At 33.7% G+C, this 144179-nt stretch overlaps 7 protein-coding genes, 1 long non-coding RNA gene and 1 pseudogene across 10 annotated transcripts; 5 read left to right on the forward strand and 4 right to left on the reverse strand.

Moving 5' to 3' along the window:
- Positions 1-1259: 1259 nt before the first annotated feature.
- Positions 1260-4675, reverse strand: LOC106431275 (ABC transporter G family member 21-like). Its single transcript, XM_048746908.1, has 5 exons — positions 4420-4675; positions 3527-4328; positions 2972-3172; positions 2700-2869; positions 1260-1977 (listed from the first exon to the last, which is right to left on the reverse strand). Exons 1-5 carry the CDS (start codon positions 4612-4614, stop codon positions 1336-1338), a joined length of 2010 nt encoding a protein of 669 aa, XP_048602865.1. The 5' UTR covers positions 4615-4675; the 3' UTR covers positions 1260-1335.
- Positions 4676-58853: 54178 nt separating this feature from the next.
- LOC111202699 (protein MIZU-KUSSEI 1-like) lies at positions 58854-61588 on the forward strand. Its single transcript, XM_048746909.1, has 2 exons — positions 58854-61015; positions 61408-61588. The coding sequence occupies exon 1, from the start codon at positions 59036-59038 to the stop codon at positions 59822-59824; it is 789 nt and encodes a 262-aa protein (XP_048602866.1). The 5' UTR covers positions 58854-59035; the 3' UTR covers positions 59825-61015; positions 61408-61588.
- On the forward strand, positions 60794-65657 carry LOC125582459 (annotated as a pseudogene).
- A 12887-nt stretch (positions 65658-78544) lies between these two features.
- LOC125582460 (vegetative cell wall protein gp1-like) lies at positions 78545-79750 on the reverse strand. The gene has a single exon (XM_048749184.1). The coding sequence runs from the start codon at positions 79748-79750 to the stop codon at positions 78545-78547; it is 1206 nt and encodes a 401-aa protein (XP_048605141.1).
- A 658-nt stretch (positions 79751-80408) lies between these two features.
- On the reverse strand, positions 80409-81063 carry LOC106431283 (protein IDA-LIKE 1-like). Its single transcript, XM_013872094.3, has one exon. It carries the CDS (start codon positions 81002-81004, stop codon positions 80702-80704), a length of 303 nt encoding a protein of 100 aa, XP_013727548.3. The 5' UTR covers positions 81005-81063; the 3' UTR covers positions 80409-80701.
- A 1766-nt stretch (positions 81064-82829) lies between these two features.
- Positions 82830-83702, reverse strand: LOC106385918. The gene has a single exon (XM_022712057.2). It carries the CDS (start codon positions 83700-83702, stop codon positions 82830-82832), a length of 873 nt encoding a protein of 290 aa, XP_022567778.2.
- Positions 83703-90178: 6476 nt separating this feature from the next.
- On the forward strand, positions 90179-92356 carry LOC106431273 (aspartyl protease family protein 2-like). Its single transcript, XM_048749185.1, has 2 exons — positions 90179-90189; positions 91008-92356. The coding sequence occupies exons 1-2, from the start codon at positions 90179-90181 to the stop codon at positions 92146-92148; spliced, it is 1152 nt and encodes a 383-aa protein (XP_048605142.1). The 3' UTR covers positions 92149-92356.
- Positions 92357-96361: 4005 nt separating this feature from the next.
- Positions 96362-98826, forward strand: LOC106431266. 3 transcript variants are annotated; one of them, XR_007319059.1, is made up of 6 exons: positions 96362-96739; positions 97017-97143; positions 97270-97326; positions 97619-98216; positions 98313-98398; positions 98503-98826. It is a non-coding gene; the product is annotated as an uncharacterized LOC106431266 (long non-coding RNA). The 3 variants fall into 3 exon arrangements; XR_002656124.2 differs by having other exon boundaries at positions 96363-96739; positions 98313-98826; XR_001286162.3 differs by having other exon boundaries at positions 96366-96739; positions 97871-98216; positions 98313-98826.
- Positions 98827-115698: 16872 nt separating this feature from the next.
- LOC106401395 (transcription factor AIG1) lies at positions 115699-117557 on the forward strand. The gene is made up of 2 exons (XM_013841907.3): positions 115699-116260; positions 116731-117557. The coding sequence occupies exons 1-2, from the start codon at positions 115706-115708 to the stop codon at positions 117247-117249; spliced, it is 1074 nt and encodes a 357-aa protein (XP_013697361.2). The 5' UTR covers positions 115699-115705; the 3' UTR covers positions 117250-117557.
- The last annotated feature ends 26622 nt before the right edge of the window (positions 117558-144179 follow it).

Raw genomic sequence — 144179 nt, forward strand, 5'->3', positions numbered from 1 at the left:
ACTAAAAATCAGTTACTATTATTTAATAAATTGGCGTACACATATAAATCAAACACTGCTCTTGTTTATTCGTAATCATTTTAGGGTAAATAAATCAAAACAATCAATTTTATCTAATCAATTTTATCTATCGTATATGATATATAATTAAATTTAAATGATATTAACATAGATATATAGTATACTTTTAATATTTATATTTATTAAATGAGGGTTTTGCTCATATAATTTTATGATTATTTGCATATTTGTGTAACAAAATTTTACACCAATGATTTTTTTAATGTGGAACGTTTAGTGCTTTCAATAATTTATAATCGTTTAAAAAAACAATAAAGATTTCAAAATTAAAATATTAACTTTTCAATATATGTTCAACGTCGATGTCAAAATATAAGTATGTATTTTCATATGATGTATAGTTTAATTTAAAAAATATGATATATATATATATTAACATAAACACCTATTAAAATAAAATTATTTATTCATATGATTTTATAATTATTGTATTTTATTATAGAAAAAAATTTAAACCTTGATCACAAAAGTTTATATAAGAATTTTAACAGTTTTAGTAATTTATACTCGTTTTGACAGAAATTCAAAATACAACATATACAAAAAAAAAATCTAAATTTTTATTATATGATTAATGTAATTGTGTAATTTATTTTAATAATAAATAATTAAACAGAAATGATAGAAAGTATACAAATCGTTAGCAAATTTTTATTATTTAAAATCATTAATTGACATATATATCTTAATCACATTAGGTTATTCCGTAGGTTTTATTTAAGAAACAAATATATAATAATTTCAATTTGATAAATGAATGGTCCATAATGGATATACTACATAATATAACATTCTCTAACAATTTAATTTTGGACTAACAAAATTCTCAATTGATTCTCAAGCCGCCACATAACTAAAATTAGCATTTCAATTACGTGACAACTTAGTACGACACTTTTTTAATTAGTACAAACTACATGTTACAACTTTTTAAATGTTTCTCTATTAATATATAAGAGATTTTACTCTTTTCTCATTTTTACTTTTCCTCATATTTTCGCCTTTTTATTTTCTCTCAATTACTCCATATCTTTCAGTCACATGAATCTTAACGTTTTTAGGATGTTATGGGGTTCATTCCAATGGTTACATTTTATATTTCATTCGCTAACTTAGTGGAGATACAGTTGGATCTTTTAACTAATCTTACTCTTGATATTTTTCAAAAGACAAGGGAATCACAATAATAAGGTTATAGATATTTTACACTTACTTACCTTATACATATTACCAAGGAAATCAAATTAGAATGCGTCACAAGTTCCTCAGAGCTACGTAAGCTAGAAACCTATAAAGAAGCAACATAAGGGTAAGAGCCAAAACATCCCACATCATGTTCCCTAAGCTCAAATTCTTAATCCCTTCATAATCCATAACACCACAATGCAACCCTGGTCCACATTCATAAACCTCATCCCATGTGTATTGAACTCCGACAAGAAGCTTATAGCAATAATGGCTAAATGAAATATACTTCAACCACGCGATGAATCCCGGTATATGTTGGATATAGTATCCTCCAGCTAGTAAGAACACAAGCATTAACACAGAAGATAATGTCGCTGCTTTTTTCGCATCCATCAAGATTGCTCCTAAAGCTAACCCTACGCCTTGAGACACTAGAACATTGTAGAGAACGATCATAAGGGTCATGATGAATGTGGTTAAAGATGACTTGAGACCACCCATCCAATACGTGATCGTGACAAAGATCGTTGGAAGAATAAGTTCCATTGGTAAATCGCCGACTGTTCTTGCTGTGTAGTAAGAGGAGAGTCTGTAGATTCCTGAGGACCGCTCTTTAATGAGCATTGGACGTTCTTGAGGAAATGTAAAAATAGCGTTGAAGAGAGGAAGGAATCCCCAGAATATCGAGAAGAAGAATAATAGACCCACCTATTTTAATGAACAAGAATAATACATAAGTTTTGACGACGATGTCCAGTTTTTGTTAAAAGACTATTTGCAACATATCAATATAAATGATGTTTTCTTGAAAGCATTTTGTTCTAAGAAGTTGAAATATTTTTAGGTTATTTTTATTTTATAAGCAATGATAAATTGAAAGTTTGTTGTTGTACTGAATATATTATCCATCATTTTATAGTTAAGCAAAAATAGCTATTCCTCATTTTTTATATGAAAATAGAAAGAATAGCAGCATCATTTTAAAATCATGATGATCACGTAAACTCAAAATATCAAAACATATAATTTTGCATTTCATGTTTGTATTTGTAATTTGAAAAGGAGATTTGTGGGTAAACAAGTTATGTCAACTACTTAAAATATATATATTTATATATACATGAGAAAAGGAGAATCGAAATTTTAATATCACGACCGGGAGCTTATGGTCAAGTGGTAAGGAGAAGGGCTTGAGATGTCACCACATTTTAGGTTCGATCCACCTGCCATGCGAAACTAAGTCATATTTTCCTAGTCACCCTATACGGATATGGGCTACTGCATTTCGGCTCATTTGAATACCCGACAAAAAGTCTATCTGTGGGCTGCACTTCCCACCCGGGGTTAGGTCTTTGTCTTTAATAGATCCGGGTTTAACCCTTTTTTGTTCAAATTTTTTTTTTAATATCACTACTGTCTACTATTTTTACCTGATCTTGTATATGAGCAACGCGAGAATGCCACCATAAGAGGCCAGAAAGTAAAGAAACCGACATGACCATAAATATTCTAAGTCCAGAAAATGATTCATGACTTCTCTCCTTTAATCCTCGCTTTAGTAAAACTGAGAATTGCATCCACCAACTCGTTGGCCATCGATCTATATGTGAACCCAAAGTTGACACATCGTTACTACAACTGTAAGTCTGTAACCAACAAAAAAGTATTGAAGTGCTATGCTATAAAACGTTAATGACCTTACTTGTTAATCTTGTCTTTGATCTTGACCAATTGACCGTTTGATCTTGTGGAAATGTTCTAGAAAATTCTTCTTTCAAAGGTGGATATAAGTTCTTTTTGTAAGCCGATATTAACGACTCTTTCACTGAGTTTTGTTCTTCTAGCCGATCAAGTTTCCCATTTATTTCGCCTTGCTCATATTGATTTGTATCCGAAGTAATTCCTGCAAAATATACCATATATCTATTAAAATATATAGTCAAAAGTAACATAGAACAAGTATTTTTCAAAAAAAAAAAACATATAACAAGTATCTGTCAAAAACATGATATAAACACATGATTTATCCCACTATTACCAAACTTTTATTTCTCTCTTCTCAGAAATTTAAATTAAAAAGGACAGAGCTTGTAATAAATAGCCAAAGAAGGGGATTAAAACTATCTTTTGTTGCATATCTCATGATGCGGGGGCAAAAATTAAAGAGAAAAAAGTTTTTAACTTTACACCCGAATTTAGCTTTTTATTTTTAAAATAAAACTGAAAAATAATATTCAAGTTCGAATATGTTATGTACCGTTAGCAAGATCAAGCACGAAGTCAGCCGGGTTAACGAAGCTGGATCCGGGTTGAAACCCAATTGAACCAAAATACTCCATGACCCGACCCGAATCCCCACTATAAATCGGACTTCCATCCGACAAAACCAACACTTTATCGAACATCCGATAAAGCCTACTCGACGGCTGATGAATGGTCGTTACCACTGTCCTACCCCCACGCGCCAGCGATCTCAACGTGGCGACTATACGCGCCGCCGTGGTCGAATCAAGCCCCGACGTTGGCTCATCAAGAAGTAACAAACTCGGATTCACGAGCATTTCTTGACCGATACTAACCCGTTTTCTTTCCCCACCCGAAATCCCTCGGATCAACCCGCCTCCGATCACGCTGTTACAACACCTGGTCAACCCAAGATCCGAAATAACAGACTCCGCCTGCTGGATTTTCTCTTTCCGGGTCAGTTCCTTAGGTAAACGGAGCAAAGCCGTGTACGTTAGCGTCTCCATCACCGTTAAGTGTGGGTAGAGAACGTCCTCTTGTGTAACGAATCCCGTTCTCCGTTTCATGGAGCTTGTAAACGGAGCTCCGTTATAACTAACGGTTCCAGAAAGCTTCCCTTGTAAACGTCCGGCTAACGCCGTTACTAGCGTTGTTTTGCCGCTCCCTGATGGACCTAGCATTGCTAGTAAATCACCTGGTTTGACTATGCCGCTTACTCCGTTAAGAATTAACCGGTTCTGTTTTGGTTCTTGTGAACCGAACCAATAGCTTCCTTTCCCGCTTTGTATTTTAATTGTGTACGTTAACTCCTCAAACTGAATTTAAGTACACAAATCATATAAAGAATTAATTTTTTTAATACGTAAATGAAAGAAAAATAAATAGATTGTATATAATTTTAACGACCTTGAGAATTATAGGACGCAAAGATTGGCGTAGAACAGAAGATTGGCGTGATTGGTGACTCGGACCGTCGTCGTCAAGGCATGGGATTACATGACTTGGAGAACTAAACCAGGTTTCTTGAACCGGGATGGTTTCGTTTCGGCTTTCCCCCGGTATTATCGGAAAGCTAGATTCTTGCTTATTAGGAGGCATCATCTCGAGGGAGATCACACAGAGAAAATAGAGAGAAATATTTGGTGTGTATAGATGAGAAGTTCACATGTAATGTGATGTGTTTATAAAGGAAAATAAGTGGGGACTATTATGGGAAAATTAACTTGGAGAGAGTAACTATAGCGTAATTAATTACTCTCCACTTATTAAAAAGATATATAATGACAACTTAATGCACACACATAAACTGATAAATATTCTTTCAGTGTGTAGTATGTATGTGATATACAATGCAATATTTGCCGTTAAAGATACATGCCCTATCTAATTTATTAGCTTTCCAAAGAAAAACTATGTTATATGTATAAACCATGTTATATAAACTGAATAAGCTATATAAGCCTGGTTCAAGAAAATCATTTTATGCAGATTATCAATGTTCTTTATCAAATTCAAACCAGATATGCAATTAAAATATATAACATTAGTCGGCATGATATTCAGTAAACGTCCTGCGATTGCAAGTACGAATATAAGTTTGCATGACAACTTGTTAAGACGTAAAACCCGATCGAGGAAGACAATACAGTTAGTGCGGCAACGGAATTGGCAAAATCAGTAAGCAAGAGACAAAAGTCATATTTTCTTTAACACGCAGCATGTTTCGGACGTCATAGCATGGAGGAAAAATAAAGTATTTCTTGAGAGTGACAAAAGCAAAGCATTTTCTTTGTTTCCGGCCGGTCCAGATAATGTAAACCATAGATGATAATAAGTAAATTGAACAAGGACTCAAATGCACCGCTGAATCGAGTTTGATTAGTTTTGAATTTATTGATTAGGGGTGTTATTCAATTAGTGATTTAGAGTCAATTATGAATGTTTTGTAATCTATCAAATTTTAAAATTTTAAAATAGTTTAAGTCGATGGATTTAAAAATTTCTGCAGTATGCATTAGATTTTGAGTTCAATCATTAATTCATGAGACTTCATAAAATATTATTTGAAATCAATCCAAAATACAAAAAAAATTAATTTTTTTAAAAGTTGAATAACACTGGGTTTTAAAACTGAATTTAAATCATTCATTGAATAACACTAGATTTTAAAATAGAATTTATAATCATCATTCAAATAACAGTCGATTGCTTTTAGATTTAAACTTTATTAAAATACATAATTAAATAACACTTTAGAATTTAAGTTGTAGATTTTTTGCTTTAATTTTAGATTTTATTGTTGTAGAATTATCTCAAAGTTTTAAAAGCACTCAACATAGAAATGTAGAAAAAAATTAATTTCAATAACCAATATATATATATATATACATATATTAAATATTTTGGATCGTAACTTTAGATTTTCTGTATAAAATTTGATTGTTTTTTTTTTTTTATTCTTGTACTGTAAGATATTTAAGCTGTGTAGAGCATTCACGTCCATTATGATTCACTGTCGATAATTAGTAGCTCTTTTTTTGCCATTGGCAATAAATATTTATTTGTGTGATTCGATGAATTAAATTACGAAACGTAGCTCCAAAAAAAGAAGAAATGAGCATTATTGTTTTGCAAAAGTGGTTGGATTTGACACCAAAACAGAAAGCTAAGAACATTTCAGAACAAAGTTACGCCTCATTGCGACATATTTATTCTAGAGATTCCAATCAAAGACCAGCCTAACCCATACAGCTGTATGCATATACCAAAAATTGGTATTTCAAGCGGTTGTCTATATGGTTTGGAAAGAAAGAAATGCTCGACTTCATACAAGCTTTAGTAGACCTCCTCAAGCCGTCATTCAGGACATCAAACAAACCGTGAGGTTAAGACTTGATCCTTTATCTCGGAACATGAGAATCACTCATAGCACCTCTCTCACTTTTTTAGGTACTTGGTTTGGTTTTTTTTAAGGGCACTGTTAAGTCCCTGAGGTTTTTTGTTAAAGGTAGGTCTTAATTCCTGTAATTTTCGTTTGAAGTATAATTAAAAGTTAGTTCAAAAAAAAAAAAAAAAAAAAAAAAAAAAAAAGCATATACCAAAAATTTGAAACTTTTGTTTCTTTTCCAACTAAATCTTAATAGAGAATTGAATTTTATTCAATAAAACTGAAGCTAAAATTGAAAAATAAGAAAAAAGAAGAATGGGCATCCAAAACAATTTAAATAACCAAACCAATAGCGTACAGTTTACAGATAAAATAAAAATGAGTTTTTATGTTTATATCTGTTCTTCTATTGTATGCTCATAAAATGTGTGACATGGAGAATGTATTGAAAACCTCTTTACATTGTATAAATTCTTTTATATGATTGAAAAATAAACCACTTCATTGTTATAGCATTTTGCCATTTTCATTAGCAATTTACCATCGTTTTATCATATATTTCATATTTCATTATCCAAATACGTGCTTCCAAGTCAGTGCGTAAAAAAGATTATAACACTAAAAATTAAAATTTTAGAGAATCATTATTATAATAATTCGTTCTTTGCATAAATTACGAAGAAATAATTCATAACATATCATTTGATTCCTTCAAAAAGTTAATTGATATATAATAATTTTTTTATTAATCAGTAATTAACTTTCTATTATTTTACAGAAATATTAATTAATCGACCAACTAGTAATATAAATTTATATATAATTTTAGTCTATAAGCTATCGACTTACGTATTCATGAACAAGAAATAATGATAGAGTTTCTAAAAATTGATCTTCAATTCAACAGTTGGTAGGCGAATTGGCAAAATACACTAAATTAGGATAATACCTGCATTTTGCACATGGTGAGTTTATTTGTAGATATTATCGATAATTTCTTTATATATTTGATCATTTTAGTTATACATATACAATGTTTTTTGTTGTTATTATATAATTTTTTTCCGATGGACCGGGTCAATTTTTATTAAAAATTCTAGCACATTAAAAAAATTATGACACAAAAACTTTATTTTTTGTCTTCGAACATATTCTTGAAAAAAATTAACAGTATTGTTGATTACTGCGTTTAAGCACACATCAATTAACCTAATGTGCCGACAATACCACAATCGAATGGTATGTCATTATAGCATTTTAGGACCGAATCCACAAGAAACTAATGATCTATAACACCAAGAATACACAAGCTTCCTTAATCTAAGCAAACAAGAATATGGATGATTTTGTAACAAGCTAATGTCGTAGGAATATAAACAAGGTGATCTCAAATCCAATCAAGAAATACGTGCAAGAACTTTCAATCAAATGCTAAGGATGAATCCATGGGCAAAGATAATTGATATAAGGTGATCAAGGTTCAATCTAGGATGTTCAAACAAAACAATCAACAAGTTTATAGGTCTAGATCTCATTCAAAATAGATTAATCCACTCCCGTGATAATAATCCCTATGCTAGTCATGCATCAAACATCAACTTCCGTTTGCTAACACATTCAAGCATGCATAAATCACAAGTCTACTAACCACTTAAACATCTCGGACATCAACTGCCGTTGGCCAAATATGTAAAAGACAATGCTAAGTTTATTCAAGCATTTTAACAAACACCTTCCGGGCGTAAAATAGCTTAAGGTCTAGATGATAGTGATCAAGTCTAATCTAGCATTAAAAACACTTAGCAAGTATAGAACAATGTTAATCAAGCAATAAACATCCTAAATATCCACTTAATCACCCTAATCTATCTAACCCATGAATCACAAGGTCACTACTCACTAATCTCCATGAGAAACCTTAAACCCATGTAAGGATCAAGGCTAATCATGTTAATGAGCAAGAGAAACACAAATATAAGATGAAGTACTTCCTTAAATTATCAAAAGATTCAACATTTTACAAGTTTAGACAAAGTCTTGAGAGAAAATGAGATACCATATAAAATTAGGTCTAAAATGTATTTATAATAGCTTAAAACTCGAACTGGGTCGACCCGACAAACCCGGGTTCGACCCGGAAAACCAAATGGAAAAGTGGTCTCGGAATTGGCCGCGGACAGGCTTGACCCGCGGCCGTGGTCCGCGGTTCACCCACTCCATATTCGACAACTTGGGACGCAATCCACGGATGGAGTCGCCCGCAGTCGACGTCCGCGGTCCACCCTCGTCCAATCCCGCGGACAGCCTTCACCCGCGGCCAACGTCCGCGGCCTATCCAGGCAAATCTCAAGCTCTCTGGTCCGAATCCGCGGACTGGTGTTGTCTGCGGTTTCCGTCCGCAGGATGGTCCGTCTCGGTTGATCTCTTGGGAGCAATTCCGCGGCCTGGTCCAGTCCGACCTGGTCGTCCGCGGCCTGGTCCAGTCCGACCTGGTCGTCCGCGGCCTGGTCCATCTTCTTGCCTTTGCCACTTTTCTTCATGCTTGCCCATCAAACTCTCCAAACTTCAACTTGAGCTTTTCTAAACCTCAAATACTACACATGCATATGTTATGTACCTACTTAGACTCTAAATGCATCTTAAATGATCTAAATGAGTAAGAAAATGATGCTTAAAACCATGCAAAATCTCAAGACATCAATTGTTTCCACAGTTGAATTATTTTGACATTTATCGTCTATATGGTTTTGAAAGGTTTCAGATTAACCATCGAATTGATACATTTCATTTTAATGTTTTTAGTCGTATGCTTAAAGAAAACTTATATTTTTGTAATTTTAAAGTCGTTTTACAAAATTCAAAATATAACATATAAGAAAAAATATAACATATAAGAAAAATATAACATATAAGGTTTTCTCATTTTTGTAATATAACATTTTAAAAAATTCAAAATAATACATTTAGGAAAAATCTAATTTTTTTTATTGGATTACAAAAAATTCGGTTCGGATCTTTCGGGTTTGGGTTCGGATAACCTATTTAAATTTTTAAAAAAGTAAAGTTCATATATACTTTAAATTTTTCAAAATCTAAAATAAAAATAATATAATAATATATAAATTTGAATAATGTATGCCAAAATACTTAAACTTAACATAAAAATTAGTTTAGCTTAAATATTTGGATAGGAAATCAATAAATATTTCAAGTATTTTAAGTAATCGTTTAGCTATTTTAAACATGTACTTATACATTATTTGTATATATTTCCAAGTATTTTGGACAATTTTAAAACATCTTATATATTTTGTATATTCTTTTAGATATTAAATTTTATAATAATTAATATATTTAAGTATATAAATCTTGTTCGAATATATTCGGATACCTAAAATATTACGGTTTGGATCGGATTCGGTTCCGGTTCCCTAAACACCAAAATTTAGAACTCATTCGGATATCTAACTAATTTTGGTTAATGTTCAGTACTATTCTTTGGGATAAGCCTTGGTTCTGTTTTTTGGATTCGTATTTTTTGCCCAACCCTATATTTTTATTGCGAAAAAGTTTAAACGAAAATGATGATAGTTCATATTGATTTTGGGTATGCAAATTTTTTTAAACCAAAACACATTTTACTATATATGTGGTCCATTTAGTTAATCATTAAAAACTGTTCTATGCCCATTTAAGAAAAACACTGAGATGAACTTAAGAAAACATTATCATTTCAGATTGTCAATTGACACTTCTAAATATTCTCCGCCGGTGCTGTGACGAATAGAAAGGGGGTTAGGGTTAGGAAAGCAAATTTGTTGTGCAATCCATGTTCTCCCTAGGTGATTTCAATAATTTCTAAATAAATTTTAGTTGTATCAATTTCTTACAAGATTTTCGAACAATATTAATTAATAAAATCTTACACTGCTAGAATAATCAATTGCTTTTCAATTAATATATAGGAGAATATAGTAATCACATAAATCAAAAAAAGTACTTCTTGTTTATTTACAAAATATTTATGGTAAATAAATCAAAATAATCATTTTATTTATTTTAAATGGTATATAATTATATTTCAAAAATATTGACATAAATATACAGTATATTTTAATATAAATATTTATTACTGAGACTTTCCTACTCATATTGTTTTAAAACCATCAATCTCAAAATTTGTATATTTGATGTAATAAAACACTTAAACCATTAATCTCAAAATTTTCGATGTGGTATTTTTTGAAGAAAAATTCAAAATTAAAATATTAAGGTCTTACTACTCTTTCAATGCAAATTTCAAAATTAACATATTTATGTATTTTTAAATGGTGCCTAGTTTAATTTAAACGATATTAAAAATATATATTTTATTTAATATAATTATCTATTAAATAAAAACTCATATTAATATGAATGTATGATCATTTTTATCTTGTTATAAAAAAAAAGTGAAGCCATTGATTACAAAATTTTCAAAGGGATTTTTAAATTTTTTTGTAATTTAAAATCATTTTTAAGATATTCAAAATATAACATATAAGAAAAAATATCTTTTTTATTATATGGTTAAAGTGATTACTTAATTTCTTTTAATAATATAAAATTAAACAAAAATAAGAAATGATGCAAAAATTGTTATCAAATCTTTATTATTCATAATCATTAATTGTCATATATATGTTAATCATATTAGGTAATTCCATAGCTTTTATTTAAGGAAAGAATACACATTTCTTATATTTTGGGTTAATATAATGTTCTATGGTAATTGGATTTGGATCAATATTTTTTTCAATTGATTTTTAATTTGTCATGTACGCTAAATTGACATCCTGATTAAGTGACATCTAAACATGGTCTCTTTTTAATTAGTAAAAACTTAAGGTTACAACTTTTTAAATGATTTTCAATTAATATATAATAGATTTGCAAAGTAATCAGACAATAATATATATATCTATTTATATACCTACGAAAATTAAAGGAATATTGGATATATGTGAAAAGGGACCAAATAATATTCGATGATGACGGGGGCAAAGGTTTCTTATGACACGCACACATGTATAATATGGAGTAAAAGCTATTGGCAATCGTATTCAAGGACCAAGATTCATATGATTTGCGAAAATGTACACTTATACTAACTGTATACATATGCAACCAAAATGAATGAATGTTTATCTTCCTCTTTTTTCGTTAAACGTGAAATATGAGAACAACAAAACTCCATTTTGAGTGTTAGAAATATTAAGGTGGATTGGTTAATGCAAGTTGATTTTCTATTACGATAAATTGACAAGACTATAGCTAATCCAATAGCTGCTTCAGTGGCTGTAATTGCTATAACAAAAATGCAGAAAATATCCCCCTTTAGTTGTGTTGAACTGAAGAGGAGAAAGAGCTTGTACATTAATAGGGCAAGCTCTAGAAGATGTCCAGAAGAGTTCAATTAAGCTTCAGAAATGTCCTGAAGTATCTATCTTGTGAAGTTGAGTCCAGGAAGGACTTAGACTGAGCAGAAGAAGAGTTGGGAGCAGTTAGATGGAAAGTGGCCGGATGTGCAAGGTTAGGGAGCAGCCGTACGGACAGTACGGCCGTATACGATCATGGGCGATCCAAGAAGTGTTCGAGGCCGACCATTAAAGAAGTTAGGGCATTGTGTAACGTGAAGGCAAGTGGTTCGGACAGGAGGTCCGTACCATAGACCGTACAGCCCAAAGGTTCGATCAGTTCACCTGTTCAGCCTAAGTAAAGATGTGCAATGTGTGGGCAGCTTTAGATGATCCAAGACCATTCTTTTATGACCGTTGAAGTAAAGAGGAGGCAAGGAAATATTCCAAAAGGATAAGTGAGCTGTGTATATGAGTTGGAAAGGTAAATGTGCTTTACCTTTACAGCCATGACCAATCCTTACCTTTTATTCAAATGGAGTGATCTAAGCCATCCATTTGAAATCAATCGGCCAGCTAGCACCGGAGTACATTGACTACATCACAACCATCCAATTCAAACCATCTGATCTCCACTCTTCATTTCTTATCCTTAGCTTTAGGGTTTCTAAGAGTTTCCCATGTATTTAAGCTTTGTAATGTCGATTTGGTGATGTATGCTGAGAGAGTCTCTTTTCTTCATAAACTTGTTCTTGAATCTTATTTTCTGGTTACTAAGTCTCTTAATCTTGTTACTAAGCCTCTCAGTCTTGTTACTAAGTCTCTCAGTCTCTCTAATCTCTCATATTCTCTCTCTGATTCTCTTAATCTCATTTCTATTCTTCATACTTCATCATACACAAATCTCTCATTTGTTCTTACATCACTCAAGCACTTGTACTCTGAAATTCACATAAGTTGGGAATAATCAAAAAAATCAGCAAATATAAGTTCAAGGCACATAGCAGCCCTAACCATATTCCGATTCGTGAACAATCTATAAAGACCAATAAAAAATAAATAGGCACTCAAAACAAGTCCATGTTCGAGTATCATTGACTAAAAAAGTGCTTGAAAAAAAGACCGAATTAAAACAAATAAAAATCAAATTAAATATATTAAGCATAACAAAAATTGGTGTTCTTGTGGATAATTTAATTTTGATTGAGTTATTGAAAATAATCCATTTCATCTCCTGAACCACACTGACATATATGTATACAGTATACATGTACATATATAGTTATGCAGATAAAATTTATCGGTGTCATTTATATCTCCCGTTTTCATTCAAAGTATACTGCGTTGTCACATATATAAATTGTACGTATCGTGAATTATCAGATCAAGATACAGTTTAAGTTTTTGGTATACAGTATTTTTCAATATTTTTGTCTAAAGAATCTGAGGTTTGGATGTAGATATTTTTCAATATTTTTGTGTTCCGTCTGAACAATAGTTATAACATTTTTACTATAATTTTGACCTTAATCAGAATATGTTATTAGTTAAGAAAAAAAATATTTACCATATTCTTATTTTGGATGGAGAGAGAGGTGTTTCCCCAAAAGCTAAAAACTCCACTTTGAATCTGATTCAGTGAAGCATTTATTTTTATTTTTATAATGAACAAAACAGTTACTGCATGATGCCTTTTTTCAAAAAAAAAACAGTTACTGCATGAGCTAACTCTATTCATCAAAAATGGAATAGAAGGGATCATATGAAAATTATTAATATACATCATATATAAACACTCTATTCAACAATATATTTTATATAGCGCTAAAATTTTCAGTACTTTAAAACTTAACATTTTATTATTGAAGAAAATCATATCAACTGTAGTTTTAGTTTTCGCAATTTGATTTTGATCATTCTGTTACTCTTTATCTATGTTTAACGGAATCGGAAGTAGGTACGTGGAAGCGTAATTGTATGGAAGCGTATAAGCAATTTTTTCTTTCAAAAACTAGAAACTGGATACGTGTTGGAAGCGCATATATATATATTAAAAATATAAGAATAGTTTTATATAAATAATTATTAAAAATTATATGATTCAAATTAAAATAAAATTCACTTATTCATTTTAAGAATTTTATATCCATTCAACTGATTTCATATTATAATTGTGAAAAAACTAGAAAATAGTTTAGAAAATATTATCTAACTAATCAAATTATTATGTTTAATATCTCACAATATGTTTGAATATATATGCAAGATATCTTATTAAAATATATTGTAAACAAAGATCATTTATATTATTAGTTTAGTATTTGCATATTTTTATCCTCTTTATTTTAATACTATTAGTTTTAAGATTTTATATATATTAACATAATTTATATTTCTTACTTATTGGATTTCAAAACCGAAGCAAGATTTCAAAACATAATAGTAAGCTTTCATTGTGATTTTAAAGAGATTATTTTAGAAACAAGATTTCGAAAATGTCTACAAGCTTTCGATCAGGATTCCGATTCTGAAGCAGGAAGTGACCGTCGGATGAAGTTGTCATGCTATCTAGCTATGTATACTATATATGATTTACCTAGTTAAACTTAAAGTTTTGACAACCCTAAAGTTAGATAGTTTCAGGCCTCAAGCCGGTTTAACAAAATATTAATTCCTTTCTTTCATTAATGTTTACCTAGTTATATATATTTTATTTTTGTTTCAAAGTATTATATATTCAGAAAATAATCCACAAAAGATAAAATAAACGTATGACACCAAAAAAAAAATTAAGTAAAGTATAACACCAAAAAACAATTAAGTAAAGTGTCCTCTATTTTTCTAATATATCTTGGTGATTTTATTGAAGAATTAAGTTCAGATTGATAGTTGGAAAATTATGTACTAATATATAAAAGGTTAGGTCAAATCATTTATCACCAATATTGTTAGTCAAAACTGTGACACTGCGATTTGTAAGATTTATCAAATTAACTAAACAAAACTCCAATATTGTTAGTCAAAACATATTTATCAAATTAACTGAACAAAACTCCAATATTGTCAGTCAAAACTCAAAACTGTGACACTGCGAGTATAAAATTATTCTACGATTGATTCGGAAAATTATTCTGCGACTTTAGTTTAGAAAGTAGAAACTTGCAATTCAATTAACATAGACTGGACACATGTTTTTCATATGGCCAAGTCTTTTTTTTTTCTTTTTTACGGCAAACATTCACAGACTCACGTAGACTCTGTAAACGAAGGTGGCAACTCTGCATCCATATGTATGACGAAAGATGGTTGTTTCCGAACACTGCGTGCCAAGCGATCCGCCTTTATGTTTTCCGTCCTAGGTACATGGACCATATCTGAATTGGTGAAGCTTTTTCTCAAAAGCTTAATGGTTTTCAGGTAGCTTTCAAATGGTGGTCATTCATCTGATTCTGAAACTATCTTCACCAGTTGAGAACAATCCCTTGTAAACATAACCCAATACTGTTTTAAATTCTTCATGTATTCTATTGCCCAAATTAATGCCTCCATCTCCATATGAAAAAGTAAGAGACATGGTCTTACATTCTTTGCTCCTAATAAACCCTCAGACCCAAACCCAGGTAGTGTGCTGAACCAGTCTTGCCTTGAAAATCCATATGGCCAAGTCTTTAATTTGATAAATTCCAAGAAATTTATGATCTTTACGTGTCGGATTTTTGACGTTCAAATTATTGGTTTTCGAACGAGCATGTTTTTCTTATAAAGTTAAAAAAAAACATCTGCTCATTGTCTTATATTTTTCTTTTTGTAAAAGGATTATTTTATATATGTTTATTAATCAAAGGATAATCTGAACGTTTTCGCACTCGACTAATTAGTCGTTGAATATTTTAATCATTTACCAACTTTTATAATCAATCTAAAATGTAATTACTATTTCGATTAGCAAAATGAAAATTGTTAAAATAATTTGTACCCAAATTAAGAAACTTAATCTTGTTCTAAATTGTAGAGTAAATACTCCACAAATGGAGCTAGTAGACCAATACTTAAACCATGTTGATTTCTATTGAAAACTATATTATTGATACTTAGTTAGTATGGATATTTTTGGTCAAAATGAATAATATAGTGGGCCGTAACAGACAATTGATCCACTCTTTAACATTAGTTAAAAAGTATTTTCAATTCAGATCAGATAATATAATATGCTTTTGGGTTAGTTCACTTGGTAAGAATAAGTGTGTTTTTGACAGAGCCGATGGAATCAATCGATTGGGCTTTACCAACAAAAAAAAGAATTGTTGTTTCTCTTTAATACTCTAACAATGGTGTATCTGTGTGGACATAAACAAAATGATTCGTATTCAGCATATAATTGTCTCCGAGGGGAAGTGATCCGCATGATCTGCATATATTAAATCTAATATTAACTGAAAAAAAATATTAACTGAAAATATTTTGAATTTCTGAATTTACACAAAAATAAAAATATGCTGGCCTATTCTTGTCGGAAAGGCTACCATCAAATGTAAAAGAAATAATTGACGTAGATTATTTTCTGCGAATGCTAATATTTATAAGGGCAGGAAATGATAGACATCACTATTTTTTCTCTTCATAATTAAAATTTAATTTTATATAAAGTTTAATGAATATCTAAAACGTGCTAAACGACTTCCAAGTTGATAGATCCGATATTATTATTTTCTTTAACTTGGTATCACATAATGACAACTGTTGAGAGAAAAAATGGAGACAACGTATATCTCGATCAGGGATAGTGAGATCAGTGTGTCTGTTTTTTTCAGTCGACTTGAGTTTACATGAACTAATTAAAATTATGGAAGCGGGGTGGGGGGGGAAGGGGAGTTTTTTTTTTTTTTTTTGGAACACAACTTAATTAAATCATAAGAGTATGTGGTTACACCACTTGATACAAGACCAAAGCCTGTTTAGCCAAACGATCGCAACTGAGTTCCTCCCTGGAGGAATCCAAAAAAAAAAACAGAGTCAAAAGCAATACATTCAATCCTAATGTCCGAGATGATCCCGTAAATCTCTGGAGGTTCCAACTTCGAGCGTGGAGCTTTGATAAGTTGAGTAGAGTCTGATTCCAGTCTAATATGTCGGAGTCCCAGTTTTTTGCACTTTTTAACTGGTGACTGAGTTATAGATGATTAAACTTTAACTAAACGGATAATTCAAAAAATGTTAAGTTTTTGAGTTAGTACTGTTTGGGTTATAATCTATTATACTTGAATTACAATTTTGAGTTATCTCTTTCGTAAAATTGATAAATCAGATAATTCAACATCAACAAAAATACCATGTGTTAAGGTCTATTAAGGTTTGAGTTACTATTTTTTTGGTTTCAACAACTAAAACACGTCCACTTTTAACTGTTTTAAACTTTTAAACATTTTTTTAGTTCTCACATATAGTTGTATACGTTTAACATCTAACTATATACATTTTTTTTTAATTACTAATTCTGTTTGGTGATTATAATGTTATATACATAAAAATATATTTATGTATACGGGAGTCTTATACTATATGTAATTCATAGATTTAAATATCTTTAGATAAATTTAAATTAATATATACTTATTTATCTAATATTTTTATTACTACTGTTACAGAAATTATTATTGTTATTTATATTTTGTCATTTTGAATAAGGGACCCGTTATGGACTATAAGTTTAGCAGACCAAGTTTATTGTTCTTTTTTAGAAATGAAATCTGAAAGCTATAGCTCGGACATGTTTCTAAATTCTACGGTTTACAAACCGATCAAAGAATTTCTGTCTGATAAAATCCCTGTGAAGTACAAACATATAACCATACCTGAATACACTGCATGATACCTTGCGACCAGTTTCAGTGGAAGTCATATTTGGCTAAGTTTTAAGATATGAAATAAAGACTTGTCTGGCTTATGGAAAAGACAATCAGACATTTGTGTCATCGGAAGTGCTTTTGCACCGAACACAATGTAGTAAAAAGAATATGTTTTAGTTAAAACGATTCACACTTGATTTATTTATTTAGTTTCATGTGTTGCATTTGCGTAAAACAAAAATGTAGCTAAAAATAAAGAAAACATAAAGTTTCGTTCTTCAAATTACACACTTCGTTTTTGAGCTTATGTATCAGCTAATCCACTGGAAGAAAGACAACTATGGATTTTATCTAATAACTATACATAAAAAATTACCAGTAAATTATTTTAACAAAAATAATAAATCATATTTTAGTGCAAACGCATTATATATTATATATAGACACTCCATCTTATAATAAATATATGTTTGCATATTTTTCTAGTTTGATTTAATTTAGTATATTATAATTTTTTTTTAAATAATACATACTACAAATTATACTTCAAAAATGTTACCAATCAATTATTTTGAAAACATAGTAACTCATATTTTTACAGCAAACTTACTACATAAATCTACGGTTTTTAACACATATTTTTTATTTCGAATTACATCGGATTGTAACTTTTTTCTAATTTAACGCTAATATTACATGTCACCAATCAGAGCCTACAATTTTTTCCCTTCTTCTTCTTTTTGGTGTGTGTGTTTATTTTGCGATGGGCCAAAAATGAAAAATTAGCACATAAAGCTATAACTTACGACTTATAATGGTTTTAAAACTATATATAATTTCCTTTTTGTATTTTCTACAAAAGAGCATGCATTATTAAGTTTAGAACTGATGTAAAATATATATATTAAGTTTAGAACTTATTTTGTTCTAGAAGTTTTGCATATATGTTCCTAAAAAGTAAGGACTCCAAAGAAACTTATATGAATATTACGTTTGTGTACATATATATAGTATTATATCACAGATCAGTGACACATCTGCAGGCTATTCCTTAATTTGAAGGCATGATAAATAAAAGTTCCACTCTTTTGAGAATATGAATATCACATCATCTCTAACTGCCGTTGCTGAATATTTCTACTCAGGTTATCGATGCCCTATATGTGCCGGCTTTGTGGGTGTGCACAAAGTGCAAATGCACCAGGTCAAAATGTGAACTTCGTTACTATTGTAATGTAAGTTTGATACATTATTACTTGTATCCCAATTTATTCAGACCGAATCACTTGTTTACCGTTAAGCCACTTGGTCTTAGCGGAGGTTTAGCTCTTTTATTTATGGATGAATTTCAAGTTAATGTTTTATTTTCGATTAACAAAATAATTGACATTGAGACAGTCATTGATGGAATAAAAGTCTTTATGACATTTGTTTATAGAGACAATGTTTTAGAACGTAGGGATCATGTTTGGTAACGTCTTACGCGTTTCTCAACAACACGAAATGGAGCTTGGTTCATGACAGGTGATTTTAATGAAATAACTGATCATAGAGAAAAAGAGGGAGGCAGAAGGCGCTCAGATAGCTCCTTCTTGCCTTTCAAGCAAATGTTGAGCGATTGTGGCATGCTGGAATTCCCATTTACTGGGAATATGCTTTCTTGGGTTGAGAAAAGATCAGGAGGAACAACTGTTAGATGTCGATTGGATAGAGCAGTGGGGAATGAGGATTGGCATGAAAATATCCTCATACAGCTGTTAAGTATCTCAGGCTTTGGGGCTCGGATCATCGTCTGGTCCTAGCGGATATTCTCACAAAACCAGTGAAGAAAAAAAAAAATCAAATTTGATAAACGTTGGTTGGATAACGAAGAACTAAAGCAAATCATTCTGAAAGGATGGAAGTCAGAGGATCTACCTCTTGAAGCAAATATAATGGAACATTGTGAAAAACTTTAAGCCAATAGAGGAGACAAAACAATGTGAATTCAGAAAAGTTAGTAGACGAGCTTAAGGAAAAGGTGGAGGGTCTATATTCGAATGATGATGCCACTTCCGAAGAAATAGCAGATACTCTAAAGGAATTATCTACTGCTCTTAAGGCAGAAGAGATGTTTTGGAGACAGAAAAGTAGGATTCTCTGGTTAAGAGAAGGCGATAGGAACTCAAAATATTTTCATGCGCTGGTAAAACAAAGAAGAGCAAGGAATATGATCACACAACTCCTAGATGAAAATGGAAATGTGGTGGAGGATGAGGAAGGACTAGTAGCCATTGCTACTAGCTATTTTTGGCAAATATTTGTGTCTGACACCCCAGAGGATATAGCTGACGCGCTAACAGAGGTCTTGACGACGATTACTAGTGCAATAAATGAGGATCTTACAGCACCAGTAACTGAATGGGAGGTTAAATTAGCGCTTTTTGCGAAGCACCCAGAAAAAGCTCAAGACCTAGAAGAAATGACAGCTCTTTTATACCAGAAGTTTTAGGATATTGTCAAAGAATACCTAACTCGTATAGTTAATCAGTTTCTTTTTGAGGGAACAATGGCGCCTGGGCTAAATGATACCAATATATGCCTAATCCCCAAGACGACTAAGCCAAATGAGATGTCCAAGTTTAGGCCTATTAGTTTATGTAACGTCAGCTATAAAATAATATCTAAGGTCTTATGCCAAGGATTAAAGAAGGTTCTTCCGCAGAAGGTAAGGCAAAAAACAGAGTTCGCCCTAAGTGAAACTTTCCCTGGTTCAGTCCCCAACGTGTCGCCTCCATGGATCTCTGCAACTTCAGCACGGTTGCGCAACCTTCCCTCATATGAAGCAGCTAACCCTTCTTATGGCTCCGTTGGTGATTTCGTCTTCTCTGTCGTGGTTCCGTCCTCCACCTCCTCCGTCGCAGCTCCATCCTCCTCCCGACCCGCCGCCCCATACGTCTCCTTATGTGCCGCCAGAACCGCCTTTTGAAACTCTCTCTCCGTCAGAACCACTGCTTGAAACTCTCTCTCCGTCAGAACCGCCGCTTGAAGCTCTCTCTCCGCCAGAATCGCCGCCTGAAACTCTCTCTCCGCCAGAACCACCAGATCCTCCTGACGCACCTTTCAGTCTCGTGTTTCTTCTGCTCTTTGACACATCTTGCGCCTTTTCTCAACCGGTTTCAAAAGCTCCAGATCTAGAATCTTGTTTGTTGAATATGGCTTTTGTGTTCTGTGATGAGGTTGCTTCTCTTGTGTATGTTGGTGATACAAGCTTTGTCTCTAAATATTGGTATCCTGCAGTTTGTAGTGTGGTTCTTTGCTGGTGTGATTTCATACATTCTACTCTCCCATTGAGTATGATTGTCATCGTGTCTGTTGATTCAACAATGGGTTAGTCGATCCCCATCACCATCTATGTCTCTCTTCCTCGTCCATTTATCTATGTTTTATCAGAAATAATCTCTAAATTAATGTTGGATGATGAGTTGATATCTTTGGTTTGGTATTTTGGACTCTCTCGTGGTCCCTTTACTGCAGTATGCAGTCTCTTTACTGCAGTATGCAGTTCCATCTTTGTGGTATTCAAGTCCTTTCAGTTGTGGCAGCTTAATGGATTGATGCATCACATATCCATTCATTGTATGGTTTCCTCCGTTATGGAGTTTGTTCCTCTCCCAATTTCATCATCTACTTTATGTGGTTTTGTTGCAGGGAGTGTAATGTTGAAGATTAGAGATACTTCTAACACTGAAGTTCTAATCAAAGGCTTTGTAGCCATGTTGAAGATTGTTGATTGTGCAATAGTTGATGCTTCAATCTTGGGAATTATATCACTGATTGTGGTCTCTAATTTCCAAGGCGTCGTCTCACTTTACAGCTCGATGGTCGTTGAGATTAGAGGACTTCTCGACGTCATTAGTTGTTTAAGCGTTTTGTATGCCCCTATCCTTCTATGTTGTATTTACTTCTTTGTATTAGCTGTTTGTTTAGCCTATGTGGCTTTGTTTTCATGTTTCATGAACACTTTCTCCATTCATGGAGAGTAAGAATCAATAAAATTTCAGTTTGACCAAAAAAAAAAAAAAAAAGGTTCTTCCGCAACGGATATCTGAAACCCAGCCAGCCTTTGTTGCTGGAAGACATATCACAGATAATATCATGATAGCTCAAGAGATGTTCCAGGCGCTGAGAACCAAGCCAGGTGGAAGAGTTAAGAGAATGGCCATAAAAATGGATATGAGTACAGCATATGATAGGATGGAATGGTCATTCATTGAGGCTGTCATGCGGAAGATGGGTTTCTCAGAAACTTGGATTGATTGGATTATGAGATGCATCATCTCAGTCAAGTATAAAGTTCTCATGAATGGAGAACCAAGGGGAAATATAGTACCAGGAAGAGGTTTACGTCAAAAAGATCCTCTGTCTCATTTCATTATTATTCTATGCACGGAAGCGCTTGTTAGCTTTCTTAATCATGCAGAGAACCTTGGGAAGATAACGGGGATGCGAGTCGCACGCGCTAGGCCCTCGGTATCACACATTCTCTTTGCTGATGATAGTCTTTTCTTCTGTAATGCGGAGCCCCATGAATGTAAAGAAGTTATGAAAGTAGTCAGGAAATATGAGAAAGCATCATGTCAATGCATTAACTTTGATATATCATCATTACTCTTTGGTAAGAGGATTCCAACAAATGATCGACAACTGATTAAAGATACACTTGGAGGAAAGGAAGTGTTAATTAAGTTCATTTTGCTGGCCCTTTCGACTTATGTCATGTCCAGCTTCTTGCTTCTTTTAGAGATATGTGAGAACCTTGCAAGTGCCATCGCACAATTCTGGTGGAGCTCAAATCCATCAAAAACGAGAAATCCACTGGGCTAAATGGGAAAAAATGTGTGTACCTAGAGAAGAGGGAGAAATTGGTTTTCATATGATCCATGAATTCAATCTTGCCCTTCTAGCGAAGCAGCTTTGGAGTCTTGTACAATTTCCAGATTCATTAGTGCCGAGAGTACTTCGAGAAAAATATTATCGCTAAGTCTAGGGTCCTAGTAGTAAATCCAAAAATGACCGTAAGTAGTCATATTAATTTTGAATTAAAGGAGTGGGATGCTCGATTACTGGAACAGTATGTTGATCAAGAGGATATACCGATGATTCAGAGTTTGGCCATAAGCCATACTCATCGACGTGATACCTTTTGCTGGATCTATACTAAAAATGGTCAGTATACAGTCAAATCTAGATATTGGGTAGCCACAAATATATTGACAGATGATGAGGAAAAGAAATTCTAGAGCCCAGTATAACCAAACTTTAAGCCTTTGCTTGGAGAGTGAATGCACCACAAAAGATTTGCCATCTTATATGGCAATTGATTTCAGGGCAGGTAGCGGTCACAAGGAATCTGGTACGTCGGAATATGCGATGTGATAACTACTTCCCAAGATGTGGAGAGCCAGAAGAAACTGTTACTCATGCGATTTTCGAATGCCCACCGGCCTTACAAGCATGGACATTATCATCAACACTGTCAAGCTCTCAAACTTTCCATATCTCGAGTATCTACGCTAACATGGACTACCTATTTTGGAGGAAGAATAGTATTATGGAACCAGAAGAGAATAAAGACTCTTATCTTTGGATAATTTGGTACATTTGGAAGGCTAAGAATGATAAGTTATTCAGAGGTATAGATATGGATCCATTGGAGCTAGTCAGGTATGCAGAGAGTGAGTGTCAGACCTGGTACAATGCAAAGGATACTATACCTGCTCCTCCACAGGCGCAAATTGTTGAAAAAACACAAGCCTTAAGCTTGGGTAGTATTTGTATGGTGGATGGTTCTTGCACCTCCACTGATCAATTCAGTAGAATTGGATGGGTTTGGAATGATAGCATGGGGAAGATCCAACTTATGGGGGCGTGAGACTTCACTTCACTCAGAACTGGAAGCGCTAAAATGGGCAATGGAGAGCATGCTACAGCATTCGACATGTCATAGATTTGAGACAGATTGCAAGGACATGATTACAATGGTTGCAGATCTACAAGCTTGGCCAAACTTCTCAACTAAGGTGGAAATCATCCAAATTCTCCAAATGTGTTTTCCGGATTTTAAGATCATCTATATCTCAAGGGCACAAAATGGGAGTGTTGATTCGCTAGCTAGGAATGCTCGTTCTTTCCATAGATCTATTTGCTTTATTGGTTTTTCTATTCCGGTTTAGTTACCCAGACCACCTCAATTTTGAATAATAGAATAGCCGTTTGTTGCCAAAAAAAAAACCAAGCAAAAACTTATCAAAAAGATAATTAGGTGCAAAAGGTATTGATTACGAATTCCCTAGGCAAAAGACACTTCCGGCGAGTAGAAAATCAAAGCCATCGGATAGGGAAGATACATTGTTTAATGATCTAAAGCATCAGTATAGATATTAGGTATAACACATATTTTGACCAAAACAAAAAAAAATGTATAACACCTGGATCTCTAAAATAATACTATTTTAATTATTTTTTAATTTTGTAAAAAGACAAACTACTAGTTTAGAACAAATGTGACTTGGATCTCTCATAAAGTTTTGAAAGTCTATAAAAAAGTGCTATTGAATCTCTCTTTCTCTCTTGTTTATATTTATTTGTGAAAAAAATTATATTTATATACACATTTTGACTTTCTAACATTACTTAAAGACACATTCCATTTGCCACGTACTTTTGACACATTCCATTTGCCACGCTCTTTTGAGTTGCTTATTATCCAATATACCTTGGAAACACTACTTTCTCTCATCTTATTTTGTAACTTTCTCCTTGCTTCTTATTCTAACTAATCAGACTTTCGTAATTAATGATTTAAATTTTATAATATAAATTGTGAAAGCATGCTTTCCCAATTGGGCTCCCAAATCACTAACCCTAATCCCACCTAAATCCCATTATCTTTCATTTCTATTCTACGCGATGAAGAACCCGAACCCTTGTCCCTAACCTTAATCCTACGCTAAATATATCTTATGTCTCCTCTCTCAATCGATTTTATGTGTCCACTCCACTCTCTAAAATCTCCACCAACGAGAGCTTCTTTGATATTGGAGATAATGATGAAGTTTAGAGATAGACATAGAGTTTATGAGATAATGATGTATTTAGTTGGAGTAGTTATCCAAACCAAGTCGGTTTATGACTTTGTATAAATACTTACGTATTGTGATTAATGAAAGATAAGCAGTTCTATAAACTTATATGGTATCAGAGCATTGATCATACTAAAAATGCTTTGCTCAGAATTGCCGATTCAATAATCTAGTTTCATGATGAGTGGAGATGAGGAAAAACAAGTTACAGTGAAACAGAGTGGTACTTTGGTTAACTCACCATATGCCATGTTTTCATCAGACAATACAGGTGCCCTAATTACTTCCGTGCAGCTGAAGGGAGATAATTACAACGAGTGGGCAATGGAGATGGGGAATGCACTTAGAGCAAAGAAGAAGATGGGATTCATCGATGGGACTTTGCCTAAACCGAGCGAGGATAGTGCAGAGTTGGAAGCATGGTTAAGTGTGAACTCCATGATAGTAGGATGGATCAGATCTTCCATCGAGCCAAGAGTGAGATCAACCGTGACGTTTATTACCGAACCACGCAAGCTATGGGATAATTTGAAGAAGAGGTTTGAAGTAGGAAACAAGGTTCGTGTTCATCAGTTGATGGAACAGGTGGCGTCATGCAGACAGAATGGACAGCCTGTGATAGATTACTATGGGCGTCTTGCTATAATGTGGGAGGAGTTAGAAACATACAAACCACCTCCGGCGTGCAGTTGTTCAGCGGCAGTGAAGTACGAGAAGGAGAGAGAGGACGAATGTGTGCACCAGTTCATCATGGGACTGGATGACTCTCGATTCAGTAATGTAGTTACTGCTATTATCGAGGCAGACGAGTTGCCTGATTTAGGCAAAGTGTATGCTAAAGTGATCAGAGAGGAGGCAAGGTTGAACACTGCCAAATCTCGAGATGTGGCTCAACAAGAGGCAATTGGTTTTGCTAGTAGAAGAGAAGCACAGGTCGAGGAAGGTCTGAGTGCTGGAGCAAGAAGGGACAGTCGTGATACTAATGCATTGGCAGCACGAAGTGATAGTGCTGGTGGATCGTATGGAAACAGACCAAGAGACAAGGTGTGTACTAACTGTGGAAAGACTGGACATGAGAAGAGTAGATGCTGGCAGTTAATAGGATTCCCGGAGTGGATAATTAAAAGAAGAGGAAGAGACTCAGGTAGAGGAACGCGCGGATCAGACCGAGGAGCTTATGGTCGTGGGGGAGCTAGCGGTAGAGGCTCAGCGAACGTTGCTCATGCGAGTAGTTCGCATGGATCAGGAGCGCCTGATTTTTCACCTGAGCAATGGAAGGCTATAACTCAAATCATAAGTGAGGGGAGATCAAGAGGTCAGTCAAATAAGCTCTATGGTAAGCCTATTGGTGATGTTATCATCGACTCAGGTGCTTCGCACCATATGACAGGAAATATCTCGTTACTTGTAAACGTGAGAAGCACGCAGCCATGTAAGGTTGGCTTTGTTGATGGAGGGATCAGTGTCGACTCTAATGGGTGATATGGTGCTTACTGATCGCATTTCACTCGGAGATGTCCTTCTAGTGCCCAATATGGATTGCACACTTATATCAGTATCTAAGTTATTGAGACATACGAATTGTTTTGCTCTGTTTACAGACACTATTTGTGTTTTGCAGGACTGTTCTTCGAAGACTCTGATTGGAGCCGGTGAAGAATGTGATGGGGTTTATTTCTTCAAGGATGTGAGAGTAGCACGAGCCAACAGAGCTGATGGAGCTGAAGATCAACTCTTGTGGCATCGACGGCTTGGGCATCCTGCATTTTCTGTTTTTTCTACGATTTCTGGTGTTAAGAATAAGGATTGTTCTAGTCATTGCGACGTGTGTTTTAGAGCAAAACAAACAAGAGATGTTTTTCCTGATAGTATGAATAAAACAAGCAAGTGTTTTGAGTTAATTCATGTGGATGTATGGGGGCCTTACAGGGTTCCTTCCTCGTGTGGGGCTGCATATTTTCTTACAATAGTGGATGACTATTGAAGATCGGTTTGGACACACTTGTTGCTTGCTAAATCGGAGGTAAAGAACGTATTACAGAGGTTTTGTGCTTACGCAGAAAAACAGTTTAGTCAAGTTGTTAAAGTGGTTAGGAGTGACAATGGAATGGAATTCATGTGTTTGCGTAAGTATTTTCAAGACAATAGAATATTACATCAAACTAGTTGTGTCAATACGCCACAGCAGAATGGGCGTGTGGAGAGGAAGCACATACACATATTAAACGTAGCAAGGGCCTTACTGTTTCAGTCGAAGATGCCTGTGAAGTTTTGGGGGAAAGCTATAACCACAGAAACACATGTTATTAATATGACACCAACCAAAATCTTGCAGGGAATATCACCGTATGAGGTCTTATTTGGAGTTAAACCTTCATACAGTTCATTGCGGGTGTTTGGGTCATTGTGTCATGTACACAGGCGTGATCGTGATAAGGATAAGTTTGGGGAAAGGAGTACAAGATGTGCCTTTGTAGGCTATCCGTTTGGCAAGAAAGCCTGGAGGGTTTATGATTTAGACAATAATGTGTTCTTGGTGTCAAGAGACATAAGCTTTGTGGAGAACGTGTTTCCTTTTGCGCAAGGTACTGAGAGTAAAGTGGAAATCCGGGAGTTGACTGGTGGTCCAGGTGATGATTGGATCATTGACATTGTTGAAAAAGACGGAGGAAGTGTGGCGTCCACGAATGAAGTAGGAACAGGAGGAACTGAGAACATTCCTGCAGAGCCTACATAACAGAACACACCTGAGACATCGGTAGTGCAAAGTGGAGCAGTTTGTACGAATGAGGGTGATATTACAAACACTGCAAGTGCAGTCACAGAACCAGAGGTGGGTAGAGGCTGCAGAGAGAAGAGGCAATCAGTGAGACTACGTGACTATGTGAACTATAATGCTTGTTGCATCACAGAAGAACAACCCCATCACGATCTTACTGCTTCCATTCCAGAGTCAGAGTCTTTGTCGACGGTTCGAGGTACGCTGTATCCCCTTACAAATTATATCTCTGATAATAAATTCTCACCTGCTCATAAGGCTTTCTTAGAGTCAATAACAAATGTGAGAGAGCCTAGGAATTTTAAAGAGGCAATGGAGCAAGAGATTTGGCGTGATTCTATGAAAAAGGAGATTAATGCTTTTGAGGAGAACAAAACCTTCAGTGTAGTTGATATACCTCCTGGAAAGAAAGCCATTGGGAATATGTGGATCTATAAATACAAGTTTAACGCAGATGGGACTATGGAGAGACCCAAATTGCGTCTCGTAGCATTGGAGAAGAGACAAGTCAGAGGAAGAGATTTTAAGGAAACATTTGCTCCTGTTGCTAAAATGACAACAATTCGGTGTTTGTTGAGAGTTGTTGCAGGGAAGGGTTGGATAGTACATCAGATGGATGTGCACAATGCCTTTTTACATGGTGATCTTAAAGAAGAGGTATACATGAAGCTTCCGCAAGGTTTTCAAGCCTCTGGGTCAAACAAAGTATGTCGATTGCATAAGGCAATCTATGGGCTGAGGCAAACTCCTAGGTGTTGGTTTGCTAAGCTCACTACTGCTCTGAAACGTTTTGGATTTCATCATTCTTATGTAGATTACTCTTTGTTTGTTTACTCTAAAGAGAATGTGGAGTTGAGAGTTCTCATTTATGTAGACGATTTGCTTATATGTGGGAATGATGTGGAATTTTTGACCAAGTTTAAGGAACACTTGGGAAGATGTTTTCATATGAAAGATCTAGGGAAGTTGAAGTATTTTCTTGGCATAGAAGTTGGACGTGGAGAAGAAGGGTTTTTGCTTACACAACGCAAGTACACTCTTGATTTGATTTCAGACGTTGGACTACTTGGTTCCAAGCCTGTTGCTACACCGATGGAGATGCATCACAAGTTGGCCTTGGACTTGAGTCCGTTTCTTCGAGATGTTGAGAAATACAGAAGGTTGGTTGGACGTTTGATCTATTTGTCAATAAAGTGGCCTGATATATCTTATTCAGTACATATCTTGTCCCAATTTATGCAAACACCACGACAGTTGCAGTGGGCAGCTGCATTGCGAGTAGTAAAGTATCTGAAAGGAACGCCTGGACAGGGGATTTTGTTGGGATCTCAAGGCGACATGCGGTTGTCTGTCTACTGTGACGCGGATTGGTCTGCGTGTCCTACTACTAGAAGATCGTTGAGTGCTTATGTTGCACTGATTGGTGAGGCACCAGTATCGTGGAAGACAAAGAAGCAAGGGGTCGTGTCTCATTCGTTTGCGGAGTCGGAGTACAGGTCGATGGCGATGGCGACAAGAGAGATAAAATGGCTGCGTCGACTGTTACAAGACTTGGGAGCTAAGCAAACACGACCAGTGAAGCTATTCTGTGATAGTAAGTCAGCCATACACATTTCCGCGAATCCAGTCTTCCACGAACGGACTAAGCACATAGAATCTGATTGTCATCAGGTGAGAGAAGCGATTCAAGATGGTTTGTTAGAGACGGTTCATGTTAGGACAACTGAACAATTGGCCGACGTATTGACAAAGACGCTTGGGAGAGTGCAGTTTCAAAACTTGTTGTTCAAATTGGGAGTAAGAAATTTTCATATTCCCAACTTGAAGGGGAGTATTGGAGATAATGATGAAGTTTAGAGATAGACATAGAGTTTATGAGATAATGATGTATTTAGTTGGAGTAGTTATCCAAACCAAGTCGGTTTAGGACTTTGTATAAATACTTACGTATTGTGATTAATGAAAGACAAGCAGTTCTATAAACTTATATTTGACATCGGCGGATTAAGCGACGAGTTCTTGATCTTTCACGAAACCGCAAAGCATGCGATATGTCCGAATACGTTTGAACGGGCTTGATTCTGGTTTAATCAACAAACCAGGCCGGTTAGAATCCTGACGGAGATATGTCCGAATACGTTTCAGTTAATGGGTTTGAGTTCTTGAACGGGTTCCGGATCTTGGATTGTCTTGTTGGTTAACGATGGGATCTCATATCACCATCATGGCACCCAGCACACAAGAAGATGAAGAAGATAAAAAAGAGGATGAGAGACATAGCAAATCCAGGAGTATCAATTACATAGTGAGAAGCACAAGAATGGTTAACAGATTCGCCGAGGAGTCATTCGTTTTTGTAAAAACCGATCCTTTAGTTTGGTATTAAGGTTTGGCTATGGTGATTGACGATTTGATCCATGACTATGGATGCTTGTTGTTAGTAAAACGAGTCTTCTTCCTCCCAAATTGAATATTTTTGCACATGAGTTTCTTAAATGCTGCTTTGTTTGCCTTCTTCAGTTACATGGAGGAGGTTCTGAATCCAAACTAGAAGGACCTCACTTGATTTCCCAGAAACGTGTAAGCTTAGCTAAGTCGTCCATTTGCCAAAGTTTTAATCTTTGTGCGTTACTTTATAATATTTAATTAATTTTTGTTGCTGGGTCAGTTTTAATATCACAGCACTAATATGATTCCTCCTTACCAAGTTTCGGTGGACACTAACTTCATCAACTTCTCAATTCAGAATAGGGTACATGTCACGTTACTTCTCTCTAGTGTTAATTGTTTTCGTTGACCTGATTAATTTGATTTCATTATGTTGTTTCCACAAGACCTTGTCCATAGTATGCTGAATCTTCATCCACAAAACCTTGAACACCAAACCTCTCGGAAGATTAAAGACCTTGTCTATACTTCTTTCTGGATTAAATCAGAAATAAGCAGATAATTACATGATTGGAAAAAGTTGTATACACAAGTTTGATTGCATGTTATCTATTTCAATATGTTTAGCCATCCACAATTTGTTTGTTAAAGCTTGTCCACAAGTGCTAAAAAGGCGTATCCACAATTCATCTATTATGTTATTCATCTTGATACGGCCATGAACTAAAAAATTAAATTATCAAAATATATATTAATATAGATATCAAAATAAAAATAAAAAGAGAAATATATATTTTATTTTATATACATACAAACATATATATCTATTTATATAATAGATATATGAAATAATTGCGAATAAAAAATGTTGGAAGTAAAGTCAGATAATAATTTTTTATATACAAAACAATTTTTTATCTTTTTATTTTGTTCTCTGTGATACCGTTGTGATATTATTTAATATACAAAACAATATTTTATCATATTTTTGTGGTGTCAAATGATCCTACTCTTCTCCATGTGGATCCTCTCCATGTGGATCCGTCCCTGATGAGTGATGACTATGATATTAACTTTGGTTTGCTACAAGATAAGATCTCTAGCATATGTTTTGTCTTTAAGCACAAGATCTTTAGCAACTATTACGTCCTTTTGTACAAATTGTTTTTTTTCTGAATAGATTTAACATTCTTTAAATAAAAGAATGCTCATAATCATATGAAATAGTAAAGTGAAGCATCCACTTACAATACTATGGGCAGCATGCTACGATAGTACGATTGAGCTGCAAATGCATTATTTTTTCTCGACAACTGTGAATGCATATTTACACACTGACACACATTAGTGTCAGTTAACTATTGACAAAAAGGTGTAGGATAGATTCTAGTGCATCTTCGGTCGGTACGAATGTCTCTCCATAAGTATAATTTACTACCTCAATTGGCAATTATTTGTCCTTTACTCAGGTAGTGAATGGAAACATATTAAGTGCGGAATTGGAAAGCGGAATTGGAAAGTGGATTTACTTTACCAATCAGCACAATTATTCCAGATTTGCGGTTATGTAAAAAATAAACAAAAAATAAGTACGTTTTTTTTTTTGAAGTAACGTATTACCTACAAAACCGCACGTCTTTGCACTTAACACATTTTACCCAGCGTTTTTCATTTAATACCGCACTCCTAGTAGAAAACATTAAAAATACTCATTTACTTTATTCAACGTAATTGTTTAATCACTAAAAACAAAACAAAACTAACAATACATGTTTTGACAAAAAAAAACTAATAGTGCATGTTTCATCGTTTCTTTATGTAAATAGATTACTAACAATTTTATTTTTGACATAATTTTATCATAAACATTTTTATTAAAAATTGTTAATTATTCACTTACTTTTAAATTATGTTCCTTTTGACTAATGTTATATATTTTTATTTTATTTAAATATTTTATTTCTTCTTGTTTATAAATAAAAATGAAACTACACGTCTACATTTAATAAAATTATGATAATTTTTAGAAATTTGCATCTTATCCAGCATATATTTAACCTAATTCTAAAAGAGTTTCAGAGCTAACACATAGTTCAATAAAACACTTTAATTTGAAGTATATTCATTTTCAAAAATATATGTATATATATTTAAGACATTTTAATTTAAAATATGTTCATTATTTATATTTATATTATATATTCAAAGCACACTATTATTTTATTAATTAAATAATTATTCTAATACCGGAAATTTATATTGTCACCAATCAAACAATATTTCACACCGCTTTTTACACAAAACCACAGTTGTATTGTACTGCACTTCAATTTTGCACGAATCACAGTTGCACCGTACCGTACTTTAATTCTACACCGTTTTTATTACCGAATTCGCTGTCACCATTCGGACCCTCGGTCTACACGTAAACATACACAAAACAAATTAATTGTTTTTCAAAATTGTATTCATCCATCATTTGTATTAAACTGTTATCATGCCTAGTGGAAAGTTCACAACGAAATCTCTCATTCAACACAATTTATTGTTTTGCGCATTAAGTGAAGGATCCAAGATGAGCACAAAACAACTTTTTACTATAAAAATGAAAACCCGAGTGGAACATAATACCTTGCTATTTGGTTTATTCTAAGGTTAGTTGTAGTATTATATATTATTTATTTACATTCATTGAAAACCCAATATATACTATAAATTGACGGGATGGGATAGCCCGCTTGGTAAGGACCTTGGGGGCCAATTATCATGCTCACGGGTTCGACACCAGGCGGAGGCGAACTGCCCATCCATGTCACCTATACGGATATGGGCCTATGATTTAGGGCTCATTTGAATATCCGGAGAGAGAATCTATCTGTGGGCTGCACCTCCCCTTGGGGATTAGTCTGGGCCTCTCCGGGAGTCTGGGACACCCCCAGATTAACAAAAAAAAAAAATATATATATATATATACTATAACTTCAACTAGAAACTGAAGTTTATCAAAATTGATTTTTAAGTTTATATTAAAGCTCAAAACTATTATACTATTTCACCAAAAAATATAATTATTTTTAAATCATCCAAAGTTAGATATATTTAATTTTAAATCTCAAATAATTATATATTTTTTAAATTAAATTAAATTATATTAATAAAATTATATTTACTGAAATTACTAATTAATTAATTTTAATTAAGAAAAATAAATAGTAACATAAATTTTTTGATAATTTTTTATATTTATACAATATTTTAGAACTACTTTTATCTGTTTTTATCCTTCGAACATATGTATTGGATCAATAAGTTGGATTGATCTACACTTGTACTAAAAAATCCGTTTGATTTTCTTTTGCTCTGTTTGATTTGCTTGATCTCTAATGCTTGATTCATTTTTCTCTTTATTCGGAGTCTAAGATTGTGACTGGTAAAAATTAATAAATAAGAATAAATAAAAATGTGAAACTACAAAGAAAAAAGGTGAAAAGACATAAGAGAGAAAATGTTACAATAAATAATATAATTCTCTTCTAGATAGTAGAGTAGTTATTATAAACTTATAAGAGCGTGTTTTTCTCTCTTTTCCAGTAAATACAGTAAATAGGTAAAACGATTGTTTACTTGATTGGTAAAATTTTGGCTGAATATAAAGTAAATTCAAATTTGGATTAAACATGTATTTAAAAAATACCATACAGTCAAAGCTTAAGAGACTGTAAAAAACTTTTGAAAGACTACTAAACCACTTGTGACCTTTTAAATGGTATAATTTTGAAAATATTAAAATTTAACTATATCAAAATTTAACTATAATATAATGGTGTTTAGAAACTCAACCATATAATGATGTTCTAATAAACAAGTAGCTTCTAGTTCCTTTATAACGTACTCGTTGCTTCGCGAATTATAAACGCATTGACAAATTTTTGTTTCAGTTTCCACACCATCTTATATGGTTAACTAGTTTCTGTACGAAGATGAGTAAGAAACAAATATCGAAAGGAGGCAGGAGACAGTGAAATGTCATCCATCCATATTTTTTTGAACGATGCTGACACAAATACACATACTGAAATTTATGATCTCTGGTTTGACGTGATATGATTATTGATTACGAATGTAGAGACCATGTTTAAGAGAGTTTGTCCGTTGCCCACTTGGGCCTTTGTCACTTTATTTCAGATTCATGCAACAAACAATGACTTAATTCAGGCAGAAAGAAACAGCAGCGAATACAATTTAAAGACAACAGTAGATAAAAGTATTAATAATAAGTCATGAAATGTATAATTATATACGAGAAAATGGTTCCACCTGCGTTACATATTTTAGCTAAGAGACTTTAAATCTTGTTAAGATATGTTATACTACAAATTACAAAAAAAAAAAAATGAAACGAATGTTTGTCTAACCATTTTATCGTACAATGTTTAAAGGCACCTCCAATGAAGGGATTTTAATCTCAAGGTTCTTAAAATACACATATATACGTATATTTAAATATTATTTTTAATTGTGAATTTCAACTATGGGAAACCCAATCAAAAGTATCTAAAGTTAAATATTTTCGGTTGCGTTTCACGTAATTTAAAAAAATCTTTAATTAAATATTAATATATATATGTACGTATTTTAAGAAATTTTAGACTAGAACCCTTTTTGGGGTGCTCGAACGTCATCGTCTCTCTCTAAATTGCAAAAAGATGTTATTGACACTACCAATCAAAATTGTTTAAACGAAAGGGAGTATGTTGTAGGATTGTTTAAACGAAATAGTAACAAACATTACTGAAATTTCATTGGTAAACCTAAATACTAACTAAAAGCGACATATCATATACAATTTACGATGGAATTTCAATAGCTTGTTTTGGTGATTAAATAAAACAACAATTCAATTGTGATATACAATACAAGTTAGGTAAGAACGCATAGACGTGGGAATTTTATGAAGTCTAATATAAATATTATCCTCGTACAGTCGTCCAGTACAAATATTCCATACATATAAGAGAATGTATCGACTTTTTAGCTAGATTAATGTTTTTTTCTTAGCCAACAGCTAGTGTGTTTGATTATCCTCTATATAATATGCCAAAATAAATCAACCTATTACCTATGCAGTGTTACCAACATACACTCATGTGTAGGAGTTGGCACAAGAAGAAATTTCACAACTCGTTTGAGCTTACATGGTAAATATACATCATTCACAAGTCTCATAAAATTTATAGCTCTGGGCCTCTGGTTCCCCTAAATAGTGATGATGCATGCTAATTAGCATATTACAAACCCAAATGTTTGAAGAAAACCTGGGCTTGTTGTTGGATTGGGCGGCGCCCAATACAAAAAAAAATCAGATAAGCTAGGGGTTTTTTCTCACCTCAAAGTGCTTCATACGATAAGCATTGTTACTAGTTATTCATTCATTTATAATTTTAAGTTTACTCGGGGGCGGATAGTGTCATCATCTTGGGCTTCATCAGTTTAGTGTAGGGTAAGACATTTTATCCGTTAAATTTGATCTGATTCGTTATTCGTTTTTATTCGATTCGAAATTCTGGATATTCGTAAACTTTCGAAGAAAAGCAAATAATAAAAATCAATATCCGTTAAAATCGAAGCAAATCACAAATATTAAAATTTTGGAAAGCGGATATCTGATCCGATTCGGCAATATATAAATACTTGTATATCTTGATTATTTTTAAAGTTTTTAATGTATAAAATTATATAATTATTATTCTAACATATGATTTGATAAATTATATTCAAATTTTCAAATTATTACTTATATAAAAGTATTACATAAAAGGAAGAGAACACATTTATGACATTTATAATTTTTTTCTTAAGTTTTGTGTTATTATAATTGTTAACTAAGTTCAAAAAATTTACAAAATATGTAGATTCACTACTTCTTTTAATTTTTATCATATATATACCATGCAAAAACATATTTTACAAAACAAATTTGTATCAAATTTTTAAGATTATTTGTATTAATCAAAACATATGAGATATCCGTAAGTATTCGTAAATATCTATTTATTTTCCGGATATTTGTTTTTTCGAATATCGTATTTTTTCGAAGCAAAGCAAATCGAAAAATTAGATATCCGTGATATACGAAGCAAATCACAAATACCTTCAAAAATCCGGATATCTGATCCGTGCCCAGGCCTAGTTTAGTGTTGAAGTTCTGATATTAGCTTTGTTAATTTTGTGAAATTGCATGACTACATTTTTTAGTCTTTCTTGACAAAGAAGGGGAACCAAATGAATATTTGCTAACATAGATATATGGCCCGACCTCCACAGCCTTAAAAATTCCCCTTCGGTAAAAAGTGTTGTGTCACACTGTCAACCATTTTCCGATTCCTGTAATTTCAAACTGCTATTAATTTGAAAAATTGTAACTAACTTATAGTATATGATTTGACATTACACTTTGATTCGTGCAACTTACGCTGCAACTGGATCAACAAAATTTGGAATTGGAATACTTGGAATGAGTCATTCCATTTGATTCCGAAAAAATAAAACTGAAAGATCATTCATAAAGTATTCCTAAAACTTTTTTGGAATAAATGGAAAGAGAACAATTTCTTAACAAAATCATTCAGCGACGTAAATGTTGAGGAATAAATGGAATGCCTAATTTTATTTTTAATTCAATTAATACTTAATTTTTGTCTCTACTCCATTCCTTTTATTCCTATAACTACTTCTACTCCAGTAATTTCAATTCCTTTTATTCATGTTATTCCATGAAATGGTTTTCAGTTACACCCTTAACACTATGTTTAGTGGAGTTAGTATCTGATTTGTTAGTGTGTCGCATTCCTCTTTAGCAAATGTTTGTTGGCTGGTTTTTCTTTAGCCAATGAAACAACATTCGTTTGGTATATCGTTAAGCTAACCTTTAGTCTGTTATACCCAAGCAAATCTAGCGAACATTTGGAAGATCTCCGTTCATGTTCTTTGAATATTAGTATTCCATTTTTCTAGATGTATATTTATTAGTTGTCTAGAGAACCGGTAAATTAACAAAATGCAAAAACTTAATTTAGTTGTATTGATTTGCATGATCTTAACTATAATAAGATGTGATTTCATAGAAGTCGTATTTGGCTGGTTTGTTTGCACTCGTACAACTGTTGGTTGACTTATCAAGTTTGGTCGGTCTCAGTTTTCAGAACTAGATATAACGAGAACAAATAACAAATATCAAAAATAATTAAAGTAAGAAATAACACTATTTACCTTTTCAAAAAAAAAACATTATTTATGTAAACTTTTCAAACTTAACCCAAGATTGTTAGTTTTATCGAAATACACTTGTGAAGTATGACGAGGAGATATGGACAGCAGAGCAGGCCGACCAACTATATTTAAAGTGTACAAAGCCCTTTACAGAATCAGAGAAAAGTTTGAAGTTACGCTTTTAGTGCAAAGATTAAGTATAAGCCATTACAGAAAAGAGTTGTTCAAAAAGAAAAAAAAAGTCATTATAGAAAAGAAAATAAAAACTATGATCTGCTAGAAAATGTCAACATAATTTTGATGTTGGGTATTTCTTTTATCTTTATTCCGTTTTAAACATATCTTAATATGAAGAAGTAGTGACCATATAACTCATATAACATGTGCAATACGTTCTAAGCTTCTTCCGAATTCCACGCATTGAAAGCAAAATTCTCGTTGTAAATAAGGCTACGTACAATCATCATGGGTTGGATTCAGATTAAGCGCGCACGCTCACTCATAGTAAGTCGTACTGAGCACCAAAAAAATAAAAATACTACACCAAACTCCACATATCGTCCTCACAAAGTCAATAAATTGGACGTTAACTTTTGAAATGTTTTTACAAATATTGTAGGAAATATGAAGAAGAAAAAAGCAGCTTAGTGGTGTAGGTGTGGAAACAAACAACACATAGACATCATTTGATTGCTTTTATGTTGCCGTAATTTGTCCCATCATATTTTACCCGAGATGTGACAATGAAGTGTTTGTATAGATTTTCTTAGAGGACTTTTGCATAAGTAACCTTGTTAACCAATTAAATATGAAAAACTAAAGTCCAACAAAAATGTATTAACAAAACATATTTTTCTTAAATTGTACCTTTTTGTGAAAACTAACTTTGTGGCAGTGTTACTATGGTGAAAATGAGAAAAAAAAAAAAAGTGAGAAAAGGAGAAAAAACAGTTTCTTTTTATAAATAAATCTTGTCGGTTCTAGGAAAAACACATTTTTTGCTACAGAGTAGATTAGTCCGAAATCGTATCACACTGCCTAATCCGAGCTTGAAATAATTTATGACTAATGCCAAGGGTGGACCGATCATCTGTTACGGTCCACCATGTAATCCATTTGAACGGAAGCCCAAGTCCAGATTGGCCAAGTAGTGATAATTTAGTTTTCAGGTATAATCGAACTCAATACTGATGTGGATACACACCAAGCTCCACTAGATTACCAATTGGTTTGGTTAGAAAAAAAATATTACACCCACTGAAATCTAGCGCAACGTGAGTAGGATTTCTTTTGTTTGAATAGTAATTGGATTAAATATAGAAAAATGCAAGTTTACTTGATTGGCTACTTCGTAGCGTAACTCGGAGTAACAAATTTCCCACCGATAAAAGTTGCGTTAAACATATCATTCAATCAAAGCTACTGAGTTTGAATGGTAAATGGAGTAGCTAAGAGTAACTTAACATAGATGAGAGGAAATAAGTGGAAAATCTCAAGAGTAAATAAATGCAGCTGTTTTTTTCTCTTTACAAATTGGAAGGGAAAAACAACACTGCATTTACTCTTCTTTCAGTAGTAGATAGAGTAAAACATTAAAAAAACTAGAATTTTTTTATTTGATTGGTATTAAAGCAGCTGAAACAAAAACAAATCATTTTTCTATCCGGAATATATCGCTATTTGTGTTATACAGTCATAGTCAGTATTTTTGAATACATTAGACCATCTCTATCCCTACTATATATTTTATTTCAAAATAGGGTTATTATGAGATTAATTATATTTATTGAGTATTCTAATCTAATCTATTAATTTAGAGTTCAATTTTTTTTATCTACTGTTGACAAGTTATAGTAGCACTATTTAATTAATTATTTAATGTTACATATTTGATTATTTACATTAAATCTTAATAATTAATAAAGATATTAATAATAACTATAGATTTGAATTTATTTTTAGTTATAAAAAAATCTATTGAGAAAAAAATCTAACAAATCCAACGAAGAATTTTAAATATTTTTTAATAAAATAATGCATTAATTAATTTGGTAATTAGTAATATAATATTATTATAATTAATGTCAATTAAATTTTATTATTAAACAAAAGAAAATAAAAATTATATGCTATTTTATAAATTTTAAATCTAATCTATTAATTTAGGATCTTACTTTCATCTACTTAAAGAATTAGTTAATATGACATATTTGATTATTCACATTAATAACAAAACAACTATAAATTTGAATTTTATTTATTTTTTAATTAAAACAAAATATGTTGAGAAAAAAATCTAACAAAATTACTTAAAATTCAAATAATTTTTTTATAAAATAACACTAAATTTCGTAATTAGTAATAATAGTATAATAAATAAATGTTAATTAAAATTTTGTTATAAAACAAGAAAAGAAAAATTCTATACTATTTTTTAAATTCTACAATTATATTATGTATTATATAAAAATAGTGCTATATGAATTAAATATGAGAAAATATATTAAATAGGTAAATTAACAAATTTTATATTTTTAGTTGTTTCATTTAAACTGTATAGGTAAATTAACAAAATTATATTTTTATTTGTTTCATTAATTGTTTCATTTAAATGGGCAAAAATGTATGACTAATTTCTAATGAATTTGCAACTATTAAGTGAGTACGGTTTGTGAATAGTAATTTAGTTGTAATTTTATGACCAAAACTTGTGGTAGTAATTTAGTTGCTTATTTACGACCTATTTGTAACTCAGTTGCAACTAAATGTTGTAATTTTAAAATAGTGTTAAAAAGAACGACGTATTTACAACCAAAATATACAGTTACAAATACGTAGTTACAAATTAGTTGCTAATATAACTTAAATTGCGTAGTTGCAAAATAGTAACTATATTTCGGGATACTTAGTGGCTAACTATGGGTTTGAAAACACAAGCCCCCACACGAGATTGGTAGGTGTAAGGAGATTATAACTATTTTGCTACTATGAACACATATTAGTAACAAAGTAGTGGCAACTTTTCAATTTTCTGCTATAGAAACTTATTTGCTAAAAATAGTTTAAATTATATGTATAATGTGTTTATGCATCTAAAAGCATCAGCTATCATGTCCGAGTGTAGTAGAAAACTACTATTTGCTACATATTTTTAAGTATAGTTATGTTTAGTGTTTAGGTATTACTAACCAGGGAAAATTATTTTTTTGGAGCAAAAAAATGATTACTATGTCCCATTAGTCTAATTTCTATTTTGTACCACTTTGCCTCTAATACTTTTTAGTATTTTCAAAAATAAATCAAATAAATAGTTTTACAAACTAAAAAAATTGGAAAAATAGTAACTAGTGATGAAATACCCATATTAACTTGGGGAGATTATTAGGAGATGAATTTGTGTAGAGTTTGTGAATTTTAAGAATTCATTGTTATTGGTTCTTGGATTTCAAAAATCTTAGTAGAATTCATTATTATTGGTTTAAATTTTTTCAAAATCCATTCAAATCTCTTGTTATTCAAAAAGTTTAGTTATTAGTGATTTTCTAATTCTACCTAAATCTAGTGTTATTAGGAGATGAATTCTATTCATTTTTACTCATAAGACTCAACTTTCAAAACATCATATGTATCCATGTGATTTTCAAAATCCTTGTGATAAAAATACTAGAAAACAAAATAATTATTCTTACCAAATATCTATTGCACCATAAATCCAAATTATATGTTCAAAACTATAATTCATTACATTTATATACTTTTACATTTTTGAATATATAACTACTTTTAAAAATATTATATATTTTTTAATATAAATAATAATAATTACATTTACAAACCTTAATAATTAAAAAAAAAAAAATTTAAATAGTTTCAAAAAACATTTTCGAATTTAAAAAAGAAAATTTGGAAAAAAAATATATTTTTTTATAAAATAGAAATATTATAAAAATTATAAAAATGTTCTAATTTAAAAAAAAATATAAAAACAACTTTTTATTTTTTATTACTTATACATATATACCGTAAGGGGTAAAATAGTCTTTTATATTTTTAATAAAACTTCTTTCGGTCATTTTCTTTTTTTAATGCACTTTTTGTACAAAATATTTTAAAATGGCTATTTAAGAAAATTGTTCAATTTTGTATGTATCGATATTATTTTCTTTTTAGTTTGAAAGCAAAAAATAAAGAATCATGCTATATGATTTAGAAAATAAATATATTCTATATTTATTTTATATATTCTATATATTCTATATTCTATATTTATTTTACAAAAAAATGATAGAAAAGAGGTAATACAAATTCATGAAAATCTATATCAATCTAAAAAAGTTATGATCAAATTGCATAAGTCAATATATATAAATTTTCACAATCCACATAAATTTTTTAAATCTATCAACTCTCAAAATTCACAAATTCTACACAAATTCATCTCCCAATAACCCCCCCTAGTGATATTTTTTTCCAGTTCTAAAAATGTTTAAATCATAATTTTAAATTATGTTCTGCATAAAGTAGAATTGGTATTCTACGAAGTAGAAAATGAAATCCACTTTTTCATTGAATCTACTATGTTTAGAATATGTGATCTACGTAAATAATAGTACTCTAAATATATTTAGAATACACATTCCGCGTTAATCTATCGCTCTAAAATCTGTAGAAAACAGAATCTACATATCACTATAAATCTAAATAGAAATAGAAATTTACACATTACTATAAATCTAAGAACTTGTAGAAAACGAATTCTACAGATTTACTGTAAATCTAAAACTTGTAGAATCAAAATCTACACATTACTATAAATCTAAAAACTATAAAAACCGAGTTCTACGGATTTACTGTATTCTACGGATAAGAATAATCAGTTCCGAAAAATATGGAAATAAAATATTTAGAAATATTCAGTTTCCATATATGAAAAAATCAATTTGGGACATAAAGTGTAGATTTAGTTTTTTTTTTTTGATTTGAGGATTTTTAATGTTTTCTTTTATTTTAATTATTTATTATATTTTAATATTTACAATTGTTTTGTTAATTGTAATTTTGAATTTATAATTGAATTTGAGGGCATTATTGCCATTTTGAAAATAATTAGTCTAATGAAACATAATTACCATTTTTTTTGCCTAAAAAACAATTTTCCTAACTAACTATTACTCTAGGGCAATAAAGCATAATGGAGTTGCAAATTAGTCCCAAATAGTAAAACTATTGTGACTATTCTGCCACTGCTATCATATGTGTTTATCCAAATACATTATTTCCAAAATTATTTTGTTGTCTCTTATTAATAAACAATCCAAAAACCAAAATGATTATATTTTGAACAAAATTGAGATTGACTAAATTTTAACCATATGAACATCTTCACAAAACATATGGAATCAAGTGTCATGATTTGGATATGGGTTGATTTTTTTTAATTAATATTTTGTTTTACATTAATGATTATATAAGTTATCTTATTAAATATACAATCATATATAATCTGTATATGCAAGTATTTAGAAGAAGATAAAAATGAATTTTAGGGTTTAGGATATTGTGAACTACTAATTTATAACCGTAAAATATGACTTATTAGTTGCAAATCAGTGGTAAACTTTTTTATTTTTTTCTTTTTATAATATGTCACTAATTTGCAACCGCTTGCCTTTACGTAGTTGTACTGTAGTTCAATAATTTGGGCCCAAAATTTTCCCACCAAAAACTTTGGGTTAGAATTCAAAAACTATATAATATTTTTATATCAATAAATATATTGACATAGGTTAAACTTTTATATCTACAATCATATATTATTTATTTATTTATTTTGAAACTCTCAACAATATACTGTTTGAAAATGTTTATATACAAAAAATATAATAATATATAATAACCTTTGGTTCATATTCTATTAAAAATATGTTATTAATGACAAATCAAATTTTAATAATAAATTTATTTTATTTTAATTATAAAAAAATCTATTGAGAAAAAATTAAAAGATATTACCGAAAATTAAAATATTTTTATTAAATAATATATTAATGTAGAAACAAAAAAAAATTAAAAATTTATTTAATGTTCCAAACTCAAAATAGTTGTGTAATTTTCTAAAGTTTTCTTGACAAAATATAAAAATTTGAAAATAAATTTTCAAATTAAAAATGATAATATTTCAAAACTTACAAAGATAAAATCATAGATAATAAAGAATAACTTCTTGAAATGCACCACGAAAAAACTATCTATATATGTTGTAAAAATTAAAGCAATCTAATATTTTGAAGTTTTATTTTTTAAATTTAAAAAAATAAAACTTAATATCATAACATCCAAATAATATCCTATATTAATAAATTTTACTAAAATACTATGATAGATACTGCTATGTATTAAATTTACTACAACAATTAGACTATATTATTTAAACAAAACAATGTTTTTTCTTATAAATCCCAAAAATACTAAAATGAGATATGTTAAAGTATATTTTCTTAAACACAATATGTAAATATATATTATCTTAAACATATTTTTTCTATAATATAAATAAATAAAATTTATAAATGTATTATATGCAAAATTTAAAAATTAAGGAAAAAACATATTTTGAAGGAGGTTCTCTATTTGATTATTTCGTATTGTTATTTTATTACACCTAAATCACAAATATATTAGTAAGTAATAAAATTTAATAACAAACTAAAATGTATTAAATAAATCACAATATAAATAATGCCGGATAAGAAATATAAAGAATAATATTATATAGTTACACAATATATAACACTAAAATAGAAATTATATATTTAAAACATTTGAAATAATATCAAATACATTTATAAAATGGAAAAATATTCTCACAGACGTGCAGGTTAAAATCTAGTTTTTACTTAATTTTGGAGTAAAATATTGAGTGGGTTGGAAATACCCTTAGAATTTTATGCAATAATATGATTTATTGAATAATAACAATTTAAAATGTTATAATTTAAATTCTAAAAATCGATTGGGCTGGTCAGGTCTGGTCTTATATACTTAGGCGGCCCATAAACCATTCCTCAAAAATATGTTCCCTAACTTACATAAATTATTGCAAATACCATTTATAATCAAATGGGAGAATGGAAATTAAAACATAAGGTTGAAGTACTAGTTACTTAGAGCATGTTTATTGCTAACAACCTTTAGTGTTGGTTAAGTGGTTGTTAATGAATTTTTAAGTATTAAAATAAAACTAAGCAACAAATTAAGAAACACTTAATGATATTGGTTTATTGGTAGTTGCTTAACTTAGGGTGCTTAACAATAAAAAAAATTAAATTTACTTTTAAACATAATTTTTTTATAAAAGATAAAATTTATTAAGTAAATAAAACATAGTTAAACATAACATTTTAAACATAAATTTTAAAATACAAACATAAAAACATGGAAACAAAGATTATTAAAACAAACGATAATAATTTGAACGAGACATCCAAACTCAGTTGGTATCTTGATCACGTCCAAATTTACGCCAAATATGTTCAACCAAATCACCTTTCAGTTGTTGATGTGCTTGTCTATCACGAATTCTTGTTCGAACACCCATCTGATTGGCGATATTTGTAGGGATATCTGTTGAATATGTGAGATCGACATGTGAACTTCTGCTTCCTTCTCCTTGTTGAAAATCAGATACATCGTATTGAGGGTAGTCATCTCGTTCATTTTCTACTATCATATTATGGAGTATGATACATGCTCTCATAATCTTTCCAATCTTTACTTTATCCCAACAAAGTGCCGGATTTTTAACAATTGCAAATCGAGCTTGCAAGACTCCGAAAGCACGTTCGACATCTTTTCGGGCAGCTTCTTGACGTTGAGAAAATAAAACTGCTTTAGGCCCTTGTGGAATTGGAATAGATTGGATAAAAGTTGTCCATTTCGGATAAATGCCATCGGTGAGATAGTAAGCCAAATGATAATCTCTTCCGTTGGCCGTGAAATTCACTTGCGGAGCTTGACCATTTATTATGTCATCAAAAACAGGTGAGCGATCAAGAACATTGATATCATTTAAGGTACCTGGAGGTCCAAAAAATGCATGCCATATCCAAAGATCATATGAAGCAACCGCTTCTAAAATGATAGTCGGTTTTCCAGAACCACGAGAATATTGCCCTTTCCAAGCGGTGAGACATTTCTTTCACTCCCAATGCATACAATCGATGCTTCCTATCATCCCGGGAAACCCACGAAGCTCTCCAATATGAAGTAGACGTTGAAGATCATCTTGTGTTGGTCTTCTTAGGTACTGATCTCTGAACAAATCTATTATTGCTTCCACAAAATTTTCCACACATAACCGAGTAGTGGTTGCACCGAGTCTGAGGTATTCGTCGACCGCATCAAGGGAATAACCATATGCCAACACACGAATAGCTGCCGTACACTTCTGAAGTGTAGAGAGACCAAGCCTTCCGAGACCGTCCTTCTTCTGACGAAAGAATTGAACTTCATTTGAGAGACGATCAACAATATGTATAAACAATGGTTTGTTCATACGAAATCGTCGCCGGAATAGGTTTTCTGGAAACGTTGGAGCGTCACTAAAATAATCATTCCATAATCGGAGATGACCTTCTTCACGGTTTCTTTCGATAAAAACTCTTTTTTTTCTTGTCTTCTTTTCTTTTGTTTGATCACCAAAAGTATTGCACAAATTCTCAAATGCTTCATCGAATTGATGATCAAAATATTGATCGAACGCTTCATAAGTAGAGTCTTCGAAATTGTTATGAGAGGAAGATGCCATGAGATAAAGGGAACTGATTGTTTATAACTTGAGAAACGGATTGTTGAATCAAGAGAATTGAGAGTGAGAATGGATTGTTGAATCAACGAGAGTGAGAACGGATTGTTGAATCAAGAGAATTGAGAGTGAGAATGGATTGTTTTGATGAAGAGAATTGAGAGAATGAAGCAAGAGAGTGTATTGTTTATAACTTGCAAGAATGGTGATAATGAGAAAGTGATAGATATATACATTTTATAAGTCTTACAAAGACCCGTGACCAAATGCATATCAATGCATTAGTACAAGTTCTGTGACCAAATACACAACAGGAACAAGACAATACAAAACAGAACAAGTCCCGTGATACAATGCTACACTCTCGTGTGGTCTTGTCTGCCTCTCCACTCTCCACTTTCTCCTGTTCTTGTCCCACTCGCCACTCCCGTGATACTAGACTACAAAACAATAAAACAGGAACATCAGTGTTATAGAACAAGTGACAACAGGAACAACAACAACAGCTATATCAACAGAACCAATAAAACATAGAACAAAAGCATTACAAGGTTACTTGATTAAACTAACATTGTAGGATTACAAGAACTTGATTAAACAGAACAACAACATCCGGTGAAACGAGAAACTGAAAGACAACAACAAATAGAACAATAAACAGAACAAGAACTACAATCAGAATAAGTCATTGATTAGCTTTTTCTTAAGGGATTCTTCATACTCAAGCAAAGGTTCTTTTTTTCCAATAAGACTATCAAGCAGGCTCATCTTAGACAGGTGTTCCTTAGCATCAATTTCCTTCTGCTTGATTTTCCAAATCCTCTCAAACTCCTCTACTTGCTTGTCTGGATCAAACGTCTTCTTACCACTCGCCTTTGAGGCTTTAACACCTGGTGGACGCTTCTTAGAATCTGCTTGAGATGTTGAAGAATCACCACCATCCTCAGCCTTTCTTTTTAGAGGTTCCTTCCTTCTTAGCAGATGAAAGCTCACACCACTTTTGGTCGTGCCTCAGTTCCTTCCACGCGTGTTCAAGGAGGAATTTTTTCTTATGGTTGTTGAAAAATATTAGATGAGCAAGTTTGAGCACATCGTTTTCGTTTTGACCTGATGTCTTCTCTCTCCTTGCGGATTCATAGGCTCCACAGAATTTGCAAACGAGATCATTGATCTTCTGCCAACGGTGCTTGCAATGACTAGCCCCTCTCTGTTCGGAGCCATCATCTTGATGACTTGCAGCAAAGTTGGCTGCTATTCTTGTCCAGAAAGCGCCTGACTTTTGCTCGGTGCTAACAACTGGATCTTTGCTCGTGTTTAACCACGAGCTGATCAGCACCACATCGTCCGCTGGTGTCCAAGTTCTTCGTTCACGATGACCAGCAGGAGTGTCGCCGTCGAATGCTGAATCAGCAGTACCTTGAGTGGCAAGAAAAGGAACTTGGGTTGAAGATAGCTCTACACTATCTTCATAGGATCCAAATCCAATGTCTTGTTGACTATTGAGTAAGTCAACAAACTTTGGATTCTGCCTATATGGATAGGAATCCATACTCCAAGATGAGAAAGAAGAGATAAGACTCAAGAGAGATGCGAAGATGAGAAAGAAGAGATGAGACTCAAGAGAGATGCGAAGATGAGAAAGAAGAGATGAGACTCAAGAGAGAGGCCAAGGACAGAGTTTAAATGGAGGAAGAGAAGCATTGATCACAACCAGTTCGAGAGGACATATATCTACCGCAATTAACACACAAGACCATCGATATGTATCAATCCATAACTACACTTATTATCTTAACACAACCATAACCTAACCATCACATTTATTACAGTGTTCACCTAACCTAACCATCAACATTTACATTTACACTACCACACAATGCTTTATCATATTCACAATAGCAAAGAGAGGGGTTTACCTCTATCAACAAGCGTAGGGCTTTTATCTCACGAACCTTGCCATTGCATCTTGATCAACCAACCTAAAGACAGAGAGGAAAGGAACAAATCACAACCAAAACAAAGATTTATGTATGTATGTTCACGAGCTCGCCAGAGAATAAAAAACAACAATAACAAACCACAAACCACCAAATGTTATTAACAATGCTTCATCCAATTCACCAGACCAAATACAAAAGGTTTTATCAAATTGAACCGACCAAAGACAAAGGTTTACCTTTAACATGTAACCCTTGATCTTCTACCTTTTGAATGAAGAATCGTCTGGCTCTTGATCATTCCATCTCACAAGAACATGACAGAAAAAAAATCAAATCCAAATTTATCATGTTCCTCATATTAAAATTCTCGATCTGTTCAAGAAAATCTAAATCAAATACATGCATAATTAAAATCAAATACATGCATCATATTAACAAATCTTTACTTCGATTCGCCTGAGATAGAGCTCGCAACGATTCCGCCAAGGAGAGGAAAGAGACAGATAGGGAGATCGCCGTGGCCCTTCCTCGACGACAGCCACCGACGGAGACATCGCCTGATCGTCCAACAGAACCACCGATTGGGAGAGATCTCCCCTTTCGCCGAGGAGAGGAAGGAAACAGAGAGAGATGTCACCGTTTTCCTTGGTGGAGGAGAGCAACAGATAGAGAGGCCGTCGTTAGCCGTCGTCGACGACAGCCACCCACTGAGACGCAGCCGTGGCGTCGAACAGTCCCATCGATCGCATCGGATTTCGCCTTTCGCCGTAGCGAGGAGAGAAAAAGAGAGAAAGAAATGAAGGAAAAGAAAAAATGCGAAGGACGCTAGGGTCACCTTTTCTCCAGCATGTCCCGGTGCGACACCTGGCAAAGAAGCAACGACGCTTCCCGTGCCAAATTAAGCAACACCTTTTCTCTTTTTTTCCTTTTATCATTTATTTTAATTACAATTAGTCTTAAGCAATTCACTTAAGCCACTGCAATAAATCTGTTCTAAGTCTCTGTGGTTTATAGCATCAACATCGCAGTTTCTAGCGTTGAGATACAAAAAAAAGTAATGATGATAACCCCACCAAACAGATAAAATCGGTCACAGAAGTAGCCAAAGAAGGATCGATGTTTTACTGTTTCTTGTACGATTTGCGCGCCACACTGACACGTGGCGGTCCGCGATTAATAAAAGATTATTAATCATGGCCTTAGAACCCGTCTAACATTAATAAAAACTCCAAAAAAGATTAAAACAAAAGAAATATTAATATTTTAGTAAATTATAGTTAGAAAAGTAAAAGTTAATTGTAAAATAAAAGTCCAACCAACCAATGTATAAGTTACAAGTGTTATGTAGAGATTTAGTGGAATTGAAAAAAAAAATCTTGATATAAGAACCTTTTTCTATTCTTTCTCCTAATTTTATTCTTTTTCTTAAAATATTTAGAATCTTTCTTTCATGAATACAATATTGAATGTCCCAGGGAAGACAAAAGACAACATAAAATCGAGGTTGGACTTACTGGATATTTGCTCAAGAAGTAAGTTACATATAAAAAGCAATGGACAAGTTTCCGTTCCGATATTCAGACTGTCTTCGGAAAAAAAGTCGGTGTTGTTCAACTGGGTGGCATCAGAAGTGAAGTTCCCCGATGGGTATGTTTCAAATCTCTCTAGATGTGTTGAAAAGGGTCAAAAGTTCTCCGGGATGAAGAGTCATGATTGTCATGTCTTTATGAAACGACTACTTCCGTTTGCATTTGCGGAACTACTTCCAACAAACATACATGAAGCACTTGCAGGTAGTATATTATAACACATTAATTTTATAATGGTTTAGTTTGCAATAATATATGACTACTAATGTGTTTAATTGTTTTTGGAATATACAAGGCATTGAAGCATTTTTCAGGGATCTGAGCACACACACTCTTAAAGAAGAAGTCGTGGAACAACTTCACGTGAACATTCTCATCTTATTGTGCAACTTCGAGAGATATTTCCTCAGAGATTTTTTGACGTCATGGAGCATCTAGCTGTCCACCTCCCATATGAGGCATTGCTTCGTGGACCTGTACACTACGGATGGATGTATCAGTATGAGCGAGCCATGAAATATTTGAATGGAAAAGCAAAAAACCTCGCAAAAGTTGAAGGTTCTATAATTGCTGGAAGTTTGACTGAAGAAACTTCTCACTTTACATCGTACTACTTTGCGTCAAAAGTACGTACCCGGAAAAGAGCTCCAAGGAGATATGATGATGGTGGTGTCGCGCCAACATATGCAGTTGCTGGTGTTCCAGACATCTTTAGACAGATTGGGCGAATCAGTGGGAAATCAAAAGAGGTTTCGTGGTCGAGTGAAGAAGACGCTCATAGTGGACACTTAATTTAGGTATTAACTCAAACTCTTAATTTTTGCAGGTTGATCGATCCAACTCTTTTTTCATACATGATATGTATTTCAACGTTCTCTTTATTTTTACAGGCTGATTATGACGACGATGCAGATTATCCTACGTGGTTTCACGAAGTAATTCAAGCTCCACTTGTAAAGGTCACCACATCACAGATGTATTTCACACGAGGCTATACTTTTCACACATATGAGAATGGTAGACAGCGGGAGACCAGTAACTATGGAATATGTGTGAAAGGCGAAACAGATTTCTACGGGATCTTGCAGGAGATTATTGAAGTGAAATTCCCAGGGTTTTTGAAGCTGAAATGCGTCATCTTCAAATGTGAATGGTTCGACCCCGTCGTCAACAGAGATGTTTGGTTTAACAAATTCGGTGTAGTTGATGTTAATGGTGGACGAAAGAACAACAAATTCTTTTTTTGGCATACATGATCTGTATGATTAATTTCTACGTTGTCTTTATTTTTGCAAGTACAACAAATTTGAGCATTTCATCTTAGCTTCACAAGCAGACCAAGTTAGCTTCCTTTCATACCCTCGGAAGAAAGAATCGAGAATAAATTGGTTAGCCGTTATCAAAGTTACAACTCGTGGAGGAATCGTCATTGGAGAAGAACCACCATTACAAGAAGAACAAATAAATGAAGTCGAGGAACCTGAACAACAAACTGATGACATCCTTCTCATTGATCCGCATAATCATGAGTACGAAGATCTTACCGACGATGCCACGGACGAAGCTGTTGAAGACGAGTTTAATGAAAATGATGATGTTTCTAGTGATGACGAGAATGTCGATGTTTCCGATTGATGTATTTGTTTTTAATATGATTGATTTTCAGGCTTAATGCATGTGATTTGATGAGTTTAATTATGAATGTCTATTTATATAATTTGACTTTGTGTAAAGCAATGGGGGGTTTGAATTAGAAAGAAGAGATTGAGATTATAAGTTAAGGAATTGTGGGTTTAGAATTTGAGTTTGGAATGGAAAGAAGAGATTGAGGTTAAAGGGAAGATGGGTTTGGGTTTTGTAATATATGAAGTAGAAGATAAGGAAGATGGGGTTTCGGGTTTGGGGTTTGGGGTTTTGGATTTTAGGGATTTAAACATAATCCTTGTTAATTCCTCGTAAACTAACGAGAAACTTACGACGAATCCTAAAAATAAAGAACGCGGGACTCGTTAATTCCACGTAAGCAGAATTCGTCGTAAAGACCTCGTAATAGAAAAACGCGAGCCTTTTTATTTCCTCGTAAATAAAAACATGGGCCTTGCTATTTCCTCATAAATTAACGAGGAAATTACGACGAATCATAAAAATAAAGAACGCGAGCCTTTGTATTTCCACGTATATAAAAACATGGACCTTGCTTTTTCGTCGAAAAAAAACACGGGCTTCGCGAGTTCATCGTAACTTTTCGAGGAAATTACGAGGATTACTAATTTCTTATATATACACGCGAGCTTCTCACTTCCATTTCGTCTCCATTTCCTCTCTCTTTCGTAGCAATGGTACATACTCTTTCTATTTCCTCTCTAATTTGATTAGTAAAGGGTAGATTAGGTGGTTAGTGTCGGGAATTTAGATAGGTTTACAGATTTTATGTTAATTAGTGTTGATTAGGTGGTTAATGTAGGAAATTTAGCTAGATTTATAGAATTTGTTAATTATAGAATTTGTTAATTACTGTTGATGTTAATTTTAAAAATTAAAAAAAAAATTCCAGGTTCGAAAGAACAGACTTACTCCCATTACAGAGAGATGTTCGGTGAGCCTGGTAATCGTTTAGACCCGTCTTCTTCAGCTCCCCAATCTTCTTCAGCTCCCGGTTCTTCGGGTCCGGAGACTGTCCCCGAGACTCAGTCTTCTCTGAGAGTCGCTCGGTCACCTCCTTCTGGTGCACCATTGGTTCCTCGATTCGTTGCACCAACGGCTCCTCATGCTCATGTCCCAGAGGTGCCTCCTCTGATGCCAGCCGGGATTCATCCCAATTTGATGGTGCCGCCGAGTGCTCTTTACTCGCAGTACACTGTCGAGGACCTTCTCGCTCAGCCAGGCAGAGAAGGTTTATCAGTCCTAGACCCTGACCGACCGGACGAAACTTTGTGGTACGTTACATTTTTATTTTAAATTCTTTTATAACAATAATAAATAATTTATATTTTAAATTTATTTTTTCAGGTTTGGGGTTGACGGATGTGTTGCTCGGAACGTAACCGAGACGATCAAAGGTTACTTCTCCGAGCCACATCTGAACTGGAAAACGTCGCCTATCTACGTTAGAAAGACGTGGTTCAAAATTTTCGCTGTAAGTTACTATTAATTAATTATATTTACTTTATTTTTTTATGATTTAGATTTTTTAATTTTTTAAAACTAATTCTTAATTTATTTTTTTCTGTTACAGCAAAACTATCATTGGTCCATGGGGGTCAATGAGAGGGTGAAGAAAGCGTTTAACGCGAAGGCGAAAGCTCGCTTGTTGGAACGCGAAGGCGAAAGCTCGCTTGTTGGACACGGTCTCCAACTGGAAGGGTGACTGGATTGTGAAGGGATATGAGCGTGGCAAACCCCCTGAGCTCACCACGGATGTGTGGGATGGCCTCATCCGTTATTGACGGGATCCTGACTCCATTAGAGTCGTCGAATCTTGCTTTGCCTCCCGTCAGACGGTAGATGAGCACGGCCACGGGCCGATGCTTCACTCTACGGGTCAAAAACTCCACGCCGGTGTTCGACTGGATATGGTAATTAAATATTTAATTTAATTAATTTTTTATATATATATATATATATATTCTAACTTTCTTAAATGTTAAATATTTAATTATATATATATATATATATATATATATATTCTAACTTTCTTAAATGTTTTTTTGGCCAAAGAGATGGGAGAACTTCCGTCCCTTTTGCAACTTTACGAGAAGACCCACAAGGACAAGGCGGGTCAATTTCTAGATGCTAGGTCCGAGGAGATCTTTAACGACTTGGTTGGTCGGGTTGAAGAATGCCAGACCTAGTTGACCCAGGAGTCCACCGACGGATTACCCGTCACCTTATGCACACTTGAAATGGATAGAATTTTCGAAGAGGTAAATTTTTTTAAATTTCAAATTTTTTTATTATTCATTTAATTTAACGTTAACTTTTTTACTAACAATATTTATTTTTTGTTTTTAAGGTTGTCCCTAAGAAAAAAAGACGTACGTTGGGGATTGGTTCCATCAACGATGTTCCAAGAGAGACATCGTCTTATGCTTAGAGACGGAATGATGAAGTCACTCAGCTGCGTAACGAGTTGTACTCGACGCGATCTTCGTTCACAGCTCATATTGGTGGAGTCGTGGGCTTCTTGGACGTTGTAGCGGCCAAAAATCCGGAATGGGAGTCCTTGTTGAGGAACATGCGACGACAAAATCTCATTCCAGGCGAGTCATCCGGCACACATGACGAAGCGGATGTAGAGAGGAGGAATGAGGAATTCTATCGGGCGATGAATGACCTTTAGTTCTCTTTTTTTTGGTGGTTGTATTATAAATTCAAAACTTATTTAAGTATAAAATATTTCCGTATTTACGTTTATTTTTAAATTATAATTTTATTAATAAATTAAATAATTTTTATTATACTTTTTAATTCTGGAAAATAAAAATCGAAGTAAATTCGTAGCTAAATTACGACTACATTACGTGGAAATCTTACGAGGAAGTTACGAGGAAAACTTTTACGGCAACACTACGAGGAAAGCTTAACGAGTATTTTACGTGGAAGGGTTTACGTGTAATTTACGAGGAAATATTTTTGAGGTATTTACGAGGAGAAATGTAGCGTCTTCCTTACGTGGAAAAGGTAAGTGGTTTTTACGACGAATACTGTTCTTCGTCTTTACTTCGAAATGTGATTCTCGCTAGTTTATGACGAATTAGTGAGGAAATATGCGTTACGACAAACGAATAACGACGAAACTTGTTTCTTCGCTAATTCCTCGTAAAGCCTATTTTACGACGAACTTACTACGAATTTCGCCGTCGTTAATGTTGTGTTTTCTTGTAGTGCGTATATTTTTATTTATCAATTCACTTTCACGGTTTATTATAATTTCTGGATAATTTTAGTATAGTGTCACGTATGAATTTTTATTCTATATAAAATTTTAAATTCTGATATTAAAGCGATAAATCTGTGAAATAAAAATCCTTTTTAAATTATTGGGTAGACTCTTACGCGGTAGGAAATGTAAAGATACACCATTGACAAAGTAATGAATCATCCACTAAATAGTAATCAAACTAGAGTTAATTGGTTTTTTTCTTCTTGGACTTTACTGAATTTTGAGATTATCCTAAATTAGAATTAGGTTTCGAATGGTAAAAAATGTTCAAGCGGTGCAGATCATGCAGATCAAGCAGGAAAAGTGTAGATCAAGCGGATCATGCAGGAGAGATGCAGATCAAGCGGATCATGCAGACAGATCAAACAATTATTATAACTTTGAATGATAAAAATAGTTCAAATAAAATAAATTATTGTTTAAATAATAAAAATTATAATAAAATATATCAAAATACATAATATAGAAATATAATACGTACACAACAATAAATTTTGCACTGAAACCATGTTACCGCAATTTTGAAATCAATATATAAATAAAATAATTTTAACTAACCTACATATTTAAATTATATTACTATATCTTGCATAATAGACATTATAATTAAACACACATTGTAAATATAATAATAGATATTTAACTAATCCACATAATCACTTTTCTAGAAAAATCCTCTTTGCTAATTATATTCATATATATATAATTGAAAGTTAAAGAAATCATTTATACATAAATCAGTTTATAGAATTAATTTATTTTAGAGAAAATTATCTATTGGTTAAATGAAAAAAGAAACAATTGAACATCATTAAAAATGAGGTGGATCAAACTGTCTGCAAATGTACTGCTTTTATGCAGAAAATGACAAAAAAAAACAGTTCTCACGCATATTATTTTTAGAACTAAAAAAAACATAGCAATATAAAAAAACAGTTTTTCTGCCTAAATGGATGAACTGTCTTTGTCCCACTCTTCCATTCAATCTATGCTTACTATTCTAAAAATAACGTTTATTTAAAAATTAGAATAAAGATTTGAGATAATGGGTTTGACCGTATGTCAACAATTGCGATAATATGTTGGCGAAATAAGTTTTACTCTCAGTTTAGCTACTGTATAAACCAATCAGGTGAAAAAATATTTAATAGTTTTTTAATAAGTTTACTCTGGTCACTGTTTTATCAAAGAGAAAGTAACTTATCTTTTCCCTCATGGTTATCTTGAAGTAAATCAAATAACGCCACATGTGACTTTTATATTTTTTTTATTAGTTGTTTACTCTGTAACTTTTTCTCCCACTTACTCTACTTTATTTCCACCAATTTACTCTAATGTTTATCAATCACAACCAATGTCTTTTTGTTAAAAGAGAAAGATGGATGTGATAGAAGATAGAAAAGGAAAAAGGAAAAAAGAAGAGGTGAGACAAGCGAGGGCGGTGAGCAGCCACCACCTAACCGTAGATTAAGGGACTGTCTTCATTGGGACTTATGAATAAGACATATCACACATTAAATCGACCTTTATCTTTGTCATTTTTACACACAAATAAAATGTCTATTTGGTTAAACACTTTAGATCTATATATGTCTACCTACAGATTTAAGGAGACAAGGTGTGCAATGATCTCAATCAATGTTCATCGATAGTGTGGGCTACCGATAGTTGACAAAATTCTCTACCTTTTTCACTCGTACACATATTAATTATGTTTAACCTTTCCATAAAAACAATGTCTTTTTTTGGGTCAACAAACACAATTAAGAATGTCAAACAGGTTTTTTTTTTTTTTGGGTCAACAAACACAATTAGGAATGTCAAACAGGCTGATCCATCCCGTCCCGTCCAATACCGCAGCGGACTCGTCTTCGAGCGGGTCACGGCGGGTCAGGCCTGCACGGGCTGTGGTCCTCAAAATGGTTGACCAAACCCGTACCACAAAACATGTAGGCCTTTGCAGATCGGCCCGCGGGACATAGAATTACAAATAGACATATGGCTCCTGAACGCTTCAAGACATGATTCAAGACGCTTTATCAGTTTCATAACACATCAGTAAGTGAGTTTAGTCGAGGATTGAACTGGATAATGCAATACCCTTGTTAGTTGAAGATTTTAGTTGGATCAAAACACTAGTTTATTTATTTTTGTTAGACTCCAAACATTTTTAAAATAAACAATACTTTAGTTGTTGAATCCAAATATTATAACTCATAAATTCATAACAAATGCTTTAGTTTTCTGAATCCAAAATTAAATAAAACCAACACCAAATCAAAGATGCGAATCCCAAAAATATATAGAAAAAAACACCAATCACACTTCTTGTTCTTCATCTTTATCACCAACAAGCGACAAAAAGATGAAAATTTCTCTTCTTCACCATCAACTTCATCTTCTACAAATAAGAATAATAGAACTCTGTTAAAGATATATTGAAACCTAAAACTCCAAAATGTATGATAATGTGAACAAATACATATAGGCAAAACTATGAAGAACTCATGGCGGAAACTAGATCTTCTTCTTCGGTGGAAAGTGAGTTTTTAAACTTCTTATGTTGACTCGAAGAAGCTCCATCGGTGCAGATTGAAGGCGCTTGGGAGACCGGAAGCATCATCGACCCTAAAACTACCATCACTGGAGCTACATAACGTCGAATCACCGTCTCTCTCTCTCTCTTAATGTTTTAAGCGAAAGCAGAAATATGGACTTAGGGCTGCGGGTCTTCAAAATACCGCAGGTTAAGCCCATCCCGCTTTCGACCCGTCCTGTTTTCGACCCCTCCCGTTTTGAACCCGTCCCGCGAGGCCCGCAATTTTGCGGGCTTACCAAATGGAGGCCCAATCCCGCCCCGCAGCAAACCTTTACGGATCAGGTCTGCGGTCCAGGTCCTTGATTGACTTCCCTAAACACAATGTCTACTGTTCGTAAACTTGAGCGCGATGGTTCTTGTTATGTTATATATTTGAGGTCTTCAAGAGTGAAACCATGCCTTTTTATATGTATGGCAAAGTGTAATAATGATATAACAGTATGATTTTTAATTTACTATTTAGATATGGACAATTCAAAATATATACGAAGTTTCAGTAGATGTGATTTATGCAATGTAGATGTTTTGTTACTATTTAGATATAACAGTATGATTTTTAATTTACTATTTAGATATGCAATGTAGATGTTTCTTTAGCAATTGGATAACTTTATGTGTTTGTGTATTGATGTTGTGTTTGCTGTGTGTGTATAGGTGAGAAAAAGAAGTATAGGCGAGATGTCGATCACCAAATATCATTTTTAACAAAAACTTTATTATTTCCCAAATTTATATCATAACGAGACTCGTATTATAATGGCTTTATTTGCCAAATAACCAAAAAAAAATAGAAATTAGATTTTCAGTGAGAAGGAAGAAAAAGTAGGAGAGAGGGAGATAAAGTAGGAGAGAGGGAGATATTTTGGTTAGTTAGTAAATTTATGTTTTTTGTATGGTCAGTAGACCTAATTTCCCTATTTTAATTTAAGGAGAGATAAATTATACGAACTAGCCCTTCTGAGAAAATATGCCGATCTAACGTTTACAGGATAAATCAAATCAAATCAACCCCCACAAGCATTAAAAACTACTTTAAAGACCAATATAAGAGGAGAAATTCTTGGGTTCACCCTAGGGGGTGAAACATCAAACCAATAGTGTTTGAGTATTTGATATTTGATATTTGATATCTTTTAAAAAAGGAAATAAAATTGAATATCCAAATTAGATTATATTTTTAAAATAAGATAATAAAAATACATAAAAATAGTTACAAAAAATAAATTAATTAAAATTTTTAAATCTTCAGCAAAATACTAAACCCTAAACCCTAAACCCTAAACCCTAAACGTTAAACCTTAAATTTTGGATAAACTCTAAACTGTTGGAAAATCTTAAACCCTAAATCATACATTAAAAAACTAAATTTTACTAACACTAAACCCTAAATTCTAATCACTAAATCCGAAACCCTTGGGTAAACCTTAAACCCTTGGGTAAACTCTGAACCCTTGGATAAATCATAAACTCTAAGGTTTAATTTTAAATATTTTTGATTTAGAGTTTATGATTTATCCAATGGTTCAGGGTTTATCCAAAGGTTTAGGGTTTAGTGATTAGGGTTTAGGGTTTAGTGTTATTAAGATTTAGTTTTTAATGTATGATTTAGGATTTAAAATTTTCTAATGGTTTACGGTTTATCCAAGATTTAAGGTTTATAATTTAGGGTTTGGAGTTTAGGATTTAGGGTATAGGATTTAGTATTTTACTAAAAGTTTATCAATATTTATTTATTTATTTTTTGTAACTATTTTTATGTATTTTATTGTTTTATTTTAAAAATATAATCTTATTTGGAAATTCAATTTTGTTTCCTTTTTAAAAGATATCAAATATCAAATATTAAATACTCAAAGAGTATTAGTCGGTGAATCTAGAGGGATGAACCCAAGAATTTCTCATATAAGAGACCACAAGAGGTTCACTCCAAACTGCAATTTTGTTATTTCATGTAAAAGAGATGAAGTCAATCTTATCCAGCACTTCTCTCGACTCTTCCTTCTCTCTCTCTAAACGTTACTTCAACTGGAAGAAGAAGAAGGTTCAAGAAGAAGACGAAGAGGAGGAAGAAGAAGACGATCACAACAACGAAGAAAAGATCTTGACACGTTTCAACTTTTCCTCCGACCCGACACAACCAGATCAGTTCCATACTGAACACGTGATGCAAAAGAAGACGAAAAAGACAATAGAGAAGATCCGTTACGCACTCGGTTTCTCTAGTCCGAGTCTAGGTTTCCGGGTCGTGGGTACGTTATTCGGAAGCCGTCGTGGACATGTGTACTTCGCCGTACAGGATGACCCGACCCGTTTACCAGCTGTTTTAATCCAGTTACCGACTCCGACAAGCATACTCGTCAAGGAAATGGCTTCAGGGCTCGTGAGGATTGCGCTAGAAACGGCAGCGTTTAAGACGGACTCGAAGAAGCTTCTTGAAGAGTCTTCGTGGAGAACGTACTGTAACGGCAAAAAGTGCGGTTATTCGGCGAGGAAAGAGTGTGGAGAGGCGGAGTGGAGAGTGTTGAAGGCGGTGGGGCCTATTACGATGGGTGCCGGAGTCTTACCTGCGGCGGCAACGGCGGGGGAAGAAGGGAATGAAGCGGTGGGGTCCGAGAAAGGTGAGCTCATGTATATGAGAGCCCAGTTCGAGCGGGTTACCGGGTCGAGAGACTCGGAGGCCTTTTACATGATGAATCCTGATGGGTCAAGTGGTGGGCCTGAGCTTAGTGTGTATTTTCTAAGGGTTTAAGGGAAAGAAAAAAAACACAAATTAGTAATGATTAAAGATTGGTAGATTGTGTTTTTGACTATGGTGTTTTTGTTTAAATGATGGGATAATGTCATATGGGAAATGTTATTTAGAAGCAATATTGTATGAAATCATTGTTTCTTTCGCATATGGTCAATATTTTGGACTATCTTAATGCAAACGTTTGTTTCTCTACTAAACATGACTTGAATGACTGGAAAATTTGAGTGAAATAATTGATTGTAATTTTTTTTTTTCAAATAGCTACAAAAACAGGGAGATATCTAAAGTACATGTGCTTTAAAGTTTAAATTTTATTATTCAGTCTGTATCAATTTTGAGAATAGATAATCAGGTTTTCTCAAGGTATGTGTATCTTCTTATTCTTATTAGTATCTATCTAAACTGAATTATATAATTATTAATTAATTAACCATTTTTTTAGAGCAAATTAATTAACCATAAATTATTAATTTTGTTAGATTATTTTCTATCCGAAGTCCAAACTTATCAAATTTAGTTAAGTAACCACAAATCATTTATTTTGTTAGATTATTTATAACCAAACCTACCAAATTTATGATTATTCTCTAACCGAATTGTTCTATATATAAACAAATTTTACAATAAAACTAAACAAATTTATTTTAAATGTTATTACAAACTTAAAAGCATAATTAAATAGATCATATTCATTGATATATCTACATGTAGTCAAGTTTATTTATTTCTTTAAATAAAATTTAATGCTGTAAAAACATATCAAATTTTAAACATAGGAGGAAATGAAAAGAGAAAACTATTTAAGACCAAAAACAAACTTTAGTAAGAAAATCTACTCAAAGTAAAGAAAGATGCAAAAGAAAGTACTATAAATAAAGTTTGATTTCTTGGAAAATTATATAACAATCATAAGATTAAAATAAGAGAAATAAGATAGGATTAAGCTTGATTTTGTAAGATCTAAGAATGGCAAAATGGAATTCCATAGTGTTAATAATGATGGTGGTGATTGCTATTGTGGTCACAGTGGAAGCAAAGGAAAATAAACATCGGATCAAATGTTTTCACAAATGTACTAAAGTTTGTAAGCCTCACGACGGCAATTGTCATGCACTTTGTAAAGAGAAATGTCGTGGCTCAAAGCCTCCTCATATCCAAGAGGACCCCCACCCCTCCCCCTAAACAACGGTATTAATTTTTATACTCCTTTTCTTTCTATATATATATATATATTCGAATGTTATGTATTACTCCTTCCGTTTTTTAATATAAGTCATTTTAGAATTATAGACATAGATTAAGAAATCATTAATTTTTTATATTTTATAAATAAAAATATCATTAATTATTTATCTAACCACAAATCAACCAATAATAAAATAGAAGGTATATTATCATTGGTCACGTAACATTAAGTGTTAATAAATTTTACATAGAAAATTGAAAACGTCATATAATTTGGAACATAAAAAATTTCTCTAAAACGATTTATATTAAAATACGGAGGGAGTATTAATTAATGTTTCAAACAATTAATTTTACTTATTAAATTTCATTATGTTTTTTATCTGCACTAACAGAACTTTACATGGGATGACATGCTGTGGAAGCTCGCGGAAGAAAAGAATGATAAAATATACATAGAAAGTTTGTGATCATGTTTGTAGTCTTAAATTCGTGTTAAAATCGAATAAAATATTGATAATCTATATTATTAAAGCACAATTATTATAAAAGTTTAATATACAAAGTATTCGGATTTATTCAGTAGAAATTTAATATTTGATATTTATCTTTATTAAGGTTGGATAATATTTGATATTCACTTTAATTTAATCAGTAAAAAATATATCATTATTATTAAAATATGATATCTATACTATTATTTGAGAAGTGAATTTGCTTACTTGACATATTTTCCATGATTTTAGTTAATGTTTTACTTTTCATATTTTCAATGATTTTAGGATAAATCATTAATTTAATTAATATTATTATTTAAATTTTTATTTTGATAGATATATATTTATCATGATATTTAAGATAATTAATAAACATTAGCTTATTCTAATGATATATATGCTATTATTTTTTAACATATATTTTAATACTTAACACGTTGTGCAAAAGAAGAAAAAGAAAAAGACAATAGAGAAGATCCGTTATGCACTCGGGTTCTCCAACTCGGGTCTAGGTTTCCAGGTCGTGGGTACGTTATTCGGAAACCATCGTGGACATGTGTACTTCGCCGTACAGATGACCCGACCCGTTTACCAGCTGTTCTGATCCAGCTACCCACTCCGACGAGCATACTCGTCAAGGAAATAGCTTCGGGGCTCGTGAGGATCGCGCTAGAAACGGCAGCGTTTAGGACAAACTCGAAGAAGCTGCTTGAAGAGTCTACGATAGTACGGCAAAAAGTGTGGTTACTCTGCAAGGAAAGAGTGTGGAGAGGCAGAGTGGAGAGTGTTGAAGGCGATGGGGCCTATTACGATGGGTGCAAGAGTCTTTCCTGCGGCGGCAAGGGCGGGGGAAAAAGAGAATAAAGCGGTGGGGTCCGAGAAAGGTCAGCTCATGTATACGAGTGCCCAGTTCGAGCGGGTTATCGGGTCGAGAGACTCGGAGGCTTTTTACATGATGAAGCCTGAGCTTAGTGTGTATTTTCTAAGGGTTTGAGGAAAAAAACACAAATTATAATGATTAAAGAATGTGATGTTGTGTTTTTGACAGTGGCGGAGCCAGACAAAAGTTTTACCCGAAGCAATATAAGATTTGAACTTAATTTATAGGGGGCAATACTAGAAGTTTTACCATCCAAACTATATAAATTTTGAATAATCAATGAAAATGCACAAAAAAACAATATTTCACAGGGGGCAGTTTCCCCCTTCCTCTCTACCTCCTTCCGCCGCTGGTTTTTGATATGTCGTGTTTTTATATAAATGATGGGATAATGACATATGGGAAATTTTACTTAGAAGCAATATTGTATGAAATCATTCTCTTTTTGCATATAGTCAATATTTTGGATTATTTCTCATATGGTAAACAAGGCTTGAATTGACTGGAAACTTTTAATTAAAATTTGATTGCAATTTTTTTAATTAGTTAAAAACAAACATGGAGAGATCTAAAGTACATGTGTTTTAAAGTTTAAACCCATGTTCTTGCTTCAGGGTTTGTTATTCAGTTTGTATCAAAATTGAGAATGAGAAAAGGTAGAATCAGGTTTTCTGAAGCTCTGTATCCTCTTCGTCTTATTGGTTATAACTTGTAACTGAGAGAACGTGAGACCTATTCTTGAAGGGAAGAAAGTTGTTTCTAGATTCTCACATGTTTGATAATTATATACAAACATGTTTAAATTCTTTGGCTTTAGAGTAGAGCATCAAGTTCAAACCATGTAGGATTCAATATTCTATTGACTTGTCTTATTCACTTTACAGACATAAAGTATAAATACAAGTTCATAGACGGTGAGGAACACAAAACCCTACCACATCGGTTTATGAAAACATCTTTAAATGTCTAGAGAAATATATACTTATTACTTTTCACTAGATATGCAAGATATCACCAATACTCTCCCTCAAGCTGAAGCATAAAAATTCAAAATGCCCAACTTGGATGATAAATTCTGAAACGTGATACGTCCAAGAGCCTTAGTGAGAATGTCTGCAATTTGTGAACCAGTCCGAATGTGTTGTGTGACTATTAACCCATCGCGGACTGCATCTCGTACTGAATGACAGTCATTCTCGATATGTTTAGTACGTTCATGAAACACTGGACTGGCATTGATATATATGGCGGTCTTATCATCACTGATGAAGCAAGTTGGAACGGTTTGTTCTAGGCCAAGTTCCTTCAACAACTTATGTATCCACTTGAGTTCACGAAGGGCATCTGACATAGATCTATACTCGACTTCGGCCGACGAATATGACATTGTGTTCTGGGTTTTGGTTCTCCAACAGATGGGTGATCCACCCAACATAACCACAAAGACACTGAGTGAGCGACATATCAATGGACAAGCTGACCAATCAGAATCACAATAAACAGATAACGTGAGATCAGGACTGGATCGCAACAAAATACCATGTCCCAAAACTCCTTTCTAGTAACGTACCACATGCAATGCTGCAAGCCATTGAGCCTCCGTAGGAGCCTGCATGAACTGTGACAAAAGATGAACTGAATAACACAATTCTGGCCGAGTGTTCAGGAGATATATCAGGAGGCCAACTAGAAGCCGATATTTCGTAGGATCATGTAGCAGTGAACTCTGTTCGGTAGCAAGTTGATGTTTTTGCTCCATAAGTGTAGGAAATTGTTTGCAACCAAGACAATCGGTCTCTGTAATAATGTCTAATGAATATTTCCATTGAGATAAGAAAAATCCTTCAGCTCCTCTACTGGCTTCGATCCCAAGTAAATACTTTAATTTTCCGAGGTCTTTCATTGCAAAACACTTACTTAAATATTCTTTGAACTTCTTCACCATATGTGAACTACTACAACATATAACCAAATCATCGACATAGATCAACACTCGCAGCTGTACACCTTCGCAAGAATATGAGAATAGTGAGTAGTCTTCAAAAGATTGAGCAAACCTACATTTTATCAGTGCATCAAAAAGCTTCTTACATGGATGTGTATGTCGAAAACAAGGTGGGAGTTTCATATAAACTTCTTCTTCAAGATCACCATGGAGAAAACCATTCTCGACGTCCATCTGGTATACTTCCCAATTCTTTGACGCAACCAGACGCAACGATGTCCGAACTGTAGTCATTTTAACAACTGGTGCGAAGGTCTCGCCATAGTCTTCACCTTCAACTTGATTATTTCCCTGAGCAACCAATCTTGACTTTTTACAGTTCTCTGTACCGTCGGCATTATAATTTATTTTGTATACCCATTGACACCCAAGCGCGTTTTATCAGGAGGAAGCGTTACAATGTCCCATGTGTCTTTATCTTCTAGAGCAACGACCTCCTTTGTCATCGAAGCGTTTTAGAACTTATCTTTCACGGCTTCGAGAAAATGTTTAGGCGTTGTTCCAGCTGTAATAACTGCTAGACACACTTGGTGACCTGGAGAAAACTGAGCATCTGATATGAAATCTTATGGAGAGTAAAGGTAATTACCTGGAACGTTTGACGAAGGCGATGACTCGAACTCGGTTGGAGCGTGATGTGTACTACTAGTGCTATAAAGAAGATAATCTTGTAGCAAAACAAATTTGATCTTGTTTCTCAGTCCTATTCCAAGCTCTTGTGACGAGTCTACAACTTGAGAATTTTCAGTACTGACAACAGCGGAAGACTCTGGTTCCTATGTTTCTCCACCAGACGACTGTGGCTGAGAGTCTGCTTCTGTGAAAGCATGTTTTGTTATGCTACTGTATCAGAAGAAGACAAGGGTGGCACTTCCATTGTATCATTAACGTGGAAGATAAGGGTGAAGCAGAATCAGTACTCCTCCTATGTACCAAAGTTAGCGGACTTTCCTCAGAAACTACTGCATGTTGTGTGACCATACCAGCTCATAATCTGCACTTGTAGATTTTGCAAAAGGAAATACAGTTTTTTTTGAAAATAACGTCTCTGGAAACCAAAAATTCATTCTTCTCAATGTTATAATATTTCCATCCTTTCTTACCGAAGAGATAGCCGACGAAGACACAAAGACGACTCCGTTGGCCAAACTAGTCTTTATCTCTAGCCATGCGATGTGTATAGCAGGCTGAGCCAAACGCACGTAGTTGCTTATAATCCGGTGGAACACCATGAAGAGTCTCATATGGTGAGCACCCTTTGTGTATAGAAGTTGGAATTCTATTTATTAAATACGCAGCAGTCAAGACAGCCTCACCCCAAAACTTAATCGGAGGATTAGCTTGAAACATGATTGCAGAATATGTCGATGGTTTCTCTCTACTCTTCCACTTTGTTGTGGTGTCGTAACATAAGATGTTTGATGAATTATACTGAGCTCCTTGAAGTAAGAAGACAAAACCATAAACTTGGTTCCATTATCACATTGAACGGTCTTTACGATATTGCCAAACTGTCGTTCCGTATAAGAAATAAACTTCTTCAACACGTCTTTAACCTCTGATTTTTGAGCAGAAGTATGTCCACACTGTTCTAGATTAATCGTCAACAATCATTAGAAAGTATATTGCACCAAAGGATGAAGGCACATGGTATGGACCCCATACGTCAACATGAATAAGAGAAAAACATTCTGATGTTTTATTCATGCTATCATAAATACTTCACGAGTTTTCTTAGCTCGAAAACAAATGTCACAAGGACTGTAGCTAGCATATTTAAACGATTCTGAAAGGAATGACAAATCCGAAAATACTGAAAAAGATGAATGTCCCAAACGCCGATGACACAAGTCTTGATCAGAAGTACCAACAACATGATGACTTTTTGCTGAGACTAAATCCGTAAAGTAGTATACACCATCACGTTCTTCAACAGCTCCAATCAGCATCCTCGAAAAACGGTCCTGTAAAACACATATTGTATCAGTAAACATGGCGAAACAGTTTAATTGTTTCAACAACTTCGCAACTGAAAATAAGGTACGGTTTAGATCAGGAATGTATAAGACTTCGACAATATAATATTTCTCGAGAGTGGGAATGATCTCATACTATTTTCAAATGATTTTCCTCCATCTGCAAATGCGACCGAACATGGCAGAATTGCCTCAAGGTCAGTTAACTAAAACAAGGTTCATGTCATGTGGTGCGATGCACATGTGTCGAGGATGACATCACCTAGTTTTCTCTTACCAGACAGTTTATCCAACAGATTGGTTCTTGATTTTTCTTCAATCATTTGTGTCAGCACCTTCCATTGTTCAGACGTAAATTTTGGAAACGATGAGAAGTTAGAACTTGTAGCATGAGCTGCGCTTGCCTGACCACGACCACGCCCAGCCGACGCACGACCTCCTCTGCCACGACCTCCATTACTATGTCCGCGACCACTACTGTGTTCATGGAACCATTCTGGAAACCCAACAATCTGCCAACAGTCTCGTTTTTCATGGCATGTTCTGCCACAATGAGATCAAATCAATCGCGGACGAAGAATCGAATTATCTTGTCTGCCATAAAAATTTCCAGCTGACTCCAACTGCTGTTCTCAACGAGCTGTAGGAGCCCCGTGCATATCCCTGCGAGCCACAAAACCGACAACATCTTGCTGCAGGCTACGAGACGAACTGATTCTATGTTCTTCCCTTACTATCTTACTGTTTATTTCTCCAAGAGAATGAAGGGGATCCATTCCGACGATGGATGTACAAAGGCTTCCAAAGCGCGCATCATCAAGACCCATAATAAACTGATGAATCTTCTCTTGCTCTCTTTCTTTAGCCATCGTCACTGCTGCTCCACAGAAACACACATGAACTAGATGATACACTTGCAATTCTTTCCATAGGGTTGAAAGCTTTCCGAAATATTCTAACACAAAATAAACTTCTTGTCCACATGAGGAGAGTTGTGCTTTAATCAGATGGACTCTCACTGTGTTCCCCACCGAGAAACTTTCTTTCAAATTACTCCACAACTGACAGGCGTCCGATTTGTAAGTAACTGTAGACTTCACCTTGGATTTGATTGAAGCTCAAATCCAACCAACAATCATCGAGTACACGGTCAACCAATCTTCGCTTCCTTCTGCATGCTTCTTCATCGTCCCATTGATGAATCCCATTTTTCTCTTGGCCTGCAGCGCATTGAGCATCTTAGTGGACCACTCGTTGTAGTTTTCTCCATTCAACGAACAGAGGTAATCATGGCTCCGTGATTGTCCGAAGCATACAAGGTGTATAGAGAAACTGCCGCCATAGCACCAACCCACTCTCCATCACTTTTTGGTCTTTCACTCATGATAACACGAACTAGCTCTCTCAACTTCACAAACACGTTTGAGACAAAGAAACATAGGAAGAGAGCTAAGATCTATTTGATCTGCTAAGGCTCTGATACCATGTAGAATTAAATATCCGATCCGATTGACTTTTCTTCTTCACTTTACAGACACAAATTATAAATACAAATTCATGGACGTGAGAAACACAAAACCCTAACACGTCGGTTTAGGAAAACATCCTTAAATGCCTAGAAGAATATATACTTATACTTTTCATTAGATATGCAAGATATCACCAATAAACCCTTCAATTTATTTTTTGTAGAATTTATACACACATAAGGAGACGAAAGTAACTGGACTTTAAACTTTATTTTATTCAAGAAGTGTTGAAGTCTATACTTTTTTTGGATCATAGACAAGAGTCGATTGTTAAATCTCTTCCACATTGTTGTTGACACTCGAACTTAACATTTCTACCTTTAGAAAATAAGATTTTACCAGTAGAGATAGTAAACACCGAGTAGGACGGACGTTAAACTTTCGCTCTAACACACCATGTTACTTTTTTCTTATTGTAAAAAAAATGAACCTCCAACTCGATAAAAAATTAACACGACAGTATAAACGGTGACAGAAAATTGGTTAAGTCCCAAATATGAGATACGGCCCTGCAAGCCCTACAAGCTGAAAAGTTTCCATGGGCTAAAAACTTTTATTACCTAGATAACTCTTCTCTAACACCCTTAGGTAACTTCATTCGGTCTTCGGTTGATTATGGAAAGGACAAATTAGAGGATTAGGTTGGTGTCTTAGGGACAATAGAGGATGTGTTACCTTCGAAAAACAAGGTGGCCGCATGAATTTATCAGGACTTCATAAAGAGATGGACGCATTTAAGTTTGGGTTCGCCCTAACTCTCTCCCAGGCACGGATCTCGTGGCACGCTCTAGATCTATGTTCTCCGGCGCCGGCGACGCTGTTTCTCGCTGGTGCTGGTCACTATCGTCGACCCTGCTCTCTACAACTATCATCTTCCTCGGTTTCCACTTTGTTCGTTGTTTTGTTTGGGTTTGTAACGTTCAAATCACTAAAGGAAGCAGTCTCCGATGGATCTCTCACCGGAGACAAGCGCCTCGGCTCCTCGTCTTCTCTTTCCTTCTGGCGGTACTCTCTCCTTGGTGGTTTTTCTCTACAGCGAAGAGTCGAGAGGGTTCTCTCGCCATCGCTGCTCTCGGGTTCTCGGGTTCAAATCCCGGTGATCCTCTCTCTGGCTACCGACGGAAAAGTCTCAACGTTGATTCTGTCCGCGCTCGTCAACCGCTCGTGGAACATAGATCTCAACGTACAAACTCCCCCTTTCCGTCTCAGGGAAGTCGTGAGACACTTAACTCAACAAAGGTCGCTCCATTCTCCTTCTCCGGTGCTAGTTTAGAAAGTATCTCAAGGTTAGATCCAAATCTCTTCGGAAGCTCTTCACTTTCCTCGCCTTCTATTTAGATACCACCCCCCCCCCTACATGTTCTTTTCTCATTGGTGGCACTGTCCACCTCCGGCGAAACGTTCCCGGTGACCTCTTCTATGGTACCGGCGTTCATTAGTTTGAGGTATCTAAGGGCTTTCAACTTCATTTTACATCTGTATGGGCTTGGCCCAATAACATTATCAAATCTGACAGCCCATTTTCAAGCCTCTCAAGACCTAAGGTTATGGATGAAGCAGAGTTGGTTCAATTGTTTATGGTCTTGACTGCTTGGGTTGCCTTGTCAGAGTTTTCTGATGAGTTCACTGGAATCTCTCGTGCTTGTTTATGGTCATATCCCTCCTCTGAGAATTGTTTACTGATGGGTTCATCTGATCTGGTTTTAGGGTTACCTTCATTATCTAGCGAGAAGCACCGTTCACGTCTAGCATCCTTCATCTTAGAAAAATTGATGTGCCTAGTCTATGGATCAGTACATGGAACCAGCTCCGCATAGACATCAGGACGTTCTAAGAATTCAACCGAGGTTCATCCATCCAACCGTACCGATCAGACTGACCGAGCCATGTACCGGATCGACCCGCGTTCGTCCGGAATAGAGTTTCGGCTGGAACCACGATCAGACGACCGAACTGACCGTACCAGAGCTCGTCTTTCCCGACCATCTTGACATTCTAAGAACAATAGTCGAGCCAGAATTAGCTTGGGTCGTGAAGAACCTGAAGACATACATGGATTCTCACCCGGCGGACCATCCAGACAGTCCCACAGGAGTCTTTATCGTTACCACTGTGCATCTATTAGGTTCGGATGAACCTGGACAATAGCCGAAGGGTCTCCTTGACCAGAAAGTGAACCGAAGGGTCATCTTTGACCAATCTGCATGGAAGACTCTTTGACTCATTAATAATATACTAGTCAATGTTTATATTTTCTATGCCTTGTTTTCCCACAATTCTCTTTAATTCTCTTTGACTACAAGTAGTATAAATATGTAATCTCTTCGATGAATAAAATCAGTCTAAGTTTGAGTTTGTTTTTGTTTTCTTCTTTTCTCTGAGTGAGAGAGAAAGTTCTTTAGCTAGTTCATTGGTGTGAACCGGCTTGTTGATTTGGTGGTCAGCCAATTCATCTTTGTGTGTTGTTTGGTGGTTAGCCAACACATTCATTCTTTCTTGGGTGGTTAGCCTTAGATCGTGGGTATATCAAGAGTCATTCCGCATCTCTTGACGATCCTTTCAATCCATCTCAGTTCCAGAAGTGTCATTGCCTTTTCGGATCATATCCAACACCCAGCTACAGTGACCCTTCCCGATTTAAGGCGTATCAAGTGGTATCAGAACCACTTTGGCTGGTTTGTTTTCTTTCATCTTCTCATCTCTCCACGTTTTTCTTTTCTTATTTCTTCGATCCGGGCTGTTCCTTTACTCCCTAGTGATCGCCTATTAAATAAAAAAAAAACAAATATCGATAAAAAAAAAAGTTTTGGCTTGAATCACTTCTGAAGAGAAATCCAGGGGGAGTGGTGGAAGAGAAACCCAGCAGGCTGAAGAAAAACCCAGCCTTAGGATAGTTAAGGCGGATCCATATCAAAAATCTCTTCATCTTTCTTTCTCTTTTCTTTTTCCCACAAAAGTTTGTTTTGGGTTTTGATTGCTTAATTTTGACTGCCTATCATCCTTTGAACCAGTGGAAAGAACTCTGAGTGATCACCTAAAAATCGTGAGCTAAACACTTTGAGAGTGTGAGGATTTTTATTTGCTAACTCTTTTGTTAAGTGTTTTCAGGATGTTTGGACTTCTCAAGAAATCAAAAACACAACAAGACGTTTACTTTCCTTTTAAAACCGTGTTAGAAAAAGAGCAAATGATTTTTGGAAATAATAAACAGTTTGCTTCTGATGGGTTTGATTTTGTGCAGAAACAAAGAAACCAAAGGAAGAGACAAAACAGGTTTGATGACGATGAGAAGTGGGTCAGAAGCGGTGATCGTCCCTTCACCAAAGCCAAGAGAAGCAACTGTGATGTGTTTGATCATAATGAGCTTCAGACTTATGTCAGCTTGGGGAAGATGTTGCATAAGGCAATTCATGATATTCGGCAACTCAAAAAGAAGGGAAACACCAACACTTCTCCTGCACCAAAACAGCGTAATCTCAAACGAGGTAATCTTTCTTCTCTTTCAAATTCCGATTTGAAAACTAATGTGTATTCTTTTGATAAAAGCAAAGCTGTGAAAACCACAAGCAAAGCTCATTCTACCAGGTGCTTCAATTGTCATATGATCGGTCATTATACTAACAAGTGCCAAAACCAGAAACCGTTGGTGACTTTGGAGAATGACAAAGTTGAAACCGAGCTAGAAAAGGAAGAACATTCAGTCCCATTGCCGATTTTCGATGACTTCACAAATAAGCCAATGGAGGGGCTAGATGAAGAACAAATATGTGGTCATCAAGCAAACCAAGAAGGATCTTCTTCCATTCAAAAACCGGACCAAACTCAAGGTGAGCATTGTGCTGATTATAATTCTTTTGCTTATAACCCTTTTCCTTTTAATGTTACAGATTTGAGGATAAATCGTTTTGAAGAAGGAGGGAATGATGTGCCCCAGTCCATGGATCAGTACATGGAACCAGCTCCGCATGGACATCATGACGTTCTGAACAATTCAACCGAGGTTCATCCATCCAACCGTATGGATCAGAATGACCGAGCCGTGTACCGGATCGACCCGCGTTCGTCCGGAATGGAGTTTTGGCTGGAACCACGATCAGACGACCGAACTGACCGTACCAGAGTTCGTCTTTCCCGACCATCTCGACATTCTAAGGACAATAGTCGAGCTAGACTTAGCTTAGGTCGTGAAGAACCTGAAGACATACATGGATTCTCACCCGGCAGACCATCCGGACAGTCCCGCAGGAGTCCTTATTGTTACCGCCGTGCATTTATCTGGTTCGGATGAACCTGGACAGTAGCCTTTCCTTGACCAGAACGTGAACCGAAGGGTCATCATTGACCAATCTGCATAGAAGACTGAGTCTTTGACTCATTAATAATATTCTAGTCAATGTTTCTATTTTATATGCCTTGTTTTTCCACAATTCTCTTTAATTCTCTTTGACTACAAGTAGTATAAATATGTAATCTCTTCCATGAATAAAATCAGTCTAAGTTTGAGTTATATTTTGTTTCTTCTTTTCTCTGAGTGAGAGAGAGAGTTCTTTAGCTAGTTCATTGGTGTGAACCGGCTTGTTGATTTGGTGGTCAGCCAATTCATCATTGTGTGTTGTTTGGTGGTTAGCCAACACATTCATTCTTTCTTAGGTGGTTAGCCTTAGATTGTGGGTATATCAAGAGCCATTCCGCATCTCTTGATAATCCTTTCAATCCATTTCAGTTCTAGAAGTGTCATTTTCCTTCTCGGATCATATCCAACACCCAGCCAAAGTGATCCTCTTAATTTAGGGCGTATCAGAAGAGAACTACTTTATCCACTCCCTCCTTGTTAAGGAGTGTTCCCCTTACAAACGTTAAATGGAAGTGTCCATCCATATCTATAACCGTTTTACTATATTGTTTAGCGGTCCGTTTGGGTCTGAATATGAAACAGATTTCGTTTCAACGATATTCTGAGGTGTGCATTGGGTGCTAACGTCACCTTTTTATGTGACTATCTCTTAGCTATTCGACTTCGTCGTAAAATCTTTATCGATGCATTCAAGTTTCGTCTTGAATTCGCTGTCACCTTCTCATGAAGTACAATCTTATCTATCTACTTGTATTATTGTAGTTTTATCTTTTGAATCCAAGAGGATGGACATTCTCTCTTTTTATTTATTGTAACCTCTGAATGAAATTAAGTTGTGTTTAAAAATATATATATAAAGAGATGGACAGACTTATCTGGGGACTGGCATGCCTCTGTGATAAAAAGGTTTCCAAGTATGCAGTCTATGCTGAGACGGATTGCTCAAACCTGATTCATATGATCGAAAATCCCTATTATTGGTTCGTTTTCAAGACATCATTGTGTAGCTACCATTTGATCTTCCTTTGACATTTATATTATATATCCTTACAAAAGGACAAGAACACGAGGAACCTTACTTTTCATGTAAATTACACTCGACTGTTGGTTCTGGAATTTATGGAACCACAAACTCCTATTTAATTATATATACAGTAAAACCTCTATAAATTAATAATATTGGAACTTTGAAATTTTATTAATTTATAGAGATATTAATTTACAAAATTTTCCTTATTTAGATTTTTTATTTTAAATATATTTATTTTTAAGATAAGAAAAATATTTGATTTTAGTGTATAGACATTTTTGTTATTTTTTGAAATTTGACATTCATATTAATTTTATTATATTATTTGATGTATATTATATTGCATAGAACTTAAATGTAGTTTTAGATATAATATTACTAGATCTCATCAAAAATATATAAAGTGGTAAGAAAATATAAAAATAATTCCATTTTGAATATAAAACAAATAATATAATAATAAGATTTTACTTATATAAAAGATGTATACATATAAATTATTAATTTATAATTTTAATGGGACCATATATTTAAATAGAATTTTCTAAAAAATTATTATCTTATTATTTTATTGATTTGTGTCAAATTTTGAACCGGTCCAAATTGGGACCGGTGAAATTTATTAATTTATAGAAATTATTAATTTATCGAGTATTAATTTATAGAGGTTCTACTGTATATATATATTATATATATGGTGACTGTTTTTTTTTTTTTTTTTTTTTTTTTTTTTTTGTAAACAAGGCTTTCATTAATAAAACTGAAAAGAAAAGAAAAAGTTTACAGACATCAGAGACAAGGTTAATAGGGCGCAGCCCAGTTATACATCCCAATTAAAAAGAACCATAATTGAAACCCCAAAATGAAAGTTAGAAGCCCATATGAGTAGAGGGATGAAGTCCAGTTGAAAGTCAATTTGAGAGAGAGGGAGCTTTCTTAAGAACTCAGGAAGAAGAACGACGACGACCGTTCCAAAACCAATCAATTTGAGTGAGAAAACCATAATTGAAGCATCTTTGATGAAAGGGAAGGGTTTGATTCTCTGAAACTTTGAATTTGGTTTCTAATCTGGAGATCAATGGTCTTGATGAGAGAGTCCACCGATCGAAACGTGTTAGCATGCAGTCGTTGATTCCGTTCTCGCCATAGCCAGTACATCGTCGCTTTCCAAGCCAAGAGGGAGAGTAGCTTGTTCTGTTTCGGCGGCGGTAGAGCAATCATCTGGTTTAGGAGATCGGACCAGTTGCGAAGATGTTGAAGCTGACACTTAGTAGCCAAGCGAGACCAAAGATCATAGCTATAGGGGAAATCCATGTAGAGATGGTTTCTGGTTTCGGAGGTGACATTACAGAGAAGACAGAGATGGCTAACCTGAAGACCCCAAGAGAGGAGACGATCACGGGTCGGGTTACGGTCAAGGACAACCAACCAGGAGTGAAAGGAGTGTCTCGGAATGCTTTTTGACGACCAGACTGCACCTGCCCATTGGACTACGGCCTGATCACCACATAGGTGATGATATACCTTTCCAGTATCATACCTCAAAATAGGTTTACCATCAATTTCCCATGAATAGTTGTCTGCATCAGTAGTTAGGTGGATTGTTGTTATGAATGATAGCAGCTGTAATAACCGGTCTGACCTTGCAGGTGGAAGACGCCAAGCACCTCTCCTGAAGAGTGAGGCCACCGTTGCGTGTAAAGGTATCCCAAATCGTGATGTTGAAGCATCAAGATAGTCATAGAGGCAACCAAACGGACTCCAATTATCAAACCAGAATCTCGCCCTTTCACCATTCTGAAGTTGCAGTCTAATGAAAGGGTAAACCACACTTTTCATCTTCAACAGTTTGTTAACCAGCCACGAGTAAGAGTTACTTGGCTTTGTAGACCAGTAGTTGTGAACTGATCCTTTTAGAATTACTTCTTTAAACCAGGAGACCCATACTGAGTCAGGTCTAAAAAAGATCATCCAGATTAGTCGCAGGCAACATGACTTTTTCCATGTAAGTAGATCTTTCTCCCCTAGACCTCCTTGCTCCTTAGTTAAAGTAACCCTATCCCAAGCCACTCTAGCCGAATTTCTCGAATCTGCATCACCTGTCCATAGGAAGGTACTACATAGGGAATTGATTTTATTTATGCACGCTTTAGGTAGGATAAAAGAAGAACACCAGAATGTGGTAATCTCTGATATAACCGTTTTTAACAGCAGTAGACGTCCTGAGAAAGATAAAGATTTAACCAACCAGGAGTTAAACTTCACTTTCACTTGTTGTAGTAGTGTCTCACAGCCCGCCAGAGACAGTTTCCGGGAATTAAGAGGAACTCCGAGATACCTAAAGGGGAGGGAGCCACACGCCATTCCAGTTGAAGCTTGGATCATCTCTATTTCTGGTTGTTCCATTCCTGAGGCAAAAAACGATGTCTTTTGTAAACTCACTGCTAACCCTGATCTGTTTTCAAATTCCCGCAGGACTTGGAGCCCTTGTTGGACAGAATGAAGGGACCCATCTATGAAGATCAAGAGGTCATCCGCGAAGGACATGTGTGTGAGCTTTACTTTCTCACATTTCGCATGGAACTTAACCCTCTGCTCCGCTGCTGCCCTGTTAAGCATGTGCGAAAGGCAATTCATTGCAATGACAAACAGGTAAGGTGACAACGGGTCTCCTTGCCTCAACCCTCTCCTTCCTTTGAAAAACCCGTTTACTGTACCATTATAACCCACCATGAAGCTCGTTGTACATATGCAGGCACGTAACCAGGCCAGAAAAAGCGAGGGAACACCTAGACCATGAAGACAGGAGAACAAGAAAACCCATGAAATAGTATCAAATGCCTTTGCAATGTCAACTTTGATGGTAATCTTTTTAGTCCCTTTGTTCCTATGATACCCATTTATAAGCTCACCCGCCAGAGTGGTATTTTCTAGGAGCAGCCTGTCTTTGACGAAAGCGGTTTGACTAGGTAGAATAAGCTGAGGCAGAATAGGCTTTAGTCTCTTTACCAACAATCTAGAAATAACTTTATAAACTGTGTTGAGAAAAGAGACCGGCCTAAAATTTGAGATTTTTGTTGCTCCAGGGAACTTCGGCACCAGGGTTAGGATTGTTGCGTTCGCAGAGGCCGGGAGAAAGCATGAAGAGAAAAATTGCTTGACAGAAGTAATAGTCTCATCACCAATGATTGACCAAGCTCCTTTGAAGAACCCCGAGGTTAGTCCATCAGGCCCCGGAGCTTTATTGAGATTAAGCTTGAAAAATAAGGTCTTTATCTCCTCAGAAGAAGGCGTCGCAATCATCAGTTGGGATTGGTATTGAGGCACATTGAAACCAGTCAGTTCAGCAAACCAAGCCGGAGCCGAGTAGACTGATGAGGGGGAGTTCGACAAGGGTGCTAGCATTGCGCCAAAATGTGAGACAGCATGGATGCTCATCTCCATTGGGTCTGTGATCCAGGTACCAGAATTTGTCATAAACGCTCTTATAGCATTGTAACTAGCACGAACTTGACAAATGCGGTGGAAATAGGCAGTATTCAAATCTCCCTCCCTCAGCCAATTTATTCTCGATTTTTGTCTAAAATAGCTTTCCTCTATGCTGCGTAGGAAGGACCATCTCATATGAGTCTCCCTTTCGGCCTCAAAATTCTCTGGAGAAGGAAAATTTAACGCCTGAACCTGCATACATTGCAACAAACGGTTAGCTTCGCTCACTCTCTCTTGAATGTTTGAAAAATTCTCTCTGTTTAAGTGTTTGAGTTCTCTCTTTATCAACTTCAGTTTCCAGCAAAACTGAGTTAATGTATGATTCTCGATTCCGGTTTGAAACCAGGAGCTTTGCACAAGCTGGAGGAAATGGGGATGGCGGGTTAGGTAGTTAGGGAATTTGAAAGGCTTGGTTCCAGCTGAGGGGAGGGTGTAAGCTAGGTCAAGGACGCAAGGAGAGTGGTCAGAGAACAGGGGAGGGAGGAAAGTGGCTGTTGCATTCGGGAAAGTTGATATAATGGTGCTGTTTACAAGCTGCCTGTCGAGTTTCTTTGCAATGGGAGCTGTTGGGCATTTGTTTGACCATGTGTGAGAGGGACCAATGTAGCGGAGGTCAAACAAGCCAGCTTGAAGTAGGCAGTCCTGAAACTGGTACATGAGGCTGTCTGGCCCCATTCCACTATTAGTTGAGTGCTCTGATGGGAAAAGCGTTTGGTTAAAATCTCCCCCAACGAGCCAGCAGCTTGTATCCAAATTATAGGCCTCAGCAGTATTGAGTAATTCGACCCACAGCTCTGCTCTCTCCTCGGCCAGATTTGAGGCATATACTGCAGAGTAGACGACAGGAGGTTTGTTAGGGATGGACAGCATACAGTTTATACACTGCCGGGATTGGGAGAGTATACTGACTTTGATAGGGTCTTTCCAGATAAGAATGATGCGCCCATCAGGATCAGAGGAGTGGTTTGAGTAGTAGAACCAGCCTGGGCATACTTTTAACAAAAGGGGGTTCAGAAAAGGTTCTTTTATATGGGATTCTAATATAGTTCCGAACAGAGGCTTATGGCATTGAAGCCAACTAACAAAAGGCCTGTGTTTATCCGGTTCATTTATACCCCGGACATTCCAAAAAAAGAGCTTTGTACTCATAGGGAAAGGACAGGAGGATCACCAGAGCCTGGAAAATCCTTAGTAGCCAAAAAATTGGGAGAGTGAGGGGGGATAAGGGGGTCCGATACAGGGGGTAAGGAGGAAAACGAAGTAGAAGGTATTAAAGAATTTAGGATTGAAAAAGAGTTCGACAAGGGGGTATTACATAGGGTGGAAAAACTTGGTACATGATTGAGAAAGGGGTTTGGGTTAGAGGAAGAGGGAGGAGGGGAGGATAGGGTAGGGGAGGATCTGGAACGCTTAAGGGAGGGTCGAGGAGTAGGGTCAGGGGACGAGAAAGAGACCTCCATAGGAGAAGGGGTAACAGGGGGAGGGTTATGAGCAGGAGTGGCAGTAGGAGGAGGGGAAAAGGAAGGCAGAGGAGCAGTGGGGGGACCAGAGAGGCCCACTTGCTCAGCCACAGAAGGTTGGGAGTCACATCGAACCACAGGTTTATTGACAGGTTGGTAAATCTTGGCATTTTTCTTCTTCGCAGATTTTGGTATTGCAGAGTTAGTGCCAGGGCCTGATTCTTTAGCAGTCTCTTTTTCAGGTGGAGAGTAATGGAGGCAATTCTTCATAATATGGCCCAGCTCTTTGCAATGCGCACAGGTGGGAGGCACTCAGGGATAATTCACTGCAACTTCCACTACCTCGCCACTTTGCCGTTGGAATTTCACTACAGATGGCAGGGGTTGAGTTAGATCAACTTCCACCTTCACATGGGAGAGTGTTAAGCTGACCATGTTTTTGGTGAAGTCATCGGTTTCTTTTGGATCACAAACAAGTCCAGCGACCCAACTCAGACCTTCTAGATGCCTGAGATCGAGGGGTACGCCTGTTAGGTGCGCCCATATCCTTATGGCTTTAATTGGAGGAGCAGTGAGAGATTGAACTGATGACCATTGAGCAGTATGAAACATGGTGTCACCCACATACCAAACACATTTCTCAAGAATCTTTTGCCTCAGGTACTCGCTTTGGATCCTGACTATGGTAGTTCGGTTGAGTGGGTTATTGTGAATCTCAAGCCTTTTTCCTTTGCCCCACAGGTGGTTGAAGACACTCTGTATTTGGTTAAAAGGTGGAGCTTTACCATTATAATAACAAATGATAAAATCTTTGTGGAGTTCAGCTCCTTTTTCAAATACAGAATCAGGGATAATCACCCGAGGTCGACCTGTTGGAGAAAAAGAGACAGGTGCAAGCCTCTTAAGTGACTTATCTTCTGCAGCTCTAAGTTTCTCTACCAGGGAAGGAGCAGCACTACGCTGAGGTACCTGAAAGGGCCTAGAGGGGGGAAGGGAAGGAGTTTGGAGAATTGCAGGAGAGGAGGAGGAGGCTTGATTTGTGGAGATAGGGGAGGTGTGTTTTGGTGGTAGAGTAGTGAATGGTGGATCAGTATTTGGGCTAGTTTGGATATCAGTATGAATAAGGGAGGCAGTAGAGGGTACATGAACAGGGGAGGGTTTTACTGTTTCAGTTAGGGTTTCAGGTAAGGTTTCAGATCTTTGGGGAAAACCAGTTTTTGCAGACATTAGAGGGTCTACAGATCCATTGAAAGAGACAGAACCAGACTCTTTCATGGTAGTTGAAGCACTCAGAGTAGGATTTACAGCTGAGGCAGGAGAGGAGACAGGACCTTTACGTTGAGAACGCTTAGGAGCAGTTGATGGCTGAGAAGATAAGGGAGGAAAGTTTACAGGGGAGAGAAGGGAAGAGGGGTCAGGCGGATCGGGTGGAAAAGGGGAGGGGGGAGGTTCGCCAACGGCAAACTCCGGTGGTTTCTTGCCGGAATCGAGAACAGGAACATTCCAACAGTTGAGCATTGGGAAACGTGTCAGAGAGAGTTTGACCGACTATGAGAAAATAGTCTTTTAAAAAATCAAAATTTTCTATGGGTCTATATATGGTGACTGTTGACGAAAAAGAATGTAACTTCAGGCGGTCAGAATTATACCTCGCTGGATTGGCTGCGTTACCGTGGTGTGTTTATTAGCAGTATATAAGCATTTTCTGTCATATTAAACAAGTTTCATGATTTAGTTTAATGCTTTTCTTTTCTTGAGCTTACCCATAAGATAAGTGTTTAAAACTATCCATGAGTTAAAACTTAAGGGTAAGTGAGTTTAAAACATGATATACTTCAGACATTCTTTTTATTAGTTACTCCTTGAAAACTAATGTATGTTTTCTAAAACCCATTGATCTTTTTCTATTTATCATCTTGCAAGTTCATTACTGCAAAATGGAAGAAAAGATCGATCATTATATATATATATATATATATATATATATATATATATATATATATATATATATATATATATATATTATGTTACAAAAAAAGAAAACTAATGTATGTTTCGTTTCTTTTTTTATGATATACATATTGTTTCAAATATAAGATCAATCCGTGAGCTTGATGGTTAAGGGTTAAATTACCAAGTATATAATTACAAAATATCTACCCATTAAAAACTCTAGCTGAGAAGGTTTAGTCCATCCATATTGATACTCCCTATGATTTTCGAAGAGATTTGATATGAAAGATATATACAATGGTGTGAGAAAAAGGTGATACATACAATCTACGCACGTAGGTATCACTTTCCAACGAGATATTACAGATCTGAATGAAATCAAATGATGTATAAAATGAACAAAAATATATTTTCAAAGGACCAAAACCTAGCCAAAAAAAACAATTTCAAAAACCTTCTAAACATGTATATTATGATTGTCAAAAAGCCAACTAAACAACAAAAACAAGAAACCAATTAGTGTTTGAGATCATTCACCACAGAATTATGCCTTTTGGAAGGTCCTGAAGGTGGTACAAGTCCCCGTTTAGACAAAATATGGAACACACGACCTTTGAATCTAAAACCATCAGTGAACTCATGTCTTGACGATCTTGATCTTGTGTGAACTATTTCCATTTCAGAAACCTTAATTGGTCCTATCCTCGCCGCGGCGTTGCAAGAACTAAAAACTAAGAGGATCAAGACGAAATAAACAGTCATAAATAAGGTTTTATGAGCAAGATTCATACAATGTTTGGAGAAAGGAGGAAGATACATTGATTTAGCAACTAGCTAGGGTTTTTATAGATTTTAGCTTTTTAGAAGGTTGAAGATATGAGCAGCACATATATGCATATAGACTATACATATAATTATGTGTATTATATTTTATATCATGTATGTATGCACATCTATGTGTAAATCGGTCAAACAAGAAAAGCAAAGAAAATGGGGGAAGCGACGCGCAAGAAATGGAGTTTTGAATATTTTGAGAATTATTAATGTCAACGACAACGATAATGAATTAGAAACCAAACAAAAATACTTACCATAATCTCCCCCTAATGCTGGATACTGGGATTCATCAAAATGACAATCCGCGAACCTGGCCTTAAACAAATCACCTGTTGTTAGCTCTAGGTACTTAATAATAGAAGGGGAATCGTATCCAACATATACTCCCATCCTCCTCTGAGGTCCCATCTTTGTTCTCTGTGGTGGTGCTATAGGCACTTGGACGGCACATCCAAAAACTCTTAGATGAGATATATCTGGCTCATGACCCGTTAGTAGTTGGGATGGCGAGTATTTGTGCTCACTAGATGGCCTGATGCGAATTAGCTCAGCTGCATGTAGTAGTACTGCATGTCCCCAAGCTGATACTGGGAGTTTGGTATTCATTAAGAGTGGCCGGGCAATCAGCTGGATCCGTTTTATAAAGGATTCAGCCAGGCCATTCTGAGTATGGACATGTGCTACAGAATGCTCCACACTTACCCCCATGGACATACAATAGTCATTAAAAGCTTGGGAAGTGAATTCACTTGCATTGTCTAGACGTATAGTCTTTAATGGAAAATCTGGAAAATATGCTCTCAGTCTTATTATCTGAACCAGCAATCTTGCAAGTGCTAGATTACGAGTTGATAGGAGACAAACATGTGACCATATTGTGGATGTGTCAATCAGGACCATAAAATATCTAAATGTCCCACAGGGTGGGTGTATTAGTCCACAAATATCAACTTGTATTCTTTCTAGGAAATTTGTCACTTCCTTATTCACTTTGGTACGTGATGGCTTAGTAATTATTTTCCCTTGTGAGCATGCTTCACATGTGATATTCTTAGGGATAACTCTTTTTGTTTTCAAACTGTGACCATTTGAATTTGATATGAGTTTTCGCATCATGTTCGAACCGGGGTGTCCCAGCCGATTGTGCCAAAGAGTGAACTCTTCTTTGAATTCTTTATTCAAGATGGCATTAGCTCAACAAGACTGGTCTGGGCATAATAAAGACCAGTCCCACACGCAGGTATAGTCTCAAAGACTTTCTTATTGCCTTGGGGTGATTTTATAAATCTGTAGGAATTCTTTACTTCCTTCACCCATTGTTTCGATGTGGAAATCATTCAGTCTTATGTCTTTAAAGCTCAATAGACTTCTGTTTGAGCTAGGTGAGTACAAAGCATCTTCAAACTCAAGATGTGTACCTTTTGGCAATAAGATATTGGCGTGGCCATAGCCTTCAATTAAGCTAGCCGTGCCAGCTATAGTGGTGATGTTAGCTACCTTATGTGTGAGATGTATGAAAAATCGTTTGTCTCTCAAAATGGTGTGGCTGGTGCCACTGTCCACCACGATTGTATCTATTCCACTTTTTATTCTTCAAAAACAATAATCATAAAGTTAATGAACAATAATAAAATTTTCAGAGATGGTATCTTTAATGATCTAATTCTTAGGCATATGAGAAATGAAAAAAAAAATTTATTCATTCATAAGGAGAAAGTTAAATCCAAAGCCAAACACTGATAAACAATCTTAAAGAACACCAAATCCAGGGGAAAACAATAAAAAAACGATATGGAATTTTAATTCCTTATTTCAGTATGTCTGAAGTTTCAAACTCCATGTGATCAACTTTGTCTGACTCGTGCTGGTGATCCTGGACGTCTTCCAAGTCATCATCATCATCATCATCATCATATCCCGGGTCTCGAACCATGTTAGCTTCCGGGTTTCTTTTTAAGCTCTCCATGTAAAGCTCACACAAATGCTTAGGAGTTCGGCAATTCTTTGCCCAATGATTACCCATACCACATATGTTGCATCGATCAGCTTTGATCTGTGGTTTAAAAGACACACTACGGCCTCGGCCACGACCACGTCTAAAGCCAGGTGTGGTACCGCGACCACGTCCTCGCCCGTGTGCTTTAAAAGAACCACGACCTCGTCCTTGACTTCTTCCACGGTTTGGACCGGGATGGTCATTGTGTTGGACAAGGTTACTCTCTTTCTTTGGCTCTATAGCCAGCTTAGAGATGTCGGGTAATGGAGTTGTACCAGGAGGTCTCATCTCACTGTTTTTCAATAACAGTTCATTGTTAGCTTCAGCCAACAAGAGACATTCTATCAACTCAGTATATGTGGCGAAATTCCTCTCTCTGTACTGCTGTTGCAATACCATGTTGGTTTGAGGAAACGTGGAGAGAGTTTTTTTAAGCATCTCTTCCTCGGTTACTTTTTCACCACATAACCTTAACAAGGACACAATTCTGAACAGGACTGAGTTGTACTCGTCTACTGATTTGTAGTCCAAGAACCTTATGTGTTTCCAATCATATTGAGCCTTTGGAAGCAACACCGTTTTCTGGTGGTCATATCTTCGCTGTAAAGCGATCCAAAGGTCATATGGATTTTCCATGGTCATGTACTGAGTTTTCAAGTTCTCTTGGAGATGGTGGCGTATCATGTAGATAGCTCTATACTTGTCTTTGTCACTGGAATTGTTGTCTTCGGTGATTGTGTCACCAAGATCTTTTGATCACAACATGATCTTTGCATCAAGCGCCCATTCCAGGTAGTTGTCACCATTGCTTTTCAAAGCACTGAAATCAAGATTCGCAATCTTTGACATCTGAAAAATATTTGTAGTTTATCCCCATTAGTAAGAAAATAATCAGATCATTCACATACTCTTTCAGTCTAGTACAATCAATGCAAGTAAATAACAATTTTTTTTTCAATGATCCAAACGATTTCATGTATATGCAGGAAGATAAAGTTAAACCTATACATCTAGGATAAAGTTAAATCCATTGCATGAAATCTGATCAGTTTTATCAATTTTCGACATGAAAGTAAACTAATCAGTGTGAATGATCTATCCTAATCAGATGATTTCATGTGATATGCAGGAAGGTAAAGTTAAACCTATACAAAATCGAGATAAAGTTAAATCCATGCATGAAATTAGATTAGTATACATTTTCAAAAAAAATGCAATCATTTCTTACTTTTATTTGTTTTCGATATTTATCAGATTAAATATAATGCTTTGATAATGCTAGTATATTAGTAATAATCCGAAATTTATTTATTTTCAGATAAATACTAGCAATTCCTATTCCTAGTAGGATTAGGAAAAAAAATAAATCGATATTTTTCTGATAAATGCTGAAAATCCTATTTTTTTTTATTTAAGATAAAGATATAAGGTTTTTTTTAAAAAAAAGGAAAATCGAATTAAAATATATAATATATTGTTTTCAGTCGGATTTATCAAAAAAATCGGATTTATCTTTAAAAATTCCAGATTTATCTATAATAAAAATCGGATTTATCTTAAAAATATTAAAAAAAATTCTTTCAAATTTGAGACAGGTTCTAGTCGATTTCAACATATCAGAGAAAGACTTTAAACATTCAAGAACAAGTTTCTAATGCAAGCAAACAATCAGATTAAGTTGATGCAGCATTCGGATATGTAAAAAAAATTGGTGTAATTGTCAACCTAAAAGGTTCTAGCAATTAACTCACATCAGGAAGATTAAAAAAATCAAACAAGCTTAAACAGGGTGAAACAAGACGAGATTTAAGCTTTGAAAATAGATTAGGGTTTTAGATTTTATTCTGCAAAGACATACGGCTAGATGTAGTTGTATGTATGCGGCTGAGGGTTTAAATCCTTTTTGGTTTTGTTTTGAGTTTTCTGAAGATACCTGAACCTTTTGTGATGAGTTGAACGGTCTGTGAGGAGAGAGAGCTGCTGCTGGTTGCTGACAGAGAGAAAAGGAGGCGACTGGAAGAGCTTTAAGAGTCGCCGGAAAATAGCAAGAGATCGTTTGGTTTCTGATTTATGGGTGGTGGATTTTTTGGAAGGGTTTAGAGACAAGGTCGTGCTGATAACGTGTTGTGAATGAAGAGGGGAACTTGTGTGTATTATTAGGTCGACTAACTGGTCTTTATATACATATGGTAATGACGGTCTAAGTACTGGATCGACATGAGATCGTACTTATCCTTAACTAGATAATGACTAGCAATACGTAAGATAAACACCAACTATAATGTAGATAAACACAAGAGTAGATAGGCGCCAGTATGATCCTGCGGATGGGCTTGGTCCGTCTTGGTACACGGGCTGATAAATGGATCGATCACTAAATGGTTTATAACAAATATTTAATTATTTACTAAGCTTGAATTGCCGAGTTGGACTTTACGTGGGAGCCTGGGAGGATGGTGTACCGTGTACGTGATTACCTCAAGTTGTCTGTAGAAAAATATTTACTAAAACACTAGTATTAAGTTACTAAACAATAGTATTATACTGTACTATTAAACTTCTATTGTATTATATGAAACTTAAATTACATTTTAATAACATGAGATGAGACTGATATAAATGAATCACATTGTGTTTTTTTTTGTCAACAACATAAACAGAATCATGTAAACTCTGTAAATCAAACTGGTAACTCCTATCCATATGGACAACAATAAACGATTGCTTTCTTGCACTGCGTACAAGACTGTTCTCCCTTGAGTTCTGCTTCTGTGGTACATAAATAAGCTTTGAGCTGTGAAAACTTCTCTTCAAAACCTTTATGTCTTCTAAATAACTTGCAAATGCTGAACATTCTTTTTGTTCCAAAATCATCTTCACCAATTGAGAACAATCCGTTGCAAATGTAACAGTAAACTGTCTTAGATTCATCATACACTTCATTGCCCAAATAAACGTTTCCATCTCTGAATAAAGTGGCGACTGGCTCGCTCTTGTATTCCTCACTCCCATTCAACCTTCAAAACCTTCCAGTGTACTATACCATCCTTGTCCCGAATGTAAATCATGATATTTCCATGATCCATCCGTAAAACACCATCGAGCTGAGATATTTAGTACTATCGCTTGTACTGGCAATTGAGTTTGTTTGATTCCTTGTGTTAGTGAGATTTGCGCCTCAGCCCAAAGTAAGGATTCCGTTTCCGCCAATTCGAGAGTATCTCTAGGATCCATATCCAAATTACTAAAGACTTTGTTGTTTCTTTCCTTCCATATGTACCATAAGATCCATGCAAATTGGTGATCTTCCAATTCTGGAGAAATCCTCCAAAATAAATAATCCATTTTCGTAAAAAGTGATTGAGTAGGAAAGATATCTGGATTCGAGGGAATTCTTGAGAGTGACCAAACCTGAACCGCCGGTTGGCACTCAAAAAACACATGATTTATGGATTCCTCGTAAGCTCCGCATCGTGAACACGTTGTATCCCCCTGCATTCCTCTTGCTCTTAAATTTTTCTTGACCGATATACATCATGTTACCAGTTGCCATAAGAAATGTTTTGAAAAATCATAGATTCAATCCGGGCACAAGATTGACGAACCCATCAGACAGGAATTACGAGATATTTTATGGACACAAAATTTAGGTGGAATGAGATCATATTTGGGAATTCGTGAGAACTTGGGAGGATCAAAAGTACAGGTCTTTGGTTTTGTTCAGGAGCATTTGAATAATAGAGTAAGTGGTTGGACTTTCAAGTTTTTTACAAGGGGGGTAAGGAAGTGATTATAAAATCGGTAGTAACGGCTTTACCAAACCATGTTATGTCTTGTTTTCGTATACCAAAAACAGTAATGAAAAAAACTAACAAGTGCAGTTGCACACTTTTGGTGGAGTCTAGGGGGTAATGTTAGAGGTATGCATTGGAAATCATGGGATAAATTATTTAGTCTGAAAGATGAAGGATGCTTGAGTTTCAAAGACCTCACAGATTTTACTACAGTCATGCTTGGGAAGCAACTTTGGAGATTGATCGATAAACCAAACACATTTTTTTCTCGTGTGTTCAAAGGACGGTATTTCAGGAATGTATCGCCCCTAGAACCAATTTGATCGTACTCGTCATCTTTTGGCTGACGTAGTATTGTCTCTGATAGAACTCTGGTTAGCAAATGACTAATCAAAAGGGTGGGATCAGGGTCTTCTATATCCGTATGGAATGATCCCTCGCTCTCGTCCACTCGCCCGACACCAGCAAATAAAAACCAACATAACTTTTATCCAGATTTTACAATGGATTCTCTCATCAATGAAGCTTCAAAGCCATGGAATTTACCGGTCATTCGGCTCTGGTGGATCGTGAGGACGTGAAAGTAATTGAAAGTATTCCTTATAAACATTATGTGAGAACTTACACAAATGCGATTGTGGAAGGTACAATGGTTAATCAAAAGCTAGGTGCCAAATTGCAAATCACTATCCAAATGATCCTTTGTATATTCGATTGTGAAAGGAAAGTAAGGTGTATTCTTTTCAAAAGAAAAAAAAATAATAATGTGTATATATAGTGTATATATTCCTTTCATTTTTTTTTTTTTTTGCTAAAATATATTCCTTTCATTTGTTTTATACAACCTCGTTTTACATGATCTCTTAAAAATGGCATACGTAAATCAATTACCTCTATCACTCGTTCACACACATACACAAATTAAAGAGTACTCCAAATTAAATGGTTAGCAAAAAACAAAAGTTACCAAAATTAGTTCCGTTATTAGGGTCACCAAACAACGAAGCTAATATTTAATCATTTATATAGCTAATTGTTAAACCAAACATCATTTATTGGTTATGGCAACTAATATATAATTTCGTTCTGTTATAACAACTAAACATATCGTCCAAACGAAAATCATTTGCATAATTCATAAGGAAAAAAATATGATCTGCATGTGCCAGGTGGGGTGACTTTCATGTATTAGAGGAAATGTCAAACATTGCACACGCTTGATTCTGGGCCGTTGGATTTTTGATCTTCCACTGGAGACAGATATTCGCATGGACCACTAGATTACATGAATTTTAATATGTTTGCATGATTACAAGTTAACACATGATTTCTGCTGAAAATATTCTAGAAAATGAAGTGATCTATGCATATTCTCTAGCTCCAGGTAGTTTCATTTTAATTAATCATTTTCAAAATACTTATAGTTTAATTGAAACGTGTAATGGTTTTGTCTCTTTGTGAAGATATGCGTTGGTACACGTAGAGAACATCTTTCATGTTTATACGTCTTACTTCATATTTTATAATTACAAAAATTTCTTAATAATTTGTACATTAAACCATAATATTCTATAATATGAAACAGATAGTGTATATTTTAAAGATCGTATAATCATGTCTTAGTGAATAATTATACAGCCGTACTAATAATGATACAACCGTAATGAATAAAAACAAACAAGTGCATGAATGCAATTACAAGAACATAAAATATAAAAATTATAATATACTGAGCATCTACATTTGTATTCAAGAATATATAGAAGTTAAAGAACATATTAATTAATTCGATTTACTTAAATAAAACATGAAAGTAAAACCCACAAAACAAAAGAGCCTTCATGCTTCCATGTATTATTTAGCTAGGCTATACATTTGGTAACAATCAATGGAGGAACAAAACTTGAACCTTTGAGAGTCTGCTCAAATATGTGACCCATTTTCAGCAAACCAATAACAGAAATATCACTAAATCATCACTTGTTTGAAGATGATTCAGATAAGGCAAGCACGTAAAAGGCTGGTACTCCAAGAGAGAAGAAAGGAAGAGGGACCTGAGAAAATGGCAACAGAAATCGATCTCAGACCTCGATGTGTTTTATACAAAGAAGTAAAGAACATACAAAACGAAATAAAATGGAGACAAAGAGAAAACCTCTGTCAATACACAACCCAATACGATGGAGACAAAGACAAAGTGAGACGCAGCTTCCTGAGACAAAGAAAAGATGCATTCAGTTTCAAAGAATGCAATACGTACGATGCACAAAACCAAACACAGAACAGGCCTTACATGTTTGCTACTCTTGGATTCAAAACCTGAAATAGCATGAAGAAGCATCTCAGCATCAGCAACCGTGGAGACAAAGCAACCAATCACATCCAACGAAGATGCATTAAGCCATAAGTCCAAACCTGGAGACACAATACATAGTCTCGCTTCAATAGCTGCTGCTGAGCTTCCTGATGAACCTCCCAGTACACGTGTCAAGTCCCATTGATTCGCAGTTACCTTTAAAACCAAAATCAAACCTAAGATCAACCCTTAAACTCATCACACGTTAGCCATCAAGAAAGGGTTAAGCTTTCTTCATTTACAAGTTACCCGTCAAGAAAGACTGAAGCGAAAGGCAGAAGCTTCATTTGTGCTTCCCATTCCAAACTCATCCATATTCTTCTTGCCAACAACATCCCTCTCACCTCCTTCACCCTCTTGGCCTCTTCAGTCTTCATCGCTGTCGCATCGAACGATGCGAGAAGGAAAAGGATAAGACTGTTCAAAAAAATTGAGAGAAGAGTTGTAAATGGGCTGAAGTTAAACGAGTTATAATTATTAAAGCCCAATAAATTGAATTCTGTTTCTCATTCACTAATGACACTTTTATTTTGTAGAGTTCGAATGAATATTTTTCAATCAAACACTTCCAAACAATCCCAAATGTTGAAAATAGAAACGATCCCAAATATAAAACCTGATCTTTGGGAAAAAACACCAAGTTTAATGCAGAACCTCTGAACTTTTGATCACTTCGCCAATTCACTTAATATTTTCTTTGATATGAAAACTAGTGACTTACAAAATAATAGTCTACAAATTAGTATTCTACAAAAGCTTCTCAAAGGTGTTCGTTTCGCTTTTAGAGTCCATCAGGCAAAAGAAACACTATTCAGACAAGAGAAGTTAAGAATCTTATGAATAGGTTTCTCAACTGTTTTCACATATATGTTTCTGGTAATGTTTGTTCAATTGTTCTACGATGTACGGATGAAACTCGCAATTTGCTGGAAAATTTGATGCCGAAAACATGAAAGCATTTGAAGAGCTTAGAAGCAGAGACAGAACTGAAACTGGAGGAGACAATAAAAATGAAGAATCTGTAAAGTGAGTTTTTTTTTTACATGTTTTTCTATGTCTCTCTCTCTACCGTTGTATCACATACTTGTCAAATTAAAATGATTTATAGTTACAGTGCAATTTATATATTATTATTGTAAAGAAAGTTTGCAAATTGCAAGTATTTTGTTTTACAAATTTCTAGAAAATAATTTCGCAATAAATTTGTAATCTCCCAAACTACTGAAAAAGATAAAATAATTGTGGTTTGTCACATGATTCATATCATGTGCAGCCATGCAAAGTGTCGCCCGAATCTTCTTCACTCTTTAATGTATAACATTACTTATTTTGTTATATAAATTCATACAATATATATACAGCTTGTTTCCATGTCTATTAACGTCCAAAATTTTAAAAATCATTAACTAGATTTTTGGTATATATAACAACAAGTCAACAAGTGATGATAAATTTTTTTATTATTATGTAATCATATAAATAAATTATCAAGTTTTTATTTTTGGAATTTAAGTACTTCTGAGTTCTGCCACCACCTAATAAAACAGGTCCATTTCTTGCGTATAGTACTTTTCACGTCCAAACAAGATCTACATTTATTATTATGATATTGTATAATTATTAATTATTGTCATAATAATCATTTATATCATCCGACCTTCTATATAATAGTGAAATAAATTCACGGATCTAAAGACCAAAGATTACAATTTACAATCATAGAAAACAACTATAGATGTAACCTTTTATATTACTAAAAAAAAATCATTGTTTAGAATCATCACACTCCTTTTTTTTTTATCACTCCTTTAAGTATTAAAATAGTAAAGGAAAATAAAGGAACAAAGAAACAAAAGCATTTGCCGATACAGGAAGCGATCTCCGAATCGGCCAACCGCCTCAGTCGCTACTCCTAATCGCCGATACAGGAAGCGATCTCGTTTGGGTGAAATGCTCCGCTTGTCGGAACTGCTCTCTCCATTCGCCGGCCACCGTCTTCTTTCCTCGCCATTCTACCACATTCTCTCCCACTCATTGCTACGACCCGCTTTGTCGACTCGTACCCGGACCGGTTCGGGCTCTGAAATGTAACCATACCCGGATCCATTCCACGTGTCATTACGAGTACGCTTACGCGGACGGTTCATTAACTTCCGGTCTATTCGCCACCGAAACGACGACGTTGAAGACGAGCTCCGGTAGAGAGGCGTATCTAAAAAGCGTTGCTTTCGGATGCGGGTTTCGGATCTCGGGTCAAAGCGTTTCGGGTGCGAGTTTTAATGGAGCCCATGGAGTAATGGGTTTGGGCCGTGGCCCAATTTCTTTCGCTTCTCAGTTGGGCCGTCGTTTCGGTAACAAGTTTTCGTATTGTTTAATGGATTACACTCTCTCTCCGCCGCCGACGAGCTACCTCATCATCGGCGACGGCGGTGGCGGAGCTCGATCCAAGCTTCTATTCACTCCGTTGCTCACGAATCCATTCTCTCCGACGTTTTACTACATCCGATTGAAATCAGTTTCCGTCAACGGCGCGAAGTTACGAATCCATCCTTCCGTTTGGGAAATCGACGGTTCAGGTAACGGCGGAACCGTCGTGGATTCCGGCACCACCCTCGCGTTTTTAGCTGATCCTTCGTATCGACTGGTGATCGCGACTGTGAGACGACGGATCCGACTCCCGATTGCGGCGGAGATGACTCCGGGATTCGATCTGTGCGTTAACGTCTCCGGCGTTTCGAAACCGGAGAAGTTCATGCCGAGGTTGAAATTCGAGTTCGCCGGCGGTGCGGTGTTCGTTCCTCCGCCGAGGAATTACTTCATCGAGACGGAGGAGCATGTTCAGTGTCTGGCGATTCAATCGGTGAACCCGAAGGTTGGATTCTCGGTGATCGGGAATTTGATGCAGCAAGGGTTCTTGTTTGAGTTCGATAGGGATAGATCACGGCTTGGTTTTTCTCCTCGTGGTTGCGCTTTGCCGTGATGATTCGCCGGAATATTTCGTTTCGAGGATTTTTTGTTTTTTTTTTAAATCGTTTTCACTTCTTTTTTTATCCTCTTGAAAGTACTGGGAGACGGTTCACTGTTACCGAATATAGGAATAAAAATAATGTTTTTTGGAGTTTGTATTATTTCGTATTTGATCGGAGAAATTTCGTCTTTACCAATTTTATGATACCGTTTTTCATTTTTACTACTGCTATAACATTTTCAAAAATATATTTTTTATTAAGTAGCAAAAAATTATTATACTATTATTATCTATATACTAGCTTTTGATCCGCACACCTTCGTGGATATGCTTTTCAAAAAAATTATAGTTTATATCAACATGTGATAATATAGATACATAAATTTTACCATATTACTTTTGTGTTTTATATTGGATCATCCATATATTATATTTTTTTCTTGGGCAATTTTCTTAAATTGTTTTTTTTTAAGTTTTTGTCACAAAAATAACCTTAAAAAAAAATGACCGAAATAGTTTTTTTTTTTATTTTGAAAATTTTAATATTTATTTTTTAATTTTAAAAATTTGAAACCATATCCCTAAAACTCAACCTCTTAACTCTAAACTCTAAGTCTAGATTAGTTAACCATAGGGTAAAATACATTTTTACCTTTTAATAAAACTTATTTTGGTCATTTTCTTCATTGAGGGCTATTTTTGTGACAAAAACTTAAAAAATACTATTCTAGGAAATTTCTCTTTTTTCTTTGAACACATATTATGTGTGTTTACAAATCTTCTAAATTCATATATTTGTATCAATAACCACAAAAAACATTTTTCTTATAGAAAATTTATTATTGTTTGGAAAAAATGATTTGCAAATGTTTTGTTTCTAATTACTTTTTATACAAGAAAATCATCAAAACATGAAAAAAATATTAAACATATTTATGTGAATAATATAAATGGAGAATAAATAAATAAATATATATATAGGAACCCTTAATAAGAAAAAGATGAATCTTCATGAAATCAATATATAGGCCAAGATTGGGCTTATATGTTGACTAATGCTAAATCAAATGCCCTATGATCTTTTTTTGATACGATGACTACGTAAAAATAGGAAAAAAGAAATTAGGATGTTGTTTTGTTTTCGAAGAAACAAATAATTAGTTATGATCTTCTGTTGTTAATAGTGATTGTGTGAAATTAGGAATCATTTTTTGAATGGTAGTGAGTTGTGGAAGGAAAATAGCATATTTAGTTTAGATTTTGTACACAAAATAATCGAAAATACACCAAACAATAAATTTGCTAAACCATAAATTAGGAAAATATCATATTTATTTTCAATTTTGTACACAGAAAAAATGAAAAATTCACAAAACCATTAATTTGCTAAACCATAAATTAGCTAAACCAAACCTCGATTATATCTATATACACAATGTTGGTATGCATAATCTAAACAAATATAGTCAGAATATAAATTGGCTAAAATATAAAACCATAAACTAAATATTGATTAGATTATGGTTAAGAAATCTTCGTAATAGGTTAACTAATAGAAAAAACTATTACAAACCATAGCTTTAGTGGAGTATTGGATTGGAATAATATAAGGTATGTGGTGGTTGGTCAATTGTTAAATCTTGAGTATTGGTTTCGAATAGTACTATAAGGTAGGTATGAGACGGATCGGGTATCCGGGCAATTTTAAGGTATCCGTATCCAGATACTTATCCGGCGGATCCATAATTTTACTATCCTTATTCGGATCCGGGATTCTCGGATATCCGGGTGTCGGATATCCTTCTAAAAATTGTAATATCCGGCGGATATCCGGATCCTAATTGGATCCTTAAAATAATATTAATATATATATATAAAATATTAAAAATAATTTTAAAATAAAAAAATATAATGTTTTTAATTATTTCTATGTATAATATTACAAAATTTACATAAAATTTATATATACTATTATAAAAATGAAAATATATTAAATAAAATTAATTTTTATATATAGATATTACTATTTTTGAAATAGTTATTAATAAAACTTACGGATCCGGATATCCGGACTAAAAATTTAAGATATCCGGATCCGGCTTCGACGGATCCAACATTTTACTATCCGGATCCGGATACGACCCCTTCGGATCCGGATTTTTGGATCAGATCCGGATCGAATCTCGGATCGAATCTGGATCTCGGATAAAAGTCTCAGGCCTACTATAAGGTACGTGCTGGTCTAATTTAATTAATAAGATTGTGTACCGAACGTTTATTTGGTATAGAGAATGAATGGGTTAAGGAAAGTGTAAAACTATTGTATTTGATCAGTGACATTCTCTTGTAATTATTTAGGAAAATTAAGGGGTAAGTACTATTTGTACTCCTGTTTTAATAGTTTAGATATAATAAATCATTATTTAAATAAAAATATATAAAAAATAATAAAAATAATAAATATTTTCGAATTATACTTTTTCAAATTCGAACTTTTTTATAAATTTTTTTTTGAATTATCTTTTTCGAAATTTTTATTTTAATTTTTCCAATATTTCTTTTTTAAAATCGAAAATTATGTTTGAAACTATTTTAAATTTTTTTTTTTATATTTTTAAGTATTTATTTATATATTTATTAGAATCCTAAATTTCACATTTCAAAAACCTTACCTCACTCCTCAATTTTAAATCTTAAGTCTATATTAGTTATTAGTTAATCCTAGAGGAATAAATGTCTTTTACCTTTCATTAAAAAATGATGATTAGTGTAAACATAAAAAATAATATTTTGTATTTGTGGCAATTTCCCTAGCGGGAAATACAATACTAAATGCATCACCGCGAAATGTAAAAATTGAGCATAATAATAGGTAAAAGTATGCTTCAAAATAAATGGTCTTTGTTGTCAATTAATAAATAAATAAATGTTCTTTAATTGAAGTATTTTTATTTTTTTACAATTGATGTTAGAAAGTATTTGAGGAAATTATTGACGTAAGTTTGGGATATGAATTAAAATTTTATATGAAATACAACATACTAAATATTTAATAAAGACAAGCACTTGCTAATATGGTATCGTATTAAAAAATAATTCAAAATGATATTGAATATAAAACGATCTTTTAACATACACAACTCTAAAATGCACTTGCTTCACAGTGTAGGTTTTAGATTATTTGAAAGAAACAAAAGTTATTTGGAAAAGTGTAATTAATATTTGTGAAAATGCCAAAAGTTAATTATAATGTTTTCTTTTCAAGTTAATTTGAATTTGAATTTTTATTTACAGCTTTTAATCACCAATCATATTTTATCTTGTTTTTTTAAGCTATAGGAAAAAAAACAAAAAATGGTTTTAAAACCCTTATTTTCTAAAGTTTCATATTTTTTGTTGTAGAAAATATATTCTTGTAGCAGTCAATTTTAAAGCTACATCTTGTACAGCTAAATCAAAAAATTCTACATGTTAAATTTTACATATGGAGACTAATAAAGTCAGCTGTTTAAAACTCATATGGAGATTTCTATCTGCGGATCCTCTATGGGTGAGATGGGTGGAACGCTACTTGATACGGAAAGGTTCTCTGTGGCAAACAAATGAGAATAATAGTTTGGGTTCCTGGATTTGGAAAAAAATTCTAAAATACAGAAATCTAGCTTATGGTTTTACCAAGGTTGAAATCAAAAGTGGATCAAAGACGTCTTTCTGGTACGATGCATTGCATGGTCGCAGCTTGGAAGAATAATTGATATCACTAGCACTCGGGGTTGTATAGACCTGGGTATACCTATAACTGCTACTGTTGAGTTTGATGTTCAAAGGTATCGAAGTCGCAGGCATAGAGTTGTTAATATGATTGATATTGAGAATGAGATTCTGAAACTGAGATTGCTGGGTCTGAATTCAGACATTGATACCAGGCTTTGGAAGGGAGTTGACGACTTCTTTAAGCCAAAATTCAACACTCAACAAACATGGCAGCTGACAAGAATGCAGTCGCCACGAGTTAATTGGTACAATGCTGTCTGGTTCCGAGGAGCCACTCCTAGATACTCTGTTCGCACATGGATAGCTGTCCATGACCGCTTGGACCCAGGCGTAAGAGTCCAAAGATGGAGCCCGCAGTCGGATGCTCACTGCTCGGGCCATTTGGAAACACGAGAACATCTGTTAATTGAGCATCTATACTATACTAAAAGTTAAATAAGCTTAATAGGGAGAGTGTCCACGTATGCAAAAATATTCAGACCAATCACACTATTGTATTGTGCCATGTCAGCGTTCTTCAGTCTAACCAACAGACGATATTGTTTTTCTTTTTGATGACCTTTCCGATTTCTCATTCTTAACAGTTTATCTATTTTTTTTCATTAACTTCGCCCATGAATCCTCTTCGACTCCTCTTTCTCTGCTCTCTCTATATCTAGCGATGAAAAAACCCTATCAATCTCCGCCGGAAATTAAGATCCACTGATTAATCAAAAAAAAAAAAAATTAAGATCCACTGAATGCGGCTTGCTTTAGTCGATCTCAGCAAAGTACGAGAATGTCGAGAAAACTCCTTCTGGATCAGTCTTCGGAAATCGTTTCTCAGCAGGTATGGTTAATCCCTCAAAGAAGTTGGCCCTAAGAGTGATTTGTAACATAAAGTGTTCATATTTTGTTTCGTGTCGGATGCATGGTGATGTTAATTTTATTTGGCTGTGTGTGGTGATGCTGATTTTGAGTTTGGCATGAACCAACACGTATGCCTTTCATATATTCATCTCTGCACTTCATCAGATTCCTTCTTTTTTTTTATTAATTCCAGCAACTTAGCTTCTACTACTTCCCTAATGATTTCATTGTCCATTCAAAATATTTTTTCCTTTCAGCTATGTGATGGATGTGGCATGTTATTTAGAGAATTGTCCAGATTTGTATTGGAAAGATGCATCTGCAGCCACAAGGGTCTGACAGATTCCATTTACCCACATGGAAACCAGAGCTACGTACATAGAGGTCTCTAAAACTAAATTAATTATTTCATTGACTCAAGTTTTTCAACTTTTCTCTGATTATATATAGTGTTATCCAGTCTCTTTTTTGCCATCTTTCATCACTCTCTCTCTCTCTCTGTTTTCGCAGCTTGCTCAACAAAAGGGAAAATGCAGTTGTAAATACATTTCTGGTGGTATATTCAAGGTACTTATTCATCTTGACTAAGACTAAATCTTCTCAGTGAGTTGCTCTGTTTTTATAGATTTGAGAAGTTCTGATTTTTTTTTTTCAATCTTTGTTCTTTGGCTGAATCTATTGTTCAGACGTTGTGTGTGAAATGCGCTTCTTTCTCTGTTTGTAGTTTATTTTCATGTTTTTTTGGGTTTATGTATATATATACAAACATGTATGAGTCAGACATTACAAATTCTTGATGTTTCACTTCAAGTCAGAATCTCACTATTGTATTGTGGGATATGTTGAATATGACATGGAGGCTGATCTAGACTCCTGGTTAAGAGATCTGTCAGTTTCAACAACAAAACTCTAGAGCCCACGATCTTAGGATTTTGTGGTAAAATGGTTGTTGAGAAATCCATTCCCTTCAAATGGATGCAACCGGAGAGAATGATCTCGCTCTGAGTTACACATTGTTGGGATTTTTAGATAAATTTCAGTTCTTGATCTGAGGAACCCCAAACGAAGCTGCTCTTAAGTTACATAAATTTTACAAAAGATTTGGTACCAGGTGAAAGCTCGCAGGCTGTGCAGTGCTCGTGGAGCAAAGGTGTTACCTGTTAGTGTTTTGATCTCAAAACTTCTGGTGTTATTGTGTTGTCGTGATCTTATGTTGTATGATAAATCCCCTTTGTTTCAATCACAGGCAGAAACTCTTAGACTTTGGTGAGGTAAAGATAAGTTATATATCATTCTTTGATATCAAGAAACATGAAACCGTGAATTCCAGGTGGGATCTCGAGCTTGGACAAGAGCAGATGAGGTTGGTAAAGGTTTGTGACCTTTGACATCGGTATGGACATAACCTTCATTTTTACTATAAGTTGCTCCACTTCCAGAGTAGAGACCTTCTACTGGTAATTACTTCTCACAGGCTCCTTTTCCCCCATTTATGTCAAAAGGTTTGTGCCAATCAAAAATAAACTTAGATGTGTTTGATTGAAATGTTACAGGTTTGATATTGGCAAGGAGTAAGAAGTAAAACTTGTGAAGAAGTGTCTCGGTTGAAACTTCAACATTAATTAAGTACCTTGGTCTGGTTAGTATCTATTTCTTTTTGTTGACATGATTATGCTTTGTGTATATGGAAAGGCAAGCTTCTGAGGTTTTTCTGAAAGACGGGAAATTCTTTTACAAGAACAGTGGAGATATGCTTCAAACTTCTTCTATGAAAGATAGTGATCCACAAAAATTTTGGTGCTCAGCACATCAAAAGTATTATATGTTCAGAAGAAGGGGAAGTTTTAACAGTTAAGCTTCTTAGCTGGAGGAGCTAATGTTGCTGCATGAAGAATTGTTGTTTAAAATGGTGTTCTTACGGCTGTTTGGCCATTGTCCATGCTTGGTAGCAATTTTTAATTTTAGTATAGTAGATCATATAAAAATATAGATTGAAATTAACTGTGTTGTGAGTATTGTTTTATAGCTAATAAGAAAACTGTGAAAATTTAATTTCAAAAAGCTTCAGAAATAAATGAGTATTACAGAAGTTTTTAAAGTAATATATAAGAAAAGTTCACAATATCTTATGCAAAATATTTTGTTGAGAATATTTTTTAAGAAGTCACGAAAAGATTAATTTGAAATTTATTAAAATACAAATTAACAATAAAACTATGTATTTATAATATATAATATAAAATCTGGTGTGTGGCATCGAGAAAAAAATCATAATCAGATAAATAAGTATTTAGATTAAACACAAATAAGTGTTTGAGAACTTTAAACTAATTTTCAATCACTTAAATTCAACAAAAACTATTTTTTAAAAAAATTAACCATTATCTAAATATCCCAATATAAATATTTTTGTCTGAAGGGGTTAATTACTCAAAACTCAACTCTAAACCCTAAACCGTTAATCATAAACTTTTTTTTTTTTGAAAATACAAACGCTAAACCCAAAACCATCAATCCTAAATTCTTTTTTCTTTAAATATGAACCATAAATCCTGAAACATCAACTTGAAACCCTATACCCCGAAACATCAACTCTAGACCCTAAACCTTAAACTTCAAATCTAAACCCTAAACCATCAACACTAAACCTTAAACTATCAACACTTTACCCTAAAAAGTAAACTCTAAACCCTAAAAAATTAACCCTAAACCCTAAAAAATTAGAGTTGATGATTTAGGGTTTAGATCTGAAGGTTTAGAGTTTAGGATTTAGAGTTGACGTTTCGGGATTTAGGTTTTAGAGTTGATGTTTCATGGTTTAGGGTTTAGAGTTGATGATTTAGGGTTTAAAGTTGATGTTTTAAGTTTAGATTTTGAGTTTAGGGTTTACTTTTAGGGTTTAGAGTTGATGTTTTAGGGTTTAAATTTGAAGGTTTAGGATTTAGGGTTTATAGTTGATGTTTCGGGGTTTAGAGTTTAGAGTTGATGTTTCATGGTTTAAGGTTTAGAGTTGATGATTTAGGGTTCAGAGTTGATGTTTTAAGTTTAGATTAGTTAATCATATATTTTTTTTGTCAAAGTTAATCAAAAGGTTATAAATGTCTTTTATCTTTTATTAAATATGAGGGTAAAATTGGTTAATGTAAACATGAAAAGTAGTACTTTGAAAATTGTATTTTTGACAATTTCCCAAGATTTTAGCTGAAACTTAAAAATATTGACTATTCATCACTTTTTGTTAATTTTAATAATAAATAAACAACAAAGAGTGAGAGGTTGTTCTGTGGATTTTGTTTTTGGTTTTACTTTAGAAAATAATCTGTGAATTGTTTTTTTTGGCTTTAATTGTTTTGTTATATATTTATTTTCAAAGCACTGAATTAAATCTTTAGAAAAGTTGATTTTGAAAACTAATATATTATTTTAAAAAAAAATTATACTGTATCTTTAATTTTAAAAGCTAAATTATGATTGTTTAAAAAAAAAAACAAATTTATAGAAAAAGTGAATGTCTAAAACATTTACCACCATTACCAATCAATCTCTGAGTTTATTCATTTCAAATTCGTTGGACAACATAATAAATTAATTTGCGTATTATTACTTATATTTTTGGTAGTCAATTTTGAAATAATATATATACATGCTTTTATAAAAAATAAATAAGCTAAAATTAATTAATAATTATAAGAAGAAATTTACCCGGGCGTAGCCCGGGCAAAGACCCTAGTAATAATAGGTAAAAAAGTACGCTTCAAAATAAATGTTCTTTAATTGAAGTATTTTTTTTTTACAATTGATATTAGAAAGTATTTGAGGAAATTTATGAACAAATCGACCAACGCCCAAAATAACAAACTAACCCATATTGACTCATTGGCCCAAACTTCCTGTGGCCCTTTTTATATATTACAAATCAACAACGAGTCCAACAAAACCTTATAAACAAGTGAAGTTTGAAAAGAACAAAACAAAATCGTTCCAATATATATATTTTTTAAACTTGAAACGTTTATCTCAGATAAATCGAAAAAGTTCGATCCCACCCAATCATAAATTTCTTATCTAAAAATGGAATTGAGCGTTAGCTTTTAACACTCATATCCGAAATTTTTGAAATAGATTCCAAACATGATCGACATACAACATCCCGGCCCGAATACAAGCGTCTCGCGAAATGCGAATAATATAGAATTGTGGCATGATCATGATCATACAAGTTAGTCAAAAGCTCTGAATATGTTACATATTAGATTATCTCTTGTGATCTGAATATGATACATATTAAATTATCTCTTGTGATCTAACTTGTCTACAGGTTTTTATTCGCAAAACATTAATAAGACATATTAAGTGTAAATTTAAACATATGTAATGAATTATATATGAGAAGTATTTTAAAGATAATGAATGGAGTAAGCATGGCGTCATGATGATCAAAGCCCTAAAAGAGCACCCACCGCCCGGGTTAATGTTCACAAATCGTAACCAAACTTTTTTCTATAAAAAATGTATATTCACTTTAGAAAACCTTAAATATTAAGAAAGTGAAAACACACTCATATACGTGTATACAATAAGATATGTAAAAGGGTGGCATAAGAAGGCTACAAATGGCCACAAACGTGAAAAAGTGAAACTTGAAGGGACCAGAAACAACCCATGCGTGTGACCACAAACTGATGTTTACTTATTCAGTTATTATTCCTTATGCTTTTATGTGATACATATATCTATAATTAATACTACCTATATTATACATAAACACACATGTGCAAGCACTGGCACTTCCACATACAAGCAAACTAATTTACATTATATTTGTATTTGCTTCCATAAGACATACCTCATCCCACGTCATCGTTTCATATTTTCAATATTGCATATTTGTTATACTGTTGACAATATGTAAAATTTTTTTTTTCGAAACATACATTTCTTCGAATCTTAGAGCAGAACAAGTGTGTGCTTTTATTCTTTGACTGATGAATGGATCCGTATCTTTTTTGAAAAACTTACTGAAGTTATTGTGACTTAATTAGTTACCCGCCGATTCACTAATATTATCACTAGTTGTTTCAACATTACATAGTATACTGTAATCAATACTATTAGGTAGTGAATACGAAGTTACTCGTGTATATATTATAAGGCACTGCAGTGATACTCATATAAATCAGCATATTTTGATTTGATTGTTTTAAGTTTATTCCAAGAGAAATAGAGAATCCGCATTAAGATGTTTTGTAGTAACCATTGGTTTGCTATGTAGATCATAGGAAAGATGTAGATCATAGGATAGATGTGTTATTCGAAGGTATTCAGTCCAAAATCTGGTAAGCTTCTTCTCGCATAACATGCATGTTCTAAAGTGATTGAGATTACATGTTGGTTTGTTGATTTAAACATGGTAATTAATGGATGTCAGCTAATGAAATGTGTAATCATAGTTATGTTCGTATTAATTATTCACCTAATTATAGAACCCGGCATAGTGGGGCTGGGGCATGTTATAAATTCACAGTTCATGATGTTTTATGCCACATTACTGAGATTATATTTTCTCATACGCCAAGAATATATGGAAGTCCAGGCATGTATGTAAAATAAATTTGGTGTATGAAAAGCTTTGAAATATGATATAAATAAGAGATTGATGCCCGAAAAACACAAGCAACAACATTTAGTGGACAATGCATAAATTACATAAAACTTGCCAAGACACTCTTAGGGAGATTGTTAGGCTACTTTTTCCTATTGTACAAAATTGAGCAACTAGATAAAACAACAATACATGAAACACCTAAAAATCAAATGGCACTTTTATGATGAATCATGGTCTAACACACACCCGCTTTAAGACCCTTATGTATGTATTTACGCATACACATGTAATGATTTGGTCGTGAAGACATTTGTATAAATAGGTATGTTGAGTGTAGTCACAAATTCACATGGACAACTCCTGGTTATATGCATATAGTCTGTCAAACAAGATATTGAATATGTTTACTCGGAGTACTTCAACTAACAAAAAATGAAATTTAAAGGTTTGTGTTATAATTTATAAGTCTTATCGTTGTGTCATTATTCAACCTTTTATATTTCATGTTATATGATATAGAAAGATAGTAACTCAGCTTGTTATCGGAGGGGTAAGAGCATCTGCGAAAGACACTATAAAATTTTAAATATGAAGTTTTTTACTCTTTAAAAATTAACTTTAAAACTTCAAATTTGAATTTCTAAACACTGCGTTTCACTTTTCAAAATTTTAAATTTGAAGCTTCATATTTTATTTACATTTGGGCCCATACAATTACACATTATTCTTAAATATTTTTTTTATCATTTTAATTCTTGTGTATATCTCATAAATATTAATTTTTTTTTATAAATTTAATTTTAAACATAAAATTAAAGAAACACTTTAAAATAAGATTTAGAATATTTTAAAACTAGATTTAGACGATAACAATATTACAAAAAAAACTTAATAAAAAAAAATAAAAGTACAAGAATACATATTTATTACACAAATTTAAATACTACTACAACATAATAGTTAGGTAAATGTGATATGGAACCTCCAAAATCATCGATAGAAGCTAAGTCACTTTACCTCTATTATATTTTTTCTTTTACTTCTTTAAAGCTAAATTTGTGTTCACTTTGCATTCGTAAGTCAATCATCTTGTAACTTTTTCTTTTGTTTGTTGCATTTTCTTTTAAATATCAAGGGTAGTTCTCTCAAATAATTTTTTTAAAAAAAATTATCACAAAAAGAACACTCAAAAAGAAAAATGACCAAAAAAGTTTCATTAAAATGCGTAAGACTCTTCTACCCTTCACTTTATGGATATATAAATAATAATAAAAATATTTTCTTATAATTTAAAATTATATGTTTTCAAATTCAAAATTTTCAAATTTTATTTTTGAAATTCGAAAATATTTTTTGAAACTATTTATATATTTTTAACATTTCTTTTTCTTTTTTTTTTAAATTAAACCTATCCCCCAAACCTCTGACCCTAAATTCAATGTCTAGAATTGTTTAATCCTAGGGTATAAGGGTATATTTATCGTTCCGTGAAATCTATTTTGATTATTTTATTCTTTGGAGACTCTTTTTTGTGAAAATAAACTAAAAAAACCGTCCTACGGAATTCATCAAAAATCTATAATTTGTTCTTTTAATGATAGTATCACGGAAATACTTTTATAGAATAAATTAATTTATTTATTTATAGTTTAATATTTAATTATGTATTTTATTTAAAATTTTAATTTAGTGTAATATTTTATTAATTAATATTGTTATAATATTTTTATATATGTGCTAGTTATTTATATAAAAAATATGAATTTAAATTAATTATGACAGATATAAAGACCATTGTATAAATTATAAATAATTTTAAAGTTAATTTAAATTTTTAATTTCGAAGAAGAACACTTTTAATATTTAAATATAAAATTTTATAAACTTTAAAATAATGTGTTTTATTGGAGATGTTCTTAAACCTCAATACATTTTCGAGTCGAGTTTCATTGGTCACTACAGTTTATACTTTATAATAGCGCTTCACATATCTATATATATAAAAATATGTTCGCCTCTCTCCTATGCTGCCACCTAGGATGCCACGTCAGAAAATCATGCGTTCTGGAGCTGACACGTGTTCAGATAAGTAAAACTCTGTGTTTCATTTAATCGAGTTATGTTTCGTTTGTTCACATGTTAATGGGCTTCTAAACATTTAATTGGCCCAACGGAGAGAGGTTGTCTTCCCCGATGGCGTGACCAAAAATTAAGGCTCGTGTCCTCTTCGATCTACACCAGCTATGGAGGAGATATAATGAATTGACTGAATCAAATCGACGGGTGTTCAAAAAAAAAAGTGAATCAAATCGACGTGAAAAACCTCTGTGCCAAGCTTTAATTGTGTCTTTTCGTCTTCTGTTGTAATCTTCTAAAGCGTTACGTAACAACCTTCATAAATGCTTCCATGATTTCTCATTCATTGTATCTCGCTTTATCTTTTTTTCCTAGCAATGAATATCCACCTATAAAAAGGTAAAGCTTCATCTCTTGAAAATCATCCTCACAAATCCAATAGCATTCGATATTTTCTCATTATAATAGTTAACTCCTTTGTTCAACTTGTTGATCTGAATTATGGGTTGTTCTTCCACCTTAGAGGTGAGGTTGCTCAGTTTCTAGGAAATTGACATGCTTTTTATTGATTCTAAGATATTTTGTTTTTAAAACATATCTTAGTATTGAAATAATTTGTCTTTACGAAGAAGGTTGTATAATCTCAAAAAAAAATTGAAAAATTGTATCCTAATGAGGGACTCTTTGATAACAACAAAGTGTCTTTACAAAGTCAAAAATAGAAGGACATACATATCCCTCACTTATGTCATCGATATGGTAAATGTGCTGAAGGAACCATGACAGAGGAAGATGTTGTCTTGAGAGAAAGTTCAAACAAAAAATATGGCATGAAAAATAAAAGTTTCTTGTTTCCTAAATCCGAGGAACATGTCCTCATGAACCAAGTGGTCATCAGAAGAGTTAAAAGTTTTTTTTCTGGTTTCTTAATCTACGATGTGTTATTTGTTTTGGTTTTTGGAACTGTAGAATGCTATATCTTATGTGGAAGGGGAAAAATAAATACTATGAAACTAAATTAACTATAAATGTGTGGGAGCCAAAAATACAGCAGCAGTACGAATTCACCTTCTCGTAGATATGACTTCTCAGTGACTTATTCAGAAAGTATCTTAACAGCATAGAAGCTGGTTGGCAGGTACACTCAATTAACTTCTAGGGAGCGTGAATTTGATTTTCATTATCTTTTCTGTATAATGATTTGTGTGTTTTATTACAGATTAACCGGATTTATATGGTGACAAACTGACAACAATACAAAGGCTATTTACTTACTGGACTGTAGGTTCTTTAGAAAAAAAAATTATTTTAATGTTTTTAAAAATTTGAAGCTTCTTAAAATAAATATAGTATTATTTGTATAAACTTTATATTTTTACTATGTCAAATTGAAATAGAAATAATAAGAATATTTCTATTATTACATTTTCTTAATTATTTTTGTTAATATTGTATTATTTAACGATAGAGAATAATGAAAGTTGTTGTCATTTTAATTCAAATCAAAAATATTTATTAACAATAACAATATGATCTCATTATTATTTTCATTATTTTTTGTTTATAATATTATTTTCAATACATAATAATTTTAAATGTTTCATAAGTTAATATAAATTCATGTAAAATAATTTTTATAATAACTTCCCGCCCGTAGGGCGGACCGATCCTAGTTTTACACAGAGTAAGGTCTAATGATCCCAAATTTATTAAATATCAAAAAGGAAATCTACAAGTATATATTTATATATTTATGCATATACGTTTTAATTTCCATGCAAACGAAAATTATTTAGAGTTCATTTCACTTCATGATTTCCCCCCAACAATTTTACTATGAAGGTTTCATTTAATTTTGTATAACTAAAAAATTAGACAAGTTTAAGCACACTAATCAAAGCCAAAGTAACTAACTGTTTTGTTTTTAAATGAGCCATGCTTGTGAAGAAGTAATGATTTTTACTTTTCACTTTCTGAACATAAACACTAACTTTATTTAAAGGTAATGATTATAGTTTTCTCCCAACAATGGTTTCTTATCATATAACTCTTCACCCTAAAATTATGACATATTATGGACCAACAGTTTAAGCACATACACGTCGAAGGGCATGGTCTCGTGACAATATTATTTTAATAGATACAAAAAAGTATTTTTGTTATATAGTATTGGATACCGTAATAATTATCAGGTTGTGTCCATAGTCAGTAGGAACTAGCATATTAGTTCTGCTTTTTTTTTTTAACTGGCTTTCATATTATTGCTGCTTTTGTATGATGCTTATCACTTTTTCAGTGTATAAGAATATTGCTGTTTTCATTTGTATATTCCGTTACATACTTGATCCTGATGCATTGTTCATCCTTTTCGCCAATATCTACTTTAAACTTTAGTTATGCCTCCTATTTAATTGGCTGAACATGTTCATTGCACTACAAAAAAACAGCGACATACTGAGGGAAAAAATTGTCAGTATGTCGTCAGAATGACATTATTCCGACGACATACCGACGAAACAAGTCCTCGGAAATAACTCTTCGGAAATTCATTTTTCCTCGAAAATCTCTCTGAATTTTCCGACGGAATTCCGAGGAAACAAATTTCCGAGGAAATTCCGAGGACCACCAGTTCGTCGGAAAGCTCCTCGGAGCTTTCCTCGGAATATACCGAGGGAGAACTTCCTCGGGATATTTCGATGGACTTTCCGATGGTCCAATCCTCGAAAGTTCCGACGAAATGTTCCTCGAAATTTTCATCGAAAGTTCCGACGAAATGTTCCTCAGAATGTTCCTCGAAATTTTCATCGGAAAATTCTGAGGAACGGGTCCCTCGGAAAATTCCGAGGAACGGGGTACCTCGGAATATTCCGAGGAACATGTCCCTCGGAATATTCCGAGGAACATGTCCCTCGGTATATTCCGAGGAACATGTCCCTCGGTATATTCCGAGGGTTCATTTCCTCAGAATTAAAAAAAAAATTAATTTTTTTTAAAAAATAAAATTTTTAAAATTTAAATTCGAAAATATAAAATTAAAATTAAAATTGAAATCATATTAGTTAATATTCAAAGTTGTACAAATAAAAATAAAACATTTCGAGTTTTTGGAAAAAAAAAAACTACGGGTCTGGCACGTCCGGGAACACCTCGTTCGGGTACATCCTTTGCATCATCTCCATCATTTGCTGGTTCAGCCTCCTCTGTGCCTCATAGCCTGCCTGTTGAGCCGCCATCTGGGTCTCCAACAAAGATATGCGATCATCCTTGTCCTTCAACTGAGCCGTAAGTACTTCTGGATCAACAAAGGGCGGTGGATCTGCCTTATTGATTTCCCACTTCTTCTTCCACTCGTGGATCTGCTTCTCATAGTTGTCCATAACTTTATGGACGAAGTGGTGATAGATAAAGAACGTCTCATCGGAATTCCAGTTGAATTCTTGCTGAAAAAAAAACACAATTAGTAGAAAATTTATATTAAAGATTAAAAATATAAGTAAAAAATTAGAATACTTACCGCAAAACTGACGAAACCACAGATGCTGCTTGTCGGTAGGGAAGTCAGTGAAAGTCGGATGTCCCTTGTCGAGGGCCGAGTACATCATACGGTTGATCCATGCGCTGATTCCGTTCTCGGATCGGTTGAACCTAATAAAAAGAATAAACGCTTAATAATGAATCAAATTTTAATGAAAAAAAAATGTTTAATTACCATGTTTGACCCCGTCCATGTGGATACGGAGTGAGATAGGGAAGAAGCTCACGACCGGGCTGTCGAACCAACTCCGCAACACTCATCACGCCCGGAGGAGCAGAAGCGGGTGCAGCAGCGGGAGCGAGAGGAGCAGGAGCGGGTGCAGCAGCGGGAGCGAGAGGAGCAGGAGCGGGTGCAGCAGAGGGAGATGTATGGTAGGAGCTGTGGGGCGAAGGGAAATCCTGAAAATGGCTGGAATCCCGAGACTGGCTTCCCGTACCACCACGACGATGTCGAGGCCGGATCTGATCATCATGCGACCTGTAAATTAAAAAAAAAATATTTAATAAATATAAAAATATATAAATTAATTTTTTTTTTTAAAAAATAGTCCCAAATAATAGTTTTTAATTACAAAAAAAGTTTTATAGATATTAAAAATGTTTAATAAATATATAAAAATAGTTCTAATAAACAAAAAATAGTTTTAATAAATAAAAAATAGTTTAATAATTACAAAAAATAGTTTTAATAATATTAAATTTTTTAATAAATATAGAAATTTATATAATATAAATATAATTTTTTTTAAATCCCAAATAATAGTTTTTAATCACAAAAAAAGTTTTATAGACATTAAAAATGTTTAATAAATATATAAAAATAGTTCTAATAAACAGAAAATAGTTTTAATAAATAAAAAATACTTTAATCATTACAAAAAATAGTTTTAATAATATTAAAATGTTTAATAAATATAGAAATTAATATTAAATATATATATATATTTTTTTTTTTTTAATCCCAAATAATAGTTTTTAATCACAAAAAAAGTTTTAGAGATATTAAAAATGTTTTATAAAATCCAAAAAATCAAATTTATATACAAAAAACGTTTTGTAAAATCCAAAAAATCGAATTTATATACCAAAATCGTTTTGTAAAATACAAAAATCGAATTTATACACAAAAATCGAATTTATATACAAAAATCAATTTTATAAATACAAAAAAAAAAAAAAAATTATAAAAAAATTCTAAATCAATTCAACAAAACAAATTATTCAACCAAATCACAATTCTAAACCTATTATACAACTAAATCACAATCCTAACCAATCACCATAATAAAAATCTATCAAATCTACATAAAAACCTAACAAATAGAACCTAAGAGAGTGAGATAGGGTCCTTACATGATTTGTGTAAGAGAATGGGGAGATCACCGGAGATATCGTCGGAGAGAAGGGGGAAATCGCCGTAGAGGAGGGAGAGGAGGCGCAGAGGAAGAAGAGAGAAATGGGGAAGAAGAAGCGGCTCGTGGTTATAAAACCTAGGGTCCGGCGGATAGTATCCGTCGGAATTCCAATTTCAATTTTCGCGAAATATTTGCCCGGTTAAATGAAAATATTCCGAGGAAATTCCGACGGATACTTAAATATCTCTCGGAATTCCGTCGGAATATTCCGAGGAAATACCGAGGAACTAGTGTTTGGGGTTTCAAAACATCAATTTTTTTTGCCGTATTTCATTTTTTATACAATTGTAATGCATACCATTGAGGATTCTTTGTATAGATGATCATAAACCATGAAATAACAAATTTCAAAACGAATTGAAAGTATTCCCTTTACCGTTTATTAAAGTGTATAAGTGTTTCTCTTATGTTGTGGGGATTTCGTTCATACAATCGGAAAAGTGTTTATTATAGGGTAAGGAACAAAGTTTTAACTTCATAATCAGTCTAAGACACTTAATAAGGGTTATATAAGTGTTATTCAAACCGCAAAACGTTGTTTTCGGTTTAAAAACCTTATTTCCTCGGAATTTCCTCGAAATATTCCGAGGGAATTCTGACGAAACCCTTATCTTCCTCGGAATTCCGTCGGAATATTCCGAGGAAATACCGAGGAACTAGTGTTTGGGGTTTCAAAACATCAATTTTTTTTTGCCGTATTTCATTTCTTATACAATTGTAATGCATACCTTTGAGGATTCTTTGTATAGATGATCATAAACCATGAAATAACAAATTTCAAAACGAATTGAAAGTATTCTCTTTACCGTTCATTAAAGTGTATAAGTGTTTCTCTTATGTTGTTGGAGATTTCGTTCATACAATCGGAAAAGTGTTTATTATAGGGTAAGGAACAAATTTTTGACTTCATAATCAGTCTAAGACACTTAATAAGGGTTATATAAGTGTTATTCAAACCGCAAAACGTTGTTTTCGGTTTAAAAACCCTATTTCCTCGGAATTTCCTCGGAATATTCCGAGGGAATTCCGAGGAAACCCTTATAATCTGTTTTAATGCCCATCAATCTTGTAGCAGATGATAAAGCTGAATGACCATCTCTGCAACCTTCGTACAATGGTTGCTTTCCAGCGTCCAACATATCATAAAATCTCATAGCTTGTGCATTGGGTAAATCTTCCCCTCTAAAATGATCATTTACCATCTGCTTAGTACCTACACCATAATCTACATCCGTTCTAATTGGTTCTTCTAATCTAACCGCTGGCTGAGGTTCGCTAGTACTACCATGTTCATAATCAGTTTCCCCATGATGATACCAAATTTTGTAACTTCGTGTAAACCCACTCAAATATAGATGAGTCCAAACATCCCACTCTTTAATAACCTTTCTATTTTTACAATTAGAGCAAGGACATCTTAACATACCTGTATTTGCTTCCGGTTGTCGGTGAACTAACCCCATGAATTCGGTTATACCTCGTTGGTATTCTTCCGTAAGCAATCTCGTGTTCGGATCCAAATGAGGTCGATCGATCCAAGAACGAAAATAATTTGAAGAATACATGTTTTTTATGAATCAAATTCGTTGTAAAGAGAGTAAGAGGGAGGATGAAGATATGGAGTGAATGAAGAGGAAGATGGGTGCTTGTATTTATAGTTGAAATCCTACCGACAGTCCGAGGAAATTCCGACGGAATTCCGACGCCAACGGCTAGTTCGTCGGAATTTCCTCGGAATTTTTAAAATCCTCCAACGGCTCTCTAACGGCTATAATATATCCTCGGAATTCATCGGTTTTTTCCGAGAAATACGTTTTTCCTCTGTATTCCATAAAAATATTCCGACGGATTAATATTTCCTCGGAATTCTGTCGGTATATTCCGAGGAAATTCCAAGGAAACCAAATTTTGTGTTTCCTCGGAATTTCCTCGGAAATTCCTCGGGATATTCCGAGGATTTTATTTTCCGTCGGAATATCCGTCAGAATACCGCTGTTTTCTTGTAGGGTTGGTGTGTTTAAAAGAGCATTCCGTCTTGTATTTTACTAAATAAACCAAAGCGATCATCTCTTCTTCTTTTTTCTAATTTCATCATCCATTTCAACCTTTTCAGTCTGTGATCCGCCTCTACATCATTCGGGGCACATCATATAAATATGTTGGATAGTTAACAAATAACGGAGTAAAAAATGAAAATCATTTCTGTAAAAAATTAATAAATATGCTTTAAACATATACAGTTCACGTATCTATATTTAGAAATTTGTTTATATATAATATACATTGCTATATACATATGTTAATAAATAGGACGATTCTGTCAAATAGTCAATTTTCAAGTTTTTGTCATAAAAAAATCTAAAAGAAAGAGACCACAAAAAAAATGACCAAGAGATATTTCATTAAACAAACGAAAAACTATTTTACCTTTTGATTTATAGATATATTAATAAAATAATATATAAAAATAATAATAATAATAATTTTTTATAGTTTCAGATTACTTATTTTCAAATTCAATTTTTTATAATTTATATTTCGAAATTTTGTTTTTCAATTATTATATTTTTGAAATTCAAAAATACCTTTTTGAAGTTATTTAAAATTTTAGTTTTAATTTTTTAATTCTAAACCTTACGTCTAGATTATTAATCATAAATGTATATATGTATATTTATCTTTTAATGAAAGTTCTTTTGTTCATTTTCTTCTTTGGAAGCTCTTTTTGTAAAATAAACGAAAAGAATATCTTAATCTTAGAGAATTTCTCTAATAAATATTTGAGTTCTAATTAGTTATAATTGAACAAACTAAATGAAATAATTATTAATAGAAAAATAAGATATATATATATAAAATACTATATAAGCTAAGCCTAAGGACTGAAATATTTGAGACTAGCAAATCAGTAATCCTGTAAACTTGTTTATTAAGAAGATTGAGGTGAAATAATAATTATACAAATTTTAGAAAAAAAAATTATGAGATTGTAAAATAAATTGTTAAGATGTCTTTTCATGAGGACCTAAGTAAAAAAGTTTTTGAGAACAGAATAATAGCGAGGTTTGTTTCAAGTTTCAACGAGAGAAGAAAAACAGAAAAGAATCATGTATATATATCAATCAAGTACTGATGAAACAGAAGTATTATTGGAAAAAAACAAGAAGAGGAGTAAATTCAAAGACAAAATGATTTGAATTTCTCGGAGAAGGTAAAAGAAGAAGACAGCGTGGAGAAAGAGCCTAGAATGTTGAACGTCGTGTGGGCTTCACTCTGTACCACTACCACCCCAAAACCCTAGCTTCATACCCTATCCTAGGAGTGGGCACTTTATACGATATCTGAAGAACCCGATCCGAAAAACCCAAACCGAAATCCGAACCAAAGTAGGAGAATACCTGAACGGGTATTAAGTTAGGAGAGATTGGATATCCGAACCCGAACGGATAATATCCGAACCCGAATGGATATCCGAAAATAACCGAACATATGTATAATCAACCTTATATTTCTAGTTTATATCTCTCATTTTATATAAAATATTTATATTGATACTACACATATTTTAAGTTCATGTGATATACAATATTTTAAGTTGATATGATACTCACTTAAAATGCATGTCATATTTTAAGTTCATATGATATTCATTTAAAATGCATGTCAAATTTTTTATTTCAAGAATTAACAAAAAGTTACATCCAAAATTTAAAAACAATAACCAAATTAATGTTTTTTTAGTTTCAAAATGTTATGTCCGAATCTATTAGCCATTCAATCTATTAAAAATTCAAAATTAGTTAAATGAAAGTTATATTTTTAAATACACGAAATTTGCGAAATGAAAGTTTAATTTTGTTTTTTCAAAATCTAAATATCCGAACCCGATCCGAAATAACCGAACCTGAACTAAAAATATCCGAACCCGAACCGAAGTACAGAAATACCCGAACGAGTTCTACACCTCTATACCAAAATACCCGAAAATCTGAAATACCCGACCGAACCCGAACGGATACTCGAACGCCCACCTCTACCCTATCCTATCTTTCTTATTCCTATTATGTATTTCCTTTCATCGATTTTTAATGTATTCACAATATCTATTATTATTATTATTATTTAACACAAGACAATATCTATTACTATATATTTTTTCTTATATATATATAAAATATCATTTTCAAAATAAAACTATGCAAATTCTCTTTCTGCATAATAAACTTCATGAATGGTAAACTTTTCACAAGAACTTTTTATTTTTGTTTTCACAAGAAGTTCATTTAGAGTATCATGTCACTTTTTTTGTTAAACATAAAATATATAAAGGCCACTTAATTTAAAAATTAGAAAATAAGTGTGTATATCTCATATTATTTATAACATACTTATACAGGTCCAAAATAAGTTGATGGAAGCAATCAAGATATATTCAGATCACAATACAAGATATCCGTTCAGATCAAATAAAAAGGAGAATCTCTTTGGTCCACTTAAGACAAATCTACAACTTAGAAAATCTTAGATTGATTAGATTGAAGAAGGAATGTTGTCCAAAGAAAAAGATTAAAGAAGGAAGAAAAATAAGAAAGTGGGTTTGGCTATAATAAACGAGTGGGATTTTAATGATTAAAAGTAAATGTTTTTTTGGTCTCTGGTCGGTAGACAATCCGTGTGTACTGTGGTCAGTGTTTGTTTTTCTTATTTCTTAGTTTGGGTTTTGATTTATTATGTTTTCCACTGAAAAACAAAACATTAAGCAGCCACATGTAATTCTTTTAACGCGTTCGTTTCAGAACCAGATGAAACAATAATAATCATGTCCTCTTCTTCCTTCTTCCCCTTTAAGTGCATAGCAAATTATATTCATTATATAAATCCACTTTAATCTTACATTCTTTGTAATTTCATTGGTATATCTTGATATCTATAAAACTTTATTTTCGCGATTTTCAGACATCGTCAACGTTTATATTCGATTAGCATCTGAGATAATTTTCCTTTGTAAAAGTTAAGAAAACATTCTTCTAGTCGTCCATGCTTAAAATAAGTTCACGTGATTGTGTCTAGTTGACCACTATAATTTCTAACTGCTAGAAAAGTTTTCAAAAATGAAACAAAAATATCAACAATATTATTTTCTATAATCACATGAAGGTTCTGAGACCACTTTTTACCAAAACTCATGCTATTTATCATAGTATTTTTGACCGCATCATAATAAACAAACACAATGTATGTGTACGGGATAAATATATCCCGTCAACTGTTAAAGAATTTGATATTAGCTAGTAGAATGGTAGTGACATGGTATTCCTCGTATAAACAGACAATCCTTTTACCCTAAACATGATTATATTTGGATCAGCCAAAATGCTTCTGTTAACAAGTAGGGAAGTAGACGCACATGTTAACATTTAAACAATATACTTAAAAACATAAATAACTATTAATTGTTCATAGGAAGCCAAATCCACCAGGGAAATCCACAAGACGATGACAGCTCCCCATTCAGATGTCGTAAAAGAAAAGCAAAGAAGATGGGCAGTACTTGCAGATTTTTTTGGTTTGATATATATTCATTATAAATATACCAGGAAAAAAGGAAAATACCGTGGTGCCAAAATTAAAAATATCTAAAAATAAAATACTTGTAGCATTATTAAAAAAAAATTGTAGTTTTAAGAGTATCTTCCAATGTATACCTCTATAATTTCCTGTAAAATAGAAATTTGTATTATAAAAGTAAAAATACTCCAATGTATGTTTTTATAGTAGAGTTTTTCTATTTTAGAGGAAAATATAGAAAGAAATTACTTTTTGCTTCTATATTTAGAAGTGAAAATAACATATCTCTTTATTTTTCCTTATAAATAGAAGAACTGTATTATAGAAACATAAGCATTTTTACTTCTAATATAAAGTTTTTATATTTTAAAGAAAAATGTATAGGTGGGTTGGAGATAGTATAAGAAAAAATATTGGTATAGTACAAAATATGAGAAATGAAAAGTTTTGTTTTCATTAATATTTTGCGATTTCTTTTGTGGCTAGTAAATTTTGTAGAACCACAGCGTCATCGTTCTATCTTGCAATCTATGAAATTAGAGTAATTTTTTAAAAAAAATTATAAAATATCAACAATATTCTCACAGAAAAATTGCATTCAATATGTATTTATCAAAGATAATGGCGGTCTGGTTGTACTACCCGATGAAAATGTTTATATATACTAAAGAAATCTTTAATATTAAGATATTAAGTAACTTTTCTTACAAAAAGACACTATATATATGTGTATTCATTATCAAATGGGATGTTTGTGACCTTTTGTCTTTTCTTCAATTCCCTTTCTCTTTCCTTTCTTTTTGTTATTGGTTCCAAAAAAATGTATGCAATGAAAGAAGAAGACTGTCTCCAAAATTTTCACAACTTACAAGACTATCAAGACCAGTTTCTTCTTCATCACCATCCACAAATCCTGCCTTGGTCATCTCTACCTTCATTTGACCCGACCTATTTCCCATCCAACCCGACCCGTTATCCTGATTCGGTCCCCCACTTCAACAGGAGAGCTTCTTCTTCCTCTTCTTTTGACTATACCGATGGTTTTGTCTCTCCTCCTTCCATGGATCATCATCATCATCCCAACCACCTAAGGGTTTTATCGGAAGCTCTTGGACCCATCATGCGACGTGGCTCATCCTTCGGGTTTGATGATGAGATTATGGGGAAACTGAGTGCACAAGAAGTCATGGATGCTAAGGCGCTGGCTGCTTCAAAGAGTCATAGTGAAGCTGAGAGAAGAAGACGAGAGAGAATCAACACTCATCTAGCTAAGTTGCGAAGTATTTTACCAAATACAACCAAAGTAAGTTTTCGTAATTAATATCTTGTCCCTTTCATTATGGATTTGAAGTTTTGAAATTTAAGTTATGTTTTTTTATTGAAAAAACTAAGGATAATTAGTTGATATTGATCATACTTCAATTTATTCAGTTTTTGGTAGTAGTAAAATTTATTCTTCAAAAACGAAATTACTACTACATAATAAGATATATATACATATGGTGTCCAACTATAAGATCATATATTCATATTTGGAAATTTTGCAAATCTATTCAAAATTCGATGCAAAATAAATGGTCAATGATCTTGCAATTTTATCTCTTTTCAAGTATTATCGTATAGTAATTATAATTTCCATTTTTTAAAGCAATAAATAAATCATAACGATTTTAGGTATGTAATTATTCTTCATATATGTGGTATTTTTTTGTAGCAGCTACCATTATCAAGAACATTAATTAAATATTTATTTCTCGTTTTGCTTTTCTTTAGACGGACAAAGCTTCATTGCTAGCGGAAGTGATCCAACACATGAAGGAGCTAAAACGACAGACATCACTGATCACGGACACGAGTCAAATCCCAACAGAGTGCGATGATCTAACCGTTGACTCTGCTTACAACGACGAAGAAGGAAACTTGATGATAAGAGTTTCCTTTTGTTGCGAAGACAGGACTGAACTCATGCATGACATCATCAATGCCTTAAAGTCTCTTCGTCTTCGAATTCACAAAGCCGAGATCGCAACCGTAGGTGGTCGAGTCAAGAACGTCTTGTTCTTGAGCCGAGAAGACGATGATGAATATCGTAGAAACTTCGATGGTGTTGACGTGGATAATGATGATGAAGAAAAGAGATTCAATCGTGCGAGTTCGATAAAAGAAGCGTTAAAGGCGGTTATAGATAAGTGTGTCAATAATAATGATGATAACAATAACTTGGATAAATCATCTTCAGGGAGTATTAAGAGACAAAGGACTAGCAAGATGGTAAATCGATGTTATAATTAATTCATCCCTCATAAAATGATTAACATCATCAAGTCTTTAATTAGCTATGTGCTAACTAGACTTGCAAAATGGGATAATGTGATAATTAGAATGCTTGGGGGGGTGGGGGGGTGGGGGTGGTTAATCTTTTTACTTTGGTTTGGGTTTCTTCTTCTATGGTTTTAATCTATGAAGGACCCTTTATTTAGGGTTTTTATAGTGATGGGTCTGGTTTATATATGTATTATAATCAAGATATTTTCTCGTCTTGATTAATATATGAAATGTAAAGAGGTTGGGTTTAATTTATATGACTTGGTGTAGTGGAATCAAGAACCTTTTTTAATTACGAGCATCTGCATTATATTTTTCTTGTTTGCATACACTATGTAGAATACCCACACTACTACCAAATGGTAATCTTTTTTTTTTTTCCAAATGGTATTCTTGTTGTCCATTTTATTCTATTATGACTAATATATGAGATTTCCTGTATGTATGTACCTATAATTATCTTCCATCTATAATGAAAGAAATAGTTTTCCTAGATCCATTCTTAAAATTTTAACAGTACTGTCGACCTTAAATTTTAAGTGTGCATGTAAAAATGCATCTGAATACTTTCAAGTTTTGCTCGACGTTGTACGTATTGATCATATTCGACTCGTAACATGATTTTTTAGCTAGTATAGGAATGAATACTTCATTTGATCAAAACAAGAAAAAAAGGAATGAATACTTCATATATATACACGAATGAATATAATTCATATATACATATATAGTTAATGTTCTATTTCCTAAACTAGGTTGGGGGTATAGAGTTGTTATATTATGGAAGATATGTTACTTATAACAAGTGAAAACGAGAGGAGTAGATCGAATCTTTTTCGTGGGAAGTGAAGATTTAAGATCTGGGTTCTATTTATAGAAACTCTCTTGTGGGCAATGTTTGCATTGTTGTCTCTTTCGCCGTTACTGATTCCTCTCTTCGTCTTGCGTTATTATTATAACAGGTATCACAAAGCACATCGCATCATGCTCTCGTCACTTGTGTATGAATCGTTCTTAATTCTTTTAGTTCCGTTTTCGCTCATAGAGCATCTTTATCCAAAGATATTAGAGGGGTTCTTAGCGTGTGAGTTCTGCATAGGACCTACTTTTTTTTAAGAAATTGGTTATCAAAACTACCATATAGTAGTCGGTCCTTAAGGGTTTTTTACACTGTTCGCGGGCTCCACTGACACGTGTCAGCCCGCGATTGGTTCGTTTTTAATTTTTTTTTCTACATTCAAAAAAGTAAAAAAAAAAAAAAAAAAAATTAAGAAACCCCAAATCTGGGATAATGATGCTCTAATTTCTTTCGTTACCTGGATCAATTATTCATTATTTTGATTATATAATATTATCTTATTTTAGTTTTCATATTTTAATTGTTCTTCTTTGAGGCTCGTGTTTCACAATTTCGTCTCAACTAAGGAAACTTTTACTATTTTTAATATATATCGGAAGGTATTGATCAGATCGATCAAAACTTACTACGTACATGAAGGGCCTTGGAGATTTTTATGTGCCTGAGAGCATAATTAACGGGACACCTTAAGAGGATTTTTTGATGGTGGGGTCCGTTAATTTTCCAAAAACCGATCACAAAACATATCAAATTAGGATCGATTTTGGAGGGGTTTTGCACTGTTTACAGATCCTACCGACACGTGGCGGTCCGCGATTGGTTCACTTATAATTTGTTTTTTTTTCAAACCAAAAAAAAATTTAAGAAACCCTCGGCGTTAATGGTGCTCTCTGAGTGAACAAAACTAGTATATGAGATGTGTGTTGTATACGAAAAAGTTTAAGCTGCTGGGAGATTAATATATTTCAGCCCATGGGCTGATTGATATATTTGAGGCCCAAAACTAAAATTTCAGTAAAATTTCCAAACAAGATAAATGCTTATATTTATAAGATTAACATTTTCAGAAATAGTAAAGTAAGTATAGTCTACCACCTAGAGTTTGAGCCAGTGCGAGTTAGACCTTTCCAAATCAAATATCTCTCCTCAATTTTTGAACAAATAAGATTCTTCATATCGATTAACCAATAATTGAAAAAAAAAACACTTTTCACTATAGATTTGAGTTTTACTTCTACCAATCTTATAGTTTTGTCATTTAAATTTTATTAAGAATTTCCAAAGCTTGTAAGGTTCTTTGTTGAAAATAAAACACAAAAACTTATAATTTACAAGAATAAAGATTCTTTGTTGAAAAGAAAACACAGAAAACTTATAATTTACAAGAATAAAGATGTGCCAGATATTGGACAGTGATTTATAGATTACAGTTTTCGAGCCTAAGGATATAAAGTATTATTGGCCCATTGATACCATCCAATAGCTTAGCTCATATAATAAATATACTTGTAGTTTTCAAGTTCTTTCATGATGGCTCTCTAAAGTATCCAACGGCCTTGTCAATATACATTAGCTATTAGGTTGACAGATAACATTCCTTAACGCATAGAGATCATGTAACAAATACGTATTTGATTGGCAGACAGTTGTAACTTATAACATGTATTGATGCAGGTCTATGATGCTAACTGATAAAATCTATAATTTTTGATGAATTGATGATCATCATGATGTGAAGATTTATTTCACAATTCTTTGTAATATCGAGACTTAATATTCTATGGTATCACAAGTTCAGCGATCTAAAGATATCCATATAATTAGGGGTGGGCAAGGAACAGATAATACTGTAATTTTTATTATTTGTGATTTGCTTCGTAGTTTACATATATTTGATTTTTTGATTTTTTTTCTTCGAATTATATGTATATCCGGTTTTCAGGATATCTGAAAATTTTACACATATGTAGAATATTTACGGATATTTACGTATATTTCGTCTACTTTTTTCAATACAAGTAAATCTATAAGACACTATACAAGTTTGTTTTTAGAAATATCTTTTACATAATATAAAAAATAAAAATTAGTGAAACTATATGTTCTATAATTCTTTTATAAATATTTTATAGTTCTTTCTTAATTTAATAATTTTATAAATAAAATTATATGTTAAAATAATAATTGTATAAAATTATAAATTTAGATTTCTCTATTTAATTTTAGATATGTTTCTATATGTATAAAAATAGAGCAGAGCGGATATTCGACCCTGGAAATTTATTTCCTTCGTTTTGAAAAAATATTTATTTTTAATATTTGTTTTGTTCCGAAGACTTACAAATATCCAGATTTTTGGGGCCGAATTGAAACAAATAACAAATCAGATAGTCATTTCTCATTTTATTGACCGCGCGAGTTATCCCCTATATATTATTTGAGAAGCATTACAACTTCTTTTTGTAGCCACATATCATCACTAGAATGATTCTTAGAATCATCACTAGAATGATTCTTAGAATCATTAGAGAAATATGTTGGTCCATCTAATTATATAATAAGCTTTTTATTAAACTAACAATAAATTCATCATTAATATACTTTATTATTTCCTTAAATAAAAATTACGAAATTGCCTAATTTGGCTAAAGTATATATGGCAATTAATGATTTTGAATAATAAATATTTGATAAAAAATAGTGTATCTTCTATCATATTTGTTTAATTTTAAACTATTAAATAAATTAAACAACCACAATAACCATATAATAAAAATTTAGATTCTTATGTATATGTTATATTTTGAATTTTTACAAACAGCTATAAATTACTAAAACTGTTAAAAATCTCACATTCAAATTTTATGATCCATGGTTTAAAATTTTTGTTATGACAAAATACAAATGATTACAAAAATTATATAAGTAAAAAGTCTAATTTAATTAATTATTAAGATTAATATATATATCATTTTAAATTAAACTATAAACCATATAAAATACAATATTTTAGTTTCAAAATTTACTTTGAACAATTTTTTTGATAAAATTTTTGATCGATCATTAACAACTTATTTTTTTTAAATTATAAATTAATAAAACTATTAATCACACAATGAAAATTTTGTTATCAGTAATTTAAATTTTTTTCTATAAAAGATACAAATGATCAAAAAAACTATATCAGTAGAAATCATCATTTAATATTAATATTAAAAATATACTAAAATATATTATCTATATTAGTATCATTTAAATTTAATAACATATCCTATCAAATAAAAAAAAATATTTTTTGGATTAATAAAATTGATTTATATGTTTGCACCAATTTAATTATATATTTAATAGTTAGTGACTTTTAATTATTTAATATATATTTATTATTTTATAATATGTAAAAATATTTAATACATAAAATAATTTATATATTTAATGTTGATTTCACGCAAGTACCATTGTAAACAATACGTTTTGAGCATGGAGAAAGTCAACGGCGTAACAAATTGCGATGTCTTAAGAAGTTAAAACATGTCGGTCCAGTTCGTATGGAGTTACATACATAGAGTAAGTGTATATTAATTTGGTTACTATGCGTACACCCTGCTAACAATGTGTAGAGCTCGTTGACTTAGTTGACTTTGAAGTTTCCTTTCATTTGTAGTGACGCCACTGCGTCCGTCATTATTAATCAATAAAATTATAAATTAATTAATTAATTAAAAATGTCGCTACAATCATTTATGATTATGGCATATTGGTATAGTGGCAGCACGGGTCTTTGCTGAGCTCGTTTACAACAGAAAAAAAAAATCCGTAAATAGATATCAGAAGATTGAGTAATTATATACATTGCAAGTTAAATAAAAATGCAAACAATAATATATTGATGTACTTGATTTATGGTTGTCATATAGGCATCGTGAATCTACTTTTTTTGTTGTAAGGAATTATATTGATAGCAAGGTTTTGGAAAATATTACAGATCAGAAGAATATAAACCACCGAGGACCTCGTAGTCCAGTGGTACTACCTCCTTGGGGAATGAAGGTCGGCTGTTCGATTCGCGTGGAGGGGGAGGCGTGTCCAGGACCCGTAAAAAGGTACAGACAAAAGCTGGCGCCGGGACTAGGTGGTGGGCCGCAAGGCCAACACCTGGTTAAAAAAAAAAAAAAAAAAAGAAGAATATAAACCAGAAAGAGATCACAATTAGGCCTGCAACAATTCTGGCGAAGCAAATAGACAAAAGTATCAGAAATCGTTTATCCCTTTGTCTAAGTTAGGAGACAGGAGATATGGGAAAGCTTTGGGTGTATGGTTTGATTCTCGTTAATGTTGGAAAAAAGGAATAGATAAGATGAACTCTAAATCTCCGTAGCACTTGGTGTAAAGAAAACTTTTGATGAATATAATTTAAAATTCATTCACAAAAAAAAAGTAATACCATTTACAGCCTTATCTCAAATCTTTCGTAAAATCACTAAAACAAAATTATGTACAACATTATTTGAAGATGAGCTTACAACACTTTAGGTGATAACTTGAAACAAAGTCGGGTATTCTCTTAAGTTACAAAAAAAAAAAAAAAAAAAAGTCGGGTATTCTCTTAGTAAAAAAAATGTCTGGTATTCTTTGAATATAATAATTTTTTTTTTTTTTTTGAAAATGTATATATTAAAAGTTTGTTCTACCTTTTATCTCTGTCAAAATATTTCCGGATGAACTACTTTTAAAATAACCACAAAAACCTTTCAATGGCCAGACATCTGTGAAATTGTGAATCTACTTATTTACATGAATACTAGATTTTGATATGCACATCTGTGCGGATAATTTTTTTATTTTATAAATTTATTTGATTTTATTACAAATGTTTTAAATATATAATTTCAATTTTATTGTGACATATTGTGTAATTCTATAATATTATTGTTTATATTTCTTATTCGATATTATTAATATATAGTGATTTATTTGATACATTTTACTTTGTTATTATTTTTATTACTTACGAATATATTTTCGAGATAGGTACAATAATATAACAATTTGAAATAATTAAATAGAGAACTTCCATAATATGTTTTTTATTTAATTTATACATTTTGCATATAATACATTTTTAAAATTTATTTATTTATATTATAGAAAATATATATGTTTAAGATAATTTATATTTACATGCTTTGTTTAAAAAATATACTTTAACATCTTTCATTTTAGTATTTTACAGGATTTATAAGTAAAAAATACTGTTTTGTTTAAATACTATAGTCCTATTAACTTAGTAAATGTTTTATACAGTAGCATTTATCAATTTATTTTAGTAAATTTTATTGATATAGATATTTTTGGATGTTATGATATTAATTTTTTTTAATAAAAATTTCAAAATATTAGATTACTTTAATTTTTATAACATATATAGTTTTTTTTCGTGGTGCATTTCAAAAAGTTATTATTTACTATTTATTATTTTATCTTTATAAAATTTGAAATATTATCATTTTGAGTTTAAATATTGATTTTTAAAATTGTATATTTTGTCAAGAAAATTTTGGAAAACTACACAACTATTTTTGAGTTTGGAAGATTACTTGAATTTTGAATTTGTTTTTATTACTACATTAATACATTATTTTATTAAATTTTCTTTTGAACTTTTGGTATTTTTTTCTAATTTTTTTTCAGCAGATTTTGTTAGAAATAAAAAAATGATAATTATTTATATTAATGTTTTACATGAATTTTAAACTTCATAGTTTTCTAATAACATATTTTAAAAAGAGTATATGAGCTAAAGCTTATTATATACCATTATTTTTTATGTATAAACATTTTTAAACCACATATTGTTGAGAGTTTCAAAATAAATAAAAAGATCACATATAGTTGTAGATATAAAAGTTTAACCTATGTTACTAAATTTATTTTTGTATAAAAAATTATATAGTTTACTAATTTTAACCCATTTTAATGATAAATGATAATTTATTTAAATGAAACAATTTTAAAAAATAAAATTTGTTAATTCACCTATTTAATATAATTTTGTCATATGTAATTCATAAATCACTTCTATTTTTAGATAATACAGAATATAATTATAAAATTTATAAAAATAGTATATAATTTTATTTTCTTGTTATAGAATAAAATTTTAGTTAAAATTTATTTATAATATTATTATATTACTAATTACGAAATTAATTAATGTGTAATTTTATAAAAATATTTAGATTTTTAGTAAAATTTTGTTATATTCTTTATCAACATATTTTGTAATAATTAAAAAATAAAATTGAAATTTATACTTAGTTTATTATTAATGTAAATAATCAAATATGTCAAATTCACTAATTTTTTAAATGGTCCTACTATGATTTGTTAATAGTAGATAAAAAAATAGGAACCTAAATTAATACATTAGATTAATGGAAATTAATTTTAATTCTAGTAGTATGCAACAAATACATTTTTTCTACATTACTTTTGTTCTAGTGGATGAGTTAAAATATCTTGTTTGTTGACGAGAGAAGTTATGGTCAAACGAGAAAATTGGTGTAAACAGTTTCTTTCGTGTCTGTGGAATGCTTATATGTATTAATATTTTGTATTATTAATCAAAACAAGTATGTGGTTGTGTACTTGTGTATACTTTTTTTTGTCAACTGTGTTATACATTTTCGTCCTCGTAGGTTTCTTAAATTTCTTCTTAAAATTTTAAATATAATAAAAAAGTGAACGTATATTATAAAACTTAAATAATTGGCATATAACTAATTATTTTAGTATTTCTCTTCATTTGATCAGGGCATGTATATGTATGATCCGAAATATTAAACGTATTCTTTGATTAATTGTTATAAATAATAATTATGTATAAGTATACTTTAAATAAGTGATATAATACTTTCTTAGCAAAAAAAAGATATAATAATACTCATATAATAATTAGTTAAAGTAATCTTAAGTGATATAATAACTCTCATATTTATGGAATTAACTAGCAATAAAATAAATATAACATGTTAGAACTGATTCTACAATAATATTATAGAAATGTATGCTACAATTTTTTTTAAACAACATGAAATTTAATCTGACAATGGTACATCTATCGGCGTCTCAACCAATGGCAACATATATATATGGGGTGGTGGTCCCACGGTGTCGACCAATTTTCTTTCTGTCTGATTAATCGACCAATTTTCATTCTGTCTGATTAAAATTTAGTCAACAAAAGCAACTTGAACTGAAAGAAACACGAGGAACTGACTATAACGAGCTCTTGGACTTAATTAGTGATTAATTAGTTGAATAAATCAAAAACTTTCATTTGGCTTGATTTGATTTGTGACTTGGATAGAGGTGTGTATAAAATATATCTTGTCCAAGTAGCCCTTACTTTTTCTTTCCCCCGTTATAAATCTGGCAGAATCTTGCAAAATCCGTGACTTAATAATTTTTATCATAAATTAAAGTTGACAATTAAGTATCTAAGTAGCTGATGTTGAATTCAACAAAATAGCATAGTTAGGTACTTCGTAGGTAGTAATGTCAAAGTGGAACCTATACCGCAGCTCTGGCCAGGTAAGACTTGCTGCGGAGCGGGATTGGGCTGGCATTTGATAAACTCGCAGAGTAGCAAGCTTCGCGGGCAGGACTTGTTGCGGGATGGGCCAAAAACGGGATGGGCCAAAAGCGGGATGGACCACATGTTAACTTTCGGGATTTAGATGACCTCCCATAGATGTTCGCTGACGGCAAATAAAGCTCTGATAACCGAGATTTGAAGGTCGATGATATTTCCGGACTCCCATATATCTTATATCTCCAAGAGTGGAGCTTCTTTAAGCCACCGGAAAGTCTCTGAACTCACTCTCCACCGAAGACGAAGATCCATCTCCGGTGATGGGTTCTTCATCGACGGTGACTGCATGCATGTCACAGGTAAAGAAAGTTCAAACATGGTTTGTTGTGGATTTATATTTTGTCGGTTCTAACACTCTAAGTCTCTACAGATGGGTTATCTTCTTCTTCTGAATCTCCTCAGCTTCGATCTACCACCGACGCTTCTAGTCTTCTTAGCTCTAGCACCGAAGCTTCTCCTCTTCACCGAGAAGGTATGAAACTCATTTTGTATCTTTGGTGATGGCAATTAGAATGTCTTGTTAAGCTTGTAATCTGATATTGATAGTTTCTTGAAGTGAAATTACTCATGTTCAGTCTCTATATTTTTTTTTTTTGTGTTTTTGAAGGTGAACAAGGAGTAAAGGAAGATACGAAACAGAGCTGAAAGCATTGTAAGTTTTACTACTCAGAAATTTGATTCCGCTTAGCTTAGTTTTTCATGTTTTGTCTCTGATATATTGATGTTGACTGCTTGTGATTGTGTCTTGATCTCGAATAGTGTAGCAACTTGTTTCCAATTTTGCATTGTAGTACTGATATGGTCTTTTGTTTTTGATATTATCTCTGATATGTCTTTCGTTTTTGTTTGTGTTCTGTCTCGAGGTGATGGTGAACAAGGAGGCAAGTGGCTCATCTTCTTCTACATGCACTTTAATTTTGTCTTAAGTTGCTTGGTTTTGTTTTGAATAATATGATTTGGTAATTTTTTAAAATTTAATTTGGTTCAGACTTAACATCTCATCTTCTACATGCACTTTAAGTTTGGTTATGGCTATATAAAAATACATGCACTTGTAATAAAAAAAAATAGACTTCAAGAAAATAGATTTAATGAACAAGAACAATATATAACAATTTTTGTTGAGCTTGAATAGTAGATGCTTCATGTAACCTCATTATGTGCACTTAGGTATGTAGTGTATCAACCTAAAGCGTCCTGGAACAGTTTGCAGCATCAAGAAGCGTCTTGATGCACTCTTTGGCGTCTAGTCCGCAAGACGGCCTGTAAGGGATTGTGCACTTTGGCGGGGTGGGATTGGGCCGACTTTTTGGAGACCGCAGCGCGCCGGGGCCTGATCCGCCGTGATCCTCGAGAAGACGAGCCCACTATGGTACGGGACGAGACGGACCAACCTGTTTGACATTCCTATTAATTGTAGGTTTATCTCATATTAATTATTCATTTTATCAAACATGTTTGTATATCAATATAATATTCTTAATTTTTTTTTTGTTCCCATATATATTCTTAATGTTTCTAAGACCTTTTAACCTTTTAAATAAAAAAATAGATGTTCTAAAAATATTATTTAAATAGTTATGATTTTTTATTATTGATTTAAAATCGTAGTGAATGAGTATACCACAATTATATAACTATGAGTAACTGTTTCTATACAAAAATATATTTTTCTGTTTCATATAAAGTGCCACTTTAGTATTTTTTTTCTTGTTACATAAAAAATTTCATTATACAATTCTAATGCAATTTTTACTTACGGTTAGCTCAATATTAATTATTAAATGTATTAATCTTATAAATAAATATATTTATCTAAAATGCTATTGGTTAAACAAATCTCCTACAATTATTCATTGAGACAACAACCCATAATGAAAATATTATTTCAATCAGTTTTTAATATGTGTGAAAAATGTCTTAATGACACTTTTTATGAAACGAAATAGTATTATGCTTTCTTATATTTTTAGGAAATAAATATATATATTTATCTTACATGTTTGAATGTTTGAAGTTTCCAAACAACTAGTGCAAATATGTTAAGGTCATCTCCAACCCAACTGCAAAACGTGTGAATTTTACACTAAAACCTTTTCCAACCCAACACTAAAAATCACACCATTTTAGTGTAATACTATAATTTCATACCAAATTTGGTGTGATACTATTCATCATACTAAACATTATTCACTGCAATAAAACACTATTCACTTATTTTATTAATAAATTATATTATTAAAAACGAAAAATTAAAAAAATAAAAAAATATAATCTTATAAAATAGATTTTAGTGTGAAGTTTAGTGGTGTGGTTGAACATGAATTTGTTTTTAGTGTTGAAATTATACTAAAATAATGTAGTTTTGACATTAAAATAGTGTTATGGATTGGAGATGCTTGACAATGAACAGGAAAGTACTCTTGCAAGAAATACACGAAAATCCATGTATAGTGAGAGTACTGCTATTGTACGTGATAGATCCGAAACATGACATTCGACAGGAACTAAGATCCGAAAAAATTTATATATTTTCATTCATAATAAAATTAAATGTTCTATTTTTCATCTAATTAATTATTAGTGTGTTAATTTATTTGTATTTGATAATTAAAGAAGTAAAAAAATATCTATAAAACTGAAAATTTTGACATATGTATGCATTGCAATTTGTAAATATAAAACAATAATTAAAATGAAACAAAACTTTAAATCAATAACTATAGTTAATTTGAAACTAAGGGTACGAATGTGATGCAGTAAAAATACAGAAGAAACACAAAAGAAATAGATTGCAGTTTTATCTACATATTTTGTCAATAAATAAACTGCAGTTCTAACACAATTTACAAATAAAAAAATTGTCCTACAAACACTTCAAAAAAAAGAAGATGGTCAAAAACAGAAGCCCAATGGATGACTTTTTTTTCCTATAAATACTACAAATACAACTTCCTTTCTTTATTTATAAACTAAAAATATATATAATACTTTTAAAAACAACTATATATATTTATTTGACATATTCATAAATTTAACATAATTTTTTGTAAAAAGTATTTTAGTCCTGCAAAATAGATTTTACATTGTTTTTATAATTTTAAAATAAAAATTCTTCAACACGTCTGAATTACTTGAATATTTGCAGGTTTATAGGGTTTTAACTCAAACTTTCATAGGATTTTTTATTTCGTTTTTTTATTTAAACTCGAAGTAAATTGGAACCATTTTCTATTCGGGTGTGTTTTGGATTTTATAAAAAAACTGACATGAGTCTGATATTAATTATTCGAACCTATAAATATTATGCATAACTTCACTTTTTCATTCATAAACAACAAAATTATTTTAAATATTAATTTTTGGTTTTATTTTTTCATTTTAATATATATTAACTTTAAGATTAATTTTTTATAAAAATATGTAAAATTATATATTATTTTTATATACATATATTAAATTCTATAATACTTTCATAAACACTTATATATCTATATACTTGACATATTCATATCTTTAATATAATTTCTGTCAGTGGTATTTATACACATTATTTTATGCTATAAGAACATATAAGTACACTAAATACTCTTATATAAGTTTTAGATAAATAGAAAAACATATATGTTATAGTTGGTTTATTGCAAATATATATGAACAACTAAAAATACTCTATATTTTAAAATTTTCATAGTATGTTGTAACTATATTTAATTTTATATAATTTTCAAATTCTCATTGTATTTATTAAAATTTTCAACTAAAAATAATTAGTTTTATATATAAGAATTTGTATTTTGTTGTTTAGATATTTAATTTACATATATTTAATCATTCGGTCGATGTTTTGAAAACCGTACCGGACCGGCCGGTCTGACCGTGACTCGCTCTTCTAACCGGTTTTGAGTTATGCTAAAAACTGGATTTGAGTTAAACCGGTAAACCTAGCACTACAAGAAAACACAGTTTTAGCAAGGAAATTTAACGAGGAAAACTATTCCTCGTGAAATTACGATGACTTAACGATGAAATTGCGAGGAAATAAAGTTTCCTCGTAATGGCCTTGTAAAATACCGAGTAAAGCTTTTCCTCGTAGAATCGTCGTAAGTTGACGTGGTTTTTCCGAGAAAAATGTGTTTCGTCGCAAATTCGTCGTAATTTTAGCATGATTTTTACGAGGAAATAACTTACGAGGAAAGAACGAGAAATCCACCAACTTAACACGTTTTTTTTGCCACCAACCTAATTTTTCGTCGTAAATTCCTAGCAAAATTCAACTACCAGATTCGAAAATTTTCTATATATATGGAGGTTTGAACATAATTTTAAGCACACCAACAAGAAAAAAAACGTGAAAAAAATGTCGGGCTTGGGAAATATTTTCGAGTTGCGGAGGTGGATGTATATGCATAGAGATGCTAACGGGAGAGTGACGAAAGAATATCTTGCTGGGTTGGAGCGTTTTATGCATCAAGCAGATTCTACACCGCTCGCCCAAGAAAGCGGTAAAATATTCTGTCCTTGTAGGAAATGTAACAATTCAAAGTTGGCAAATCGTGAAAATGTTTGGAAGCATTTAGTAAATAGAGGTTTCACGCCAAATTATTATATCTGGTTTCAACATGGAGAAGGTTATAGTTATGATCAGAATGAAGCTAGTAGTAGTAATAGCAACTTTCAAGAAGAACCGGTTGATCATCAATTGCATAATGCACATAGTTACCATCAGGAGGATCAGCCGATGGTAGATTATGATAGGGTTCATGATATGGTAACTGATGCATTCGTAGCTCATGATGATGAAGATGAAGAACCTAACATAGATTCAAAAAAGTTTTATGAAATGTTAGATGCGGCAAATCAACCACTTTACAGTGGTTGTAGAGAAGGTCTCTCTAAATTGTCATTGGCTGCTAGAATGATGAATATTAAAACTGATCACAATCTACCTGAAAGTTGCATGAACGAATGGGCAGATTTATTTAAAGAGTATTTGCCGGAAGACAATGAGTCTGCTGATTCTTATTATGAGATTCAGAAACTGGTTTATAGTCTTGGGTTGCCTTCGGAGATGATAGATGTTTGCATCGACAACTGCATGATCTACTGGGGAGATGATGAGAAGTTGGAAGAATGTCGATTCTGCAAGAAACCACGATTCAAGCCGCAAGGAAGGGGACGTAATAGGGTACCGTACCAAAGGATGTGGTACCTACCAATTACAGATAGATTGAAAAGATTGTACCAATCGGAGCAGACTGCTGGAAAGATGAGGTGGCATGCCGAGCATACTCAGACGGATGGTGAGATGACTCATCCATCAGATGCAAGAGCCTGGAAACATTTTAACAAAGTACATCCGAATTTCGCTAGCAATAGCCGGAATGTGTACCTCGGATTATGCACAGATGGATTTAGTCCATTTGGAATGTCAGGGAGACAATATTCATTGTGGCCTGTCTTTCTTACGCCATACAACCTGCCACCGGAGATGTGCATGCAACAGGAGTTTTTATTCTTGACCATATTAATACCCGGTCCGAAGCATCCAAAAAGGTCACTTGATGTTTTCCTACAACCACTGATAAAAGAGTTGAAGGATTTGTGGTCAACAGGGGTGAGGACGTATGACTGCTCAACGAAGAAGAATTTTACGATGCGAGCTATGCTTTTGTGGACCATAAGTGACTTTCCTGCCTATGGGATGTTGTCTGGATGGACTACACATGGGAGATTAGCTTGTCCATATTGTAATGGAACGACAGATGCATTTCAACTGAAGAATGGTAGAAAGACAAGTTGGTTCGATTGTCACCGTCGATTTCTTCCAGTTGGCCATCCGTACCGAAGAAACAAGAATTTGTTTAGGCACAAAAAGGTTGTGAGAGACACTCCTCCTCCATATCTAACTGGAGAACAAATTGAAGCGCAAATCGACTACTACGGAGCTAACGAAACAGTTCGCTGGGGTGGTAATTGGCATGTCCCTCGTAATATGCCTGATTCTTACGGTGTTCATCACAACTGGCACAAGAAGAGTATATTTTGGGAGTTACCATATTGGAAGGATCTTCTTCTGCGCCACAACCTTGATGTGATGCATATAGAGAAGAATTTCTTTGAGAACATCATGAATACAATATTGAATGTCCCAGGGAAGACAAAAGACAACATAAAATCGAGGTTGGACTTGCCGGATATTTGCTCAAGAAGTGAGTTACATATAAAAAGCAATGGCCAAGTTCCCGTTCCAATTTTTAGATTGTCTTCAGAAAAAAAGTCGGTTTTGTTCAATTGGGTGGCATCAGAAGTGAAGTTCCCTGATGGGTATGTTTCAAATCTTTCAAGATGTGTTGAAAAGGGTCAAAAGTTCTCCGGGATGAAGAGTCATGATTGTCATGTCTTTATGCAACGACTTCTGCCATTTGCATTTGCGGAGCTACTTCCAACAAACGTACATGAAGCACTTGCAGGTAGTTTACAATAGGACAATAATATTAAATTGGTTTAGTTTACAATAATAGTATTTGACTAACAATGTGTTTAATTGTTTTTGGAATAGGCATTGGAGCATTTTTCAGGGATTTGAGCACACGCACTCTTAAAGAAGAAGTCGTAGAACAGCTTCAGGAGAACATTCCTATCTTATTGTGCAACTTGGAGAAGATATTTCCTCCAGGCTTTTTTGACGTGATGGAGCATCTAGCTATCCACCTCCCATATGAGGCATTGCTTCGTGGACCGGTACATTACGGATGGATGTATCAGTACGAGCGAGCCATGAAATATTTGAAGGGAAAAGCAAAGAACCTCGCCAAAGTTGAAGGTTCTATAATTGCTGGAAGTTTGACAGAAGAAGTTTCTCACTTCACATCGTACTACTTTGCGTCAAAAGTACGTACCCGAAGAAGAGCTCCAAGAAGATATGATGATGGTGGCGTTGCGCCCACATATGCAGTTGTTGGTGTTCCAGAAATCTTTAGCCAGATTGGACGACTTGGTGGGAAATCAAAACAGGTTTGGTGGTCGAGTGAAGAAGACGCTCATAGTGCACACACCTATATTCTACTCAATTGCGAGGATCCATTGATGCGTTATTTTGAAAGGTAACTTAAATTGAGTATACATTATATAATTGAGAGAGATTAATTCATGTAAAATGTGAATTTACAGCATGTTTGTTTCACAAGTCAAAGAAACATTTCCTGGTATATCCACAAGTGACGTAGACAAAAGAAAAGATCAACACTTTGTTAAGTGGTTGAAGAATCAGGTATTAATCAAATACTTTTAAAATTTTCATACATGAATGATTTGTATTTCAACGTTCTTTTTATTTTTAAATAGGTTGATTATGACGACGATGCAGATTATCCTAAGTGGTTACACGAAGTAATTCAATCTCCACTTGTAAAGGTCACCACATCACAGATGTATTTCACACGAGGCTATACTTTTCACACATATGAGTATGGTAAACAGCGGGCAACCAGTAACTATGGAATTTGTGTGAAAGGAGAAACAGATTTCTACGGAATCTTGACGGAGATTATTGAAGTCGAATTCCCAGGGATATTGAAGCTAAAATGCGTCCTCTTCAAGTGTGAATGGTTCGACCCCGTCGTCAATAGAGGTGTTCGGTTGAACAAATTCGGTGTAGTAGATGTCAACGGTGGCCGGAGGTACAACAAATTCGAGCCCTTCATCTTAGCTTCACAAGCAGACCAAGTTAGCTTCCTTCCATACCCACGGATGAGAGAGTCGGGTATAAATTGGTTAGCCGTGATCAAAGTTACACCTCGAGGACGAATCATCGTAGGAGAAGAACCACCATTGCAAGAAGAACAAATAAATGAAGTTCATGAACCTGAACAAGAAATTGATGACATCCTTCTCATTGATCCGCATAATCACGAGTATGAAGATCTTACCGAAGATCCCACGGAGGAAGCTGTTGAAGACGAGTTTCATGTAAATGATGATGTTTCAAGTGATGACGAGAATGTCGATGAATCCGATTAATGTATTTCATATTTGTATGAGTTTGATTTATTATATATAATTAAAGATAATGGGAGTTTATTTATAAATAAGATATCGACATTAATTATAAGTAAAGGAATTGTGTTTTTATAATTTTCGGTTTGGATTAGAATGAATTGCTTGAGGTTAAAGGATAGAAGTGTTTGATATATGAAGTAGAAGATAAAGAAGATGTGGTTTGGGATTTGGGGTTTCGTTTTAGGGGTTTAGAGACAGTCATCGTACTTTCCACGTTATCTCACGGGAATTTTACGACGATTAATAATACATTACCTCGCATATTCCACGGTAACAGTAAACGTCGTAAGAGCCTCGTAACTTACGTGGACTAAGCGACGATTTATAATTAAAAAAGTGGACCTCGCTTATTCCACGTAACAGTAAACGTCGTAAGAGCCTCGTTAACTTACGTGGACTAAGCGACGATTTATAATTAAAAAAGCGGACCTCGCTTATTCCACGTAAGACCAAAACGTCGTAAGAGCCTCGTTAACTTACGTGGAATGAGCGAGGTTAGCTTTTTTATTTTACTTTTCGTCGTTAATTCGTCGGTAAATATAAACCCTAAACTAAAATGAAACCCAAATCCCTAAACCCCAAATGTGCAAACCCTAAAACTCCCCATCCTACTTCATATAAACTAAAAAAAAATAATTTTCAATTTTATATAAACTTAAAAAAAAAAGAGAAGAAAGATATTGGAAACACATATGACGAGATACGTAAGTGTAGCCCACATAAATCTACATCATTTGTATTCAAATATCTTCTTCTCTTTTTTTTTTTGTTTTTAAACCTTTCATATATGATTTGTAGCGTGTGTTTGATTTGTTGTGTGATACGTCAAATTCAAAATTTGTAAAATTGTTTTCCAACGTATTAAACCTTTCAAATTCAAAAAAATATATATATTGAAGTTAAAGGGTTAGAAATATATGAAGTATTAGATAAGAAATATAAGAAAGATAGGGTTTGAGGTTTGGAGATAAGAAAGATAGGGTTTGAGGTTTGGGGTTTAAGATTTTAGGGGTTAGCAAAAAAAGCCTCGCTATTTGCACGTAAAATCGATGATAAAAACAAAAATCGTCGCAAGAACGACGTTAAATAAAACACGGGCCTCTGTATATCCTCGTTAATTTGCTTGGGCCTTGCGACGAAACGAAAGACGGGCCCACGTAAAATCGATGATAAAACAAAAATCATCGCAAGAACGACGTTAAATAAAAGACGGGCCTCTGTATATCCTCGTTAATTTGCTTGGGCCTTGCGACAAAACGAAAGACGGGCCTCTGTCTTTCCTCGTTATTTTGCGACGAATTTTCGACGAACACTAATCCTATATATAGGCGAAACCGCAGCCCTCTTCATTTCCTCTCTAATTCCTCTCTACAGCCTCTCCATTTCCTCTCAACATGGTAACTCTCTTTCCTCTCTAAGTAGTTTAGGGAATTTAGATTAGGTGGTTAGTTTAGGGAATTTAGTTTACGAAATTAGTTTACAAAATTTAGGTTTCCTCATTTTATTAATTACGTAGTTAATACTGTTCATAATTTTTTATTTACTCTTGACTTTAATTTAGAAATTTAAATTTTGCAGACTATTCGTAGACACCAGCGTAGTGCTCACTACTCGCAGATGTTCGGTCCACCGGGTAGTCGGTTAGACCCGCCTTCACTTCCCGGTTCTTCTTCAGCTCCCGGTTCTTCGGGTCAGCAGGAGACCGTCCCCGAGACTCAATCTTCTCAGAGAGTCTCGCCTTCTTCTACGGCATCGCCATCAGTTCCTCATGTGCCTCCTCCGGTAGCTCCTCCTCCGATGCCAGCTCCTCATGTGCCTCCTCAGATGCCCGCCCATCAGGTTCATGCTGATTTGATGGTGCCAGCGAGTTGTCCTTACTCTCAGTACACTGTTGAGGACATTCTCGGTTTGCCAGGCAGAGAAGGCTTACCGATCATAGACCCCGACCGACCTGAAGGAACACTTTGGTATGTATGTTACATTTATTTTTTAAAATTCATTTGTGACTTTAATAAATATTTAAAACTTTGAATTTGTTTTTTTTTTCCAGGTTTGGGGTTGATAACTGCCTTGCAACAGAAGTAACCGAGACGATTAAAGGTTACTTCTCCATGGCACATCCCAACTGGAAATCCACTCCGATCTACATCAGAAGGACGTGGTTCAAGATTTACGCTGTAAGTTTTTACAATTTATTCCTGATTTATATTTTTTTAAATTTTATTTTTCTAAACTAATTATTAATATTTTTTTTTTTTGCAGCAAAAATTTAATTGGTCCATGGGGGTCACTGAGAAGGTGCGGAAAGAGTTTATCGACAAGGCGAAGAAACGTTTGTTGGACACGGTCTCCAACTGGAAGGGTGACTGGATCGTGAAGGGCTATGAGCGGGGCAAACCCACAACCATCACCACGGACGTGTGGGATGGCCTCATCCGTTACTGGAGGGATCCTGATGCCATGAGAGTCGCCCAGTCTTGCTCCGCCTCCCGTAACTCGGTAGATGAGCACGGCCACAGGGCGATGCAACATAGTACGGGCCAAAAGCCACACGCCCGCGTCCGTTTGGAAATGGTACGTAATTTAAATATTTAACTTTTTGATTTTTAATATATATATATATATATATATAATAAAAACTTTCTTAACTATTTTTAGGCCAAGGAGTTGGGACGTTTACCGACTCTTATGGAACTTTTCGATCGGACCCACAAGAACAAGGCGGGCGCATTTGTAGATGAGAAGTCTGAGAAGATCTACAATGATGTGGCAGCTCGTATTGACGAGCGTGAGACCCAGCTGGCGCAGGAGTCCGCCGACGGATCACCCGTCGTCTTATCCACAATAGAAGTGGATAGAATTTACGAGGAGGTAAATTTTATATAAATTTTTTATTAATTCCATTTTACTTTAAAATTTAAATTTTAATATATATTTTATTGTTTTTTAAGGTCGCTCCCAAGAAAAAGGGACGTGTGTTGGGGATTGGTTCCGTCAACGATGTTCCGAGAGCGACTTCCTCTTATGGCCAGAGACGGGATGATGAAGTCTCTCAGCTGCGCGACGTGTTGGAGACGACACAACATCAGCTGTCGTCGACACAAAACGAGTTGGCCTCGACAAAATCGTCGTTCACAGCTCGTATGACTGGTCTCGAGAACTTCTTGGACGTCATAGCGGCCACAAATCCGGAATGGGAGGCCATGTTCAGGACCATGAGACAACAAAACCCCATTCCAGGCGAGACATCCGTGCAAGTCAACGAGGAAGATCTCTCGAGAAGGAGCGAGGAATTCTACGACGCGGCAATGCAGCATTAGTTTTTTTTTTTGTTATTGTATTTTAAAATTCAAAACTTATTTATATATTATATAATTTCATTTTAATTCGGCCAAAAAAAAATTTTCTATTCGATTTAATTTCAATTAAAATTTTATTAATAAATTAAATAAATATAATTTATTTATAAATTCAGTAAATAGAAAACAAAGTAATTGCGTCGCTAATTCCCGATGTATTAACGAGGAAAATTAACGACGAAATATCGAGGAACAATTAACGAGGATTTTACGTGGATTTAGTTACGATTCTATTACGATGAATTGTTTTCGTGTTCCTTACGTTTTTATTACGACGAATTTATTTAGAGGTTTTTGCGGGTCTTTTACGACGAATCATTTACGAGTTTCTTACGAGGAAGCACAACGACCGCGTTACGTGGAAACCCCACGTGGTCTTTACGACGAAAACTTAATTCTTCTTTACGAGGAAAATATAACCTCGCTAATTAACGAGGAAATGGCGACGAATCTTCTCTTACGACAATCATATAAAGACGAAACGACTTTCATCGTCATTTCCTCGTAAGCCTTCTTTTCCGAGGAAATAACGACGATTTTGGCAGTCGTTAAATTTGTGTTTTCTTGTAGTGTAGTCAAAAACCGGTCAAACTTGTTGTATTTATATTATATTATTTTTTATTTTATTTTCATATCATTTTTAGATTCTAAAAATGATATAAAGATTATAAAAATAATTTATAGTTACACATATATATATATATTTACTTAATTTAAAATTTAATTAAAATATAAAATTCGGTTGAACCGGTCGGACCGGTCTAACCACTGACTCAGTTGCAATACTGAGTCAATGTTAAGTCCGGATTTTAAAACATTGCATTCAATAAAATATGATAATTCGATAAATTAGTTTAACAAGTTTGATCTTCGTTTATTCTGCTTGATCTGCATTTTGTCTTGATTAGCATTACCCATTCGAAGCCTAAGAAAGTGTATATATCTTTGACACACCGTGAAAGAACTGACCGATGGCTGTCCGTGTTTACGAGAGTCGGAGCCTCATGCTCCACTGTCTTTTTCCCTATGCTTGCTATCCTCTTTTGTTCTCCTTCTACTGTTTTTGTTGTGCTTTGTGTGTAAATCGATAACTTTAAAATTCGGTGTTTTCCGTGTGTCCTAACTCCTGAAAGCCTCTATATTTTTTTGATCTGCCCATTCGAAATTATTTTTAATATATATCATTTTAGTTAAAAAAACAAAGAAAATAATATAAGTGTATCACCTTATCCTTACTGGACACTGAAAAGCTTGAAAAGACAACTTGGCTAATCAAAACACGTAAACAAGAAGAAAATGCTTAATTGTTTTAAAAAGGACCAATTTTGAAACTGCGAAAATATTGGCCGCCGGAGAATCAGATTGTCTCTAACACACGGCCACACCAACTCCAATTTTTTTAATGATTTATTTAATTCTCTATGTGTTTTAAAACTACTGCGAACGTCAAAATGAATTGAATAACATATTTGTATGGACACATAAATACGAAAAACCCTGATATTTTGTGATATGTATGCCGGTTTTGCTTAAGATGTAAGATCAATGTTGACAAAAGATACGATATCACTGCTACTATCAAAATTTGAAACTCATTTATTTGTGTTTTTGTGAACGAAAATCAAAGTATTTGCAAACCGTAAAAATGATACTGTACTGAAAGTATTCTGACAGTTTTTAATGTTGGACCTAAATTACTGAAGCCCAATTGGCTAAAATAATAAAAGATAAGTGTGAAGAGAAAATGAAACAGAGAAAATGAGCTGTTTATATTTGGTCACTTGATACCATGTGTTAAACAGTTTGGAGAGAGAGGAAGGCTCCCCACGCGCGTGCCGCCGCCGCCGTCCGGCTCGGCTTGGGCTTGGGCTTGGGCTTGGGTCTTGGGGGAGGGCCTCCGGCCCGATAAAAATATTCTTTTTGGACCAAGTTAAGCTTAACATTTTGCCATTTAAAATCTCAAAAACAACATGCATTTTATTTTGAAACGACGAGCAGTTTGTCTACAAAATAAAAACGTCATGATGTTTATCCTCTCGAGATATTTAAACGAGATAAGAAAGAGAGAGATAGCGAGTCTTGGGGAATAAGTTCGTAATTTGAACTTCCCGAGATCTTTGCCAAATCCCCACTAACGAGCGCACGTTATGCAACAGTTACGGGAAGTCGCTCCTCGTCCATCTCTTTAAATACAACTCGTCTCTCTTCTCATTTCTCTAACGTTTTTACACATCCAACCAACAGCGAAAATCTCTTAGCGTAAGTCTTAAATACGAGAGTGTTTCGTAGAGTTTATAGTTCGATAGGGCGATCACGAGTGAGGCGTGATTCGTCTGCCATGGTTGTATCCTGGGACTCTATATTCGTACAGTCCCGTCTCACTAACGGAGCGAATATTTTGAGTTAAGGAAAGAGATCATATCTCGACTCCATGTCTCTTTGCGAATATGATTTCTTATCGTTCTTGTATTCGCCTTTTACATTCGTCTATTCCTTAACATCGTTTTTTATGTTATCGTTTATGTCAGTCCGGTTTTCCGGCTTCAACAATCTTAACTCAAAATCGCTTTATGTCTAAAGCTCAAATCGGGTTGAAGAACGATTATAAAAACGGGTTTTGGAACCGTGTTTGCGATTTGCTTTCTAGCACTTCCGCGAAACGTTTATTCTTATTTCATAACGGGGTTTGCGATTTGCTTTCTAGCACTTCCGCGAAACGTTTGTTCTTATTTCGTAACGTGTTTGCGATTTGCTTTTTAGCACTTCCGCGAAACGTTTATTGTTTATTTCATAACGTTTTGCGGATTACTTTGTACCATTTTTCGCAAAACGTTTTTGATAATGGTTTCTAAGTGAGTTTGTGAAACATTCCAAGTCTATAAAAATGGTTTCTGCGAACGCTTCTAAGCGAGCTTGCAAAACGTTTTCTCAAAACTTATATCGATATAATTTGGTTCAAACACCAAAAATGAACATCGATTTTAGACTATTATTTTCCTTAAAATAATATATTATTTGTTGAATGGAGTACTAATCCATTTTTTCATGTTTTCTCTACAGAAAAATGACAAACGATAACAACACCCCCATTGACACCACGAATGTCATTCAGACTCCACTGAACGCTGCAGCAACTGATGCAACTGGCGTGACAACCGCTGCAGCAACAACGAGCACTATCCTCCCTGCGGGAAATGCTGCTGATGAAACCACTCGCCGTAGCCTATTCGGTGCTGGTCTTTATCAGATGGGTTCAGTATCAGCAACTGCAAGTGGTCCGGTGGCAGTTCAAACTCCTCCGGCTGTACCTAGCTTGTTCACTCAAGGGCTGATGCCAGACAAGTTTGATGGCAAAGGCTTCAAAACGTGGCAGAAGAAGATGATGTTCTTCCTGACAACGATGAAACTGGACAAGTTCATCCAGGAGGACAAGCCCCTGATTCCGTATGGGACTGATGATGTTCACAGTCTTGCAACTGTTGACATATGGGTGCATTCCGACTTCATCTGCAAATGTTACATTTTGGGTCGTCTCATTGACCCATTGTACCGTGTCTACTATGAGATCCCCACGGCGAAAGAGCTATGGAGATCACTGGACAAGAAGTATAGAGGTGAGGACGCTGGCTGCCAGAAGTATGTGGTTTCAAAGTTCCACGACTTCAAAATGGTGGATTCAAAACCCATCATGGATCAGGTAGAAGCGCTTCAGCTCATTTGCCATGAAATCGCTGCTGAAGGAATGTCCATCTGCGAGACATTCACAACTCTCAGCTTCATTGAAAAGCTTCCTCCAAGCTATGCGGATTTCAAGAACTACTTGAAGCACAAGAAGAAGAAGATGGGGCTCGAGGAGCTCATCATGAGGCTTCAGATGGAATCAAGAAACCGAATTTCTGACAAGGTCACTGCTAAGGAGCACAGTGTCAACATGGCTGAGCACAAAGGAAAAGGAAAGACACACGCCCATTCTCCTGCCAAGCCTTCCAAAACTGCTGCAACCCTGAAGGCTTCTGGAAAAAACTTCAAGGACAAAGGCATTGAAATCAATGCGAATGCGAATGTGGAGAAGTTCAAGGGGAAATGTCACTACTGCCACAAAGTGGGGCACAAGACTGTTGAGTGTCGCAAAAAGATCAAGGATGAGAAGGCTAAGGCAAATATCACTGAGGAGGATCTCGTTGCTGTGGTGACTGAAGCCAACATGGTTGAAAGCAACAACCCCAAGGAATGGTGGTATGACACTGGTGCAACCACCCACATTTGCACCGATAGGGCGATGTTCAGCACCTATCAGAAAAGCATGACTGAGGAGAAGCTCAAGATGGGAAACACTGCAGTCTCCAAGATTGAAGGACGCGGCAATGTGATTTTGAAGATGACATCTGGACATGAGGTCACTCTGACAAATGTGAAGCATGTGCCTGATATGAGGAAGAACCTGGTCTCGGGAACCTTGCTCAGCAAGAATGGATTCGCCACAAATTTTGAGGCGGACAAGCTCGTGATTAGGAAAAATGGGATGTATTTGGGAAGAGGGTATGTTAAGGGTGGACTTGTCAAGTTGAATGTAATGACAGTCCCTCCGAAAGTTGTAGCTTCAAAAGTTTCAATGAATAAGAAATAGCCAGTTGCTTATTTGGTTGAGTCTTTTAATATATGGCATGAAAGATTAGGCCATGTAAACTACAAATCTATACAAAGATTAATGAATTTAAATCTAATTCCTAAATGCAAAACAAGTAAACAAAAATGTGAAGTATGCGTACAGGCTAAGCTCACGAAAACGCCATCACCTCGTGTTGAAAGAACTAATAAACCTCTAGATTTAATTCACACAGATTTATGTGATTTAAAATACTTACAAACTAGAGGTGGTAAAAAGTACTTTGTGACCTTCATAGATGACTGCACAAAATATTGTTATGTATATTTATTACATAGCAAAGACAAAACCTTAGAAAAATTTAAAGAATTTAAACTCGAGGTCGAAAATCAGCTTAAAACAACTATTAAAGTAGTTAGAAGCGACAGAGGAGGCGAGTATGATGGTCCATTCAATGCATTCTGTAAAGAAATGGAATAATCCATCAAACTACAGCTCTTAACTCACCAGAATCTAATGGAGTTGCTGAACGCAAAAATCGAACTCTAAAAGAGATGATGAATGCAATGTTGCAGGAATCTGGGTTACCCCAGAACATGTGGGGGGGAAGCATTGCTTACCACTAATTATATCCTCAACAAAATTCCACACAAAGTAACTGGCAAAACTCCATATGAATTATGGAAAGGTAATTTACCTTCGTATAAATACCTCAAAGTGTGGGGGTGCCTAGCAAAAGTTGCAGTACCGCCACCAAAGAAGGTCACTATTGGACCTAAAACAGTGGATTGCATCTTCATCGGATATGCACATAACAGTAATGCTTATCGATTTCTGGTACATAAATCTGAAATATCAGACATTCATGAAAATACAGTCATGGAATCAAGAAATGCATCTTTCTTCGAAAATATTTTTCCATATTACGAAAAACAAGGTTCAAAATGAACTCGAGAAAAAAGAGACAATGACAAAAACTCAGAAACTGAGACAAACGTCGAGATTTCTATAAATGATATTTCAGAAAATGAAGAAAAAGATGAACCTCGAAGGAGCAAAAGAGCTCGAAAAGAAAAATCTTTTGGAGAAGATTTCCTAATGGCATTTTTAGTAGAAAATGTTCCAAAAACTTTGGCAGAAGCCATGGCTTCACCAGAAGCTCCATTCTGGAACGAAGCGGTCAGGAGTGAATTTGATTCGATCATGCAAAATTATACTTATTACATAACGGATTTACCACCTTGCTGCAAAGCATTAGGGAATAAATGGATAATGACATGAAAACCTGGTGGAAAATACAAGTCTAGGCTTGTAGTTCAAGGATTCCGACAAAAGGAAGGCCTTGACTATTTTGATACATATTCTCCAGTGACGAGAATAACATCAAAGACTGATGATAGCAATCGCAGCCTTAAGAGACCTAGAAATCCATCAAATGGATGTAAAAACTGCTTTTCTAAATGGTGATTTAGAAGAGAAAATTTACATGAAACAACCTGAAGGTTTTGTCATTCCCGGACAGGAAGACAAAGTATGTTGACTTGTAAAGTCACTTTATGGGCTTAAACAAGCTCCTAAACAATGGCACGAAAAATTTGACAATACAATGATGTCAAATGGTTTCAAAATAAATGAATGTGACAAATGCATATACTACAAAACTACCAAAAATACGTATGTTTTGCTATGTCTATATGTAGATGATATGCTCATTATTGGAAGCAATAAAGACATTATCAATCAAACAAAGAACATGCTCAAAGGGACATTTGAGATGAAAGACTTGAGATTAGTAGATGTAATTCTCGAGGTTAAAGTCACAAAAAATTCAAACGGAGTTATCTTAATCCAATCTCATTATGCTGAAACAATATTAGAGAGATTTAAAAATTACTCTAAGAGTACGGCAAAAACTCCGTTAGATCCCCAAATGCACTTGACAAAGAATTCAGGTGAAGCGGTTTCACAAAACGAGTATGCACGTGTGATTGGAAGTCTCATGTACTTGACCAATTGTACTAGACCAGATCTAGCGCATGCAGTAAACGTACTTAGTCGATATACAAGTAATCCAGGTCATACACACTGGAAAGCTATAACGAGGGTACTCAATTACTTGCGCTACACCAAAGATTTTGGGCTTCACTATGGTAAAGAACCAGCAGTTTTAGAAGGATACAGTGATGCTAACTGGATATCAGATTCCAAAAACTCAAAATCCACGAGTGGATATGTCTTTACACTAGGAGGAGCAGCAATATCATGGAAATCTACCAAACAAACAGTGTTAGCCAGATCTACCATGGAATCTGAGTTCATAGCCTTAGACAAAGCAGCAGAAGAAGCTGAATGGCTTAG

Source organism: Brassica napus, chromosome C2 (assembly GCF_020379485.1).
Source record: "Brassica napus cultivar Da-Ae chromosome C2, Da-Ae, whole genome shotgun sequence".
NCBI classification, from domain to species: Eukaryota; Viridiplantae; Streptophyta; class Magnoliopsida; order Brassicales; family Brassicaceae; genus Brassica; species Brassica napus.

What these genes read in the sequence shown, in the direction of transcription:
- LOC106385918 (XM_022712057.2), bottom strand. Translation starts at nt 83,702, where the DNA reads ATGATACGCCACCATCTCCAAGAGAACTTGAAAACTCAGTACATGACC.
- LOC125582460 (XM_048749184.1), bottom strand. Translation starts at nt 79,750, where the DNA reads ATGCTCAACTGTTGGAATGTTCCTGTTCTCGATTCCGGCAAGAAACCA.
- LOC106431275 (XM_048746908.1), bottom strand. Translation starts at nt 4,614, where the DNA reads ATGATGCCTCCTAATAAGCAAGAATCTAGCTTTCCGATAATACCGGGG. An exon ending in TGCGTCCTATAATTCTCAAG is followed by an intron (nt 4,329 to 4,419) that starts GTCGTTAAAATT and finishes ACTTAAATTCAG; the next exon opens with TTTGAGGAGTTAACGTACAC. An exon ending in ATCAAAGACAAGATTAACAA is followed by an intron (nt 2,870 to 2,971) that starts GTAAGGTCATTA and finishes GTTCACATATAG; the next exon opens with ATCGATGGCCAACGAGTTGG.
- LOC111202699 (XM_048746909.1), top strand. Translation starts at nt 59,036, where the DNA reads ATGAAGTCAATCTTATCCAGCACTTCTCTCGACTCTTCCTTCTCTCTC.
- LOC106401395 (XM_013841907.3), top strand. Translation starts at nt 115,706, where the DNA reads ATGTTTGTGACCTTTTGTCTTTTCTTCAATTCCCTTTCTCTTTCCTTT. An exon ending in TTTTACCAAATACAACCAAA is followed by an intron (nt 116,261 to 116,730) that starts GTAAGTTTTCGT and finishes GCTTTTCTTTAG; the next exon opens with ACGGACAAAGCTTCATTGCT.
- LOC106431283 (XM_013872094.3), bottom strand. Translation starts at nt 81,004, where the DNA reads ATGTATCTTCCTCCTTTCTCCAAACATTGTATGAATCTTGCTCATAAA.